This window comes from Artemia franciscana, chromosome 1 (genome assembly GCF_032884065.1).
Source record: "Artemia franciscana chromosome 1, ASM3288406v1, whole genome shotgun sequence".
In the NCBI taxonomy this organism is placed as follows: domain Eukaryota; kingdom Metazoa; phylum Arthropoda; class Branchiopoda; order Anostraca; family Artemiidae; genus Artemia; species Artemia franciscana.
In genome coordinates this window covers 55534393-55654819 of record NC_088863.1, presented here as the reverse complement: position 1 = coordinate 55654819, position 120427 = coordinate 55534393, and the positions used below count along the sequence as shown (strand labels likewise).

The 120427-nt window shown below is 35.0% G+C and overlaps 1 protein-coding gene across 3 annotated transcripts; it reads left to right on the top strand.

Annotated features, from left to right (window-relative positions):
* Window positions 1–57158: 57158 nt before the first annotated feature.
* LOC136031496 (protein N-terminal asparagine amidohydrolase-like) lies at window positions 57159–117325 on the top strand. Of its 3 annotated transcripts, none has more exons than XM_065711154.1 (6): window positions 57159–57341; window positions 67406–67595; window positions 72907–72972; window positions 98868–99047; window positions 108599–108706; window positions 116670–117325. In XM_065711154.1, the coding sequence occupies exons 2-6, from the start codon at window positions 67409–67411 to the stop codon at window positions 117059–117061; spliced, it is 933 nt and encodes a 310-aa protein (XP_065567226.1). In that variant the 5' UTR covers window positions 57159–57341; window positions 67406–67408; the 3' UTR covers window positions 117062–117325. The 3 variants fall into 3 exon arrangements, with proteins under 3 accessions (XP_065567226.1, XP_065567244.1, XP_065567234.1); XM_065711162.1 differs by having other exon boundaries at window positions 57182–57341; window positions 67409–67595; XM_065711172.1 differs by lacking the exon at window positions 98868–99047 and having other exon boundaries at window positions 57180–57341.
* Window positions 117326–120427: the final 3102 nt, after the last annotated feature.

Sequence of the window (120427 nt, the reverse complement as noted above, 5' to 3'; positions counted from 1 at the left end):
TTCGAATGACCCCTCTCCCTAGTTTCTACGGCTGAGGGTGCGACACGTTCATCCCTGTGGAAAACAAATAAACACGCATCCGTGATCTCTCTTCTGGTGAAAAATACACAACTCTACTTTTTTGTAGACAGGAGCTTGAAACCTCTACTGTAGAGTCCTCTGATATGCTGAATCTGATGGAATGATTTTCATCAAGATTGCTTGAAATTTTAGGGACGTTTCCCCTTTTTTGAAAAACTGTGAAATTATTTCAAGGCTCGCTGCATATGACGGGCAACATTAAACTTATTGAATTTTATATATTTAAAATTAGTACAAAAAACCAATGTTTTTGATGTTTCTATTGTTATCAAAATTCCGTTTTTTAGAGTTTCTGTTACTATTGTCCGAGTGACTCCTTACATACGGTCTGTTATCATGAGCTGTTTCAAACTCAATAAGAACAAAAAAAAAACACTTTTTTAAGTTGCTGCAGCATCATGGTGTAAAGTCATCTTTCTTGAATTTCCTTTTGTTAAAAATCGACTAGACAAAATCTTCAGCTTATTTTTGCAATCCTTTTTTATTCGCACCAAATGGTGTCTGATGTGCATATGTTTACAAAGGGGGTCCGGCGGATTACACCGCGAAATATTCCCCGCCCCAAAAATTCTCCCCTTGAAAATTGTCCCCACGTGTAAAATTAAGTGGCTAAAGGATAACTAATACAAGTAAAAAGAATGAAGAAAAGAAGGGATTCTGGAATACTCTATCAATTTTCCAAAATTTATTGTGTTGAGTCAAACAGTTCACGATAACGAACTGTAAGCATGAAGCGAGTTGGTTCAATAGTAATCAAAAGTAAAAAAAAAAGAATTTGATAACAAATAATACATAAAAAGAATTGTCTTTTTATGCTAATTCTGAATATATAAAGTCCATTAAGCTTAGTGGTACATATAAAACGCAGTGAGCCTGAGAAAATTTGCCTGATTTTTGAAAAATGAAGAAAAAAAAATCCCATAAGGCATTTAGATCTTAATGTAATCAGACCAATAGATTCAGCGTGATAAAGAGCTTTCACGGTCTTATCTACAAAAATGTGGAATTTTGCTTCTTTTTTTCAGAAGGAAGATCGTCGACACCTGCTTGTTTGTTTCTGGTGTTTTTCCCAGTGGTGACTGTATCTAACTTGTATTCCTAGAAGATCAGAAACAGGCTCATTCGAATGGAAATTGAAAATTCTAGAGCCGTTTTGGAGTGACCAAAGAGATTGTGCCTCAAGAAAGTGAGGCACACTTTCATTGATTTGTTGGTACCAGACTATGATTTTGCCCCATAAAGAACCATGTTGCTATCGTTTAAAAGTTCTGAGATTCTTTTGGTCAAAAAGATCATCAATATTATCTGTGGGACGGGTGACGGGTTATGGGCAGGGAAATGGCCCACGAAACTTTTTTCTTGCCCCCTGTATCTAGAAGAGGCTATTTTAAAAACTTGGGAGTCGGCTCATTCTAATGGAAATTGAAAGCTCTAGTGCCTTTTAAAAGGACCAAATTCACTGGAGGGTAGTCAGCCTCCCTCTCGTTTCTTTTTCTAATGATAAAAAAAACAATTCTTAACAAATGAAAGCTCTTAAGCCGAACTGGCCAGATATGACAATAAACAACCAAGAAAGATAAAACTCTACAAAAAGAAAACTTCAAACGAGACGACGGCCAGTAGAATCGAAAGACTAAAACAACGCGGATATTTCGCCTGTATCCAAACAAGGCTGTTTTTCCCTACGCAACTCAATTAGCTACTTTTCCCTACTTGGATAAGTAGCGACAATTGTATTTATTCTTATTGGTGGTGTTTTTTATTTGTTTTTAGATTAGTTTTCTTTTAATTTTCTATCTTGTGCTGAAGACGCCTTGTTTGAATACAGGCGAAATATCCGCGTTGTTTTAGTCTTTCAATTCTACTGGCCGTCGTCTCGTTAGAAGTTTTCTTTTTGTAGAGTTTTATCTCTCTTGGTTGTTTAAATTCTTAACAGCAAGTAAGGAGCAACATTAAAACTTAAAATAGACAGAAATTATTCCGTACATGAAAGGAGTTGTCCCCTCCTCAACGCCTCGCTCTTTACGCTAAAGTTTGACTCTTTCTCAGAATTCTACTTTTTAAAACAATAAAAAAAAAATTTAACGTAAAGAGCGAGGCGTTGAGGAAGGGACAACATAAAGACAAGTTTACACGTGTTATAATTTTGGTCAGCAATAAATCTTTCCATAATTTCGCTTTGAGTCTGATTTTCTTTTACTCTTAGTTTTGGGCATAATGGATTAATATCAAATGCATAATAATGCATAATGCTTAAATATGTTATTGATTAAATCGATTGACTTCTTTGTGTGGAATCCTTGCTGTTAAAAGTTTGTTCAGTTTTGGTTCATTTTTCGTACAAAGTTAGTTACTCTTTCTATTTGAAATTTTTTTTCAAAATGTATTTAAAAATAAACTTATTACTAAGAAAAAAAAATCCTAGAACATATTTCCCTGCCCCTTACCAACCATTGGTGTCAGCCCCCTTCCCTGGAAATAATTCTGCAGACGCTCTAGCAAATAGTTTTTCCGAAATTTTTATTCCATAATGCGGCATTGGAACTTGTCGATCACGAATTAAGTTGACTTGTCGATAATTGAAAAACAGTGTTTTAAACGTCATAAGAAGATATTTACCAGGTCTTCAGTTCCAAAATAAAATGTTTTGACTAATTTTATTAAAAATTGGCGTAACAAGGCCTTACCAGTGATTTTGAAAGAATTAGAAAATCCGTACCGACTTTTCGATTGAAAATGGGGCTATCTAGTTATTTTTCATCAGCATTTTAGTGATTTTGAAATGATCTTAGTGGAGACACTGATCCGTAGGTTTCCTTTGAAATTTAAGGACAGTAAAATTTGCTGCAGAATAGAATAGCCAAATAAACAGAATAATTAAGAGACTAAGCTGATTAAGTCCATAAAAAAGATAGTGTACAAAAGTTCGATAAGAAAATATCACTGTGCTGGTGAAAATGCAGAACCGAATAATTTTAGAATTGAAGTGTTTGATATGGAGTATTTCGTTTTTGGTTTGTTGGTAAGAGTGGTAGCAGATTAATATAAGAAATACGCCAGGATTCCTCCGTCTCGCGATGGATCATATAGGTTGTTAAGTTTCTCTAGGACCTTTTCTATAAGGTTTCTGTTAAGACTTTCATAATTTCGTCGTGATTGTTGTTTGCTTTATATGTTTTGCCCTTGCCTATTGGCCTTAAGTGCAATTAAATTCATTCATGGGTTCGAGTTCGACAGAATTCTTCTGACGAGTAGATTTTATTCGCTTCGGTTTTTCTTTGGTGAAATATGAAATGCTAACAATGCTCGCGAGTTGAGATGAAAATATTTGAGATTTGAATAATGGTAGTATTACAACAATTTATTACAAATCGAACCCAAAAATTATTGAGCATCACACCAAAAGTTAAGATACTGATGATGCACATAAAAAAGTAAGTAAAAAATCAAAGAAAACAGAAACAAACAATAAAATGGAATGTAAAAAATGAAATTAAATTATTCTTAATTATTTTAAGAGTTAGGGATGAAACTATTAACTGAGCTATAGGTATACGCGATCAAACAAATACATAGAGTTACATTTCATGTCTGGAGTTCAATCATTAAGCAGCATCCTTTCTTGTGCAATTGAGACTAAATACAGGTCGTTCAAGTGACGATCTCTGGTCAGATACTTGTTCAAAAGGGGTCTTAAATCTAATAGTTTCTATTAGCCCCCCCCCCTCAAAGCAAAAAAATTTAGGCCGGTTCAAGAAATGAAACAATGTCAGATCCAAACATGTGCCAAATACCGTTGTTTCTGTGACCTCTCATCGGGGCATTATTCCCTTTAGTAGTTTTGCCGGATGAAATACTCTAAAATAGTCAATTATGTATTCAACTAGCTAAGCAATTCAGACTTTTCGTTGTCCATCATTGCATGGGTTATAAGCTCTGCGGTTTTGTGAAAATTCTTTTGAACCTCAATTTTCTAATGTCAAAATGTGGTGGCATCAAGATGGGAGCACCTGTGTTTTTCGCACCATTAAGTAAGTCTCACCTTTTGACCCGATTGGAGTCATTAAGCATAATTAAGCATGGGAAGTTGAAGTGTGGTTTTTACGTTACCCAAGATATTGCTCCTTATTCTGTATTTTGTTGAATTTTTGATCCTGCATATTACGCTAATTGTATCAGGGCTCAAGAGCGGTGGTGTAGAAACACTTGTAGACGCCATTCTCAAAGCTCTTTTGACAGTAAAAATTTGAAATTTGGCTTTTTTTCTGTTTTATTGTCAAGCGAATATACCCTCCTTACAAATTGCCTCTTATTTTTACCAGTGGATTGATGCTCGTATTTACCACCAATAGCTATTTGACCAAGTATCTAGTAATAGGCGCCGAAATGGGGACCATTCCCCCCGCCCCCTGGAAAGTTGGAACTACGAAGTAATTATAAGGAAACCAAAAGAAACAGAGCAGAATAGGGAAAAACCCTAGAAAAATATGTGTTGCCCCATTGTTTACCGTCTGCCAATAGATTTTGACCCTTAGGCCTAATAAGGAAAATATAAATTTTAATTTGCGACTGAGTTGCCCCTTTCTGGTTTTCCACAAATATTTTCTCTGTATGATTTGGTTGGAGTAACGCAAAAAAAAAAATATCAAATTCTTCACAGTAATGAATGGTAAGTAAATAACGATCCTTGTCAATAACGACTGTATAAAAGCCTAACTATTGATAACGTTCAATCAAATAATCAGCTTTTTATGGTGATCCTAAATATTTATTTGTTTTTTAGTAATTTGAGCAGTTATTAGTACACAAGGAAGTTCGTATAATTATAGAAATTTCGGTAATTATAGAAATAAGGGGCAATTTGGTAAAAATATGCTGTCAACTTTTGCTTGCACTGCAAGAGTGCTCATGAGCTGATATATGAAGCCACTATAATCAGAAATGTTTCTCCTGAACGGAATGCTGGGAACTTCTGTATTTTCCCCTGAATGGATGCGTTTTTTGTGTTTTGTTATTTTTTTTTTTTAGGAGAGATTGCATATATCTAGTTGTCACTATTGAAAAGGTTTAATTTTTCGTAGTTATGAAGCATAAAGGTGTGAAATATATTGGTTTTTGGCATTCAAAACTAAATTAAAAATTTTTATTTGATTTTCTCAATCTTAGTTTTAATGTTTTACTTTGAATAAACTATTTTGATAATGTGTTACTTTTTATAAACACTGAGTCTAAAGGCATTAAATATTTTGGTGTTTGATAACCAAGTTCAAAACTGTCGATATTGTTAAAAATATCCGTCAAACACTTCGCCATTGCTCAACGGAGCTGAATGCGAGGGGTTTATATCTTAGTTTTTATAATTAGGCTGTTGTGTTGTGTATTTTTTGTAATTACTTACTTTTTTTATTTTTATATGCTTTTACTTTATTTGACATACTTTTGCCATTGTCTTTAGAAAATGTTTCTCTCTAAGCTTCCTTAAATGAAAAAAATAATTTTTTTCAATTGAAAGTAAAAAAAAACATTAAAACTTATTACAAACTGATATTCTTACGTATATGAAAGCGGTTGCCCCTCTCCTCAACACCTTGCTCTTCATGCTACAGTTTTTAGGCACTTATAAAAAAGTTACTGATTGTTCTAATTAAAGGACCCTTGTGTAGTTGTGTTTCAGGAGTCGTAAAATCTAAACTTCAGCATTACGTGCGAGGTGCTGAGGAGGGGGCAACCCCCCTCATATACGTAAAACTTTCTGTTCGGTTTAAGTTTTATTGCTCCTCCTTACTTTTAGTTGAAAAACTTTTTTTTAATTGAATTTTTAATCGTTTTTACACAATGCCAGGACTACTGGCTCCACATTCATGGGAAAATCCCCTCCCCACAGAAATATCCTTTGGACAATTCAATCCCGGCAAAAATTTGCCCGGACATTTACCTTGCATCTCTACGCGTAAAATTGAATCGGTAAAGAGAAATCAAGACATAAAGAAAATTCGTACAGGAATTCTGGCAAATTTATCCAGTGCACAATTCCGCCTGAAAAATTTGCCTCCTGGAAACCTCCCTCTCCAAGGAAAATTTTCCCCGTGCAAAATCCTCTCAGCAGAAATTTGTCCTCCCTCCTCACCCAAAAAGCGTATGCATACTTCCCAATAACAGATAAAACAATGGACAAATTCATAACTAAAAATTCCTTCCCCATGGGCTGTAGGGGCTCATTTTATGTCCAAATACATAGTTATTGGGCCTTTCACCTATGCTGAACAAAAAAAACTATCCCGAAATTTTGATCGGATGATTTTGAGAAAAATGTGGCGTTGGAGGGGACCTAGTTGCCCTCCAATCTTTTTGGTCACATAAAAAGGGCACCAAAACTTTTCATATCCGTTACAATGAGCCCTCTCCCGGCGTCCTAGGCCCACTGGGTCAGTACGATCATCCCTTGAAAAAAAAAATAAATAAACACGTATCCATGATCTTTCTTCTTGCAAAAATTACAAAATTCCAAATTTTTGCAGATATGAGCTTGAAACATCTGCAACTGGATTCTCTGATACGCTGAATCTGATGGTGTGATTTCCATTAGAATTCTATGAATTTAAGGGGGTCTTTCCCCTTTTTTTCTAAAATCAGACAAATTTTCTCAGGTTCATAGCTTTTGATGGGTAAGACTAAACTTAATGGAACTTGTTTATTTGCAATCAGCATAATAAGCTGATTCTCCCTTTTCAACAACTTGCTCACTAAGCAAAAGTTTTTAGTGTTTTGAAAAAAAGAATCAATTGTGTATTTTCTCAAACTTTGGAAAAAGGTCAAACTTCACAATAAAGAGTAAGGAGCTGAAGAGGAGACATTCCCCATCATATTAAGAATAATTTGTCAACCAGGTTTCAAATCCGTTTCTTGCTTTCAGTTGAAAAGCCCTTTTTTTCTTTTTTGATTGTTTTCAAAATCATGCCCAGGCCTACCCAAAGTATTTGAGGCACCAGTCCCTTAAATCCCAGGTTAATTGCTTTTAAAACATTTAAATCAATAATTGTACATTGATTAGTACCGTCCAACGTTTAAATTTGCAATTTCAATTTTGGATAAAATTTGAATATGCTTAAAAAATTTGCGATGAATAGTAATTTTGGTAAAAGTCCTTGTTAATATTATTACTAAAGAATTTCGGTTGGATGAAAAAGAATATTATTGTTTGTATAAATTGAAATTATGTGAGACTTTTGATCTTCTACATAACTGAAGCCGTCACAACCACTACAATTGGGTTTCTTGTCGATAAATATATTACATACATTTGGTTAAATATGTTAAAGTACCGCATATAAATAGAAAAAGAAAAATATTACCATTTAAAATTGACGAGAACTAAGTTCCTAGCAGTATTTACCACCCCAAAGAAATTTTCTGGTGGGCCTGATGATGACCTGCCTTGTCTTTCCACCTCTGTGCTGGTAGATATGGGAATGTAACATTTTAGCTATATAGATAAACATTTTAATTAATTCCTCCTCCTCCCTACCTCTTTCAACATTTATCTGAGAACTCATGAAGAGTAAGCAGTTTGTCCATTAAAATGTAATTTTTTTAGGAATCTACCTTACCGTGTGGCATTGCTTCTTTTGCAACTGGGAAGCCTAAATTATAGTTATTAATATTTTTATTAGCTTTTCAGAGTCTTAAATTGATTGCAATTTTGTCCTTTTCGGTGTAAAGTTGTGATTTGGTGCCCTAAAATGGCAGAAAACAAGACTTACCCCTTTCCCAATCTATATGGTCACTTAAAAAAGTGCTTTAAATTTACTTTTAAATGAGCTCCCTCCCAATTATTTTGGGCCTTCGATTAAACACAACCAACCCTTGTAAAAAACAAAACAAATAAACATGTATCGACGATGTTTTCTTCTGTACAAAAAATGCAAAATTCCACATTTTGAAGACTGAGCTTGAAACCTCTACGGTTCGCTTGTATGATGTATTTAATAATGATTTTTGATAAGATTACTTGTTTTGTTTTGGAGGTGTTTCCCCTTTTCTCAAAAATCAGGCATATTTTCTCAGATTTATAGTTTTGGGTGGGTAACAAGAATATGAAAGAATTTTCTTATTTTGAGAATCAGAATAAAAAGCCAATACTGTCGGTGCAGCAACTGTCATGAGAATTTAATTTTTAGTTTTAGTAAATATTGGACCAAGTCACTTTTTCTTCCAGTTTTTTTTCTTCTTTTTTTTATCACAATCTATTTTATAAGATTCTCTTGTGACGAGTTTCTTTTTAGAACCTATTCATTTTATTTAGTTGAATGAAATAATAAAAAGAAAGAGGATCAATTTGATAGCTGGATATTAAGTTCGAATTGAATTTTTTCTTTCGCTATTCTATTCTTTTTTTTTTTTTTTAATAATCAAAACATGGTATCTATGCAGGCAGTATGATTTTTGAGCATCTTTACTCCTTTTGTAAACTATCCTAAGGCGTAGGAAATTGCGTAAAGACAAGTCTACATATGTTAAAATATACGGAAGCAATAAATGTTTCTGTAATTTTGGTTTGAGTTTGATTTTCCTTTAAGATTAAATTGATAATAATTAAATGCATTTTTGCTTTAATTATTTTGCTGATCTCTTTGGCAGGAATCCTTGCCGTTTAAATTGTCTTTATTTTGTTCCATGTTGATGCAATTTAATTGCTCTTTTTATTTGAGGTTTTTCTAAAAGTGTTTAAAGATAAACATAATCCTACCAAAAATATCCTTAAATGTATTCCCTATCACCCACCCCCACTGCTATTTTGGTGTCTGCCCCCCCCCCCTGGAAGATATCCAGCCGGCGCCTTTGTATCTAGCTTGATTAAATCTCGGTGGCTGACAAAGTGAATAAATACGGTTATAAATGTACACATAAAATAAATTTTACATGTTTGAAATTAGCCTAAAAAATTGACTTTTTAATGTATGTTTGGTTAAGTTAGACCTTGTTTTAGATATAGATCCTTTCCTAAAAGCTTTGTTCCTCTAGTCTGATAGCTTCCAAAGATTTTGCCATCCATCAAGGTTTCATCGAAACCGTGTGTATTGAATCAATTGAATAGTTTTGATTTCTCACCTTGGTTTATCTTAGGGAACTCGGAGGGGCATAGACCTAGTAGGGTGGAAATGCGTGGCAACATCGTTTTCCTATGCTGTTCAGTAGTAAAATTCTTATCATTTTTTTTTTTTTTTTTTTGCCAAATAAAGCCTTTGTTATCGGCCATAATTCGTAACTATTTCTAATGCAATTTGGGGTTTAACGCCAGTTGTTTTAGATTGTATTCTACAGCAGTTATTGATAACACTTTTGGGCATTGACTCTTCTCAATTACACGCAACAATAACAAAAAGAGTAGCATCATTCGATTCCCAAATGTGATAGCGGCAGCCCAGCTCCCCTCTCCGATGTTTAGGAAGCAGCCTAGGGATATGGTTATAATGCATAATTGGTGGGGGGGATGTAGCCTAGGTTGTACACAAAAGTCTGCCAATTTTGTAAGTTTTTTGTATTTTGATTTAAATATCTCTTATCAATTGTTAGATATTTTCCTCAGTTTAACTAAACCAACTATTAATTGTTTTATCAATAGTTTTATCCCCACTTATATGTATCATATTGATGGACTTTGTCCTAAGGAACGTGGAAAAAGTAACGGGAAAGCATGGAAATTAAGCGGGAAAGTTAAACTCTTCTAAACATAGATTATGACAATGATTTGAGCGTCCCAAATAAAATGCTAGCAAATGCATTGTTTTTTGGGGGGTTTGGGAGTTCTGGGTGCAAGAATAGGTTTAAAAGCTGATGTAAGAAGAGTTAGTCGCTTAGACTGGGAAAAAGTGAAGGTGAATAGGTGATGATGGGAACGAAAAGATCGATTAAGTGGATAGCCTCACTTTCCTGGGTAGTATTATTAGTAAAAAGGGTGGATACAGAGAAAATATTAGAAGCAGAATAGCCAAGACCTATGGTGTTTTTTCCCGATCGAAAAAAATAGAAAAATTGGAATATTAGAAAGTCTGCCTGTCGTATGGGATAGGGAGTCCGCGAACCAAGATTATAATATTGTTGCAAGCTACAGTGATGACAATGGTCACGTATGGTGCTGAAATGCAGGCGCTCTGGGAGATAGAGGAGGGTTAAAAAGATTTATTTATTTTTTTAGAGGAAATATATACAGATTGTTTTGGGTATCCGTCTGACTGACCGTATTTCAAACAGTAGGCTACTCAAACATTTTTATTTATTCCGTTTTCTATCTCTATAATGAGAGAAAGGTTGAGATGGCTAGGACATGTCTGCGGATGAAGGATGATATATTGCTAAGGATTGTCCTTTTTGGCCATCCATCTAATGCCGATCAAAAATCAGACTTTCTCTAGCTTTGGTGAGAAAAGGCCGTAAGGAAGGATTTAAAGGAAATTTGAAGTACTTGGAAGGGTATAGAGCTGGTGGTTTTAATTAGATTGGGATGGAGAAGGAGCGTGTATAGCTGTGTTGGCCTCAGGTATTTTGGTGCTGCAGTTAGTTTTAAGCAGTAGCAGTAGTTATCATACTACTACTAATAATATCTCACTGTAACACCAAGCCACCTGAAGCCAATACAACTACGCACGCTACTTCTCCAATCTAATCTATTCAAGGCCTCCCTCTTTACACCCTCACAGGAAGATCCTATTTCCTTTAAATCTTTATTTATGATATCCTCCCAACCCAGAAAAGGACGACCTGCTTTCCGTGTAGTCCCAGACGGTTGGCCAAAAGGAAAATCTTCGGCAATCTGTCATCCTTCATCCGCAGAACGTTTCCTAGACATGTCAACCTTTCTTTCATTATAGCCCTAGAAAGCGGGATTGAACCACATTTTTCATACAACCTGCTGTTTGAAATACGGTCAGTCAGCCAGGTACCCAGAACAATCCGTAGGCAATTTCTCTGGAAAATATCTAGTAAATTTTCGTCCGCTTTTCGGAGCGCCCATGCTTCAGAGCCATATTTGATCAATGTCATCACTGTAGCTTCCAATATTCTAGTCTTGGTTAGCAGACTTGTCTTCCTATTGCTCCAAACTTTTTTTAATTGTGAAAAAACACCCTGAGCCTTAGTTATTTTACTTTTAACATCTTCACTGCTCCCACCGTCTTTACTAATAATACTTCCAAGGTAAGTGAAGCTGCCTATATTTATCCAACTTTATCCGATTTCTTTCTTTATCCAACGTCACCTTTTCATCTTCACTTATTCCTAGCTTTAGTGGCTTAGTCTTCTTAACATTAATTTTCAAACCTATTCTAGCACCCAGAACTCGCAAAACCTGTAAAAATTCATTCATTTTGCTTATGCTTTTATCTAATATGCTTAAATCATCAGCACAATCTAATTCCAGAAGCATTTTTCCTCTCCATTTGATTCCATGGTCTCCAATTGCCTTTCCTGTAATCCTTAAGACGAAGTCCATCAAAATAATCCATATAAAGAGGAATAGAACACAACCCTGTTAACTCCTGATGTAATACAAAACCAGTTGCTAACCTCATTTCCTACTTTAACCGCAGAAGTATTATTCTCGTACATAGAACAACTAGTTAGTTTGTAATGTCGAATAATGTTAATTTGAAAGAAAAAAAACACAAATAAAAAACCTATATTGTGTATAGTCTGTTTTTCTGGTCATATCAAAGGGGCTAAGGCACAATCGGTACAGTAGTGACCACTATATTTGGAGGTTAAAACTCAAGGAATTTCTGTTCTTACGCTTGACCTGCCCAGACCAAGTCGACAAATTTCTTCTCATAAATGTTGACTACTTCTAACAGAGATTCGAATTAAAAATGTTGCTGAAGCAGTATTTGTTTATTTTGCTGTGACTTTGTTGTCGCAAATGTGCAGCCATTGCAATAATGCAATGATATTTGAATAGATATTTGTCACTTTTTTTCCGTTCTTTTTATTTCATGTGAAACAGGTTGGTTCATTTTAGAAGACCCCTTAGTGCCCCTCGGACGATCTTCATCCTTATGAAGCATGACAATATTTGTGCCAAATTTTCACAAAAGAATATAGCTGCAGAAATTGATTCTGAAAAATAGAAAGTTTGAATTTTTAATAAAGAAACCTATCTAAAACCGAATCATTTCTGGTGTAAATAAGACATTACTGTAAATAATATTGTAAATAAGATGAATAGATATCGTTATTATCCATTCATTAGAAAATTTGACCGCAGGAAATTCACCTCCTTCCTAGCAAATTCTTCTGACCGCCCCCTTGCTGAAGAATTTGGGAAAGTAAATTTATTTGGGGAAGGAGAACGTAACTAAACAAAAAAAGAAAATACTTAAAAACATTAAACGATAAGAAGACAAAGGAATTTCAAGGTTTCAGAAGGAACGGGCCCAGAAAAAACTTCTGTTATTTGAGGAATGAAACTGTCAAAATTAGGACTTCTATATTAATCTATCTGCTTCGTTGGTGCTTCGTTGGAAACGTTCACTGTGTACATATATATTTCATTAAACCAGATTACTATTAACAACGACTAGGAAATGCACCTAAATTGTTAGTTTGATCCAGAGATATAAGTCATAATAACAGTCCCAAAACCCATACGAATCATACCTTACATACCATAGACGCCTTGAAATTTGATCGGTTTCAAGACACTGCTTGATCAGATACCTTAAGTGACCTTTGACTCTCTCCTTAATCCATGGGGATATTACCCAGTTAGCAAGACTATTTAGCCTTTTGTACCAAGGTTGATGGATAGGAAATGATGAAGACGGAAGCTTTTCAGAATTACGCCGATCACTCACCTTTTTAAATAGTCTCTTCATCAGTAAATATGTGTGATTTGATTTTCTGACTCTGCTAGTGTGGTCTTTGTCCTCTGACGTGGAACTAAATGGATAAGATGATGTCTATCTTGAGATGGGATCCAAAATATTTTATTGAGTTGTCTTGTAAAGTCATGGTTAAGGTTTATTAAAGGGCAGAAATCAGACAGGGAAAAAGAAATGCACCATAAGGCTCTACATTCGAGGCTTCTTTTCAAATATAATAATCTTTACCATTGCAAAACCTTCCTAACTAAAGTTAGATATAGCCCTAGGCTGTATATAATAATTTCCTTTTTTAGGAATTGGCTTTATTATCTGACATTATGAACCACCTTTTCATGATCAATAATCACAAAAATAATTGCAAGCCCCCAAAATCAGCAAATCTGTGCATACCGCCTAGGGCTTTTTTTGACCCCATGGAAGAGTGGGGAAGGTCTAGGAGAAAATTGCAATGACAAGGATTATTATGTTTAGAAGGACCACTGAACAGAGAGTGTGATTTATTTATGTCTTTTATTTCCTATCTTATTTCTATCCTACAACAAATCTTAACCGAGGTCGAAAAGTATTTGGCAAGTCCAAGCTTCTTCACTGATTCTAGAAAAGTTTTACAATTCATTTTCACATTCATTACATTTTATGTTTCTTCCCTTAAAGTAGAGCGTTGGCAAAATATTTTTTTAATCTCATTGATCTTTTGACTTTAAACTAAAGCAAGTTTTCCTATATCTACATCAAACAGTTCGTGGTAACGAACTGTAGTAAGGAGCAACTCGGCTCAATAGTAAACGAAACTCTAAATAACGGAATTTTGATGCTAAAATATATATTAAAAGAATCGGATTTTCATGCTGATTTTAAATATATAAGTTTCATCAAATTTGGTCTTTGTCATCAAAGGTTACGAGCCTACGAAAATTTGTCTTATTTTAGAAAATAGGGGAAAACACCCCATAAAAGTCACACAATAAAAGTCACACCATAGCATTCGGCGTATCAGAAAACCCTATAAAAAAATTTTCAAGCTCCTATCTACAAAAATGTGGAATTTCGTATTTTTTGCCAGAAGACAAATCACGGGTGCGTGTTTATTTTTTTTTTTTTGTTTTTTTTTTCCAGGGGTCATTGTGTCGACCAAGTGGTCCTAGAATGTTGCAAGAGGGCTCATTCTAACAGAAATGAAAAGTTCTAGTGCCCTTTTTAAGTGACCAAAAAAATTGGAGGGCACCTAGGCCCCCTCCCACGCTCATTTTTTCTCCAAAGTCAACAGATCAAAATTTTGAGATAGCCATTTTGTTCCGCATAGTCAAAAACCATAATAACTATGTCTTTGGGAATGACTTACTCCCCCACAGTCCCTGGGGGAGGGGCTGCAAGTTACAAACTTCGACAAGTGTTCACATATAATAATGGTTATTGGGAAGTGTGCAGTCGCTTTCAGGGGATTTTTTTGGTTTTGGGGGTGGGGTTGAGGGGAGGGGGCTATGTGGGAGGATCTTTCCCTCGTGAAATATGTCATGGGGGAACAGAAATTCAATGAAAAGGGTGCAGGATTTTCTAAAATTACTATAAAAAAAAACAATGAAAAAATAAACATGGAAAAGTTTTTTCAATTGAAAGCAAGGAGTAGCATTGAAACTTAAAAGGAACAGAGATTATTACGCATATGAGGGGTCCTAAAAATACTTTAGCATAAAGAGCGAGGTATTTAGGAGGAGATAAATACCTCGCTCTTTAGGCTATAGTATTTTTAGTAATTTCAACTATTTATTCTACGGCCTTTCTGATTCAAGGGTCATTCTTAAAGAATCGGCACAAAACTTACGATTTAGTGTAAAGAGCGAGGTATTAACGAGGGTACAAACCCCCTCATATACATAATAAAAATTTAAGAATATAAAAGTTTGTTACGTAAGTTAATTCTTAAGTTACGTATATTTTTTACTAATAAAAAAATTCGTTAAAAATTAAAATTTATATTTGCCTTTTTGTGTAACCGAAAAATTGCATGGCAACAAGGCCTCCTTCCCCATCCCTTATTTCTCAAAATCGTCTGATCAGAACTAAGAGAAAGCCATTTAGCCAAAAAAGGAATTAAAATGTAAATTTCATTTTAATAATTTATGTGTGGAGAGCCAAAATCAAACATGCATTAATTCAAAAACGTTCAGAAATTACATAAAAAAAACTAGTTTTTCTAACTGAAAGTAAGGAACGACATTAAAACTTAAAACGAACAGAAATTACTCCGTATATGAAATGGGTTGTCCCCCCGCAATCCTTCGCTCTTTACGCTAAAGTTTGACTCTTTACCACAATTCTGCTTTTTGAAACAATTAAAAGCTTTAGCATAAAGAGCGAGGGATTGCGGAGGGGACAACCCATTTCATATACGGAGTAATTTCTGTTCGTTTTAAGTTTTAATGTCGCTCCTTACTTTCAGTTAGAAAAACTATTTTTTTTATGTAATATATATATATATATATATATATATATATATATATATATATATATATATAAATAAGTTGTTTGTTTGTGTGTCTGTCTGTCTGTCCGCATATGACGTCTGAATTATTTAATCATATACCAATTCAAAAACGAATGTATTCAAGCCGAAGTAGCTGAGTTGGTAAAGCGTTGTGTTCCTGGTTCTAGGTCCGAGAGGTTCCAGGTTCGAACCTTGGCTTTAGCATTAATACAAAAGAATAAAAAAACTAAAAAAGGTAAAAACTACAAAAAAATAAAAAGAAAATACTAAAAAACTAAAAAAGCTAAAAAACTAAAAAAAAACTAAAAAAAAAGGTAAAAAACTAAAAAAGAAAAAAAGAAAAAAACTAAAAAGAGGTAAAAACTATAAAAAAAAAACTAAAAAGAAAAAAAAACTAAAAACTATTAAAAAAACTAAATAAACTAAAAACTGAAAAAGGAAAAAAACTAAAAAAAAAGGAAAAAAACTGAAAAATAAAGGAGAAAAAGAAATCTAAAAAAATACTAATATACTCTAATATACATATAATGGCTAAAAAATTTGTAATATGTATGTAAACAATGAATTAAAAAAAAAAAAAGTTTTTTGTCAACTGTAAGGAAGGAGCAATATTAAAACTCAAAACAAACAGAAATTATTCTGTATTTGATGGGAGCTGCCCCTCCCGGAATATTCACTCTTTACGCTAAAGTCTTAAAGTTCTTTAAAAATACATCTCATTCAAATTCACCGGCTGTTGTGTTTCAAGTAGTCTTTTTGCTCGTGTTTGTAGAACTGTGACAAAAAGTAAAACTTTGGCGTAAACAGCAAGGGTTGAGAAAGGTGCAGTTCCCCTCATATACGGAATAATTTATGTTTGTTTAATTTTTAATGTCGCTTCTTACGTTCATTGGAAAAATTTTATTTTTTATTTATTTAATTCCCGACTGTTTTTCAAATCATTCTGAGAAATTACCAAGCCTACCCTCTCCCCCCAATCACTTAAAATTCCCCCGGGAAAATTCTCCCTGAAAACTTCTTCTCATGGAAAACTCTCCCCGTGCAAAATCCCAAAACCAAAAAAATATTCTGTATGTTCCCCAATAACGAATACTATATGTGAACAATGTGCACTTTGATTAACTTACAGTCCCTTCCCCAGGACTATGGGGTTTCATGTCATCCCGATAGACATAGTTATTGGACTTTTTAACGATATTGAATTACATGGCTATTTCAAGATTTTGATCATAGGCCTTTTTGGGAAAGGGAGTGTGGTAGGGTATTATTTAGCCTCCAATCGTTCTGTTACTTAAAAAGAGCGCTAGAAAATTGTCAGTACTGTGTGATAAAAGCTAACGTTTTACAAGCTAAAAAGGTTCATTCATTTCGATAACTTTGTTTATTAAAAATTGGAATAATTTCTTACAGTCTTGGCTGAACTTTTTGTTAAGAAGTAATGATGCCTAGGCTATTTTTAAAAAATGGATTCTTAACCAAAAATTTTTATTGTAATTGTGTTATTGTTTATTATTTTCTTTGCCGAAGACGGCCCTTAGATATAGGGCCAAAATATTCAAATGGATTTTGTTCATTCACTGTCTTGCGAAAAAAAGTCCTCATTATTCACTCTTCTGTCTTTGTATTATAGAACCACGGGTTCGATACGACCATCTCTGGAAAAAAAAAATAAAGAAGCATCCGTGATTTTTTCTTCTGGCAAAAAAAAAATGCAGAACTCCACACTTAAGTAAATAGCAGCCTGAAACCTAAGCAGCAAGGCTCTCTGATATGCTGAATCTTCTGGTATGATTTTCGTCAATATCACTCTACTTTTTGGGGGTGTTTTCTCCTTTTTTGAAAATTGGGCAAATTTTCCCAGACTTTTGATGGGTAGCATTAAACTTAGTGAATTTTAAAAGTTTAAATCAGCATAAAAAGTAAATTCTTTTTATGCATTTATTGTTGTCAAAATTCTGTTTAAAGAGTTATGATTACTATTAAGCCAAATCACTCCTTACTTACAGTTGCCACAAACTTTTTAACGTATAGCTTTTTACAGTTCGTTGCCACGAATTATCAAATTTCAGAAAGCAGGTAGCATTTTCCACACAATTACCTTGAAAGCTTTTGATTAAATCCGACATTCTTGTGCACTCTTCTGGAATCTGGTCTCTCTTTTTTTTCTTTTTTTTTCAAATGAACGAGAATGGAAGCATTCTGTAATAGATGTCAGATAAATTAATTCTTATCACTTAGATTCGTTGAAAAAATCAATTTTATTAATTGAAATCATAGGGCACCTAAGCCACTGAGTTTCAACCTTGTTTTGGTGAAAACCCTCCAAATCTGTTTCCTATTTAGACCTTTTCCAGAAAAATTTATAATAAAATAAGGAAACTATGTTCCATTATCGCTTGAGCGAGGGTTTAGCTTAAAAATATGTTTTTCATTTGATTTTAAGTTGCGCAGTTGCGCAGAAATTTTACCGCAGCTTCAAACAAAAAATCCTTGTGTTCAGGAGAAATAGAAGCTCTTGATATGCGTCGAATATAAGTAATTTCTTGAGTAGTGCAATGGAAATATAGATCCCGTGCTAAAATGTCGGTCTATTCGAGCGTTTTACCATTCTTTTTATATTTAAAGTACATTTAAGAGGAAACTAGGCTGAACTTTTATAATATTTACTGCTCAGGTCAACAGTGGTGCTAAACTTGGATTTAGCACCACTAAAAATATTGCTAAAAATATTACTAAATATTATAAAAATAATAAAATATTATATAATATTATAATATAATATTTTATATTATAATAAATATATAATTTATAATTATAATTATAATATTTATTTTTATAATATAATTATAATTATAATATTTATAATTATAATAAATATATAATTTAGTATATATACTGAATATTATAAAAATATTACTAAATATTACTAAAAATATTGGATTTAGCACCACTAAAAATATGATCCAATTCAAAAACTGTCAGAAAATTACTAAAGAAAAATACACGAATGAAAAACGAGTCTTAGAGTATAGTATCAAAATGTTGTGGCGCGCTTTTCTAAATATAAATCAAAATATGTTAATGCTGCGAACCGAGAACACAATAAATCTTAGACGGCACAACCCTTTATTCAGAGTGTGAAATAATACCGACATTGTATCTAACATATTAGTAAAATATTGTCACAACTGTTTAAATCAGCCTCGGGATAGCTCCTTTGCTCTCATTCAAGTTTCTTTGTTATCTTAATTGTTCTGGTTTTATGCGCAGTGTTAAAACCAAGGTTACGTTCGTACCATTATTGATATGTTTTAATTAAAAGGTTACTTTTTACGTCACGGTCCTAAAAACGTTACATTTCTGTTACGTTTTTGAATTCATGTTACGCTTTTGAATAATGAGTAAGTTGCACATTTTGTGAGTAATCTATTTTTTTCCCATGAAAAAATTTTGCCGTTTCCGGTTTAATTACACTGACATGAATATTGATATTCTTGAAATCCATGAGTATCCTTTTGCCATTGAGAAACTCAGTGATGAGCTTAAAACAGTGAAATTCTCAAGTCTATTCGATGAAAATACTGACAGTAGTGGAGTACTCTTGGTGATTATTTGTCGTTATTTTTGCTTTAATTCGGGTGAATTAATGGAAGAGCTTCTTGCTCTTCCCGAAGTCAAAGATGCCAGTGCAAATAGCTTGAAGACGCTTCTTTATAACGTATGCCTACTCAGTAAAATAGAAAGTAAATGTGTGAGAAATGCAAAAACTATTAATCTAAATTTTGGATTTTGGTGAGCATAATGGTGGTCACTTTACTGCCTATTTTTATCCAATTAAAGCTCTGCATTATAGGACATATCATCTCCTCTGTTCATCCTAAAATATTTTTACATAAAAAAACTAGTTTTTTTAACTGAAAGTAAGGAGCGACATTAAAACTTAAAACGAACAGAAATTAGTCCGTATATGATATGGGTTGTCCCCTCCGCAATCCCTTGCTCTTTACGCTAAAGTTTTTAATTGTATTAAAAAGCAGAACTACGGCAAAGAGTCAAATTTTAGCGTAAAGAGCAAGGGATTGCGGAGGGGACAACCCATTTCATATACGGAGTAATTTCAGTTCGTTTTAAGTTTTATTGTCGCTCCTTACTTTCGGTTAAAAAAACTAGTTTTTTTTTTTATGTGATTCCTGAACGTTTTTGAATTAATGCATGTTTGATTTTGGCTCTCCACACATAAATTATTAAAATGAAATTTGCATATTAATTCCTTTTTTGGCTAAATGGCTTTCTCTTAGTTTTGATCAGACAATTTTGAGAAATAAGGGGTGGGGAAAGCCTAGTTGCCCTGCAATTTTTCCGTTACATAAAAAGGCAACTATAAGTTTTAATTTTTAACGAATGTTTTTATTAGTAAAAAATATACGCAACTTAAGAATTAGCTTACGTAACAAACTTTTATATTCTTAAATTTTTATTATGTATACGAGGGGGTTTCTACCCTCGTTAATACCTCGCTCTTTGCACTAAATCGTAAGTTTTGTCCCAATTCTTTAAGAATGACCCCTGAATCCGAAAGGCTGTAGAATAAATAGTTGAAACTACTAAAAATACTATAGCGTAAAGAGTGAGGTATTTTTCTCCTCCTAAATACCTCGCTCTTTATGCTAAAGTATTTTTAGAACCCCTCTTGTTTTTTTTATAGTAATTTTAGAAAATCCTGCGCCCTTTTCATTGAATTCCTGTTCCCCCATGACATATTTCTCCAAGGAAAGATCCTCCAACATAGCTCCCTCCCCTCAACCCCACCCCCAAAACCAAAAAAAATCCCCTGAAAACGCTGTACACTTCCCAGTAACCATTATTATATGTAAACACTGGCCGAAGTTTGTAACTTGCAGCCCCTCCCCCAGGTACTGTGGGGGAGTAAGTCATTCCCAAAGACATAGTTATTATGGTTTTTGACTATGCGGAACAAAATGGCTATCTCAAAATTTTGATCCGTTGACTTTGGAGAAAAATGAGCGTGGGAGGGGGCCTAGATGCCCTCCATTTTTTTTGGTCATTTAAAAGGGCACTAGAACTTTTCATTTCCGTTAGAATGAGCCCTCTTGCGAAATTCTAGGACCATTTGGTCGATACGATGACCCCTGGGGAAAAAACAACAAAAAAAAACAAACAAATAAACACGCACCCGTGATTTGTCTTCTGGCAAAAAATACGAAATTCCACATTTTTGTAGATAGGAGCTTGAAACTTCTACAATAGGGTTCTATGATACGCTGAATCTGATGGTGTGATTTTCGTTAAGATTCTATGACTTTTAGGGGTTGTTTCCCCCTATTTTTTAAAATAAGGCAAATTTTCTCAGGCTCGTAACATTTGATGGGTAAGACTAAACTTGATTAAACTTATATATTTAAAATCAGCATTAAAATTCAATTCTTTTGATGTGGCTATTGATATGAAAACCCCATTTTTTTATTTTTGGTTGCTATTGAGCCGGTTCGCTCCTTACTGCAGTTCGTTACCACGAACTGTTTGAAAATAAAGGCCATACTCTTTAGAACTTCAAAAAAGTCCATGTAAGTATATACTTAAAACTAAGTATATGACTTGAAATACTCCTTCAAGGGTCGGAGTAATCATTTACGAAGAATAGATTTTCGAAAAATTGTTTATAAAAGGAAGCAAAAAATTATGCGTTTATTTTTTTATCTAGCTGGTAGAGATGGGTCTCTAAATTCTTAGTTTGAACCAGTGGAATGGTATCGATTTTTTCTCCAAACATCTGCTAATAAAATTTTGATTGTTAATGATAAAATGAAGATTGTGAATTTTCACAACTTGAGTTAACCACGGAAACGGAATGCAATTGCAATATTACTTTAGAATTTCTCACCTTCGCAATGCCAACCGATCACAAAATACAGTTATGTTTTTGAATAGGGGTTGCATATATTTGTCCAATGAAAGTTCTTTAGCCGAACTGGCCAGACATGACAATAAACAACAAAGAGAGATAAAATTCCACAAAAAAAACCTCAAACGAGACTGCGGCCAGTAGAGAGGAGAGACTAAAATAATGCAGATATTTCGCCTGTATCCAAACTTGGCGTCCTCAGCACAAGATAAAAAGATAAAACACTAAACTAAAAACAAATAAAACCCCCACCAATAATAATAAATACAATTGTCGCTACTGATCCATGTAGGCAAAAGAAGCTATTAGAATTACTTCAATGAGAACATAAAAGCAACTGAGGAAAAATTATGAAAATTGAAACTTAGTTAACTATTCTGTTGGGAAATAATCCTCTTGTAAGCTAATATTGAAGCAACTCTTTTGGTCTAGTAGGTAATCTTGTCCCCTGGTGATTGTGTAAAATTTTAATTCCCTTATTGACTATTAGTTCATTTTTCAAAAGATAATCATAAATTGGGTCAATATTTAAATTCCCTGTGTCTCTATTTATTGAAAGATTAGCAAATATGTGTTTTTTCATTTCTATAGCCTCCCTCGCCCACTGAGAAAAACCTCTATCGTTAGAAATAGCAGTAGCCTCATCAAATTGTATAAAATGTTCGGGATGAAAGAATGTATGTTCAGCCAGAGCCGAAACGAAAGTTTCAGGAGGCTTTCTTAATTGTATGGTTTTTTCGATTGAGTTGCGATGTGCAATAAATCTTTCAGTAAATTGTTGGTGAGTTCTACCAATATAAAACTTTCCACACGAACAAGGAATTTTATACACCCCACTAACTAAATCTCCCCGGGTTAAATCCCTCCCAGAATTAAGAAAACTACCAAGTGTTCTCACTGATTGGAAACAAGTATCAATGTTATAAGGCAAATAAATGAATCTTTTCGGCATGTTTAATTCTGTACACTGTGAAACCCTAATAACCCTATTGTTGTGTTTAATGTGTCTATTTTTTTATTTTTTTATCAATGAATTTAATCGGGTAACTATTAAAAAATAAAATATCCCTCAAATACAACCATTCAGAATCTAAAAACTCCTGAGAACAAATTCTGAAAGCTCTATCCACCACTGCAATCACCACCCCTCGTTTCACTGAAATAGGGTGGCACGAGTGAAAGTTCAAATACTTATCACTGTGTGTGATAAGTTTTCTTCAAACTCCACTGTAAGTTTTACATTTTTGTTAAAACTATTTAAATGTTTATGGAAAAGGTCTAAGGACTCTAAACCGTACTTCCAAATGCAAACCACATCATCCATGAATCTGCCCCAGAAACAAGGGGAGAGCCTTAAACTGTGTATAGCGGAGGTTTCAATAGATTCGATGAAGAGATTTGCCAACAAAGGGGAGAGAGATGCCTCCATAGCCAAATCAAACACCTGTTTGTAAAATTCTCCTCTAAAACCAAAATAAAGAGAATATTCATTTGCAAGGATAACCAACTTCATAATAGTTTTGACAAAAATGTACCAACTTACAGTGGAGTTTGAAGAAAATGACAAAATACCTTTTCTTGATATCAGTGAGACCATTAGGTAGTTTTCTTAATTCTGGCAAGGATTTAACTGGGGATATTTAGTTAGTGGGTTGTATAAAATTCCTTGTTCTTGTGGAAAGTTTTATAATGGTGGAACACTGCTATTTCTAATGATAGAGGTTTTTCTCAGTGAGAAAAGAAAATCTTACACATTCACCAGGAGACAAGATTACCTGCTAGACCAAAAAGAGCTGCTTCAATATTAGCTTACAAGAAGATTATTTCGCAACAGAATAGTTGACTAAGTTTGAATTTTCATAATTTTTCCTCAGTTGCTTTGATGTTCTCATTGAAGTAACTCTAATAGCTTCTTTTCCCTACGTGGATCAGCAGCGACAATTGTATTTATTATTATTGGTGGTGGTTTTATTTGTTTTTAGTTTAGTGTTTTTCTTTTTATCTTGTGCTGAGGACGCCAAGTTTGGATACAGGCAAAATATCCGCATTATTTTAGTCTTTCCTCTCTACTGGCCGCAGTCTCGTTTGAGGTTTTTTTGTAGAGTTTTATCTCTCTTTGTTGTTTATATTTGTCCATAAAATTGTTTAAGCTGCTATATACACTGCTGAGGATTTTATACTTATTTTGATACATGCCATTGAAACATAATTTCCAAGATTAGTTGTTTATAAACCAAAATTTTTACAGGACAATTATCTCATCTAATGCTAAATCTGAGTCAAATTTTAAATTTTAATTTTGTGCTCAACAGACATATCGAGATTTAAACATTGAATTGAATATATGAAAATCTCAAGATTAAAAAAAAAATAAGTAGAAATCTACCACAGCTTGAAACCCTGAGAATTTAAATGACCAATCTAAATCTATGAAATACAAAAATAACAAACGCATAATTATTTGTTTTTTAAGGAGTATTTCGACTCATATACTTACTTTGAAGCACATACATGCATCTTTATTAGAGTTGATGATCTTGGTCTTTATTCGAATATTTTAGGGTGAGTAGAAGAGGAAATACTAACGAAGAGCTGTAAACAGACAGGACTATCCATTATAAAAATTCACCAGAATACTGAGGTAGACATCGACCTTGTAATAAATGATATGGCGGTTGTGGAAATGCAGAAATAGACTTTTCTTATAAAATTGTGAATTATGTAACTTAAGCGAAATATATAGAATTTTAAAAAGTGGAAAGATACGCTACGTTGTTATGAAAGGAAAAATTTTGATCAGTAAACTTTTGAGATTTCGTAAAAGTTGACACTGTTAATTAAAACACTATTTTTTAAAAAGAAACAGTGATTAGTTAATGCTTTATTGCCTATACTTAAAACCCTCGTTTTAAATTTCTTCTATGCATATCTATCTCTTCGTTCTGTTTTTCTTGTTACACCCCTGAAAGAGCTAGTATTTAATGCATAATATATATATTTTACGAATAAACAAGTTATATCTTCATCCTCATTTCCTACTGTTCATTACTATCATAGTTACTAAGCGATGCCATAAAGTTAAGCGACATGCTAAATGGATACAAATTGTCGCAAAGAGTGCATGGCCCCGAAAAATGGTTCAAAACCAGTCTTTTTTTTTATAATAAAAAGCCCAACTCACTCGCTATAGCGGTCAGAAGTGCAAAGGCAAAAAATTATGCGAAAATATTAAATATCATATTTTTATAGATGTTGAACAGCTTTCTATTTATTTTTTATTATGGGGCGGTTTTTATAACTTACTATTTTTTGTATCAATGTTTTTATGTCATTTTAATTTCAGCAGATTTAATAGAACTTTAGCCCTTACCAGCTTTTAGATTAAATTTACGACCATTTCCACTACCTACCACGACACATAACTGTCGAGGTACCCTATATTGCACCCCCCCCCTCCTAAAGAAAAACCTGGATCCGCCCCTGGCAGATAGTGCATTTTGATTTATCTCAGTATTTTCAGCAACATTCCCTCAAAATTTTGGATTAATATCCTTGCTGATTCTCAGATATCGGACGCACAGTTTTGACAACTTGATTTACTTCAACATTCCCTACAATATTCCTTGGAAATTTCAGCTAAATATCATTAGCAGTACCTGAAATATTGGATATACACCCTTTGATAATTAGGGCACGCCTAGTACCCTTAGATTGAATTAAACATCCCTGTCAACATTATCTGATTGTTTAAAATTAATACTCTTAACTGATCCTATGATACTGCAAACCTGCCATTTTGACAACCTGGATGCATATATTTTCTTTTGATTTTGTTCAACATCTCAATCAATACTTCCTAAAACATTGTAACTCATAGTCTTAGCCTTTCCTAGGATAATGTCGATACACCTTCTTAATAACCAGGGTGCAAATGATGTCTTTAAGTCCATTATCTACTTTGGCATTCTCTACAAGTTTCAATTTAATAGCTTTTAACCGTTCTTGAAATATTGAAGATGCACCGTTCTCACAACCTGGATTTGATTTAGTTAAAAACTCTCCTTAGAAGTCTAAGTAAGCAGTTTCAGCTTAGTACCTGTAGCTGCTCCTAAGATCAATATAGATGCTCCCTCTTGCCATACTGGATGCACGTGGTGTCTTTTGATTGAGTGAAAACACCCCCTCAACATTCTCTGGCAATTTTACCTAAGTAACCTTAGCATTTCCTGATATTTTACAGATACCCACTTTTGAGCACCTGGATGTAAAATTGAATCTTTTGATTTAGTTCAATATCCCCTTAATATTCGTGGAAATTTTCAACTTAATAACCTTAGCTATTCCTGAGCTATTGCTGAAAAGCCATTTTGACCAATTGGATGCGCTTAAACTCTTTTGATTTAGTTCAATATTTGCAGTAGTAGAAATACCAGTAGTACTAGCAGTAACACTAGTAGTAAAAGTCACAGTGAAAATTGGAGTACTACTAGTAGTAGTAATGAATTTGCAAGCATCTGCCGTCGTAGTAGCAAGCAGTCCCCATCGCAGTCTCAAGTCGTAATTTTCCATAGTCACAGTCACAAATAGTCACAGGCGCAAGTAGGAATTGTCGCAAGAGTTGCAGTCACAGTCACAAGTTGTTACAGTCGCAAGTAGTCACAGTCACGAGTAGTCGTTGTTGCTAATAGTCAAAATCGAGGTCACAAATAGTCACAGTAGCCTTCACAGTCAAATGTTGTCGCAGTCACAAGCAGTCGCAGTTGCAAGTAGTCACAGTCGCACTTGAAATCACGGTTGCAGTCGTAGTAGCATTAGTAGACCTTACAATGTCTAATTAATACCTTTAGCCGTTCCAATAATATTGCAGAAGACAACCTTTTGATAACCTAGATGCAAATAATGTCTTTTGATTCAGTTCAACATTCCCTGAAGTTTCACCTTAATATCCTTAGCCTTTTCGAACCCACCCAGAGTCATTCATTCCCCATTTCCCTATTATAAACCCCATAGGTAAAAAATGAGTAAATTGTCCAATTACAACCCTTGCCCTGGGGGCTAAGTTGGGCCATATCTTCCGTGGAGAAAGGGTTATTGGACTTTTTGAATGGCTTCCTCAAAATTTTGATCCGTGCCACGGGGGGGCATTATAAAAAGACAAAGAGGAAGGGACTGGTTGCCACCCAATCAAACTCCTACATCCTTCTAATCATGTCCTGAAAGTTTCAAAATAATACCTCCAGTCGTTCAAGATAAATTGCAGATACGCCTTTCTGATAGACTGAAAGCACATAGTGTATTTTGATTTAGTTCAATATCTTCCCCCAACATTCCTTGAATTTTCACTTTCATATCCTTAGCCTTTTCGGACCCAAACAGCATCAAACATTCCCTACTTCCCAATAATGAACCCTGTATGCAAACAATTAGCAAATTGCATAATTAACAGCTCGTTCCCTGAGGGCTGGAGGGTGCCACATCATCCCCGAAGGCACAATTAATATGCTTTTAGCCATTCTGAAGAAATTGCCATCTCAATTTTTTAGCAGTTTTGAGGGTATCTAAAGTATGGCAGAAGGGGGTATAGTCGCCCTAAAATTATTTTTGAACACCCCCCCACAAAAAAAAGAATTGCTCAAAGTTTTCAAAGTAAAATCCCCAGCCGTTCTTGAAATATTGCTGATACGCCCTTTCGAAGCCAGTACACCCTGGTCGGTTTTTGTTCAAAATTCTACTCAAAATTTCCTGAAAGTTTCACCTTAACACCCTAAATGTTTTTGGGACTACCCAGGATAAGACATGCCACCCTTCCCTGAAAAACAAACCTATGTGGGCAACCTACATAGCTTACACACCTTGCCCCGGGGGCTATTTGAGGTCATGTCATCCCCAAAGCAATTGTTTTTTTACTTTTGACCATTTGGTATATAGACTATTTTGAAAAAATGGCTATCTAATAGTTTCTTATCCGGTGTGCTTCAGAGAGGCTATCTTATAGTTTCTAGTCCGATATGCTGCATAAGAATTCAGTTATACGATGGTTCAGTTAGCATGTTCGTTCTGTTGCACGGTGGCCCAGTTGCACGGTGGTTCAGTTACAGTAGTTCAGTTGTTTGGGGTTCAATTATACGGTGGTTCAATTCCGACGGAACCAGCTTGTTACTATAGGGCAAAGGCAACACTAGTGTGTCGTCTTTGATATTGGAAAGTAACATTTATTGAAAAAAAAAGAATTGCTCTAAGTTTCCAAATTAAAATCCTCAGCCGTTCCTAAAATATGGCTGATACGCGCTTTCGAAACCAGTACACCCTGGTCGGTTTTTGTTCAAGATTTTACTCAAAATTTCCTGAAAGTTTCACCTTAACACCCTAAACGTTTCAATTTAATATAGGTTTACCCGCTCTAAGAAAACATTTGTCATGATTATAATAGGCTACTAAAGGAATGATGTGCTTGTAAACACACAGCTGACAAATTGGTGGACCCTTCTAACTCAAAGCATATTTTTTGCAGAAAATGCTCATGATATTCAGTTTCGATGGATTATTTCTGCAGCCATAATTTCTATTCGCAGTATAATACATCCTCGTTAACCTTTGAGCGATTCAGCTCCTTTGCTCGCACTCGTGTTGCCATGTATCTGGTATAAGATACAGCACCAAAATACAAAGTATAGGAAAATGCACCGAAAACGTCAGTTTCCTAGTAAAAATGTACAATTGTTCGGAAATAGTCAAAAACAGCCCTGATTTGAAAAATTCAATTTTCTACCGCAAAAGAGAACCCAAGGGCCAAAGAATGCGCCCTCCCTGACATTCGACTTTCTACGCTTGGCAACCCTCCAGTCAAGCTGGAAAGAATGTGCTAAATTTATGAAAAGACGAGTCTTACATTAGACAGGAAAGTTAATTAACAGCCGGCTACAAAAACAAGAAATTGCACAATTAATCCACATGTTTCCCATTGATAAAATTCAGCAATGCAAGCTCTTTTATTTTTTCATAGTCAAAGGAGATAAACTCGAAAGTTGACCCTTGTGCTATCTCCTATGAAGTGACCCTGATCGGTAGAAAAGCGCAGTTTGAATCCATTTATCATTTATATGAACCTCACGAAGTCATAATAATATTGTACTTCTACTCTGGGTGGCCACTAGCTACAGTTAATGATTCAGCGTGTAATCGAAGATTTAACTGAATTGAATTTTGATGGCGGATGTAATGACTGTAAATTTACATGGGTCTTAGGTATTGCAACGATTCTACTGTTTACTCACCCATGAATTATAATGGTACATGTACTTAACAGTCTATAATCTTGTCGAGCTGTCAAATAAGATGAGCATGAAATAGAGTGCCATGCTAATATAGCTAAATGTAATTTAACAAAAATCATTCATATATACCAGCACAAAGATGTATAGGGGAATATCTCTCATAATCAGAAGGTTCCTTCCCTAGGACAATTTGGGTATATGCACTGAGTTTATGGGGAGTTTGAGGTTTCTCTTGTTAGAGTAGTTCTCCATTAGGTCCCCGTAAAATTTCAATCTGTCCTTGAGTTCTGTCCCAAACCTTCTCCCTCCCTAGGAACATTTTATGGAATAAGTATTCCGGAACCCTGGATATTTCCTCCTACAATGTATGGTCCAAAATGCATTTTTTTTGTTTTGTTTTTTTATAGCTTAATCCCTTGCTTGCGAAAACGGTATCTAAATTATCTCTCTTTTTGATGCTTTGATAATTTATTTAAAGTGTCTCATGGCAATAAGATATATCTTCTTTACCAATCTTTGTTTTTATATTACATATTTATCTAATTTCTAAACTTTAAAAATCTGTGTTGCGCAATTAGCCAGGAATTGTCCTTCCCTCCGTAATTCAATGCCTCTTGCATTGCCAATGCTTCCAATTTGCAAGATTTTTCCACGAATTAAGAGTTTTTTTTTAACTTCAGTAAGATTTCTTTCTGGATTTCTTTTTTAGAAAATTCCGAGACTACCTTTTTACCACTACCTTTTCTTGAAATGTAATGCCATTAAATCAGTGCAACTGAATTAAAACTATTTTTAGTTCTGGATATAGTTTTTTTTTTCAACTAATAAAGTACGATAAACATAAAAAGAATAACTAAAAGATAAAAAAAAAAGTTAGCATAAAGGACATTAAAAAACCGAACCTTGTATTACACTCATTTGCTTGCACAAGAATGTTCATAACGATTAAGTTTGCGGGACCTTAAGATAAGTGTTGGGTGTATCGGAAAACTTTTGAGAATCAGGAATTTTTCAGAAATATTCAAAATATTTTTGAATTTATTACTGGTTTGAACAAGAATTTAGGAATAAGAACACCAAACTTAAATCAAGCTAGCTAAAACAAAGCAACACATGTCCTTTCATGTTTCTATTAGCGATGTCAGCTGATTTACGATACGATGATGCGTGATAGTGATGATGCAAGCGACGCTAAGAGTGCGTCTGAACATACACTTATCTGGCAACTTACCACATGAAACGTTATAGGTGACTAATGAGATTAACAATATTAATGGATACTTCACTGCAAAAAAGAGCTTATTCACAAAGCTCTGGAAGTATACCGCATTTCACAATTACTCTAACCTTTTGAAAACTCGTGTCTCCACAGAAGATTGAATATCCACAGGTCACAGAAGATGACAAACCAGTCCGTCCGTGATATGAAACAACAACCTCTAGTAACTGATATCATCAGAGTCAGAAGATCGAGATGTTTGGGGCCCATCCTACGTATGGACGACCATAAACTCTCAAAAGCCGCTTTAAACTGGCAAACGCCAAGAAATTGAAACCGGGAAAGAACCAAAAACATACTACGCCAGACCTACCAGAGGGATCTACGCAACACCTCTGTTCTACCAGAATGTGAAGACATTACTGCAGCAGCATACTCAAAGGGAGATTGAAAGCTCCTCCTTAATGTCCTGGCTGCCTTTGGAGGCACAGGCGGAACTAAGGCAAGGTTTTGTTCTATGAATAATTAAACATAAAACAAGTAAAAGTAAGAAGCAACTTTAAAACTCAAAACAATCAGAAATTATTCCGTATATGAATGGGACGCCCCCCTCCTCAATACCTTGCTCTTGACGCTAAAGTTCTTAGCACTTTTAAAAATAATCATACTTCTAATTAGACAGCCTTTGTGTTTCAGGAGTTGTTCTTAAGAAACCGGGAAAAACAGTCAAACTTTAACGTAAAAAGAAAGGTATTTAGGAAGGTCAACCCCTTCATATATGAAATAGTTTCTGTTCGCTTTTAGTTTTAATGCTGCTCCTTACTTTCAGCTAAAAAAAAAATCTGTTTTAATTAAATTTCTGGTCGTTTTTCCAATAATACTGGTGAGTAAGACTTCCCCTTCATCGAAAATTCTCTTCCCTCTTCAAAACTCCTCATTGGAAAACTTCTTCTACATATCCCCCACTCCTCCTCGTTAAAATACACTCTGGACACTTCCATACTCGCTGAAAAAATATTATGCGTAAACAATGGGTAAATTTTGTACAGCCCTTTCCCCAGGGACTGTAGTGGGTCACATTGTCCCCAAATGCATAGTTATTGAACCTTTCAACTATGCTGAACAAACTAATAATCTCAAAATTTTGATCAGACGATATAGTGAAAAACGGGGTGTGGGAGGAGGCTAGCTACCCTTCAATCTCTTTGGCTATTTAATAAGGGCTCTAGAACTTTTGATCTCCAATCAAATGAGCCCTCTCCTGAGCTTCTACGATTAATGGCTTAATACGATCACCCCTGCGAAAAACGTAAAAAAATAAAAAATAAACATGCAGCCGTGATCTTTCTCCTGACAAAAAATGTAAAATTCTTACTTTTGGCTCTTTAAAACGGAAGTAGAATACTCGATTCTAAATCGAATGACTCTTCAGTTTTTAATTGATTTGGTCCCCTCCAAAGCTTATACGGCCATCCCATCCACAAAGACCATACATGTTGACAATGGGCAACTTACAGAAGTTACAGCCGCTGCCCTGGGGGATGTGAGTGATTTGTCAACCCCTGAGTCATAGCTATTTGATTTTTGAACTATTTTGAACAAAATGGCTAACTCAAAATATTGATCGCATGTACTTCGGAAAAAAGACGCGAGGAAAAGGCTGGCTACCCTCAAATCATTTTCAACTCTCAAAAAATACATTGGAACTTTCGATTTTTAATCAAATTAGTCCCCTCTACAGTTTATACGACCACCCTTTCCTTAAAAATCTTACATATCAACAATGCACGACTACCATAGCATGTAGCCCTTGCCCGGGAAGCTGGGGTGATCAAACCCGGAACCATAGATATTTGGTCTTTGGACTAGTTTGAACAAAATGGCTGTCTAAAAATTTTGATTGGAAGCATTTGGGAAAAAAAGGATGTGGGGGAGGACTTTTGACTATTTAAAAAGGAGTTAAAACTTTCAGTTTCAAATCGCATGAGACTCCTCTAAAGCTTATGAGTCTCTTCCAAATGAGTCTCGTCTGAAGTTAAACCTTATATGTTAACAATGGACAAGTTGCATAGTCTACATACATAGCCCCGGTGGCTGTAGGGGGGTTTGTCAACCTGGAAGCGTATTTATTTAGGACTATAAAATAGGACTATTTTGAAAAAAATCTATCACAAAATTTAGATCAGGTTCATTTTAGGAAATAATGGCGTTGAAGGTGGTCTAGTTGTCCTCCGATTACTTTTGACTCTTAAAAAGGGCAATAAAACCTCCGATCTCAATTGAATGAGTTCGCTTCGACATTTATACGACCATATTTTCCATATGAAGTGTCTAGAAAACAAAATGATAAATAATAATAATGCAATGAAACCTTATGGCCTTTACTATAGGCGACGCTGGGTCTAGACGTTTACCTCCCCGTCAAATAGTCCCCCACCAGAAAATATCCCCGCAGAGAATTCCGCTCCCTCATAAAGTACCCCCCCCCCCCCGCGAAAAATACCCCGGGAAAAATACCCCCCCTACACACCTGCCTGGTTGGTCTCCAGTCACTTTCGACTTATTAAAAAAGGACTAGAACTTTAGACCTACGCTCGAATTTGCATCCTCCAAAGTTTTTACGACCACGAGACGGAGGTGGGGATGAGGAAAAGGCATTCTACTTGTTTTGGGGTTTAACGTTACTATTTATTTTCATAATAACAGTACAGATCAGATGTGTTCCCAGAAATCAAGAGGGCTTAAATATCATTTTCAGATTCATTTATGCATTTTTAAAAGCTTTTTGCCCCCCCCCCGAAAAATTGACCCCCAACCACAATCGTGGATGCAATCCTGGGTAATTAACACATCTATTTCTACCTCCGCCCTCCACTTTTCTCTCTCTTAGAACTAATTCTGTATTTATCTGAAGGATCAGTAAGAGTTGGGATAGTTTGACATTAAAATGGACCCTTTGAGATTGTCTCCCTCTTTAACTTGCCGAAATATTTTTAAGGTCTACACAAAGTTCACTGTCTTAGGTAAATTCCCTGTTGTTTTAAAATTCCAAACAATTGCATATTGGATTTAAATATCTACAATAGGGCTCTATGATTACTTCTATAGCTAGGTAGGAAGGGCCTAAAAGGGTGCAATTCAGTGCCAAAACATTCCAAGTCTCATTGAGCCTTCATATGAGAATAGAATTAGTTGTGAGGGAGATAGGAGAAGAGGGTGGTGGTAGAAATTGATAAATAATTCCCAGGATCATATTCAAGACTTTTTTGGAGAGAGAGGGCTATTTGGGGGGGGGGGGGAAGATCTGAAAATTCATCAAAAATTTAAATTGAGATTTAATCCCTCTTGATTGTTTGGAATATTTTTGGTCTATGTTGTTATTATGAAAGTAAAAAGGAGCATTGAATTCCAAAATGAGCCCTATTTATTCCATATAGGAGAGGGACTGCTTCTTCCTCATTCCAACCTCCACCTCATGGTCACAGAAAACTTCGGATTTTTATGTTGAATTTTTACAGCAAAATTGGTTAAAATTAAAACATTTGGAAGTATAAGAAGCGTTTTTGCAGTATTGTATCTGATCCAGGTTCTAGCAAGGCTTATTACTAGAATTCTTTTATTTGGTTGCGATCAACCTTTTGTCGCAGCTTGGTGATAAATAGGCCTAGCAATAGCCGTATATAGAAACGTCTAGTGTAAGCAATAATTAACAAGGTCGCTGGTAATTATCTGAAAATACAATGACTTTTAATAATGGACCTCCCTCCAAATTCAGACGTTAAATACGCCCATGTCCTTATTCTTTTGAAATTTGTCTGGGTAAACGTATTGACATATGCATACAAAAGAAAGTCGTGATGTGGATAAATTTGGGGAAAAGCTAACTATCTTGTGGACTTGTGCAAAGAAAACTATGCTTTTACTCCGCTTGTAAAGGAATTTTCATATTTTTTAGCAAATATGTCGAATTGCAGCGGCTCATGGCACTTGGTCATCGGTCCCGATCAGGTTCGTGCTTCCCAGCTAATTTAGAAAATACAAAAATAATTCTAAAATACTTAGAAATGCTGCACGCTAACTTCAATTTTCAAAACAAAGATGAAGACTTAACTTATTAACCTTATCCTATGGTTACTCACGAATTAGAGAACAAGCTTCCAAAATGACAAAGGAATTTTCAACCCAATGGAAGTCGTGGAAGTCAATAATCATGCAATCGTTCCTTGGATCACGCAATTATGGTCCGTATTTCCCACGCCTTATCAATTATGCCCTCTCTGTTTTGAACAGATTGACTTTCGACACAGTAACTACCCATAGAAAATTGGACTGAAATTTAGTCACAGTTGGGTTTGTAGTTTGATAAGTAAATAATTTGACTGTTAGCTACTGTTTGTTATGTCTGACTGATAGTGAGCCGCGAAAACAAACTTTTTATTTTATTTTAATAAATTGCTAAATTAAGACACCTCCCTGAAAAACAGTAATGCAAATATTTCATGCCAATTAACAATCTTCTTAAACTAACAAAAATGGGGCAACTTTGAATTATCCTGATGGCTGGAATAAAGCTGTGTTGGCATCAATTAAAAAGTATCCAAAAGCAAAATCGCTCTTTCAAAAGTACTTAGTTTCTTGGGGTTGCAATAAAATCTCAGATAATTCATGTCAGCATCTCATGTATGACTGACGTTGAACACTCTAGGTCGGTATAGGTGTGTATATGTGTAAGTGTGTATATATTAGGGCCCAACCAATATTATCGGGTCGATATGAGGGTCTATGCCATTATCGGATATCGGAAAAAAATATCAGTTATCAGCCGTTTTTTTCGGCGTAATTTGTCCAGAAGATGGCACCAGTCCTCAAGTAATTTTCGCTTGCCCGGTCCTTGGGAGCGGAGCCACCTGCTAAGTCTGACTTTGGTGGAGATAGCAGCACATGTAATTCTAATGAAGTCAATGTATACTTGTTTTCAATGCTTGTCAATACACATCTGGTGTAGCAATGTTCTAAATGTATGGTGGCTTAAAGAAAGTGCATCTTCTACCAAAATAACTAAAAAGAATGCAATAAACTATAAATTTTTGTTTAACGAATGTTTTTTTGCATGGGTGAAAAATCCAAGATTCAACCAGTTAAAACCATGTGTTTCACATGAGGAGGAGTCCAAGGTGTCGGTGACGCGTGTCAACACCTTGGGAATTTTATCTTGGAAATTTAGCGTGTGTGTCTGAATTCGTCGGCAGACAGTCTCAGTATGGACCAAATACCACAGGATAAGAGAAAAAAAGAAGAAGAATTCAATAACGTGTATTAGAAAAGGATATTAGAGAAGTAGTCTATTTTTGAAAAAATAGACTCGGACACACTTCACTCAATAAAGCAAATCATGATTCCGAATTACACATCGTTTATTAAACGTAACACAAAGTGAATTTTAAAATGAATAGTATTTATTTTGCATATTGAAATTGAATAAAACTAATTTTGAAATTTAAATCTTAGCTTGAAAGGTATAAAATCGTTACCAGCTGGTATGGTAATCGAGAAAAAACTTTACCACAATCATAAAACACAAACTAGTTCCCACTTTTTAAGATGGGGGGGACATCCTGTTTACGATTTATTCTATTATAAGTTATAATTTCCATTACCCAGGCATTTTGACTTTCTTGGGGCCAGAATGGATTTTTTGTGGCGCAAAATGACAGAAAACACCACTTTACTGTGGCACAACCTCTTTTGTTACTTAAAAATGGTACTAGATACGACAGTTTCCATTCAAATCTACCCACTCCTGATATTCTAAGATCACTGGCTCAATACAGCCCCCCCCCCTGGGAAGGAGGAAAGCAAAAAGGAGACACATTAGTACCTCTCATACAAAACAGTGATTTTCCTTGTGGCTCAAGGAGGGATAAGATTCTCCTCTCTAGGGTTTTCGACCATGGTGGTTCCAATGGTGTACTTTTTACTTCTAACAGAAGCCATTTTTAAGAGGTTCTGGAGTATTTTTTGGAGTTTTCATAAATTGCTTATTTTTTTATACATAGTACTTGCTGTTCTCTTTTTGAGTTTTTATTATTACAATACTATATTTCTCCTTGTTTTAGTATATGTCACTTGTGTTTTTTGAAAATCGTTTTTTCAACATTGTTTTTTACATTACCTGCTTAAATGATGTGGTACACGTTCAAATGATCTTTCTTCCGATGTTCTAATGTCGTTAAATTCATTGCGGTGATTTTTTTGGAAAAAAAAACAACAACATATGCACGCGTCCGTGACCCTCCAAAAAGTACTAAATTTCATAATGTTTTCGAAGTCCGGTTTTCGGGGTCTCTAATCCTGACAATAGTCGATCTTTACTCGCCGATCATCAAAACGATCAGCTTTATGACAAGGCCACGACTAAACAACTTAAACTGAATTCAACCCATTTATAAAGCAGGGCTATTTCAAAGAGTATTTCAAAGATAAACGGTACTTGTATGATATATCCAAACCGCTGAAGTTTTTCAGGCATTCACACACTGTAAACCGGTTTCTTTCGCTAGTTTCTTTCAACTTGGCGTGAGAAAAGATAAAGAGAAGTGACAGAATAGATGGGAAATTATATAATTTGGACTATATATTTGCACATTAAGGAAGGGACTAAATTATTTGGACGGTGTGAAGTCACATAACAATTCTTACTTCATAATATCAGAATAATTATAGCTAACACATTTTGCATGCAGACCTGTTATACTTCCTCCCCCCCCTAATGTGCAAATGTTTCGCCCAAAGCTGTTTCTAAAGTATTATTTTTTAGCATATTTAGGCGTACTTTATTAGGATTAACCTAACTTCAATTCTTGAGTTATAGGAAGTATATCATGCAAGTATCATAAGCTACTGAACACTGTCATCATTTTCAAAGCTTAAACAGGCATGAGAGAAAGTCATCTGAGGATTCTAATCGTAGCTACACTTCCTTTTAGTGCTTGCAAGTATTTAACTGTCCTTCCTCATCTATTTCAAAGCAGATAATCATCAGAATATAAGAATTTTATGTTTATTTTATACACATTTCAATCTCAAGACCATAAGGTTAGTTGGTTATCAATCTATGATCATATATGCTCCATCCATTAAACACGATCTCTTAACCTCTGCCTCTTTTACTTGGCTGAGGTTTTCATATACCTAAAGATGACTAAAACTAACTTCATGAATGGTTTTGCATGCTAAGCAATTGTACAAGTTTAATTCATGACTATTAATTCATGACTATAAAAAAATTGTTTTGGTTTGGATGGAATAAGTAAAAGGTATATAGAGCATAGAGCATAACAGCTGGGAGGAAAGGGGAAACTTTTTTTGAGAAAGGATGTTTTGAAGAAAAAAATCGAAAACATGTTAATCACAAACTCATTATAATAAATTGTTAGCAAAAGCTGTTTACTTCAAGTATTTTGGTGGGGGGGGGGGGGGAGGTGGCAGAAAGTGGCTATGGTTTGAGTTTTTTTTTCAAATTAGCTATATGTTTGTCCAAATCGTATAAAACTATGTAATTGTATATATATATATATATATATATATATATATATATATATATATATATATATATATATATATATATATATATATATATATATATATATATATATATGTATATATATATCTTCTATATATATAAAAATAAGTTGTCTGTGGATGGATGGATGGGTCAGGTGACGTCACCTGAAAAAACTGGATCAGGTGACGTCAAAACTGAAAAAACTAAAAAAGGCAAAAACTACAAAAAAACTAAAAACTAATAAAAAAAATAAAAAAGCTAAAAAACTAAAAAAAATAAAAAAAGGCAAAAACTACAAAAAAAACTAAAAACTAATAAAAAAGCTAAAAAACTAAAAAAACTAAAAAAAGGCAAAAACTACAAAAAAAACTAAAAACTAAAAAAAAAAAATAAAAAAGCTAAAAAACTAAAAAAACTAAAAAAAAGATAAAAAACTAAAAAAACTAAAAAAAAAGGTAAAAACTGAAAAATAAGCTAAAATAAAGGTAAAAACCAATAAAAAACTAAAAAAAAAACTGAAAAAACTAAAAAAAGGCAAAAACTACAAAAAAACTAAAAACTAATAAAAAAAGTAAAAAAGCTAAAAAACTAAAAAAACTAAAAAAAACTAAAAAAAGGTAAAAAACTAAAAAAAATAAAAAATAAAAAAAAAACTAAAAAAAAGGAAAAAACTGAAAAATAAGCTAAAATAAAGGTAAAAACCAATAAAAAACTAAAAAGAAAAAAGGAAAAAACTAAAAAAAATTTTCATCTAAAAAACTAAAAAAAACTAAAAAAGGTAAAAACTAAAAGAACTAAAAAAGAAAAAAATAAATGACGAAACTCAAAGAGAAAGCGACCAGGACAAAAGGAATGTTCGATTAGCAATCAACAAAGCACCGGGACACAGGGAGTATAAATGACGACCAGGGCATAAGTAAAAAAAAAAAAACTATCTATATATATAAAAATAAGTTGTCTGTGGATCTGTGGATCGTGGATCAGGTGACGTCACCTGAAAAAACTGGATCAGGTGACGTCAAAACTGAAAAAACTAAAAAAAGGCAAAAACTACAAAAAAAAATAAAAACTAATAAAAAAAAATACACCGGGATACAAATGACGACCGGGACACAGGGAATATAAATGACGACCGGGACACAGGGACACAACTACAACGGGGACACCGGGGGAAACAGGGGGATATAAATGACGACCGGGACAAAAAAACTAAAAAAAAAAAAAAAATAAAAACTAATAAAAAAACTAAAAAATCTAAAAATCTAAATAAGCTAAAAAAGAAAAAAAAGGAAAAAAATAAAGGAGAAAAACAAAACTAAAAAACGAATGTATATACAGACCGGGACACCGGGATACAAATGACGACCGGGACACAGGGAATATAAATGGACACAACTACAATGGCGCGTAACTATTATGGCGCGTAACGACTTACGCGCGCGGGGGGGCTTGGGGGGGGGCGCGAAGCGCCCCCACCAACTAGGTGTTGGGGTGGCGCGAAGCGCCACCCCAACAGCTAGTATATATATATATATATGAACGAGTATTAATTGTATTTATATGTATATATGTATTTTTTCTTGAAAACGGCTCCATTTTTTCGGGAAATTTTGTATCCTGGGATATTCTGGCAAAAACAACGATCTAGCAAGGTCAGTAGTTTGAGACAATTCGTTCAGAGTCATAATTTTGGAAAAAAATTATATGAGTGACTTCGTTTTTATATGCATCAGTATTGCAATGACATTGTCACACTTGTCACACTCAAACGGAAAAATTTAAGATTTTCATGCACGGAAAAGTTTACATTAAATTGCCTAAGTAGCAAAAAACTGGTGATTGAAAAAATATGCTGATATATTTTGATAAGGGATTACAACAATTCGAAAAGACGAAAGTACGAAAAGACATTAAATTGCTCAAAGAGCAAAAAACTGGTAATATCAGAAATAGTTGTATATATTTTAACAAGCATTACAACAGTTCAAAAACCTTAAAAAAGAAAACCAAAGGTTGAATCTTAGTTGTTCTTAGCAGGGTGTTCAACTAAATTCTATTATTTTTAATTGGATTTTATTCAACTAAGTTTTTTTTTCCTTTGCATAGATTAGGATCAATTCGCAAACTAGACCAAAAAAAGAAAAATGTCAATACAACTAAATCTAGAAAAAAAATACACAAAAAGATTTTTTTGTAAGAACTTCGCTACGGAGGATTATATTTATGTGGGGGGAGAGGGGGCATAAAGGTAAGGAGGCATATGGAGCACCTTTTTTACGTCTAAAAATCCCTTCATTGAGTGAAGCTCGGTCTCTTGGTACATTATTTTCTGCTCTGAAAAAAAAGACCTAGATAGGTGAAGATTAACAAAAAAAGATTCCTCCTCTCCGCGCCTCTAAGTGCAATTTCGATAAACGTTCAGCTAAATTATATTACAAGACCTAACAAGCAGAATAAAAACTGCAAGGATCATTGAACATCAGTCAAATCTGGTCTAGTTTTCTCTTATTTGTATCGAATTTACAAACAGCGATTGTCTAATTAATAACCCACCTTACTGGTCGACAGAAAAGGACAAACGAACTTCAGAGTGATCTTAGCAAGATAGTCACCTAAAAATATTGTTAGTTTTGCATGGATTCTGAGTAAAGTAAGTCTGTTCTTCCTTTGTATAGTTCGCGAGCACCAGTTCAGGTATTGACTGAGCAAAAGAAAAAAGCGTTAATCCAACTAAATCTGGAAAAATTGCACCAAAAGATTTTATCTTCTGTGAATCAGGATAAGGAAAATTGTATTTCCCGAGGAGATTTTCAATGGAAGAATATGCCTGAAAATGTTTTTCTATCCAAAATTAGCTTCTCCGAGTAGAACCCGGTCTCATGGTACAATAAAACAAGGACACCATATTTTATTAGTCTGTAGGCTATTACGTTAAGAAAATTCTGTTTTCTCTGTAAACTCTGTAAGATGCAGCTCAGAAACATTGGTGTTAAGGTGCTCTCCTGCCCACCCTTATTGACGCCTATTAGAGGAGGGGGTGCATTTTTCTTCACTATACCTTTGCCCCTCCCTCAGCTTTAAAAATTATTCACATTGGCACTTACAGAGGATTTTATTTCGAGAGGGCCCGACATTGTGTTTAGGTTGAACACAGATTCACGGGTGAAGCACAAATGGGCCGATCATTAAGAGATCTTTGCCGGGAAAATTATTACGGGAACATCACTTTGGCAAGGAATCCAAGAAAAGGACTTGAAATATCACATTGAGTTTGCAGCAAATTGAACTATGAATATGTATATATAATGTATCTTTAAACATATCGGAAACAGACAAAATATAGACAATCTCCCGAGAATTTTGATAAAATAAAAGGTAAACTAGTTTCCTAGCCCTTAACCAAAATATTGCTGCTCTAACAAATCAATTTTTACTTGCAAGTGCCTCTCTGTAGAGAACATGAGACCACATCTTTCGCGTACTAAAATTCACCAAAAGTGAATAGTAGGTACATCAATTAACAAAAGATGCTATCCCCTCAATGCAAAGAAGACCAAGGCATAACCGCTATGTTTTCCTAACAATTTTCTCCCTTGTCTTAAAATTTAAACCCTATTTTATTTTCTATCACGTAATACAACGTTGAAATCGTCACCCGCTAGAAACTGTTGAAATGATTTATCGCAGAAACAAATTTCTGTGCGAAAAAACTGACATGACGTACTTGATAAGCTCATGAAGAAATATTGATTAACCTCTTTCTCGTTTCCAAAGTTGATTTTCTTGCCGTAGGCCATCTTTCTAATGTCACTGCCTAGACAGAAACAAAGAAAGCGCTCCATTTTTGTTGGTAATGGGGCCAAGCAATTGTCGCACATCGTAAGCACTGTTTGATTTTAGCCCAACTTGAATTTGAAACTAGCGCCACCCTTCTTGCCTGATAGAAAGGACGTCCAAAAGTAGACAAATAACTCGATGGGTTGTCAGCATAATTTCAGATAGTTCTCTCCAACATTAGCTCTTAAGCTACACTTTAACTAACACGCTATAGGCTCTGGCTCTATTACTATCAAAAACCATTCCTTTTGACCCCGAACTTCAGACGAATAAATTGCTTTCCGAAACATAATGTAATATTGATCCGTTTTGCCTGAGGTCTACTTTTTACAGAAACCGCAGAGGTTAAATTGTTACCATTTTCCAACATTAAACTGGAATTGCAGCAATACGAAAACAATTGAGAAGAAAAAACCGCTACTGGGGAAATCTTCAAACTATAGAGATTTCAGGGGAAGGGTTTTAAGACCAGTAAACCCTTTTTGTTTCACCATGGTGATATTATAACACCCATCTGTTTCTAGTATACTCTGGTTTATTTCGAGGTCTTGCCTATCCCTAAGAAGAATTGTTGCTTTTATCCACTGAATTTTCCTTCGCCACAACATGATTGTTTACCTATTATAACAATATTTCAAGCGGGATTTTAAATCTTGGCCTACGTGAGAGATTAAAAACGTCATTTTCCCATCGGAATGTAGGCTTTCTGCTGTGGTAGAGATTGGTGGCGTATATTTTTCTTTCTGCTTTTTTTTTCAGTGATATATATTCAGAGACACCAATTAGCAAAACGTGCTAAAAGGCACCCGAAACGTCTTCATTGTCAGTCAAGATAATGCGTCAATGCTTGCCAGAAATGACAATCCCCTGCTGTGTCCAACCCGATTGACAACCCGATATAATGGCTTTAAAAAAGGGAATCCGCATACACCTTATCGTGCCTTGACACAAGTTTCAGAGGGTGAAAGTTTTACTCCGATAGCTTTTACAAGGGGATCCTAACCCCGTTCTACCCCTATGACCCGTATGTGCGGACATCCAAATATATTTAGCTCACGGATTCAAGCTTTTGTTAGAAGCAAATATATAATTAGATTTAATTTTTTTATGGTTTGAATTGTAATTCATATTTAGCATAGAAATTATGAAGTAATAAATGTACAGGTGGTCGGTGGAGACATTATCTTAAATGCAGCTACTGGTATTTTTTCAACGAAGCCTTCAAGCATTTTCCCATGCAATCATTTTAATGTATTTTTGGTCTATTAAGGAGTAATAAGAATTGTAACCATTGCTCACCCTAAGGTTATTGTTGTTGTATTTTACGCATAATCAAACTACTCATATCCGGTATTTATGCGGACGCGAATGTAGATTCCTTCTCTGCGAATTTTAAATTGTTGGCGGCAGGGCAACGTACATGGTTCCGGGTGGTGGGGAATTTGTATTCCCTAGGGTTTCAGTGTATAACATACAGATTTAAATGGAGATTCCAGCCGCGGTAGCGTCTACCGCGAACGTCTTTCTGTGGTTTTTACTTGATATTTTTGTGCCCTTGTTTACATGATAATGATCATCCGTTTACACAAAATGCCCAGATTCTAACACAAATCTTAACAATTGCCATTTCTTAAAACACCTTATTTTTAAAAAAAATTATATATATATATATATATATATATATATATATATATATATATATATATATATATATATATATATATATATATATATATATATATATATATGTTGAGAAGAGTGGAAACAGATCCAAAACAGATTGTGTACATGTGGGTTGTCATAAGCGCACATTACAGCAATAGCTTTGTGTATAAAGTTAGAATTTTCAGGGAATGAAGAGGGGGATGATGAATTGACCAAAAAGCAATGTGGCACGCTACTCACACTACTATTACTGCTCCTACCACCACCACTACTATTGCCGCTATTACAACTAATTTTTCAATTGCAGCTACTACTAAGGCTGAGTATATTAAGGTGAAAAGTTCAAGGAATGCTGGGGAGGAAATTGAACCATATAAAAAAACACGCAATATGCATACCGGTTGCCAATAGGACATATCAACAACATTTTAGGAATGGCTTAGTGTATTAAGTTGAAACTTCCAGGGCATGACTAGTGGGATGTTAAACCAACCGAAAGGCAATATACGCATACTGCTACTGCTATAACTGTTTCAACTACTACTAATACAACAGCTACGACTACTACTATCACAATTATTCTTATTCCTACTACTACTAAGGCTAAGGGTATGAAGGTAGATATTTCAGAGAGTTTTGAGCAGAAAGTTAAACTAAATCCAAACCCACTCTGTTCATTCAGGTTTTCAAAAAGGTGTAAACAATCTCACAAATTGTTTAGGGCATTAAGTTGGAATCTTCAAGGAATGAGAAGGGGGATGATCAATTGATAAAAAGGCAATATATGTAGACTGCTACTACAGTCAATACTTCTGTTGTGACTACTGCCAAGACTAAGGACATTAAGTTAAAAGTTTCAGGCAGTGTTGAGAGGAAAGTTGAACTAAATTAAAACACACAACATACACAAAGGTTTTCAGAAGTTTAAACTTCCAGGGCATGATGAGAGGGATGTTCAACTAACCAAAAGGCAATACGGGTATACTACTACTGCCACTAGCACTATATGAGTGCTGTTACAACTATCACTACACTTGCTACTACTCTTAATACTCCTGCTACTACTGCCGTAACTACTACTATCACTAAACCTAAGAGTATAAAGGTGAAACTTTCAGGAAATACTGAGTGGGAAGTAAAATTAAATCAAAAGACAATATATGCATGCAGGTTTTCTGAAGGGCGTATCAGCTTTATCTTACTAACTACTTGGAGTATAAAATTGAAACTTAAAGGGCTTGTTGTGCGAGGTGTTTCACGATTATCCATCCCTAATTTGAATTCTGATGTGCCCTTTAGGCTAATAATTGTTAGGTTAATTGTAGAAAAATCCATACGATCCAAAGCAATGCAATTTGTCTACTAGGGGATTTTTCTGAGTTTAATGATACACTCACTTGTTATAGCCATTTAAAAATTATGAATTTTAGTCAATTATGGGGTCAGCAGTTACTAATACATGCATAAACCCATGTTTGTAAGATGTTCAACTTGTTTTTTAGATGTTTTTCTTCTAATTCTTTTTACCATTCTCATCACACTAGGAATGCCGAAAAAGTAGTAAATGAAAAGAAAAACATAGTGAGCTTAGCCCATATGTTATGTCACATAAGTATACTACTCTGGAATAGCCTCCTGGACAGCACTAGAAGCTATCTTGAATCCCTCTGCAGTGTGTACAGCTCATTTGGCCTTCTAGTAGTGTCTATGTTTTTTTTGGTAATTATTAAAAATTAATAATTAATCAATCAAAAACTAGTATGGCCATAGCCACCACGAACTTTACGCATGAGGCTCTAAAGAATATACCCTAAACCTTATTTTCCTATACCATAAACCTTTGATCTACATATTCAGGTCATGATAATTATATTAATACATTTTTTATTAGGGTTAAATGAAACTGATCTAATAAAACGCGCTTGGGTAAAGTAAATCGAATGTACTTTATAATTCGATCCGAGTTTTAATGAATCAAAAAGGGACAAATCTGTTACCCCTTTTTATGACATGAACTTGGGTTAAGTGAAGCAGCGAACTATGTCATCAATGAATCTATTGCTATGGCATTTTTAAAGAGGGAACTTATGGTCATCCATGTCCAAATCCCTAAGAGGCGCCCAATACCCCCCAAACTTTTTACCCTCTTCCCCCGATTTTTGGACTTAAAATTTTTATAGGCTTAAAAAAATTTTTGACTTGAATTTTTTTGGAATCTTGTTCAAAATGCTTTTTACTCTGTTTTGCACTAAGCTGGATGAAAATATCTTTCTTTGAACCAAATGTGTGATTAAAAATGTATTTGTTCTGTTTTGCACAAAGCTCAATGAAAATACGTTTCTTTGAATCAAATGTGTGATTCAAAATGTTTTGTACTGTGTTTTGCACAAAGATCGATGAAGAAATGTTTCTTTGAGTCAAATGTGTGATTCAAAATGTTTGTACTGTGTTTTGCACAAAGATCGATGAAGACATGTTTCTTTGAGTCAAATGTGTGGTTCGAAATAGTTTGTACTCTATTTGTACAAAGCTCGATGAAGATATGTTTCTTTGAATCAAGTGTGTAATCAAAAAGTTTTTTACTCTGTTTTGCACAATGCTCGATGTAGATGCGCCTCTTTGAATCAACTGTGCGATTCAAAATGTTTTGTACTCTGTTTTGCACGAAGCTTGATGAAGATATGTTTCTCTGAATCAAATGTGTAGTTTAAACTATTTTGTGCTCTGTTTTACACAAAAATCAATGAAGAAGATACGTTTCTTTAAATCAAGAACTTGGTTCATGATGTTTTTACTCTGTTTTGCCCAAAGCTCGCTGAATGTACGTTTCATTGGATCGAATGTATGGTTCAAAATATTATGCACTGTCTTTTGAAGACAAGGTATACTTGATTTGTTGTACTAGACTCTGATATAGGTGAATTAAGTTTATACCAAAGTCGTAGGGAGATGAATTTGATTATTTTTAGATTAAGAGACATGTGAAGTGGGAATTTATCAAGATTCAATCAGACACAGACACTAATACCAGCTCACAAGTGGTATGCTAGTGTCTGAAATAGGTAAGAAAGTTTTTTCAATAGTCTGAAATCGATGAAACAGATTCTTTTTAGAGTTAGAGACATATGAAGTGTGAAAGCGTGGCGGGCTACCCAAAGTGACCCTAAATGAACCTAATTTAAATGAAGTTATTTGAAAATAGTTCTAAAAAGAATCCAATTCATCTCTCTCTTGGACTTTGATAAAAAAAACCTATTTCAGTTATTTCAAACATTAGTTTATCATTTATGATATGGTAGCATTTTTCTGTGTCTGACTGAATCTTGATAGATTCCCACTTCATATGTCTCTAACTAACAAAAAAACGATTCATCGTCAGACTCTGGTCAATGCCTAATTCACTTCTTTAAGACTTTAGTATATTACCTGTGAGCTGGTAGTTGCGTTTGTATCGGACTGAATCTTGGTAAATTCCCAATTCAAATGTCTCTAACTTCAAGGAGAATCAGATTGATCTCAGACATTGGTAAAAACCTAATTCACCTATTTGGAATTTTGTATACCAGTTGTGAGTTGGTAGGGGGTCTGGGGTCTGTGTCTAATTAAATCTTAAAAAATTTCCACTTTATATGTCTCTAACTCTAAAAAGAATCCAATTCATCGCCCGCAGACTTTGGTAAAATCCTATTTCACCTACTTCAGACTCTATTATACCAATTGAAAGCTAGTAGCAGTGTCTGTGTCTGACTTAATCTTCTATCTGTGTCTGACTTAATCTTCATATGTCTCTAATTCTAAAAATAATCTGATTCATCTCTCTCAGACTTTGGTAAATACCTAATTCATCTATTTCAAACTTAAGTATACCACTCCTGAACTGGTAGTAGTTTCTGTGTCTGATTGAATCTTAATAAATTCCACTTCAGATGTCTCTAACTCTAAATTGAATCCGATTCATCTCTCTCAGACTTTGGTAAATACCTAAAATATATATTTCAGACTCTAGCATATTACTTGTGAGGTAGTAGTAGTGGTTGGGTCTGACTGAATCTTGATCACTTCACAATTCGTATGTCTCTAACTCTAAGAAGAATCTGATTCATCTCTATTACACTTTGGTAAAAAATTAGTTTTCCTATTTCAGACTTTAGTATACCACTTGTGAGTTGGTAATAGTGTCTGTGACTTATTAAATCTTGATAAATTCTCATTTCATATATCTCTAACTCCAAAAAGAATCTGATTCATCTCACCCGACTTTGGTAATTACCTCATACATCTATTTCTGACTCTAACGTATCTCTTGTGAGCTTATAGTAGTGTCTGTGTCTTACTGAATCTTGATAAATTCCCACTTCATGTGTCTCCAACCCTAAATTGAATCTGATTAATAAAGTCCCACTGCATATGTCTCTTACTCTAAAAAGGTTCCAAATCATATCTCTCAGACTTTGCTAAAAACCTAATTCATTTATACCAAACTCTACTTGACCACTTGCGAGCTGATGGTAGTGCCTGTGTTTGACTGAATCTTGATAGATTCCCACTTCGTAAATCTCTAACTCTAGAAACAATTTGATTCATCGCTCTGACACTCTGGTGAAAACCTAATTCATCTATTTTAGACTCTAGTATGCTAGAAACCTGGTAATAGTTTTGTGGTTGACTGAATCCTGATGCATTCCCACTTCATATGTCTGAAACTATAATAAGAATCCAATTTATCTCTCTCAGACTTTGGTAGTAACCTTATTTATTTGTTTCAGGCTCCAGTATATCATTTTTGATCTGACAGTAGTGTCTATGTTCGACTAATTCTTGATAAATTCCCACTTCATGTATCTCATACTCTAAAAAGAATCTGATTCATCGCTATCAGAATTTGGTTGAAACCTAATTCACCTATTTCAGCCTTTTGTATACCACTTGTGAGCTGGTAGTGGTACATGTGTCTATTTTAATTTTCATAAATCGCCACTACACATGTCTCTAACTGTGTAAAAATCCGATTCATCTCTCTCAGACTTTGGTAAAAACCTAATTCAGCCATTTCAGACTGTATTTAACACTTATGAGCTCGTAGTAGTGTCTTCGGCTGACTAAACCCTGATAAATTAGCACTTCATATGTCTCTTACTGTAAAAAGAATCCGATTGATCTCTCTCAGACTTTGGTAAGAGCCTAATTCACCTAGTTCAGACTCTCTTTTGCAAGCTGGTAGTATTGTCCGTTTCTGAGAATCTTGGTGCATTTCCACTGCATATGTCTCTATTTCTAAAAAGAATGCGATGCATCTCGATCAGACTTCGGTAAAAACCAAATTCACCTGTTTTAGACTCTAGTATATAACTTGTGGTTTGGTAGTAGTATATGTATCTAACTGCATCTTGATATCTTCCCACTTTTTATGTCTCTAACTCTAAAAAGAATCCGATTCATCTCTCTCAGACTTCGTTGAACACCTACTTCATCCATACCAGATCCTAGTTTAGAACTTGCAAGCTGGTGGTAGTGCTTGGGTCTAACTGAGTCTTCAGAAATTCCCAATTCATATGCCTCTAACTCTAAAAAGAATCCGATTCATCTCTGTCAGACTTTGGTGAAAACCCAATTCAACCATTTCAGACTCTAGTACACCACTTCTGAGCTGGTATTATTGTCTGTGTCTGACTGGATCTTGATAAACTCCCACTTGATCTGGTCCAACTCTAGAGAGAATCTGATTCGCTTCTCTCATACTTTGATAAAAATTTAATTCACTTATGAATTTAATTCACACTCAAGTAAACCATTTGTAAGCTGGAAGTAGTGTCTCTGTTTGACTCAATCTTGATATATTCTCACTTCAAATGTCTCGTGTATACCACTTGTCGGCTGGTATTAGTGTCTGTGCCTGACTGAATCTTGATAATTTAACACTTTTTGTCTCTAACTCTAAAATGAATCTGATTCATCCCTCTCAAACCATGCTAAAATCTAATTCACCTTTTTTACACTCTAGTATACCACTTGTGAGTTCCTTGTAGTGTCTTTTTCTGACTGAATCTTCATAAATTAACATTTTATATGTCTTTAACTCTAAAAAATCCGATTCTTCTCTCTTACACTTTAATAAAAACCTAATTCACCTATTTCAGACTCCAGTATAGCACTTGTGGGCTGTTAGCCTACTAGCATAAGTGTCTTAGTGAATCTCGATAAATTCACACTTCATATGTCTCTAACGCTAAAAAGAATCCGATTCATCTCTCTCAGACTTAGGTGAAAACCAAATTCACCTATTTCAAACTCTAGTATACCACTTGTCAGCTGGTAGTAGAGCCTGTCTCTGACTGAGTCTTGAAAAGATCTCACTTCAGATTTTTCTAGCTCTAAAAAGAATCAAATTCATCTCTCTCAGGCTTTGGTACAAACCTAATTCACCTATTTCAAGCTCTAGTATAGGACTTGCTAGTTCTTAGTAGTGTCTGGTCCTGATTAAGTCTTGACAATTTGACGCTTCACGTGTCTCTAACTCTAAACAGAATCGTATTCGTCTCTCTCAGACTTTGGTGATAACCAAATTCACCTATTTCAGACTCCATTTTACCACTTGTGAGCTGATAGTAGTGTCTCTCTGCCTGACTGAATCTTGATAAATCCTCAATTCGAATGTCTCCAGCTTTAAAAAGAATCCGATTCATCACTCTTAGAGTTTGATAAAAATTAATTCACCTATTTCATACTCTATTATATCACTAGGGAGCATGTAGTAGTGTTGGTGTCTGACTATATCTTGATAAATTCCCACTTGATATCTTTCTAACTCTAAAGAGAATCCGATATATCTTCCTCCACCTAATTTGCCTATTTTGGACTCTAGTATATCACTTATGAGCTGGTGGTATTGTCTGTGTCTGACCGAGGTAGTGCTAGTGCTAGTGATAACTTTAAAAAGAATCCAATTCATCTCTGTCAGACTTTGGTTAAAACCCAAGTCACCTATTTCAGACTCTAGTACAACACTTGCGAGCTGATAGTATTGTCTATTTCTGACTAAATCTTGATAAATTTCTACTTGATATGGCTCTAACTCTAAAAAATCTGATTCGTTTCTCACAGACTTTGGTAAAAATCTAATTCACCTATTTCAGACTCCAGTTTACCATTTGTAAGCTGGAAGTAGTGTCTCTATCTGACTGAATCTTGATAAATTCTCACTTCAAATGTCTCCTGTACACCACTGACTGAATCCTACTAAATTCCCAATTCATGTTTTTCTAACTCAAAAAGGAATCCTATTCATATCTCTCAGACTTTGGTAAAAACCTAATTCTACTATTTCAGACTCTAATTTACCACTTTTGAGCTGTCAGTTGTCTCTTCCTCTGTCTGAATTTTGATCAATTCCTATTACCCATATCTTTTATTCTAAAAATTATTAGATTCATCTCTCTCAGGCTTTGGTAAAAACCTAATTCATCTATTTCAGACTCTAGAATACCAATTGGGGGCCATTAGTAGTGTCTGTATCTGACTGAGTCTTGATAAATTGACACTTCATATGTCTTTATCTCTAAAGAGAATACGATAATTCGTTTTCAGACCCTGGTGAAATCTTAACTCACGTATTTTAGACTCTAGTATACCACTTTTGAACTAGTTTTAACTCTAAAAGGAGTCCTATTTATCTCTCTCAGACTTTGATAAAAACCTAATTCATCTACTTCAAAGTCGAGTACACCACTTCTGACCTGGTATTAGTGTCTGTATCTGACTGGATCATGACCAATTCTCACTTCATATGTCTCTAACGCTAACGAAAATCCGATTCATTTCTCACAGACTTTCGTACAAACCTAATTCACCTATTTCAGATTCTAGTATACCACTTTTGAGACAGTAGTAGTGCCTTTGTCTGACTGAATCCTTACAAACTCCCACTTCCTATGTCTCTAACTCTAAAATGAATCGCAAACATCTCTCTCAAATTTTGGTAAAAACCTTATTCACCTATTTCAGACTATAGTGTACCACTTGTCAGCTGGGATTATCAAATAATCTTGATAATTTCCCACTTCATATGTCTCTAACTCTAAAGAAAATTGGATTTATCAAACTTTAGTAAAAACCCAATCCACCGTTTTCAAATTCTAGTATACCACTTGTGAGCAGGTAGTAGTTTTAATTTAGTACTGAATCTTGATAAAACACTTCATATGTCTCTAACATTAAAAAGAATCCTATTTATCTCTCTCAGACTTTGGTAAAGCCTAATTCAACTATTTCAGACTCTAGTTCACCACTTTTGAGCAGTTTGTAGTGTCTGTTTCTGCTTGAATTTTGATGAATTACTACTACTCATGTCCCTAATTCTCAGACTCTCATATTTATAATCAGACTTTGATTAAAACCTAATTCATCCATTTTAGACTCTATTATATCAATTGTAAGCTGTTAGTAGTGTCTTTATCTGACTGAATCTTTATAAGTTCACAATTAATTTGCCTCTAACTCTAATAACAGTCCAATTCATCTCTCCTAGACTTTGGTAAAACCCTAATTCACATATTTTATACTCTAGTATACCACTTGTGATCTGGTAGTAATGTCTCTGTCAGACTGAATCTTGATAAATTCTCACTTCATATTTCTCTACCTCTAAATGAACAGCAAACATCTCTCTCATATTTAGGTGAAAACCTAATTCACCTATTACAGACTATTGTGTACCACTTGTCAGTTGGTAGTAGCGTTTTTGTCTGACTGAATCTTGATAAATTCCCACTTCATATCTCTCTAAGTCTAAAGAGAATCGGATTCACCCCTCTCAGACATTGGTAAAAATACAATTCACCTATTTCAGATTCTAGTATACCACTTGTGAACAGGTAGTCTTGTCTGTGGTTTACTTGATAGTTATGTGAGTCTTAATAAGTTATCGCTTCATATGTCTCTAACCCTAAACAGAATCCGATTCATCTGTCTCAGACTTTGGTCAAAACTTAACTCACCTATTTCACACTCTACTATACCACTTGTGAGGTGGTAGTAGTTACTCTTTCTGAATGAATTTTGATAAACTCCTACTGTATATGTCTCTTACTCTAAAAAGAATCCGAATCATCCATCTTAGACTTTGGCAAAAACCCAATTCAACTATTCCAGACTCCAGTATACCACTTTTGAGCTGGTATTAGTGTCTTTGTCTGACCGCATCTTGATAAATTCCCACTTCATGTGTCTCTAACTAGAAAAAGAATCCAATTCTTCTTTCTCAGACTTTAGTTAAAAACCTAATTCACCCGTTTCTGACTCTAGTGTACCACTCATCAGCTAGTAGTAGTGTTTGTTTCTGACTGAATCTCTCTATATTCCCACTTCCTATGTCTTTAACTCTAGAAAATTTCCGATTCCTCTCTCTCATTCTTTGGTAAAAGCTTAGTTTATCTATTTGAGACCGCAGTACACCACTTATGAGCCATTAGTTGTGTTTATGTTGGAATGGATCTTTATATATTCCCACTTTATATGTCTCTAACTCTAAAAAGTATCCGATTCATCTCTCTAAGACGTTCGTAAAAACCCAATTGACCTATTTCAGACTCAAGTATACCTCTTCTGAGCTCATAGTAGTGTCTGTGCTTTACTGAATCATGATAATTTTCCACAAAATATTTCTCTAACTCTAAGATGAATCTGATTCATCTCTCTTGGACTTTGGTAAAAACATATTTTACCTATTTCAGTATCTAGTATACCACTATCAGCAGGTTGTACTGTATAGGTCTGACTGAATCTTCATAAATTCTTGATAACTTCATATGTCTCCAACTCTAAAAAGGATATTTCTGAGACTTTTGTAGAAACCGAATTTTCCTATTTAAGACTCTAGTATACCATATCTATTATATCATTCTTCAAAACAGTGTATGTGACATTTTGAACCTTACATTTGATTCAAAGAAGCTTATATTCATTGAGCTTTGTACAAAACATTTTGAACCACACATGTGATTCAAAGAAACGTATCTTCATAAAGCTTTTTGTAAAACAAATTGGGGGACTAAAACTTTGGGGAGGGGTATTGGGGGCCCCTTGGATGTTTGGACATAGATGACCAGAAGTTCCTTCTAAAAAAAAGCTATAGCAATTGACTCAGTGGTAACATACGATCGCTGGTTTACTCTACTCAAGTGTTTGTCATAAGAAAAAAGGGGTAGCAGATTTGTCAGTTTTTGATGCATTAAAATTTATTTCGTATTATAAAATGCATCCGATTTACTTTACCCAAGTGCATGTCATAAGACCATTTTCATTCAACCCAAATAAAAAATTTATTCATATAATTATAATAACCTCAATATGTGGGTCAAAGGCTTATAGTATACGCAAATGATATTTAGGGTATATTCTTTAGAGCTTCAGGCATGACGTCGGAGGTGCCTATGGCCATACTACTTCAAACCAAAGGGTAATATTTACATGTTACTGTTACTACTTCTAGTACTGCAGCTACTACTACTGAGGCTAAGGGTTTGAAGGTGAAACTTTCAGGGCATGTTAAGGGGGATGTGCAGCTAGCCAAAGGGTATTATGTACATATTACTAATGCTACTTTTCAACTGGTTTTATTAATACCATTGCTGCTGAGACTACTACTACGACTGCTGCCACTGCTACTACGACTAAAATATAGTATTACTTCTGAAGCTAAAGGGTAATACAGTGAATTTTTTTTAAATATGAAGCTTTCAGGGAGGAAAATGTTTGAAAGATTTTTTGACAGTTTAAGAGATCAGGGCACAAGAATAGGCTTGAAAGTAAAAGAGCTTTATTGGATATATCATACTGTTATTTTATTGTCTATTTCTAAGTACACACGATCAAAAAAAAAGAAGAAAAAAAAGAAAAAAGAAAGAAAAAGGGATGCCCAATACTTTTGGTCCAGATTCAACCTTTTGTTGCTTTATTATATATTTTTTATAGAAGAAGAACTACTTTTTATGTCCCGGAAATTTTATACAAGCTAAGCACCAAAGCAAAGTTAAATGAGAGTGTTTCGACTAGTTCAACGAGAGGAAGACGAAAGCAAAAATATTCTTTAGTTGGATGGGTACCTGTATGATACACGTCCTACTTCTCTAGTTGCTTATTCATTGACGCATTATAAAACTGGTTCTTTCGTTAGTTTTTTTCAGCTTAGCGTGAGATAGGACAAAGAGGGATGACAGAGTTGGTGGCAACAATTTTATTTGGGGTACATATTTGCAAATTAGGAGGGGATAAGTTATTTTGACAGTCTTAAATTAGAAAACAATCGTTACTACATAATATGCAGAGTAATGGAACCTAATACATTAGGCATGCAGACCCACTATACTTTACCAACCTAATGTGCAAATCTATAGCCCAAATCTGTTGTTAAAGTATTATATTTTTATCTTACTTTGGTATGTTTCATTAGGATTGAGTGTCAGAGAATTATATTAGAAGAAAATTAGGTAAGGCGTATATTATACAAGTACCGTTGACCGAATCAAGCACGAAAACACAGGCTCGCACGAACAACTGACTTTCTTCTAGCTCTTGTCCTCGAGAAAAGAGGTCTTTGGTATTGTTGTCTCCCGGCGATACTCACTAAGGTGCTGAATGTCCACAAACTTAGGATCACTTTCTAAAGTATTGGGGAACAATGTGCCCAGGGACAATAAGGTCTTATACCTCTGTTTACTGACTGTTTGTTTGTCTGAACTCTGTGTCACTCTTTTAAAATAAAGCAGACGTGGAGGTGATTCTTAAATGGAATTATTTTCACCTTAAACCTAATAATTAGACATTAGCCAAATATACAATCGACTATGTCCGCAGCTCAGCTCTGAAAGCTAAATATTTCTCTTTACACAATTATTAGTTTCATCAGCTTAGATATACAATACAGTTATGAAAACTCGATTTATTTTTGGGACACAGTGCGCGGTAGCGACGCTAGTGGCTGGAGAAAGGAAACTGACAGTCTGAATCTAAAAGATCGGAGCAATTGGACAAACAAAACAAAATTGCGGTCCCGCCTATGGTGTTGTAGTACGATCTAGGAGGCGCCTATTTCAGACCTTTGTACCAAAAGCTTCTCGTGGGCAAGAGAGGAGCTTTCATAACTGTATTGTATACCTAAGCTGAGGTAGGTTCCCAATCCTCACAAACGATATATGTTATGTTTGTTTTAGTGGCTGTCGTCCAACAAGCTTTGCTACTAGTGAGTAAACGCCAACAATCATTTTTGTATCAGCCCATCATAGGTACAATGTTTCTATGAATGTAACCTCCCGTTGATGTAATTTTCTGTGGGTATGAAACTTTGATAATTGCAAATTACGGGGCTCTTGTTTTCATATCTGTCATTTTATGTTTTATTGATTTTCCGCATAATTGGGGGTACATCTGTAATATACTGTTGAACATATTACAGACTGAAATTGACCAAGATTCCTCTTACTGGGAAGCTTAGGTTGTTCAAAGTTAAAAATATCCACCCTGCAAAGAAATACTATTTCATTTCTAAAAGTTGCTACTCATTGTGCAAGGCAGTTTAAAGAACTTCTGACATGCATAAACCCTTGAAATTTGGGCACTTCAAAAGAATTACAGCGTGTCAATTGCATTTAGCATCAGAGGTAGATCCAGTATTTCTTTAGGGAGGGGCATGATAGGTTGCTTTAATAAACTTGCGAACAAAGAAATACTTGCAATTTAAAGGAACCTCGACAGTTATGTTTTGTAGATAGTTAGTGGAAGTTGTCATAAATTTAATCTAAAATCTATTGCAAATAAATCGGTTGAAAATAAAATTATATAAAAATATTGATACAAAAAATAGCAAGTTATAAAAACCACCTCACCATAAAAAAAAATAAAAAGCTCTTCACCATCTGTAGAAAAAAAAAATGATATTTATATTTTCAGTATAATTTTTTGCTTTTGCACTTCTGACCGCAATAACGAACGAGTTAAGCTTTTTATTGTCAGAAAAAAAAAATGGTCTTGACCCATCTTTTGGGTTCATGCACTGTTTGTAACATTTTTTATTGGTCAAACCATTTAGTATGTCCCCTAAGTTTGTGGCATCGCTTAATAACTATAATAGTAATGAAGAGTAAGAAATGAGGATAAAGATACAACTTGTATATTCGCAAAAGATATATTTAACATTAAATGCTAGTTCTTATAGGGGTGTAACAAGAAAAATGCTTATAATGGCTAAGCCTGTCAGGCTAGAGTCTTGTCAGTTTAGAGCCCTTCGTTAGTATTTCCTCTCTTATTCATCCTGAAATATTCGAATAAAGACCAAAATCGTCAGAATAATATGAATTCTAATAAAGATGCATGTAGGTATGTACTTCAAACTAAGTATATGAGTCGAAATACTCCTTAAAAAACAAATAATTATATGTTTCTTATTTTTATATTTGATTGGTATAGATTGGTGATTTAAATTATCATGGTTTCAAGCTGTGGTAATTTTTAAATCATTTCTTTTAATCTTGAGATTTTCGGATATTCAATTCAAAGTTTAAATGTCGGTATGTCTGCTGAGCAAAAAAGTAACAGTTTGAAATTTGACTCAGATTTAGGATTAAGTAAGAGAACTGTCGTGTAAAAATTTTGATTTATAAACAACTAATTGTGGAAATTTGATTGGATGACATGTATCAAAATAAGTATAAAAATCCTCAGCAGTATATATGGCAATTTAGACAATTTTATGGACAAATATATGCAACCCCTATACAAAAATATAACTATATTTTGTAATCGGTTGGTATTGAGAAGGTGAGAAATTTTGAAGTAATATTGAAGTTGCATTATGTATCTGTGGTTAACTCAAGTTGTGTGAATTTAGCCTGAATTAGCCTGAGTGAAATGAACTACTATGCAGCTATATTTTAATTAAATATTTAATGCGTAGAAGTGGTTAGGTATTTAATATAATTCGTTCTGGGTGACCTGTTTTCCATAGTTCTCAGTTGCATTTTCCATAATTTTGCTACTAAAGTATTATATTTTCATCAGATTTTGGTATATTTCATTATGAATAAGTTAACTTCACTTCTTGAGTGTGTTCGGTATAATACACAAGTATCATCTCTCTAAATGATTGATTTTGCACTGTTTTCGTAAGATTACTTGTTGAAACACGGTTGACGATGATTGGGAGAAGTTGTAGCGGATTATTAGCGCATCCTCCTGCTTCATCTCAAGAGCGCCAATAAGAGATGAAGAACTCAATTGCTTGACAGAGCACGATAGTGTTGAAATTGCTTAAAGATAGTACAGTTCTTGATGTTATGTCGATTTTTAGAAGGCTGAGGAAAATCATATATAAAGTGTCAAAAAGGGGTAGAAAGTAAATATTCAAGCAAGGATCTTCTTTAACTAAAGGTTAGTGGTTATCTTGATACTCGAAATAGTGATAGTTTTGTGCTTTGAGTTGGGTGATTCTGGGACAGACACATCCTCATGAATTAATTCTTCGAGAGGGGCATTCCATTAAAAGGGGGGGGGGGTGTGAAAATTAATATTCTAAATTTCTTGCTGACTCTTTTTTTCACGTCGTTAATGATTAATTAACAAAACAAATTTCCGGAGTCTGCAGTCTGAGAGAAGTAGATAATGAGTGAAAATTGAATTTTGTACTTTCTTCAAAATTGCAAAATCTTTGCATCGTTCTTAACAAAATATGTCTTGCCTTATAAGTAGAGAAGAGGTTACGCAAGAAATTTGAAATTCCTTATCAAGCCCTAAATTTAGCAAGTGGATCCAGTCCTAGAAGTCTGAGTTATGAGGCACTATAAGTTTTCGAGCTTATGAGGAGTTGCATACCTACATTCTTAATAAAAGTCTTTGAACTAAGGCAATTACGAGAATTATCCGTCAAAATAAGAAAATTATGGGGAAGACTCTGAATACCTTCAAATCCTTAAACCCGTTCCAAGAGATGTATTATCAAGATTAGCGCAAACTTTGGGTGAGGGGATAGAATGGGCTCCAGGACGACCACAAAATGGCATTCTGATTTCCAAAAAGGGTCTAATAGCCATCTTTGTGAAATTTTGCCCTCAAACTAATTACCGTTTCTCTTCTTAGACTTATTTGTACATCAAACTGAAGAAGTACATATATACTCCTACGTACAAATATTAAGTGGTCGTGGTGATTAAAGTTTACGTACTTGACACAGAATTGCAAAAATATACTGGTTGTTCCGACGACGCAAATATATTTTGAAATACAATTCAGGGTGGCAATTTCAAATTTGACATCTTTGCATGGGGGATGCGATTTGTTGTTGAAAAAAAAAACGGTAGTTACTAATCAATAATTAAATGTAACACAGCGAGAGGAATTAGTCCTATCTTCTCGGATACCACACAATCTGACTTCGACTTGCTTATTGTTTATAGAAAATTTCAAACGAGTAAACAAATTAATAGCAGGGTCGCCTGCGTAGAGGGGATTAGTTGACAGCCCCGTCAGTCTTCCCCAGGTCGTCATGCACGGGCTAGTGACGAGTTTTGTTTGGGTTAATATTGCCGCTGCGAGTCGTTGATGGTGAAAAAATCTACGCAAAATAAATAATCTCATTTTTACGAAAAATATAATCTCAAATTTTTTTATTTACACACTTAATTTTTTCTGGCCCCTGTCTTACTTAAAACTTTACATCCGTTTTCTATATTTTCAAACGGAAAGCCTTATGAGAGAAAAACTAGACTAAAGGGTTTAGACATTCATGGAAATGACAAAGAGATGAAAAACATTACGCAACAAAAAAAAAGAGAAAGAAGTTTCTGTCGTGTCAGCATTTTCCAATCTCTTTATGGTATATTCTTGTATATGTCCTGATTATTTAAACAAGTTCTTCTTTTTTATTCGTTGTTAAAGGTTTCCAGACGTGAAACCAAATTATCAGGGCTATTTTTAATGTGTATACTTTTTCAATATTTTGTTACTGTCTTGATTGATAGCTATAGCCTACCCATTATTACATTTTTTTCGTTTTAATAATTAACAGAAAGCCAGTGTGTTCCATTAGAGAGAGAAAAATAAATAAAACCTGTTTCTGACTGATTCTTGGAGAGGAACATTGCATTTTCGAGGAAGACAAGATTTTTTAAAAACTTAATGTTGTAATTTTTTTAATGGAGAATATACTATTTTTATACCAAAAGAAGTTTACTGCTCCCGCCCTTTCATATCACGATAGCCTTCCATAATAAAACAAAAAAAAACCGGAAAACTGCTGCAAATAATTTTTGTTCCTGCCATGTGCTGAATTTCCATTTAATATTTTCATTCGCCATCTTTGTCACTACAAACTCTTTCACACTTAACTGGGAAGAGTTGCTAGATCTCTTCCTCCATTTGATGGCGATAAAAAATTCTTAATATTTATATTTAACGTCACTTATGTTGTATATGGTTGCATTAGAGTTAGATTTTATAGTATTAACGAAATGAATTGAAAAAATGATTTGAATTGGCTACATTTCTACTAGTTGCAATTGCAACGTATCTCCCCTCAGGAATTCTTTTTTTTTTTTCACGCACAAACACAAAATTGTAGATGACGAAGCTGAAACTTCATAATACCCATCAAAAGTCTTATTTTTTGTATTTTCAAAGTATTCAAAGTAATTTCATCTCAAAATCAATCTTTTACTTATTTTGAAAACCCGATTAAATAATAGAATCAGCTTATCTAAAATGTCAGCCAAGCGAGAATCCCCTTTGCAATCGTAATGCCCATTGTAGATAAATTATTGGGGGGCCATTCTGTGGGAATTGGACAAAAGGAAGTCAGTTATGCCAGGAGGCTGGTCGGTTCTATTCTTGGGAAATTGATGTCTATACCTTATGGTTGTAATTTTCGCAGAGAATTCAATTTTTAATCTCGGCGCTTCTTTCTTGCTTTGATTATCAGTTTTGGAGCTTCTCATAATTATGGATTGCATGCTAGGAAGACTTTATTTTAAAGTGTATTGACTATAGAGTTAAATATCAGTAATTTGGAAACCTGTTCCAGTTTAATGTCTTTAAATTCAGGGAGTTTTAATTGTATAGAACAAAAACCTCTTGGATGGATGTGGAATCAGTTTTCTCAATTCTTCAAAATGAAGGGAAAAGGGAGAAACTTTCCAATGAAGAAAAAAAGAATAAAAATACGACAAAGGTATTTGTCAAAATCTTGAAGGGAAGTATTTTTGTTTGTTCAATTTCTCAATGAAAATACTAAAGATGGTTTATTTTTTTTAATCTGCCCCTCTCCACTCCTCAGTAACCTGTGTGAGATCCAAACAAGAATTCGAAAATATAAATTCGTTAATAAAGGGATGGGATCTATTTTTTTTTTTTTTTACTTTTAAAGTATTAGTACCCACGGGTGGCCGATTCATGAGAATGTGAAGGAGGCAAGACGCATTTTTAAATCAAAGGAGTGGGCAATTCTGTTGTTTCCTCTATTTTTAACGGATATATCAAAAAGATATATTTTTCAAAATCTTGGAAGGAAAATCTTGGTGGTAATTACCCTATCCCTTTCCTCGCCCAATTTTTGCCCCCTGTCAAAGCGTGATAAAGATTAAAATTTAATATTCTCTTATAGATACTCGTTAATTATACCGAACAAACCCAAGAAATGAAATTAGGTTAATCCTAAAGAAATATACCAAATAATAATGAAGATATAATAATTTAAAAACAAGATTATGGAAACCACTTAGCCGTATCCGGGATTATTTCGGCGAGGAGGATTTGCAAAAAAAGTCAGAAAACGCATCGAAAATGTGTTTATATTCATCTTTGTTGCGTTTTTACGAGTCGACAAAAACATCCCCCGCACAAAACATTTGTGTGCGGGGAGGGGGGTCAAACTCCCAAACCCCCTGGATACGGCCTTGAAACTACGACATTGAATTGTGGCAAACATGCAACGCGTAACGCATTGTATTAAATGCCTAACTCAACCTATCCTAACCCCTAACCCCTGTAATAAGTTTGACTAAATGAATATAAACTATTGTTGATTAAATGTTAAAAAATTATTTCTTTTCAAAAATCCAATCAAATCCCATTTGAAAATCTTTATTAAGTTTTAGCCGGTTCGGCGCACGTCAGTTAACCACAGAAAAGTAGCTGGATGGATTTTTTTTTTTTTTTTGGAAAAGTATTAAAAGTAAAGATTTCTAGCCTTGGCTCTCTTGGTTTTAAGTCATTTGTCTTCTAACTATATTGCAATCAAAAGGATATAGCATAAGTCTTAAGTAAGTGTGGTTTAGGTTTTTTAGGTTTTGTTAGGCGTTTTTTATATGTGTTATTGGTTGTCTCGTGCTTGCCCTGCATTTTCGGTTAATTACAGTAGTTGAGAGAGAATCTTGGATTTCCTTAGTTTGAACTCGGTCAGGACCAGCGCATACTTGCCTAGGCATTAGGGCTCGAGTGTGATGTTGCCAATATAACGCTTGCGGCTGCTAGTACTGGGTGTTTTGAAACCGGCGGGCTCTCCTTAACGAGTGTTAAGGATCCCCGAGAAAGATTCACTTCAGGCAGTTGACCGCTGGGCTAGTACAGTCTTCAGTTGCAGCGACCCGAGTGACCAAAAGCATTACACCTCCTCTTTATATTTAATATTTTATTAAAATATACCTACATCACAGTTTTTCTCACTCAAAAATAAGCAAACCAAAACCGATTGCGGAGAGGTAAACCGGTTTTTGTCAGATCTTACAGAATGAAATTTTATAATTAACATTTATACGGTTATTTTTAGTTATTATTTATTACGGTTATAATAACCGTATAATTAATAAGTATCATAAAATATGCTTTCCGAGATATTCAGTGGTTTACTGGAAACACAAATCTACGTTAAAAAAAACAACTGATTATGAAAAGAAAAATTCTTAAGGAGGATGTAGAAAATAAACGCTAAATCAAAGTTCGATCCCCTGGTACTATATTATTATGTTGTGAAAATCGTAAAAAGGTTGGAATCGACACCCTTCTGGGCAGCATTTTCAAATTTGATGTTACAAATATAGGATTAACAGGCAATATGCTCCCTCCATGTTTTCCAAGCAGAATAACTCGCATTCTTATATTGTATGCTAACTCAAAAGAAGTTATCTTGCACAATATACATTTCATACGAGAACGAAAAACCAGAAAAATAGGTTTCAGGTTCAAAGGATTTTTCTATGCCTCGAGAAATACGATAAAATCACTTTATATATTAAAAGCTCCATTTTGTTTCACTATTTCTGTAAGGGGCAAAAGCGGACATAGTTTTAGATTTTGCATTTTGAATATTTCATTTTGGATTAATCAAAAAGGTCTAATTTCTCAAAAACCGAAAGTTGTGCTGGAAAACCAATATCAATTCAGAGGTGCTTAATATCAGAGGTGCTTAATTTTTGGACTGTGGTTCAATAGTCTTTTTGCTTTGAAAGGTGTGTGACTCCAAACGGTATACACATACATGTAGGGCGGTGGGGAGGATTTACAGAGAGACACTCAGGGTCATATTGAGGATTTTTTCGGGTAGGGGGGGGGGGTGTTATATTCATACGGTATATACGGTATATTCATTTTTGGGTACTTGTGTATTATATCAACGACACTCAAGTTTACGCTGTGTAAAACTTGAAAACAAAGCGGTTTTATCTGTCTATATTAAGAAACAATTCGCTTGTGTTTAGTGGAAAACAAGCGGCGGGTAACAGAATTCATAGGAATTATAGGATTTGGGATATATATTTGCACATTAGAGGGGAGGTTAGATTATCCTCACCTCCTCACCCCTAATGTGTAAATATATAGCCTAAATTTGTTTCTAAAGTATTATATTTTCACTTTGTTTTGGCATTTTTCATCAAGAATAACCTAACTTCACTTCTTGAGTGTTGGTTATATAACACATAGCCTAAGTACCCATTTTCATTACGTTTTTACGAGACGGACAAAAAAATTTTTTGGGGGGGGTTCAAAAAATCTTCATTCCTCACTCCCTTGATACGGCATTGGAGTCACTGCTAATGTAGAAATGCAGGATACATGTCAGGAATGATGGCTTCACTATTACCTTTCTTAGGAGTTTCCTTGATTTTTCCAAAAGGAATTGGGTTCCCTGGAATTTTTCTAAAAGTTAATGTTTGTGAATGCGCGATCATAACCTTAAATACGACCTATCGGTTTTCGCTATCATTAATTTTTCGAGATTAAGTCATTTTCCTTTGGAAAAATTTCCCGGTGTCCTGAAAAACTTCAGGACAAAACTTCTGTCCTGAGAGAGCCCCCTAGAATTCCGGAGTAGTCAAACCACTGGAAGGGAAATCTTTCAATTCAAATGCTAAATTTTATTAGACTTTAATTGTGGTATCAGACTGTAGTAGACTGTATTAGGGAGTATTAGATTATCTTAGACTGTAATGATGGTAATAAAGGCTATTTAGTGGTCGCTTGATATACAGTATTTACCTATAGTACATTATACGGCTTCTACTGTATTATATGATTTTTACAAAGTCGTATGTGGCATCTTGTGTATTCTAATCTGAAATGGATCAAAATAGGCTGAATGTTTTGCATTTTGAAGGGCAACACTTGGGTGGAAAGCCATTGAGAAAATTTGATTGTGTAGTTTTATTTGTTTTTATCCAAACTGCATCTGATTGATTGAGCCTTTTGAATAAATTTCTCTCTGAGGCAGTCGGTATTTATGATCTAATAAATTAAAAACCTAGGATGGAATCTACACTTTCCTAAATTGACGTCAAAATAAAAGGATATTTTAATGTGTCTATGCTAATAAACTATGCACTTTAATGCATTTCACTAATGTATTTGCTCTTTAATAAAAAAAAAGAAAAACAATGACCTTGGAATGTCAGTTTAGCATAAATATGCTGATATTTATTCCGTAATTTTTACATTGATAATTATTCCTTAATTTTTCAATATTTTTATCATTAAAATCGAAAAACTAAAAACATTTAGAATTTATTTTGTTTTCTATAAAGTACAGTTTTTCTGGTCTTGAGGAGGCATGGAGGATGTTAGCCCTACTCATTTTAATTGTTTCTCGATTTGAGTTTGACTTGGTTATTTATTGTAATTTCTGTTCTTGGGGTCTGATTTATTTATTGATGGTGATTTGTGATAGTTTTAAGCTTGTAAGATTATTTGTCTTTATTTCTGCTCATTTTTTGGTTTAATTTTAGTTCAATTTTTGTCAAAATTTTCTCTTTCATTTTTTTGCAAAAATCTTTAAATTAATTTCATTTCGTTTTTTATTAATATAGTCTTTTTCGTGGTAAAGAAACAATATCCTATATCTTTCCGGTTTTTTTCTATAAGAATATATAGTTAGGCTTGCTATTTGTATATCGGAGAAACTTTTACGCCAATATTTAATATAGACACAAACAGTATTGCTTAATTTAATTTTATACCTCCTCAAGTTGACTAGAAAAATTAAACATAATAAAATTCCAAAAAAAATTCTATCTATGCTCTTTGACAACCTGGATACGCTTACTCTCTTTTGCTTTATTTAAATTGTAAGAGTAGAAGCAGTAATAGTAGTAGCCCTGAAACTTTCAACTTAATACCCTCAGTGGTTCACGATATATTGCTGAGTGTCCTGTTGGCAACCATGCACACAGTGCCTTTTGATTTTGTTTTTAAGCCACATTCAGCTTTAAAGCATAATGGGCCAATTACATAATTGGGGGGGGGGTAGGTGTGACATAACCAGTATCCCGAGAGACATAGTTTATGGAGCGTTCTACTATGCCGACCAAAATAGCTGCTTCCAAATTTTTCCCGGATGTGTTTGGTAAATTAATCGGCCTTGGAGGAGGGTTGCTTAACCTCCAATCTCTTTTGACTTTTAAATCATTAGAACTGTGTGATTTTGTTCAACATCTGTCTACGTATTCCTTGAAAGCTTCACCTTAATACTCTTAGTTTGGGTAGTAGCAATAGCTGTAGCTGGATTAGCAGCAGTATATGCATAATACCTTTAATTTCTTCAACACTCCCTTCAACATACGCTGAAAGTTTAAACTTAATACCGTCAGCCGTTCCCGAAACATTTCTGATACGTCATCTTCACATCCTGTGAGGGCATAGGATATTCCGATTTATTTTAACAGCATTTTTTTATTTATTTTAGTAGTAGCGGAAGAATTGATAGTAGTAGCTTTAACGGCAGTTGTAGTAGTAGTAGTAGTAGGAATAATAATAGCAGTAGTAGTTGTATGAGTAGAAGCAATAGCATTAGAATCCAAATATTTTCTTTTGGTTAGTCCAACATCCCCCACAACAAGCCCTGTTAGTTTCAACTTAACACCAAACTGCTCCTAAGATATTGCTGTTACGTCCTTTTGACAACCTGCATATAGATTGCGCGTTATAATTAAGTTTATTTTCCTTCCTCCAAATTCATTGAAAGTTTTCCCTTCATACCCTTAGGCATAGTTTTCATAGTAGTCAGAGTCGTATTATTGGTATTACTAGCAGTAGTATTAATAATAATAGCGGTAGTACTGGTAACAACAATAGCATTAATCTATTGCCTTTACAAGTAGCTGCAATAGAAGTAATAGTTAATACAGCAGTGACAGTAATTTTAGTAGTAGCGTGCACATATTGCCTTTTGGTCAGATCTTCCCCGTATTGTTCCAACTTAATGCCCAAATAAATTGTGGAAATAAGCTCTTTTGATAATGTACATGCACATAGCATCTATTTATTTAATTAAAATATCCCCTCAATATTGTAAACAGAATAGTGCGGTAGTAATAGTAGTAGTAGTGGTGGTAGCTGTAGTAGTGGTGGTAGTTGTAGTAATAGTGGTTGCATGCAAATATTGCCTTTTTGATTATCTCTCTTATCATTTCCTCAGAGTTCCAAATTAATGTACCAAGGCATTTCTGAGTTACACTCTTTTGAAAATGCGTATATACATAGAGTTTTTTAATTGAATTCAAAACTCCTCTCAACGTTCTCTGAAAGGCTACCCTGAATGCCCTGCTCTTTTTGGAAACAAAATTTCGAACACGCAAACCTTTTTTAATAACATATACTATGTGTAACCAAAGAACGAATTGCCTAACTTGCATTGCTTATTCTGAGGACTGTGGGGAGGTTGAGATTTCCAAAGCTATAAATACTGGACCTTTCAACAATGCTGAACAAAACAATTCTCCTAAAATTTTGTTTGGATGTGTTTTGGGAATGATAGGCTTTTGGGGAGGGGCTGGCTGCCCTCCATTCATTTATGGCTCGTAAAAGGGATAATAGAACTTCCGATTTCTTATCAAATGATCCCCATCCAATCCGAAGTTTATAAAATCGACCGTTTCAGAAAAATATTATATGATCTGGGGTTAAATTTACAACCCTTGTTCCTGTGCTTTGGGGGGTTGTTTTCACCATGATGGCATTGTTGTATGCTCTTCGGACTATTTCGAACAAAATTGCTATCTCACAATTTTGATTAGATGCGTGTAGGAAAAATAGGGCGCCAGGAAGGGGGGGGGCTAGTTACCCTCACTCGCCTTTGAATCTTAAAAGGGAATTAGATCTTTTAATTTCCAATCAAACAAGTCTCCTATCATGTAGCGTTCGCACAACCACCCCTTAAAAACCTTACATGCTCCTGGGCCATAATTTGCAACCCTTGCTGCCAAACTCTGGGGGTTGTGTCAACCTCAAAGACCTTGTTATGTGATATTTGGACTGTTTTACATGAACCGCTATCCCAAAATTTCTATTGGATGCAATTGAGGAAAATAGGACGCGAAGGGGGGGGGGCTAGTTGGACTCTGATGACTCTGACTTTTGAAAAGGGCAAAAAAACTTCTAATTTCAAATCCAATGAGCCCTAAACGAAGTTAATACGACCAATTTTTACGCTCTTGCTCAGCAGGGTGGCGAGCGTAAAAAGAACTATTTGACAGCATTATCAGTCCCCTCCATGTTGTCCTGTCTCGGGACAACCTGTCTTATACGACCATCAACTCTATAAATCATACATCCCTCGGGGTATAACTTACAAACTTCAACATGAGGCCTGTGGGGGTTCGTCATCCTCAATGACATAATTACTGGACCTTTCAACTACGCTGAAGAAAATGGCTTTCTTCTGAAGAAAGAAACTGCGCTGAAGGAAATGGGTGTTATAGGTGGCTGGTCGCTCTCCAATCACTTTTGACTTTAAAAAGGGCACTGGAACTTCAATTTCAAGTTCCATTCGAAATTTCTATGACAACTTCTTTTATACGATGTGCCTTGTTCGAAAAAAAGTAAAAAACAAATAAATAAGTAAATAATGTATCTTACCCACACCACTCTTTACTAAGGCAGCACTATTGCGTAGCCTATGATACCCAGACAATAATAAACCAATGAATCATTTGTTTTTTTTTTGTTTTTCTTTTAAGAAGATGCCCATAGTCATAAGTGGTGTGCCTGTTGAAGAAGCACCACCCGATACGAGGTCTCTGTTCCTTGGCGCACCAAACTTGAAAGATGCTGCTGCCCAGTTTACTGTTATACCGAGCAAAATGGTTGGCTCTCATGGGTTGATCTACGTTGGACAGAGGGAATTTGCTTCAACCGTTTCTCATGACAGTAAGTTCAATATAATCGAGAAGACATCGTTCAAAACAATAAGATTGATGGCTTCTTTTTACCCCATCAATAAAAAGATTTAGAATACTAACAATACTGCTAACCAGCAATTCTAGTCAGACATTTACATGAACTTCTCCTAGACTGAGGCAAGCCCTTACAATATTTTTAGTGAAAAATATTTTAGAAAAATATGTTTTTGTTGTCTATAAAGTGTCTACCAGTATTTCACAATTACCCAGACATTTATTTAGTATTTGCCAAAAGGGTGACTTGGTGGACTTCCCTGGTAAAAAGAAGATGGCTTCGTCGGCTTCTTGTATCCCCCCTTCTATTGCTCGGGTCCTTGGTGGTGGCAAATAACCCTCACTTTTTTTCAGATCAGCGACCATGGCTTAGACACTTGCAGGCAGCGATAGGTTCGTTTAGGCAGTGCCCATATAGTCTAAGTTCATAAAATGTTATCTATGCCAATATTTACCAGCTAAACATAGCGTTGTTTAGAGTTAAACATAAGCGTTCTTTTATCATTCTCCTCTGTACTTGCAACACAAAATCAATGATTTGACTAGAACTGTTCATTGAACAAATTGTGGCTGTTGACGTAAAATTAAATACCTGTGGGAATGATCATTTATAATGAGAAATGATAGACTTATTTTTCATCCATTAGCACGCGCATTTCGGTCTAGCAGGATTTTTTCTCTATAAACGCATCTTTTTTCTGGTAAGGAATATTGGTTAAATATTCCAGTTTTTCACCTGTTAAAAAAAAACTGACTTTTAGCTTTCACACATGATCGGGAATGGACACAGAAGTTTTTCTTTTGAATAAATTTCTCTCTGAGGCTCTCGGTATTTATGATCCTATAAAATAAAAACCTAGAATGAAATTTACACTCTCCTAAATTGACGCCAAAATACAAGGATATTTTATTGTCTCTATGCTAATAATAATATAGACTTTAATGCATTTTACTAATATATTTGCACTTTTCTAAAAAAAAAAAACAAAAAAAAAACAAAAAAAACAATGACCGTGGAATGTCAGTTTAGCATAAATAAACTGATATTTATTCCTTAACTCTTATACTGCTATTTATTCCTTGAAGCCCAGGTCCACAAGTTTCCCTGGATTCTCCCATAAAATGCCATTATTTTGTTGGTATTCGTGGCTCGGCAGATGACGATTTGCTTATTCTCAGGACCACGATGACAAAATCATGTTGAAAAATGTGTTGGACAATACCAGTTTTTATTGCTTTTCCAATGAAAGACCCTTCCTTTTGAAAACGTAAGACTTTCGATTGTGGTTAATCCCAAAATTGTCAAGTTTCATATTTTGTTTCTTATGTCTAATTTCCTAAACGAATCCCTTCACAAAGCTGTCTTATTCAATTCTGGCTTAAGTTGATCATCATCATAGACTACGATTGCAACCATCATCTACAAAAACCTTAATTCCGAAATAAATAAATACAAACAATACGTAACTTCCATCAATTTATTAATAAGTTTTCATCAAATATATACATTTTTTACACATTTATGTAAGGAAAAATTGAAACTTGTTTAGCTTCTTTCGTCATTCGTCTTGCGTTTCGCTTGTCTTACGGTTGTATGACCAAATACCTCACATAGAGCCAGGGGGTGTCATTTGGGGAGTGGGATAAGGGGGCAATTTTTACACCATAATTTTGCCCTATACAAGGAGAAATGGACAAGACGGTGGCTCATACGATGGGTGAGCGTGGAGAATTGAGTGAGGTTAAAAGGAAAGTGCATGGAGATTGTAGGTTTGATGAAAGATGGCTGGCAAATATATGTAGGGATGAGTGTTTCATAAGTGTGGAAAGATTAGGGCGATTTCTTAGGCAAGCAATGCAACATAGAAATTTATTTTTGTAACTGAGTGTAACTGGTTTTTGTTTATGTTGTATGCAGTGTTTATGTCAATGGGAATTGAATTTTTCAAATTATATTAACGCGATCCTATGGTTTTTAGAGTACTAAAGTTATTATTATTATTAGCCTACTATTGTTATCTGGCATGTTTTATTTTTCATCAAACAAGCCAGATATCTAATTGAGACAGCATTGACTCTGCCAAGCTAATTCAGAAACGTTATTGAGAAAATTGAAATGCTTTGAATTAAAGCTCCCCTTTAAATAAAGTAAACTAGATCGATTTTTCCATTTTCTTTTACTATATTTGGTTCCCAAGATATATTGAACCCTCCTCATATACAAGAATAACTAGAGATCTGATTTTTTTTTTTTTTTTTTTTTTACTAGGAGTCCAACTTTTGATTGAGTTTTAATTTTGAGTTTGTGCCATGTCCTGGGTGTCGAAAAATTTTACTTCAGTCGACCACTGCATATTAATAACAGTTTAAAACCAGAATTGTATTTTTCAAGTTTTTACCCTCTTCTGCTAAATGTGCTTTGCGTACCATATATTCATTAAATTACCCCAATCGTGCTGGCTTAGACCATATTGCAAGAAGGAAATTACAACCAAGCAACAAGCGAATAAATATTTGATTTTACCAAAGAGCAAACAAGAAATTTTTTTCTTAAGTGCACAAACAAGGCCCCTATCCAGAAGGGCTTAGGGGGGTCTGAACCCCCCCCCCCCCGCCCCGAATTTTTTTTCGACTTTTAAAAACGTAACTAAATGCATATAAACAAATTTTGATGTGTTTTTTAAAGTTTTAGTGCCCACCCCCCAAAAAAAATCCTGGATACGGCCGTAGCGTTAGGATGAAATTCGTTTATAGGAGCTTTGACATTTTTATTTGACTCAAAGTCCTTCCCTTCATTCGGCATATCATAATGTTTTATATCTCTACGCAGGGTGAAGCTCCAGCATTTTTATTGGGGGGAGCAAGAGAGGTCTATATCTGGAGAAGGGGCAAGGGCTATTTAATAATTTTTCTCTCCAAATTATTGGGGGGCAAGTTCCCCCTCGACCCCCCCCCCCCCCCTAATGACACCCCTGGCTCTAAGTGAGATCTTAAGTCACACCATCGTAAGAAAAGTGAAACGGAAGACAATTGACGAAAGAAGTTAAGCAAATTTCACTTTTTCCTTATAGCCCAAATATATCAAAAGAAACATTTTTTGAAAATAACTAGAACAATTTTTTTTTTTATTGCCTCAAGCAGTAAATTGTTTGTACTCAATTCAACTCAAGCTCCTCCATTCTTAAATTCCCATTAAAAATATCCCTTCACCCATGTCTCCTTTGTAACCGCTGAGAATCAGAAAAACCTCTTGCCATACTCGTGCTTCTTGCTCGCAAAATTTTTTTATCATACTCGCCACCTCAGTTATCTATACTCAGTCCATTATTCTATAGTTTCGCCATTATTCTATAGTTTCCGACCATGAACTTGAAGAATCATTTCCTTGAGCTCCTGAATTTGCTGATTCAAGTAGCCGTAGTCATGACATCGTCACAGCACGTTCCCAGAACCTCACTTTATTCACCACTCTACTACGTCTGATCAAAAACATTTCTAAATATCCTCTAACTACATAAATTTTTAATGTTTCCGTTTACATCTAACCAACTCTTACGATAACCTAGCAGCACCCTTCCTAATTTATCGCTTTTCTGGAACCCCAAATTTTCGATGCATAATGCATCGCAAGTACTAACTTATTCCTAAAATCTCCTCTTGTATCCTAACGAACCTTTTATATATATATATATATATATATATATATATATATATATATATATATATATATATATATATATATATATATATATATATATAGACCCCTCTCTAAGCCATCTTTTGTCAGCACAAAGACCCGGAAAGAAGCAAAAAAAAATGTTCCTTCTGTTTTGGATATGGTATATATACAATAGATTTCTGAATAATTTCCAAAAACATCAAAATTTCCAATCTAATTTCATTAAGTCGTTAAGAGTGCATTCTTTTTGCATTCTATCATATGACAGTTCGGAAAACTTTTAGAAGTTGTCCAAGGGTTTATTGTGCTTTTGTCCATATAGCTAATTACTACTTTAATATAGCACACACTCAAAATAGAAAATAGCTATGGAATACAAATAATTAGGTAATTTACTAAATTTATTGGAAGGCCATGACCCCCTACCCCTTCCCCCACATAATTGGCATGCCTCTGCTACCCATGAATACTTGCTTTTCTGACAGATCAAAATCAGAAATGTAAATAGTTTTACAGACTGAAGCCAAGCCCCAAGGATTAGTTGAAGTAATTTCATTGATAGTTTCACTTTTCTAAGAGGGTCTAAATGTGGCAAAACACAAAAGATATGGTTTAAAATAAAGAATCTATAAGATATACTTCGCACAATTTCGTGAAACCGGTTCCTTTGACACCTAGCAAATACCAACCCCACTGAAAAGACGAAAACTTGGGGTCCATGATGCCAAGAGAGATAACTATAATAATGGTAGCAATCATGCCACATCGGCAGATAACTTCATCCATTAAGTCAGCCGAAGAGTTTCCCCCAAAATTATCTTTTAAACACATGTTAAATCTTACTGAAATGTACATTTTTGGCCTAAAATTCTTTTTTTTTTTTTTACACAATTTCATCCCTTTACATAAATTTGACAATTATAACCCAGGAAGATTAGAAAATTGGGCGACAAAAACTCTTGGATGTATGTAATTCCCTCTGGGGGTAAACTCCTAAACGTTCACTAATTCACTTAACGGTCGGTGAGATCCATTAAATCTGCGATAAATTTTGTAATTAGTTTTTGTAAGTCTAACCTGTTTCGGTTCATGGCTGAGGGATCCGGTTGCATCTTTCAATACTTTTTTGGAGGGATAGTAAGGAGACCTTCTGCTGGGGTGAAAAGGCCAAAGTTTTTTTGGTTCGTTCCTCATATCCTTTGCTTCTTTATGCCTTTCGTCTGACATCTCTGCTGCTGGTTTTTATATTACGTACCGATTTGTAGATTCTTTTCCTCCGTTTTTAGGTAAGGTATTAAAATCGTTTACGATTTATTTTACATCCTAATATTAAACATCGAAGTGCTGTTTTGTTTCTATCTTAATGAAAAAAAGTTAAGTTTTATATCATGTACCATTAGTTATTGAAGTAAAGTTTTATTATGCAATGAATAAAACTGAAACTGGAATTTCATTCAACAAAACACATTTGATTTATTGGCTTTAGCACAATACCCTGGTTGATTTACCATGGCAATGTTCTATTTTATGTCTTCATTCGTCGGTAGATTTATCTCAAAAATTTGTATACAATTGGCAATAAATTGACTTATTTTTTCCTTTGTAGAGAATGTATCGATCATTGGCTCGGATGATTGTACCACTTGCTTAATTGTGATTCTTCGGCATACAGGTAAAGATTTTAACTCGTTTGTGATTCTAATTTCTGGTGATTGGAATTTCTTCCCGAGACTCTCTTAAATCAATGTAATAAAAAATCCATTCAGTGTAGAAAAAAAATGTTAAGAATTGGATGCTTAATTGATAATGTATAATAGATAAAACACAGAATGTGTTTTCGCATTTATTAACGGAATATCGAAAAATGCCTTTTAACATGTATCTATGGTACAATAGCCCTACTGCCTCCTCTCTCTCTCTCTCTCTATATATATATATATATATATATATATATATATATATATATATATATATATATATATATATATATATATATATATATATAGATATATATATATATATATATATATACGTATATATATATATATATATATATATATATATATATATATATATATATATATATATATATATATATATATATATATATATATATATGTATATTTTTCACCAAGGGTAATCGGATCAGTAGCATTTTTATATCAATGGTAGGGTCATTCGAAAATTTAATTTCTAGTGTTTTTTTTTTTTTTGTTTAAAAAGATATAATGCTTTAGAAAACTGTCAATGTATTCTATTTTGTGTCCAAAATTGGCCAAAACTGATATGTGAAAATCGCAGAAATGTCGAGTATTTAGAACTACATAAGAACAATGTACATAACCTTCGATTTCAGATGTTATATTGCAGCATGGCTGTGTAATTGTCCCTAAATATACATACAAATGCCAAGTCTTTAGAACTCCATAAGAACCATGTACATAACCTTCGATTTCAGATATTATATTGCAGCATGGCTGTGTAATTGTCCCTAAATATACATACAAATGCCAAGTCTTTAGAACTCCATAAGAACCATGTACATAACCTTCGATTTCAGATGTTATATTGCAGCATGGCTGTGTAATTGTCCCTAAATATACATACCAATGCCAAGTCTTTAGAACTCCATAAGAACCATGTACATAACCTTCGAAATCAGATGTTATATTGCAGCATGGCTGTGTAATTGTCCCTAAATATACACACAAATGCCAAGTCTTTAGAACTCCATAAGAACCATGTACATAACCTTCGATTTCAGATGTTATATTGCAGCATGGCTGTGTAATTGTCCCTAAATATACATACAAATGCCAAGTCTTTAGAACTCCATAAGAACCATGTACATAACCTTCGATTTCAGATGTTATATTGCAGCATGGCTGTGTAATTGTCCCTAAATATACATACAAATGCCAAGTCTTTAGAACTCCATAAGAACCATATACATAACCTTCGATTTCAGATGTTATATTGCAGCATGGCTGTGTTATTGTCCCTAAATATACAGACAAATGCCAAGTCTTTAGAACTCCATAAGAACCATGTACATAACCTTCGATTTCAGATGTTATATTGCAGCATGGCTGTGTTATTGTCCCTAAATATACATACAAATGCCAAGTCTTTAGAACTCCATAAGAACCATGTACATAACCTTCGATTTCAGATGCCATGTTGCAGTGTTGTTGTGAATTAGTACCCAAACATCCATACAAAAGAACGCTTATGATAAACAGTTTATAGAGTAATATTGACGGCTGTACTGTAGGTTATTTTTGCATATCAATCATTATGGGGGAAGTTTTCGGTTTTTTGTTGTAAAGGTTGTAAAGGACCAACAAGTTAAGTTTTTGGTCCACATTTTGAAACCTCCCATAATTTCTCCTTCTGAGGACCAGCCTAGGTGACTGAATTTACTGTCAAACGTCCTTAATTCGGAGAACTTTATTAGTGTATAGCGCGGCACATGAGCACTTTAGGGGGACAGCTCCCCTCTTACTGCCTAGACAATGGGAGAATGGGTTTGGGGGGAGTGGAAGTCCCCCTTAGGTCTGAAATACCTCTGAATATAATATTCAAAACAATTGTAAACAGAGCAAAAAAGGTTTAGGCTCTTAATGCAATGTTTTGCTGTCATTTTTCTACAATGTTTCTGTGTAACAGGATAAAATTGCTATCATTTAGTAGCCGAGATTCAGCTTTATCGACCAACCATTTGTATTTTGAGGCTTGTTTTATAATTTCTGTTGGTTAGAGAAACACGTTGTGAATAGACGGAAATCATAGAAAAGATGATAAATTTTCCAATTTTTCAATCTAATTATATAAATATCTTGTCCTTTCGGTGCAATGTACAGCCATATGCTTTTCGGAAATTTTCATGTTTTACAAGGAACACAGGTCGTAATGCGTTGATTTTCGACTTTTGGTCTCCTTTTTCAAGATCCGACGTCCTGACGCATGAGCAATCTATTCTTCTTATTGTTTTTTTTTTATCTAAGGGCTTCAAAAATGATGGTTCATTTAGCCGCACTTGCAATAAATAATAGTATCCTCAATTCAAACATTTTGAAAGGTAGGTAAATAAGAAACTTCTATATACCAAGTGGTTGCATTTGCTGGACCCTAGTGTAGGCGAACTTTCAGGAAAGGATTAAAAGAAATTTGAGCGTAAGGCTTATGGGTCTGAGGGCGCGGTATCCCAAGTCATTTTTTATGAAATTTTTTGTTTCAAATAACCGTCCTTTTGTTGTAGCCTGTTTCTTTGTTTAATTTTTTCACAGCTACTTTCTCTTTTACCACTTGCCCCTTTAGGCGAAATTAAGATGTGAACGGAAATATCTCAAATCTGTTTCATTCCAATTTGTTTGTTGCAAAATACACATGTTCTATGACGGGGGAATGATCTTTGGGCATGCGCCTCCCTTCTTAAGATTTCTCAATATTTATCTAGATTGTCCCATAATTTGCCATTTTTTGTCGATTTTTAAGAACTTGTCCCCCCCCCTCGAATGCGAAACCCCTCCACCTCCAAGGTAAATTCTTGTATGCTTGCCTCTATGAACTTATTATTTTTTATTTAGCTATAGCTACTATAGTCAAATAGCCTTGAAAGTTAATAATAGGAACAAGCCAGAACAAACAGAAAAAAGAAAGAAAGGAAAAAAAACGGCACGAAAAGCAACTCATAACCGATAAATCGAGCATTAGATACAACACTTTACTAAAAAGAATAAATATTTATTGTCATATCCTTTCTCTTTGGATATGGTTTCGAGGTAAAAAGTCACAAGTGGGGTAAAGGCAGCCTCAGAGGAGTAGCTCCAGCATTTGAATTGGTAGACGAGAGGGGTCCATATCCAGATAGTCAGGGAGCATGGGTTATATAATAGTTATTTTCTCCAAACTATTGAGGGCAACTGTCCCCCATCCCGAAACGACGCCCATGGGCAGCCTCCTGTTTGTACAGGCCTTCAATATAGGTTTTTTTTTTTTTTTTTAATCTTATAATACCCTCTCATATATTATTTAGGATAAGACAGCAAATGTTATTAGTCTTACAGTTAATGTGCTGAGTTATATTGGGAATGATGTGGCCAGCAGAGGGTTTAATTTAAAATGAACTATGTAAATACGTATTTTGAACATATAAAAGTGCTATATTAGCCCCAACTTTGAGTTTGCCGGATTTAATTAGTTTGCTTCGTGGATAATTCATTGTAACCAAGGAAGTCATGTCATTCTGACAGAATAATCTAACATATTGTTGCTCTACGCTTTCTCTCTCTCTCTCTCCCTCCGTATGCGTGATAATAGGTCGCTGTTAAGTGATTAATAACTGAAAACCGAGAAATTAGATTATGGCTATTGCTTGATAAACTGAACCAGTCCATCAGAAAAAGCAGTTTATCAAAAGAATTATATTTCAACCGATTTTTTTTAGTATGGTATAGCAACATGTTAGATTTACTTGTTTAAATACATGTGTAACAACAAGTATAAATAAATAGCATGCAGGATGTATAGAAATATACTGCATGGGTATCGGGTTTAATTGCCAGAGTTTGTCCTTGTCGGCCAGCTGTTTAGGGCCAAACGAAGAGCGGGTCGTCCCCCAATGAGGTGGGAAGATGTCGTATGGAAAAATAGGTGAAATAGGAACTTCTTGAAAGGATGTAAAGAGAGGAGGTATGAGCAGATTGGGATTTAGGAGGTGTGTGTGCAGCTGAGTTGGCCTCAGACGGCTTGGTGCTGCAATTAGTTGTTAATAGCAGTAGTTGTAGTAGTAGTAGTAGCGTGCATAATAGTTCTGATTTTTCATTTCTACATGAGAATATAAGCCTTAGCTCTGAAGATATCAAACAGTTCATTGTAGCGACATATAACAAAGGAGTGAATCGGCCCAATAGTAACCGAAACTAAAAAACAGAATTTTGACAACAATGGATGCATAAAAAATGGCTTTTATGGTGATCTTAAATATATAAAATTCACTGAGTTTAAAGTTACCCATCAAAACTACGACACCAAAAAAATTGCGTAATTTTCGGAAAAGGGGGAAAATATCCCTAGAAAGAAAAAGAGTCTCAAAGAAAATCACACCATCAGATTCAGGTTCTATAATCGCACCTACTGTAAGGGTTCCAAGATCCCATCTGCAAAAATGTGGAATTTTGCATTTTTGCCAGAAGAAGATCATAGATGCGTTTTTTTTTTCGCCAAGGCAATCGTATTGAACTAATAGTTTTGGAAGGTCGTAAGAAGGCTCATTTGAATTGAAACTAACAGTTCTAGTGACCTTTTTCAGTAGTGAAAAAGATTGGAGGGTAACGAACCCCCCCTCCAACGCCCCTTTTTCCCAAAGTCATCCGATCAGAATTTGCATGTCCGTTTTGTTCGGCATAGTCGAAAGGTCAAATTACCATGCCTCTGGGGATGACATGACCTCCCTTAGTCACTAGCAAAAGGGCTGTAATTTATGGAATTGGCCTATTGTTTACAGAGGATCTTTTCCACAGGAAGAATTTTCCGTGGGGAGGGAAGTCTCTGGGGATGAACTTTCAAGGGGAAATTTTAACGGAGGAATTTACTAGAGTCCGTATATGAAGTTCCTTTTTTTGTTTTACTTTCTGTTTACCGACAAAATTTTGATGCATATTTTCCATGGGAAAATTTCAAAGTGGTTCGACTGTCCGCGGGAGTTCTGCATGAGATAAATTTTCCGTGGGGAAACTTTCTACGGGAGGAATTCTTCATGGGGGAATTTCCAGTGGGAGAAATTCTTCAGGGGGTAATTTTCGACGAGAGAAACTTACTATTGTGAGGGGAAGGGTAATTCCAGGAAAAATTTTCCACGGAGAGAGAAATTTGCGGTATTGTTTGAAAAACGATTAGAAATTAAATAAAAAATACGTCTCTTTTTTTTTCAAATGAAAGTAGCCTAAGGAAATTTTTCAGGCAGAATTGTAAGCAAGAATTTTTTATGGAGCGATTTTCAGCGAGGTTGGAATTATTTGGGGGAGTTGGATATTAAGCTGGGAAATTCCCGTAGAGCAACTTTTTAGGATTAAATTTTCCATGGAGGGGAGATGTAGATTTCCTGGTATTATTTGAAAAAGCGATCAGAAATTAAATATAACAATATTAACAATAAGTACAATGAAACTACCTATTATTTTGTTTTGTCAGCTTTTTTTACTGCGTCTTTTTTTGGTCTTTTCAAAAACCAGTAGAAACCATCATCAGTGGCTGTAGATTACCTTACATCCACAAATGAAAGTTGTAGAAATTGTTGTAGAAGACTAAGCCATCTATTTACGCTTGTAGAAGGTTGTGCTAAATCGTATGATTCTATGGCTGAAGTTAATCCACAGCCAATGTTCTTGCTCAGTAGTTATCCAAGTTCTTACGGTCCGAACACCTTTTTTCATTGTTGAAACTTGCCTACAGACCCACCATCATAGTCAAAACTTCCCCACGAACTTTGTGTGAAAATCTATATAAACACATGATAGACAAATTAACTTTGATGGCTTGAATGGTAAATAATAATACAAAAATCAACTATAAATAAAATACTTTGTTGAAGAAGTGTTTATTGACATGAAAACTCTTGTTTTAAGATACAAAAGAAAATACGTCACTTGGATGGACCTGGTGTAATATTATGAGCGTATTAATTTCTGACTCAATACTAGTGAATAGCTACCGCAAAACTCTACAAGTTCTAGTTTATAATCGATTCCTTTTTTTTGAGACGAGGCTCACAACGGCACTGAATTCATATTCTGCCAAATAGGCAAATAGGGAGACGGAAAAGAAATCAACAGGCCCGGCGGGGAATATGCCTAAAATCTTCGCAAGATGGACTCAAAACCTTCATAAAGTTCCTGGGCGATCAGACAAACCAGCGGAGTAACCATGTACGACACTCACACAGATACACATCATATATAGGCTATAGGTTGAACCTTATGCTTGGTCTCTGACATTGTTTTGAGGTCTGTAAACCAATTTTGGTTTTCCATGGACACCGTTAATTTATCCAAGGTATCTTGTGGGGTCCGCAGGGATTTTTTTAGGAACCACTTTTCTATATAAAGACAGAAGCCTTTAGTATTGGTGTTTGCTGTAAGATATTGAAGAACTTCAACGAATTAGAAACTTGCTTCGAAATAATACAACTTAAAAGCAGGAACTATTGATATGCATTTAAGCAAAGGGGCAAAACAGTGATTGTTCAGAAACTCGTAGAGATTATGTATTACGCAAATAAAATATTCAGCAACAGAGAGCTCGGTCTACGCAAAAGCTGAGTAGCCTATATACTACGCTAATAAAAGTTTAGTAAGAGAAACCTTAGTGATAGAAATTACAGTTATTTTTCATGCAATTAAAAGTAAAGATAACAAGCTTAGCTGCTATAAATTTAGTGCTTTCTTGATTTTGATTGTTGATTTGATATTTGAAAATATTGACATTTTTCTACATTAAAATTGCTCAAAGTTTGTTTTTCGCAGGGGGGTGCCTTGGCTTCTGACGGTGGCTATTGTAATAGTATTAGTAGTAGTATAAGCCCTATACTTTGCAACTGGGCAAAAACCATAAAAAAACAGATTTCCTTTTTAGTTCTTTGGCTGGCCATTCAGTATATGAGGAAATAAATATCGAAAGTTTAAAAAGTATGTAGCTCTAACGTAGAACAACACCTATAATTTAAAATATCAAATTAAAAGTCAAAATCAAGAAAGTACTAAATTAATAGCTGCTAAGCTTCTTATTTTCTCTTTTAATTGCAGCTAAATAACAGTAATTTGTATCACCAAGCTTTGTGAAACAGCTTGTAGACTTGATGTTGTTACACGGCATTTTGTCGGTTTATAAGGGTATCATTAAATTTGTACAATTTTTAGACCATCTTTATATCGAACATGACTGTTAATAACCGTCCATTCTCTGGGTATTACCACCCGTTTTATTCCATTTAATAAGAGTCGCGATCTTTCACTTATATTTGCTGATTACCATATTTAGTTCAGGAGATGGACACTTATAAAACTCGGGCACTTCTAAGAAAGTACCCACAGAGCCTGTCGAAACATAGAAACAGATAGGAAGGAATACAATCTTGCGTATGCTCTCTTTGTGAAAACCAAGACTAAATATATTGCCTCCTTCCCCTCAGCACAAAAAATAAGTCCTTTTACTCCACTTAGTCCTTTTCTTGTAAGTTTCAACTGGATCCACCAGTCGTGAGACAAAGAATGTTAACTCTTTTGAGAGAGTCGAAAAAAACCAGAATCGGGTCTTAAATGAACGAAAAATAATTTTACAAAGTAAAATAAGGAGCGGTATTAAAGCCCGAAATCAACAGAATTACCTTGCATATGAGAAAGGATGTTGTCACTCCAACCTCCCTCCTTCTATTCGCGCTAAAGTTCAACTAGTGTTTGGCAGAAAGCATGTGGGAGTGCAAAAAAATATCTGTTAGTAATTTTGGGTAATTTTGAACTGTAATAGAATAGCAATGTGTTCATGAAAAACCCAGAGTACCTCGAAAATGAAAGGGTTTATTTATTAATATTTGCTTTAAATTGCACCGCTTTCAGTTTAAATTTTTTGAAAAGCGATTGATTAATAAAAGTAGTGAAGGCATAATTACTTTAAGGTCATCCCTATCCCTAGTTTTAAAGTGATCCCTATCCCTAGTTTTAAAGCCATTCCTATCCCTGCTTTTTAAGACATTTATAGGAAGTATTTCCTGAGAGACGCACGTGTTAATTACGTAATAAAGAAGGGTTTCGAAGTATATCAAGTGCATGTTACCTAATTGTTTACTTATGCAAATGATTTCTTTGATTTTTACTTAATAGTAGGCTACGTGTTAAAGTCCTAGTCAAGCGAGGGAAGTTTATTCAGATGTTTTTCTTCAATACGTTTTTTGAGATGTTTTAAGACATTTCTTCAAGACGTTTTTCAAGACATTCCAAGATGTTTTTTTTTAAAGACCCCATTTCCAGATTTCTTTGGTTATTATAAAAGGGAAAGTTTACTTATATTAAGGATGAAGCGTTCTAACCTGACTTGTTTCTTCAGGGGCCGTGGGGAATCCTCGCTTGCAACTGTGGATGAGCACACGTGGGTTTTACGTAATGAAGATGTACACGTGGAGTCTTAAATAATACTTTATGAGATTTCTTATTCTTTTCAAGGTGTTTTTTTCGAGGGATCTTTATTGACTAAAGATTTTGTGTCCACATTAGGATTCGAAAGGGATTCCCCTCAATTGAATCGAGTGCTAACATCTTGGACTATCAAAACCTTTCTAATATTTTGATTCGGCTAATATATTCTGCATGATAACCTATTGTAAGCAAGGGGAATCCTCTGTTCATGCACACTAGAATGATAAAATGGTTCACATGTTTCCAACCCTTACCACATAAGAGCACAAGCCTCCCGATCCTATTTGATTTTTTTCTATATTAGATATACCTGCATGTTACATTATTATGCATGTATACGTTGTACATGCATGTATTACGCTGCATGTATACGTTATTAATTTTCTAAAGTGACCTACACTACTTAAGTTACATAGCAGATGTTACATAGGATTTGCGTTAGATTTTTCCCTGCATTAGTAAATTATATATTGAAGTTTTATCCTGGATCAACTAATCTAAAGGATGTAAGCTTTTGTGCATAAAAAAATTATTAATAAAAACAAATTTCCAAGCATTACAAAAACAAAGGAAAAGCAGTTAAAACTCAACAAAAGAAAAAACAAAACGTGGCAGAAACTTAAAAAGGATAAAAAATAAGTAAAAAGAACCATTAATTAAATAAAGGCAGGGGTCCTAGTAACCAAGTAAAGAGGAGAGGATTGGCATTAAAGGTAAATTTCATCCCTATTAAGTGCTATTTCTGAGAGCTTTAAATGAAAATGTCGCACTTTTTATCCAAGACTGTGTCCCCCTTCCCACTTGACAAGCACACATTTAAATAATAATTTCTCTTCAAATTTCACATAATCTCGTTAGAGGTAAATTTAAGCCACATCAAGATATTTTTGAGTACTTTTCATGAAAACACCTCGTTTTTTGAGCCAAGACTATGCAATCCCAGCTGATAAGCGTACATTTGAATAATATTTTCTCTTCATGTTGCGTATAACCTCCTTAGAGGTAAATTCAAGCAACATTAAGGTAATTTTGAGGGCTTTTAATGAAAATGCCTTGTTTCTTTGAGCAAAGACTAACGCACTCCCAGTTGACAAGTGCACATATGAAAAAAAATCTTCATGTTTCGCATAATCTCCTTAGAGGTAAGTTTAAGCCGAATTAATATATATGGAGGGTTTTTAATGAAAAAGGCCTCGTTTCTTGACGTTTTTCCAGATAATTTAATGATAAAAATATGCTTAACGTCCAGTGGTTCCTGTTTTTGCAAGCCAACCTTAATGTGATATAAAATCTTATTTCACACCACCTATGACTATGACCTATGATACCACCTTATTTCACCACCAAACTATGACTGGCCCTCTGACACCCTTTCATCATCCCTAGGACATCTTACAGATATTTTTGTTTTCCTTCGTAAAACGTGATACACATGTTTTGTTCGTGGAACTTGTTGCGTTCTAATTTTTGTTCTTAAAGCTTAATTTATCCTCATATTTTTCTTTGTGAAACGTGATGCACGCTAATTTTTTCTTCGTGAAACTTGTTGCATGTGGATCATTTCTTCAAGGAACCTAATATATATTCATTTATGTGTTCGAGAAAGTTGTTATATTTTTATTTCTTCTTCATGAAACTTGTTGCATGTTGATCTTTGTGAAACTTGTACATTGATTTTTCACCTCGTGAAACCGTTTTTTCGTAGATCTTCATGTTTGATGAGTTTTGTTCGTGAAATTTAATTTAGCTTGATATTTTCTTAGTGAAACTTGTTGTATCTTGACTTATTCATTCGTGAAACTTAATTTATTATGATATTTTTCTTTGTGAATTTTGTTGCATTTTTTTCTTGAACTTGTTGCATGCGGATGATTTCTTTAAGAAACTTGATTTACCTTGATTTACATCTTCGAAAAACTTCTTATGTTTTTGTTTCTTCTTCATGAAACTTTTTGCATGTTGATTTTTCTCTTAGTGAGACATTTGCATTGATTTTTCTCCTCGTGAAACCAGTTTTGCTCTTGGAACCTATTCCGTGCTGATTGTTTGTTCATCTAATGTAATTTATCCTGATATTTTTTTCTTCGTGAAACTTGTTGTATGTTGATTTATTCTTTCTCGAAACCTAATTTATCACAATATTTTTCTTCAGGAAACTTGTTGCATGTTAGTTTTTTCTTCGTGAAGCACGATGCATGCTAAGTTTTTGTTCGTGAAACTTGTTACAAGTCGATAATTTATTCAAGAAACTTAGTGTATCTATATTTATGTCTTCGACAAATTTGATATATTTTTATTTCTTCTTCATGAAACTTGTTGCATGTTGATTGTTTCTCTTCATTTAACTTGTACATTGATTTTTTCTCCTCGTGAAACGGGTTTTGTTCGTGGAGTTTCTTGCGTGCTGATTTGTGTTCATGAAACTTAATTTATATTGATATAAACTCGTTGAATTTTGATTTATTCTTTCGTGAAACCTAATTTATCATGATATTTTTATTTGTGAAATTTGTTGTATGTGGACTATTTCTCCATGAAACTGTTTTATGATGATTTTTTCCCCTTCCTGAAACTTGTACATTGATTTGTCTCCTCCTGATACCGGGTTAGTTGGTGGAACTTGTTGCGCGCTAATTTTTGTTCTTTAAATTTAATTTATCTTTGTATTTTTCTTCGCAAAACTGGTATGTTAATTTATTCTTTCGTGAAACTTAATTTGCCATGATATTTTTCTTTAAAAAATTGGTTGCATGTTGGTTTTTACTTCATGCACAGGTTACATGTAAAAAAAATCCGTATATATCATGTTTCACCAAGAAAAAGCAATGTAAAAGAAGTTTCACAAAGAAAAATATTATCATAAATTAAGTTTCATGAAATAATAAATCAATACACAAGAGATTTCACAAAGAAAAATATTAAAATAAATTAAATTTCACGAACAGAAATCATCGCGCAACAAGTTCCACGAACAAACCGGTTTCAAGAGGAGGAAATCAATGCAGATGTTTCACAAAGAGGAAAATCAACCTGCAACATGTTTCATGAAAAAGAAGTAAAAATATAACAGCTTTCTTGAAGACATAAATCAAGATGTATTAAGTTTCTTGAAGAAATAATCCACATGCAACAAGTTTCACGAGCAAAAAATCAGCATGCATCGTGTTTCACGAAGAAAAAAAACCAACATGCAACAAGTTTAACGAACAAAACTATAATTATAATTTAAGTTTCGAGAAAGAAAATATCAACATACAACAAGTTCTACAAAGAAAAACAATAGAATAATTTAAGTTTCAGGAATAAAAATCAGCGCGCAACAAGTTTCACGAAGAGAGAAAATTCAACTTGCAACAAACTTCATGAAGAAGAAATAAAAATATAACAAATTTCTCGAAGACAAAAATCAAGATAAATTAAATTTCTTGAAGAAATAATCCACATGCAATAAGTTTCGTGAAGAAATAATCCGCATTCAATAAGTTTAATGAAGAAATAATCCAAATGTAACAAGTTTCATAAACAAAATTCATCATGCATCAGGTTTCACGAAGAAAAACAAAAATATCTGGAATATGTCTTTGGAGTGAAGAGGGGATGTCAGAAGGCCAATAATAGTGTTGCACGGTGGTTTTGATTGAGATTGCGTATCACGTTGAGGTTGGCTTGCAAAAGAGAAACCATTGGACTTTAAGCATATATTTATCGTGAAAATATCCGGAAAATGCCTTCGGAATGATAATATGTATCACAGGGGTGCCACGTGCTGGCCACATAATTTCATGTTGGGGTGAATTACTTGGACTAACATTTACTAGAGCTTAAAGTTAAGCTTGGGGCGTTAAAATATTTTTTTAAGGAAAGGGGCTGAAATCTAAAGCTCAGTACAAGACATGAGGCATTTTCATTAAAAGACCTCTAATATCTTAACGTGGTTTAAACTTACCCCCAACGAGATTATGCGAAATATAGAGAGAAAACATCATTCAACTGTGCGCTTGTCAACCAGGAATTCACAAGTCTTGGCTTAAAGAAACGAGGCATATTCATTTAAACCAGTGGGTAATAGAATTTTTACAGGAGGCAGGGGGGTTGAAATATATCGCTTAGTCCAAGAAACAAGGCATTTTCATTAAAATCCTTCAAATATCTTAATGTGGCTTAAATTTACCTCTAACGAGAGTTATGCGAAATGTAAAGAGAAAATATTATTCAAATCTGCGCTTGTCAACCAGGTTAGCATTGTCTTGGCTAAAAAAACAGGCTATTTCATAAAAGCTCTCAAATATATCTCATGTGGCTTAAATTTACCTCTAACGAGATTATGTGACATTTGAAGAGAAAATACTATTCAAATGTGCGCTTGTCATCCGGAGGTGAATGGTCTCGGCTCAAAAAAATGAGCCATTTTCATTTAAAGCCCTCAAAAATATCTTAATATGGCTTAAATTTACCTCTAACGAGATTATATGAGATTTGAAGAGAAATATTATTCAAGTTTCCGCTTGTCAAGCGGGGGAGCGGCATAGTCTTGCTTCAAAGAAATGCGGCATTATCAGTAAAAGCTCTCAGAAATATCTCGTAATAGGGCTTAAATTTACCTCAAATATGAATCCTTCCCTCTGCAATTGGTTGCTAGGACCCCTATATTTCTTTAATTTGTGGTTCTTTTTGCTTATATTTTATTTTTTATGTTTTTTTCCATTTTTGAGTTTTAATTGCTTTTTTCTGTGTAATTATACTTCTAAATTGTTTTTGTTAATAAAATTTTTATGTACAAGAGTTTGTATCCTTTAGATTAATTGATCCAGTATGGAAATTCAGTATATGTCACTAATGCTATGAAAAATCTAAAGCCAATGGTATTTAACATTTACTATTTAACTTAAACTGTCTAGGTTACTTTATAAAATTAATAATGCTGTAACATGCTGGTTTATCTAACATAACAAAATCAATACAATTGGAACTATTGTGCTCTCATTTGGAAAAGGTTGGAAACATGCGAACCATTTAATCATTCTAGTACGCCCGAAAAGGGTATTCTCCTTGCGTGCAATAGGTTACAATGTCGAATGTATTAGCTGAATCAGAATATGAGAAAGGTTCTCATAGTCCAAGTGGTTAGTGCTCCATTCCATTCAGGGGCTATCCATTTCGAATCCTAATGTGGACATAAGATCTTTAGTTAGTAAAGAAAAAGAAATCTCTTAAAGTATTATGTAGCATTCCGCGTGTATATCGTCATTACGTAACATCCATGTGTGTTCATCCTCAGTTACAAGCGGGGATTCCCCATGGGTCGCTGAAGAAATAATCATGTAAATGTTACATCCTTAACATAAGTAAACACTTCCTATTACATAACAACCAAAAAATCTTGAAAAACTTCTTGGAAAAAAACGTCTTGGAATATCTTAAAACGTCTTGAAGAACGTGTCAAAGAAAAGCGTCTGAAAAGCGTCTTGAAATGTCTTGAAACGTCTAGTAAAAACGTCTTGAAAAAAAATATTTGAATAAAATTGCCCTCCTTGACTAGAGGACTGTAACAATCCTATTACGTAACACTCAAAGAGATCATTTGCATAAGCAAACAAACCCTATTGCATAACATTCGAAGTAAACTCTCTCTATTAGGTAACATGCACTTGTATCTCTTACAAGACCTTCTGTATTACGCAATTAACACCTGCGTCTCTTAGAAAACATTCCCTATGATATAATTAACACCTGCTGGCTGTCATGGAATGACGGGATAGGAATATATTTAAAAAGCAGGGACATGGATGTCTTTAAAATTAGGGATTTGGATGACTTTAAAACTATGGATACGGATGAATTTAAAGTAATTATGCCTTCACTACTTTTATTCATCCATTGATTTTCAAAAAATTTTAACTAAAAATGCTGCGATTTGATGCAAATGTTAATAAATAAACCGTTTCATTTTCGAGGCTCTTTGGATTTTTAATTTTTAACACATTGCTCTTCTATTACAGTTTTTGCTCTGGAAGCATCAGTAAAAAAAAGTCCAACTTTAGCGTAAAAATTGGGGTTGAGGGAGCTGCAGAACACCCCATACACAGGATACGTTTTCTTCATTTTGAATTGTAGCATTCTACTTACTTTCATTTGAAAAAACATGTTCTTTTTAAGAATTTCTGTTCATTTTTAATGTCATATTCCATGCAGTACAAATATGAGAGGAAATACCAACCCAATTGACCGTGTCTTTTATGCTTCAGTTTAAATTTTCGCAGAGAACTGCCTTTAAAAGTAAAACCACCTTGAAAACCCCAGTGGACTGAAATACAGAAGTATTTTTTCTGGAATTGATATTCTAATTTAAACGAGAAGATTCATTAGAAAAATCCCCCCCCCCTTATTTTTCCTTTGTGCAGGCAAGCACGTAACATTAAATTTAAAACCCGAAACAGCCATTTGGGTACTGCAAAAAAATTAAATAGTAAAAAACAACAACAAATGGAATATAAATAGAATTACGTTAAAACTAGTCTGTAATCCCCTAAATTTTCAATTGAGCCTCCTAAGCTGCCAAATACTACCATATTAATTACTTTTTATTTCGAGCTAAATATTCTTCTGCATTAATTCTTCTGCAAAGATATCATTACAAGTGAGGGCATGCTCAAAAATAAATCTCTTCCTCATATTGGTCAGAGGAACTTCTCAAAAAAAGGCTGGAGGATTTACCAATAAAAAATTACTTTTGGAGAGTTTGGGCAAGCCCTTTTAGCCACAAAACACCCATTGACCCACTGCCTTTTTTTCCGTTAGCTAGTGTCTTCCAATGAAGTACTTTATAGCCGCTAATGATACTGTCTACAAGCTTAATGTAAAAGCAACTCATTTTGTATGAACTGCGTATATTTATGTTCAGGGACGAATGTGGCACCATGTTCAGAAATGCAGAATGTGCCACAATGAAGAAATCGGCACTTCGCTTTAGTGGGATCTGACACTTGTAGGAAAAAAAACCTTCTGGTTATTATGTATTCTAAATTTTTTACTTGGTAGCATTTTGGCCCTTTTGGGCTGGCAATTCCGATATGTGGCACAAATTGACCATTCCCTGTTACATTATCTCATTTAATATATATATATATATATATATATATATATATATATATATATATATATATATATATATATATATATACATATCTGAACATAAAAAAATTCCGCTTTGCGCAACTAATCAGATTTTTCTTCAGTTATCTTTTCAATCTGATCACTTTTTTACCACGCTTTTTCAATTTTGGCATTAAAATCCTGTTCTATGGTCCATTTAGGGGTTGAAAGAAATCGGAGACCCAAACCCTGCAACCTGACACCCTTCAACACCCACTGTGCCCCACTCTGAATTGTAAAAGTTGAATATATAGAAAAGTTAAATTATAGAAAACAGTCAATAAGTTGTAAGATGTAAATTGTAAATATAGAAATGGTGGAAGCAACTATTTTAGCTGTAGCGATTGGAAAAAATGAATGCAAAATCTTGAAGTTGGCAACTCCTCTCATCGCGTACTGCAGCTGATTTATGATGGACACACATGGATTCCCACGTTATTGGGTCGTATGCTGTGGGTAGCCTACTATTTTCATAGCTCGTTGATGTCATACTGAAATTCAATTAAGAATAAATGTGATCTTCCGTACTATAATTGTTACTGTTTCGGAGAAATGTAAACCCATTGTTCTATAAAGCGTATTTCATTTATTGAATATAATGAACATGTGAACGCGCCTATTAAATTTGTTGTTTAATATTGGGGTTGAAAACCAATTTGATAATTCATTGATTCTTAAAATTTTAGCTTCTTAAGGAATCAATATGAATTCTGGAATATTATTAATTAATGCTAGAATTTTGTTATGCTGAGAAACACAATTTTTGGGCTTATCAAGATTAGACACAATTTAATCTTGGCTATCTCTCCCTCTCTCCTCCTGGATAAAAAATTTTCAAATGAAAAAAAATTTCATCTTCTTGTCCCCATTATAATAATTGTTTTCATTTCCCTTTTAGTTTCCCGGTCCTTTATGTCTCGATAGACGCTATTTGACGATAATCCCAATAAATTAAAGACGAATGATTACGCTTGACAAGAATTAAGTTTTTTTTAAACAAGTTTTTTAACTGATAGTAAGGAGAATTATTAGGAATTAAAAACAAACAAAAATATTTCGTATTATCCCAAGGGGGGCTAGGTCTTACTGTAGCCTAAGGAGCAAGCGATTGAATGGGGCAGCCACCTTCATATACAGAAAAATCTCTGCTGGTATTGAGTTTCAATGTTGCTCCTTGCTTTCGGTTGATTTTTTTATTATTATTTAGTTTATTTTTTGTTTTTCAAATCATGCCTAGACCTAGTCAATATATGATATGAGCCGCCGGTTCCATAGGCCCTACTCTGACTTACTGATGTTAAATTGAATGCATCAATAATTTTTAGTTGTTTGGTATCCTTCGGCTTTTTCACTCTTCCCACTTTAAATTGTTGGATTATAATAAACATTTTGGACAAAATAAAAATGTTTAATCAAAATTTTTGATGAACAGGTAGTTTTATTGAATAAGTCATTAATAATATTTTTACTACCGAAGTTTGGGTAGAAGGAAAAGGATAGTATTGTTCATACGAATAGAAATTATGCGTGGATTTTGATGTATTATGTGGCTTGAGCTGGCTTGACGTTTAAAATAGGGTTCTCCGGTGTTTGGGTACATTGTAAAAATTTTGAGTCGCTGAAAATAAAGCTCCTGGTAGTACTTGCCTACCCCTTCCTCAAGGAGTTTCTATGCGAGGATCGTTATACTCTGTCTCACCTTTTTCACCTCAGTACAGTTAGGTATATAAGTTTATATTATTATGTAAGTTAATATTATCATATTATGTTAATATTAATATTATTACCTATCAATCAACCAATATCTTTATTGCCCAAAAAAACACACAAGGGCTCAATATAGAGTAAATGAGAAGACAAGGAAAAAAAGGAAAAAAAGAACACACTCACAAAGAAATGTATACTACAAGGAATAGATTCAAATATTTCTACTAACATATCGCAGGATAGAGGCTGTTTGTCCTATCATGCTTAAAAAATAGCGACCACGACGCTCCCCAGCCACGGTTAGTGACTCAGTTAACCCATGGGCTGACACTAATCTTTTATTTCTAGCCCATAGGGGCAAACACAAGAGAAATTTTGCAAAACGAAAATATAGAGATATAATAGTCTTTTTATCCGTAGCCGTAAACACATTCCAAAATAGAGTCAATGCAAGGACATGAGGCATCGCAAAAGCGTTGTACATACGGACAAGAATACGCTTGCTGTAGCAAGCTTTACAGCAAACTATCACACTAAACGCTTTCCTAAGTTTCTCGTTTAGATGAGAGATAAGGAGAGCGCTTGTGTTTTTACGCTATCCCCTATCTGGAGACCGAGATACTTAATACAAGCAGATACCTGAACACTCTGATTTCCTAACTCTACGCATCCAACATCATTGACAGATTTGCCGAAAGCAAGGATTTCCATATTCAAAGTATTTTAATTGAGACCAATTTCGGCATATTCCCTACTAAGCACAGAAAATTTTTCCTCCACGAAAAATGGACGATACAGTTCTACTTAAATTCAAGATGCCGTCAGTGTAATTGAGTATAGAAACGTCATAAACTTTAAGAGCAAAACTAATTCTAGCTTTTTTCTGGGGTGCAACCACACTATTATTATACAATGGTGGTGAAGTTACCCCACCCTGGCGGACTCCTTTCCAAACTTGAATTGCGGCTTTACTCATTACGGAACCATGACGAGTAGGTACTTTCACGACAACACATAATTTTGCATTCAGATTTTCAAATACCCGCACAACTGAGACCTCACTGTGGCGCAGTATACGGCAAATGGGAACGCACACTAGAATCGAAAGCACGAGAGACATCATGAGCCACTAGGACGAGATACTCACCACTATTCTCTATATCCATCAGAACATTGGCAAGTATATAATGCACGTGTTCCCGACTATAGCCTTCCTTACATTCAAACTGATTGTCCGGAGTTGAACAACCCTTATTTACATCCTTAATCACTAGTAGCTTGAGCAATTTACATAGAACAGAAAAAACTGTTAGAAGTCTATAGGAACACTGTTGCCGGCTATCTTTATTTTTTTTTCGGAACAGGAGTCAATGTACCAACACAAAAAGAATCAAGGACAATACCAGAATTAAGAGCAAATCTAGATGGTACAGCAGCTTATCACTTGCATGTAATAAATGAAAACAACATAATTGATCATAACCACGCGAGAACTTTTTTCGAAGGTGAATGATAACACTATAAATATCAGAGACCATGACCATAAAACCAATATCTGATTCAGTATCAACTAGACCATCCACTAGAAGTGATTTATAGTGGGTTTCTAACACTGGATCAGGTGGAGAAAATTCGCTTGTGAAACAGTTGATCCGGTCATTCTCACTTGAAAGCTCTGAAGCGATACCTTTTGACTTTTTTCCCCGATAAATCTCCAGATTCCATTTGGATTAGTAACGTGACGCTCACTCCTGTAGTCAATAACCTCAACTTTGTGATTGGCAAAACACTTGGCAAATCGACGTTTGGTATATAACCGTATTTCCTTAACGGCACCAGATTTCGGCCGATCGCAATCCTTCAATATTTGGTGCTAAAACTTTGTAGATTTGCAACTTTCCTGTAAAGCCGGATGTATTGACCGGATAGGTACTTCTGAACTCCGACGAACTTTACGTACAGGAACGGCATAACGCTCAGCACAGCGCACTGCAGGTGTGATTTCACTACGGTAAATGTTGATTAGATTTTTTTTTTCTTCGACTTGGTCAGTTCTGAGGATTGTTGCAGCAGTTGGAAAGGTATCTTAATTTTGTCAAGTGTGGCATGAAGCTCTGCTTTATATATAACAGTATTTATTTTCTTCCAGTCACATTTGAATTCCCACTTCCTTTTCTTTTCATCTTTTTTAAAGAGAACACTATCAATAACAAAAGAGTTGGAGATTGGTAAATGATCCGATACCGATATGCTAAAGTCAGCATGGCTTGGGCCATTCGCAGTCATGCCGTTCAAACAGAGCATGAAATCAAGTGAACTCTTCACTCAGGAGCTATGGATATACGTATATGAATGGTCATTTGGGACAGCATATAGATTGGATAGAGCAGACAGAATTATTTTCAGATCTCGAGTGATCTGGCGCTGAGAGGTCACAGTTCACGTCCCCGGCAAGGAGACGATGAGATGCACAGGCACACTGCTGCAAAGATTTAGCAAGCTTTATTGTTGCATGAGAGAACTTTCTTTAGAGGCCAAGTTCTTGTAATCAGTTGGTAAGTACCAGCAATATAATATCAGATTTGCAACTTTTATGCCAAGTAAAAACTCGTTTTTGACAATTGCTGATGCTGAAAGGTGAGAACCGATTAGTATCGCCAGTCCACCAGAAGGTCTTCTTATGGTCGAATTCTCAGCTGGCACCATGAAAAGGTGAGTTTTGTCATTCACCTTTAACAGGGAAAGCGAGTCAGCTGAAAGGAAATGTTCTTGTAACACAAAACGTCGTTGCAAGACATGAAGCATTCAATCTGTGGGAGTTTATTGACTACATCGCCATTCAGATTCCGCGAAGACGCTTTTAGCTCAGAGTTGGTCATGGCTTCATCATGATCTTTCTGGCTACGGGACACTTAACACTGCAGCACGGATGGTCTGTCTGCTTACAGAGAGCACAAATCAGTGCAGCATTGCAGGGTTTATCTATTTTTCACATGATTGCCACTGCAACGGGAACAGCGAAGTTACAGTCCTTAGCAGCGTGACCGTACTCTTGGCAATGAAAACACCTCATCGGTAAATGCTGATACATGACTATTTGGAAGCACTCATAGCCCAGAGTTAAAGGGTTGTTCATTTCTACTTGTAAATCGTCCTTACTTTCAAAGACGAACTTGTATGAGCCAGTTTGTCGAATTCTCTCGGCTTTCATAAAATTCCTAACCTTTGAACATAGATCGTTCGGCAAGATCTTATCGGGAACATGTCTTATAATACCACAATGAGCGGGAGTCTTGAGTCGAGCATCAGTATCTGTTGCACTGCTTAGCGCTTCAGCAAGAGACTTTGCTGCGTCTTTGTCATCAAGTATCATGCACCATTTTTTGCTAAGAGGCCTCAGGTTCACTATATGGGTGCACCAGTCACCAGCAAGACCATCAAGGCCCTCAATACTCCTTGCGAATCTCTGGCCTTTTGAGTCCTTTCAGAGGTTGTTTGATAATCACAGAGTAAGAAGGTTATGCTGTAGTCTGAAGGTTTGTTGCTTATCACCCAAAGTCACACTAGCCTGATCTTGTGCTGATCTGAAGAAACTTTGGTGGTCAATAAGATCGTCCACACTAGAATGAAGCTCATTGACCTGACGAGTCAGGTTTGGGTACTTCACCTAGCTCAGAGATTACAAACTTTGGAAGGACTACTCTCTTCTTGTCACAAATACGGATGGCTCTTATTAGATCAGCACCCATGTCCTTGGGTTTAACACGCTCTGCAGAACGAGTAGATGTAGTGCTCCTTTGCCTTGCTCGAAAGACAAAGTTCAAAATGGGACTATAAACCAAGTCTGGCTTCAAACTGCTTATCTCCCTTCTGGAATGAAATTGCCTCTAACAAAGTAAGCAAAATCAGTGGGAGGTCCGATTCAGATACAACATCACAGAGCGTAGTCCTATCAGAGTTGCCGGGGATAGAGCAAATAGTCATCAGCGAATACTGAAATCACCCAGGAACAAGGGAAGGGTAAGGAACTTCTCACCATTTCCCCGCAATTTGCGGATAACTGAATACCGGCGGGTACAGTACGGTGCTTCCGGTGCCACAAATGAAAGTTTGGTACCACAAAATAAAAGAAAAAACATTTTCCCATTGCAGAATCCCGTGGCCCCTTTTTGGCCACTTAAAAGGGGCACAATAACTTTTAATTCCCGTTTAAATCAGCCCTCGCCCGATCTCCTAGGCCTATTGATACGGTACGCATACTCATGGGAAAAAAATAAACACTCACCCATGGTCATTCTTTTGATAAAATGCACAAGATTCCACGTTTTTGTAGATAGGAGCTTGAAAGCTTACCGTAAGGTTCTCTTATATGCTGAATCGGATCGTGTGACTTTCATAAATATCACTTGACGTTTTGGGGGTGTTTCACGTTTTTCGAAAATCAGGCAAATTGTCCCACTTCTTCAGCTTCTGATGAGTAACATTAGTCTTAATGATTTTTACATATTTGGAATCGAACATAAATTGAATTTCTTTTTTTTTTTTAGAGTTATGGCTACGACTGTGCCAAGGCGCTCCATATTTACAGTTCATTGCCACGAACTGTTTGATATAACATAGTTACTAATTAAAAGAGAGACATGCTACTAAAATAAAATAAGTAAATACAAATCACGTTATAGCAAAGATTTTGCATTCAATTCTACCATTTAAATCATTTGTGATAGTCGAAGGCAAGTGCGTAAGATTTTGTGTTGAGGGCTAACACTCCGCCCTTCATGTAAAATACGTGCCAGGATAGCCTTGGTTGACATTATACTCCATTGCTTAATCTTAATTTTGTAGTGTCTCTGTTGAGTAGTGTTTCTTCTTTTTTCTTCTTTCTTCTTCACATATTCAACGATCGTTATAAACACAAAAAAAGGATCATTTCATGGCTTTTATCAAACAGTTCGTGGTAACGAACTGTACGTAAGGAGTAAGCCGACTCAATTGTAGCAGAAACTCTAAAAACGAAATTTGAATACCAATAGATACATCAAAAGAACCAGATTTTTATTCTGATTTCAAATATATAAGTTTCATCAAGTTAAGTCTTAGCCATCAAGACCTGAGAATATTTGCCTTATTTTCAAAACAAGGTGAAAACACCCTTTACAAGTCATATAATCTTAATAAAAATCGCACCATCAGATTCAGCGTATCAGAGAATCCCACTGTAGATGTTTCAAGCTTCTATCTCCAAAATTGTGTCAATTTTTGTTTTGTTTTTTTTGTCAGAAGAAAGATCACAGATGCGTGTTAATTCCCCACAGTTGCCGGGGGAAGGGCTCCAAGTTGTGAACTTTGCCCATTCTGTACATATAGTATTGACTATTGGGAATTATACAGACGTTTTCAGGGAAATTTTTTCTGATGGGGGCGTAGGGGGAGAAGGTTACGTGGGAGGAACTTTCCACGAAGGAATTTTTCATGGGGAAAGTGAATTTTCCATGAAAGAGGCGCTGGATTTTCCATCATTATTTAAAAACGATCAGAAATTAAATATAAAGAAAACAAGATTTTTCAACTAAAGTAAGGAGCAACATTAAAACTAACAGAAATTATTATGTATGAAAAAGGCTGTCCCCTCCCCAACGCTCCCCTCTTTACGCTAAAGATTAACTCTTTCTCACAACTCTACTTTAAAAAAAAAAAAAAAACTTTAGCGAAAAGAGCTGGGCGTTGAAGAAGCGGCAGGTCCTTTCATATAATAATTTATGTTCGTTTTAAGTTTTAATGTTGCTCCTTACTTTCAGTTGAAAAAACTTGTCTTTTTTATTTATTAGCATTATAACACGCCAGCCTAGAAGTCCATTTACTTTCGAAAAGGAAATACATTGAATGAGCTCAGTCTTCGGAAAAAGGTAAGGTGTCGTTAATTTTAAATAGAGTCAAATCTAGGGTAAAAGGTCTGCAAAAATATGTTACCTATTCTAGGGTATAGTTATCAATAATTTCAATGGATTAAAGAAATAAAAAAAAACATAGTAGTACATAACAGATTTGTGAATTGGGGCCGCCTCCCTATGAGGTTTTTGTCGACCCGGTAGTAGGTCGACTCTACGTGTCCAAGACGGAAAATGCTATTTTCCTTGAAATTTAATTAAGTTCTTAAGTCATTTGACAAGATATAACAAATTCTCTATAATAGATTGGGAGCTTAGGCACTCAAAACTGATGCTAAAAAAGGATTGGATTTATTGGATACTTGTATACGTAAACGGATGCACTAACGGTGCCCAAATGTAGTAGGATATATAAAAAGGGAGTAGTATTCTGCCAACGGGCCTAAAAATTGCATAAAAGTACTTTATTTTCTGAACAAGTTTAGTCTACAACCGTATGTGCTTAGGTTTAGGAGACGATTCAGAACGAAAACAAAAACAACTTCAATTTAGTGGGGCATTGTCCTTCCTAAATATAGACGCCCAAAAACAGGCAATCTTAATTGAAATTGCCAAGAAATTTGAATCCGTAAGTCTTAGATATAGATCATCTAACTTAAAAAAAAAGGGATTTCATAGGACTAAAACTTTGATTAATTATAACACAGACCCCAAAAAACCAGGTCTTAAAAAAGATCCAAAACTTTTTTCCCAATTTGTTTGAAAGTTGTATGTGCAAATCTTTGCACTAATTTTGCATTCCTTTTGTGCTAATTTGCATTTCTAATGGAGGGGGCTCAAAGACGACCGTATTTTGATCTGTTTTAATCTGCTATTTAAAGTAGCTCCCTCTCAGAAAAATTCTTTTTCGAGCAATTATGGATATAACTAGGTGGAATATACGACGAATATGACCACTTTTACTGTTAGCTGTTATAACGCACCTTTATCTTACAACTTATATTATGTTATTTATTTGAATGTTTGTTTCCTTTTTTTTATGTGATTTGTATGTGAAAATTGTACGTGAGATACACATGACAGCGAGCCCCTTTTCTGGCTACAACAAAGGATAGTTGAGAAGGACATTAGCTCTCAATAATTTGTTTTTAGTTAAGTAATTTATCAGTTCAAATAATTGGAGTAATAATTAAATAGGAATTATTTTTTAAGGTGAAAAAATAAATCTTCGTAATACACAATTTGCCCACTAGCGCTGCAAGTCCAGCAATCATAGCAAGCATTAAGTTGCCATGTGTGGCCAAAGTCCAGGGTTGGTGAACCCACTGACAAATCTTGGGTTCAACTCCCGGCCAAAAACAATTTTTTCAAAATACTCCCAAAGGTATTCTTATCGATGGTCCCGCAAGATCAAGAAAGACATTAGTTCGAACGAGAATTAATAGTTCTAGTGCTCTTTTTATATGACCACAAATTTTGTGCTGCAACAAAGGGGCATTTTCTGGCATAAACTACGATTTTGTCTCAAGTAGGTTAAAGTTGCTATCGATCAGAAATTCTGAGATACCCAATCGATATAAACGTATTAAAAACCATATATTGACCTCCCCAGTTGCAGAGGAAGCAGTTCTGCACGGTGGTGCACTCGTTCCAGAAAGGTAACGTAGTACATATTATATAAATGGTTAATATAGACATTTATCTTAATGCTTGATTTAACTAAGACGATTTACTTGATTTTTCATGCAATTATGTTTAGATTTGTTTAGTTGTGCATTAGCTATTATGAAGGAGGGGACGGTAGGTCATTGAGGAGGTGGGGGTGGGTGCACGATGTCTAAAAGAACGCATTTTATAAATGGTTAATATAGACATTTATCTTAATGCTTGATTTAACTAAGACGATTTACTTGATTTTTCATGCAATTATGTTTAGATTTGTTTAGTTGTGCATTAGCTATTATGAAGGAGGGGACGGTAGGTCATTGAGGAGGTGGGGGTGGGTGCACGATGTCTAAAAGAACGCATTTCAATACCCAAAAATTGTTTAACTCCCCATATGCCTTTGGCTAAAATTAAAAAGGGGAGGGGTGTGGTGTGGGGGGTAGGAATTAATCGCTCATCTCCCTTCATTTAGAGAAAGCCTAAATAAGGGTGCTAAGGGGGTGATACCTCCCTTCTTATTGCAGAAAAATGTTTCTGATATTTGTTTTAAAGCTACGGTTGATTATACTGATTTTCGTTCATTGCTCCTCTTGGTATGGGGGGGGGGATCTGGCAAGTGCTATCAGGAGCTAGGTTTACAAATATTCTTACATACAATTTAAAAGCCACTAGGTTACATCATACTCAGGCTAGGTCTGTGCATGATTTAGAAAACGATCAGAGTTCAAAGAAAAAAAATTTTTTTTATCTGAAAGTAAGGAGAAAACGAACAGAAACTATTCTGTATATGAGCGAGGCTACCTCTCAATTCTTTAAGCTAAAGTTTGACTTTTTGTCCCAATTCTTAAAAAAAAAAACTGCTGAAACACAAAGAATCTTTTTCAATGTTCTAAAAACTTTAGCGTAAAGAAGGGGGTTCGGGAAAAGGCAGCCCTGTTTTGTATGATAAATTGTTTGTTTTCTAGGGTCTGGTGCTATTATTTTAGCCCATATGGATGGAGCGGACGTTGACGGAAGCGTCCATATATTGGTAAACAGGATTCAAGAAATGTCAGTTGGATATGAAGGAAGATTAGAGCTTAATTTAATTGGAGGCTTTGCTGATCCAAGGGCACATTCGGAAAGATTATCAATATCTATACTACGTAAGTTCTATCAAACTACAAATTCCAAAAAGGCCTTTATATGTACCATATTTTGGGTATTGTTCCTTCTGTATCGATTAGGTGACGTCAAAACCCTCTTAGTTTATATGTTAATCCTTGTCCTAAGTCTTCGTGAGATCTTGAAGTTTATCAGGTCAAAAGTACCTCATAATGTTTCTTTGTTAACATTTAAACGTTATATTCAAAAAATTCTTTATAAACTGAATTAGAAAAAAACATTTGAGGTAACGAACGGTAAGTAAGCAGCTAATTGTGGTAATAGTAATCGAAACTCTAAGAAAAAGGAATTTTTGATACCTACTTACTCATTCACTAGGTTTATTGAAAAAAAAAAAATACGAAAATAATCAGTACAACAAATCTCTTAATCCTCCTTAAGCTTTTGCTTGCTTTAAGTAACTCCTTGAAAACAAGAATAAAATTTAAAAATGAGAGGAAAAGAAAAAAAAAGAAAGAAAAAAATTCTGCACATGCAAGGCTCCTGGTTGCAACAGCTATTCCTAACGGCGACTCATTCCACCCACCAAAACAGCCAAAACAAATGTATGTGATATAAATTTTGAGATGACCATTTTTTCCCGTAGAAACTTCGAAAACAGCTCATTCGACTGGAAATTGAAAGGGCTAGTGCCCTTTTTGATAGTCGAATGTGATTGGAGAGTGAACACAAAACAGATATTTTTGTTTAAAAAAAAACACAAGACAAGTTTGTTCTAAAATAAGATTAATAACTGATAATTATATATTATAGCTTTTAAGCTATAATATTACGAATTTTTTTTTGATTTGCTATATTACTGAAATTTTGAGATGAAATTGTTCAAAAGTCTAGTGCCCTTTTTAAGAGTCAAAAGTGAAAGGAGGACAGCGAACCTTTCCCCACAATATTATCATTCCCCATAACACATCCAATCAAAATTTTAAGAGAACTGTTTGTTCAACAATATTGAAAGGTTCACTAATTATTTCTTCGGGAATGTCAACCTCCCCACAGTCCTCAGGTTAAGGCCTGTAAGTTTGGCTATTCGTTTATTGGTTACATATTGTACATGTAATTGAGAATGGTATTCATATTTGATCTTCATTTTCCTAAAAGACGAAGGGAAAGCAGGTGCGCCTTTCAGAGAATGTTGGGGAGAGTGCTGGACTAAATCAAAACATAATATGTGTTTGCGGATTGTCAAAAGGGCGCAGCTCATGAATGACTGGATATATCAATTTGGAACTTTCAGGAAATGATAAGGGACATGATCAAAAAGGGAGTATTTGTGTGCTACCACAGCTATTAAAATTACCGTTATAGTGGAGGAAAGATGCGGATAAAAATGGTCAATCCTTGGGGAAATTGCATCAGAATTTTTTTGTACACCAAAATGTTCAGAAAAATCAGTTTAATCACACAAAAAAATCCCCCCGAATTCCCCTTGCTCAAGTATCCCAAATTCACCCTTGAAGGGGGAAAATGAGGGGGGAAATCCGACTTTTGTGTTTATGAATATTTTTTAGTTTAAATAATCGTTTCCTATCAAACCAAGTATGCCGACTCCAAATCTGAATTCAGATTTTCCTTTTTTCCGTACTCTAATGCCCATTTCCACCCTTAAAGGGCGGGGGGGGGGGGCAAAACTCGAAATTAAGAGGTTGTTGCATTATTTGGCCGTTTCCTTTGGAATCAATGACGGTGAATTCGAAAATGAAGTTAAAAACTTGATTTTACGTGGTCAAGCACCTCATCTTACCTAAATCGGCTGTGAAAGTTGACTAGTTATTTTAATCATTTGTCGGTTGATTCGCCATTTCCTATCAAGCTAGGAATGGCGCCTTAGAATATGAGTCTCGAACAGTCTAATATCAAACCAGCATTCCAGACTCCCCCTCCAGTTTGCGGTTTCCATTCCTTAGTGTCATTCTTTAGGTGATCTGATCAGTAGAGCCATCTACCATAGTACTTGCTAGATGATTGGCGTGTTCAAGGCTATATACAAGGTTTGTGCCGTTTTATTTACTTCCGCAAAGAAAAGACAAAATAATAAACTGGGATCCGCGAGCGTTGATTTGAACTATTTAGTGATATAGTGTTTAAGATTATGCTTCTGATTTTGGAAAAGAGCGGATATTCATATCTGCTTTTCAACTTCAATTGTGCAATGCTATCTACTGTGTATCATTCAAGCTGAATTTGTTCTTCTAGGTGGCGATGGGTTGAATTCCGATTGGACTGTGCCTGGATTTACTGAACAAACAAGTTGTATGAAATAATCAGTCTCTTTTTCTTGTAGAACCATCAATGAAGAGAACATGGTCTGCCCGATATGCCAAAGCAGCATCAAACCCGGTGAAAACACTGCCATATTATCCGAGAAAGGAACTGATTCCGTGAATAACGCAAGCAAAGAAAGAGGTAGTAGAATAGCTGTAACAACTGGAAATGAATTCACACCGCGTGTCGTCGTAACTTCTATGACAGACGTCAGATCGACAGAGAAAAGAACGCTCAAAGGAAACTTGAGCAGAAAGAACCGGTTGCAGCCCCACCCCCCGAGCAGATCTTTAGCTTCACGCTTTGATTTTTCGAATAACTGCCTATTCTGTGGTCAAGCAGTGAAATTATGCGAGATCACAAGTCGTGAATTCGCTGAAGCTAATGCAGTACGAAATCATAGCTTCGACTACTCGATTAGTGAAATGTGTAAGAGCAGAAACGATCAGTGGGCCATGACAGTACTTGGTCGGATAAATTCAAAGACTTCTGACCTTCATGCAGAGGATGCCGTTTATCATCAAATATGCTCAGTGAACTTCAGGACAGGAAAAGAGATTCCACAAAAATTCTGTGGTCAAGAAGAAGTGAGTGACGTGCCTCCACTAAAGAAACGGAAGGGAAGACCGTGCGATAGTGCAAGGAAAGTCACTCTTGCAGAAGCGCTTCGGTGCTATGCCAACAGTTTCATTTTCTGAAACTGACTGTGATAGTTTGGCCTACAGCTTTAGTCAAGCCAAGGATTTGCTAGTCAGTGAGTATGGCGAACAAGTGGTTGTGTCCGATTCAAATGGGAAAGAGACACTCGTAACATTTAGAGATACTGTTGACAGGATATTACGAGAATTTCACCAAGAGGAAAAAGCAGATAGTGAAAACGGAGAAAGGGATCAGTTCATCAAAATCATTGGAAAGATAATAAGAAGTGAAATCAAATCCATTACGACACGGAAGGATTCCTACGAAATTCTTAACGAGATATCGTCGGTAGAGAAGTGTTTGAACTTCGTGTGCCCATCTCTTTGTCTACTGCTTTCATCGATAGGGGTCGACACGCCTCGTCTAATATCTTCTATCGGACAGGCTGTAATGCAGGCATGCTGACCACGTGGTTTAATGTCTCCTATACAAATAGGACTGGCTTCGCAGCTGCATCACCATTTCTCGTTCCGATTTTTAATTGACACACTGCACAATCTTGGCTTCTGCTCGTCGTACTCAGAGGTAAAAGAGAAATTGAGAGACGTGCAGCAGTAAATCAAACGTTGTAGGAAGAATCCGAAGAGAAAGCACATTTTTTTTTTAGTATGTAGGAGATAACGTCGATCATGATATTGCTACTATCAACGGCCTGAATACCTTTCATGGGATGGGACTTATTGAAGTGTCTACACCTGAGTTGGCGGCAATGGAGCTTTCAGTGCCAAGAAAAGAAGTAAGTGGAGATGAGATGAAGTCAATCGGCACTCTACCGTTATACACCTACCAAAAACCCTCCAAGTCGCAACTAAGGACTTTTATTTGCTTGACAAACAGTGGTGACACTCATGGCAATGAATGTAAAGGTTAAACGCTCTGGCGCATCTCTGGCTTTTTCAAAAGCTCATACATGAGCTGGTTGGCCTTTATGTGGTCAATACACCAAAAGATACCTCATCGGGGAAACTCGAATATTCGTTTTTTGCCAATGATTAACCACAACCCAAGCGATATCTCCTGTGTTTATTCTACACATTCATGCTAACGAGCGCGCTAGTCGAGCTGGAAAAACTCTAGTCATTACCTTTGACCAACCACTTTACTGGAAGGCGAAGTGTATCGTCGACGCAGAGCCTACCACAAGTGCTTCAAGAAATGCTATTGTTGTCCTAGGTGGATTTCATACACGCATGAGTTTACTAGGAGCCATTGGCTTCCTTATGGCTGAGTCGGGAATCCTAAGTCAAGTATACGCGCCTAACACTGTGCGTAGTATGTTACAAGGCAAAGCTGTCTCTCGTACTTTGCGAGGCCATGGTCTGTTGGAGATAGCCCTTATGCAAACCTTTTATCATCAGAACTGGATATTAGAGAATTCGATGGCAATGACTTGCTACCAGAACCCCTTGAAAAGGCAAAACAGGGGTACGAGTCGCTCCTTGAACAGAATGAGGATGATAACGAAGACAATCAGGAAGAAGAATTAGCTTTAGGCTGGGCTTTAAAATCAAAATGTTCTTTTGATTAATTTACCAGAGTTCTAAACGTTCCTTTTTATAACTGATTGATCTGAAGTTTTGATCTCGATTAAAGAAGTGGTTTTTCAAGACGTTATACACCGTAACCCCTCATATTACAGGCCCCTTAGAGGTTAAATAAGGTAAATAGTTAATAAAACCTGCTTTTTGACCTCATATCTGGCAATACGGTACTTTATTTGATATAAAATGATCCTTTAGCTGCAGGAATCCGGCGAATAATGACCTGCATACTTTACCCCCCCCCCCCCCGTTCTTTGAAGGTGAAAATTGATACTGAGGTACGAAAAACTTGATTTCTGACGTCGGATTTGGATTCGTCGTGCTTGATTTGATAAAAAACGACCACTTAAACCCAAAAATACGTCCAATTAGAAATTACGATTTTCCCCCCTTCAAGGGGGGAGGGGGTTTGGGTAGTTGTGCAAGAGGGATTCGGGGGGATTTTTTTGTGTGATTAAGCTGATTTTTCTGAGTATTTTGGTGTAAAAAAAATTCTGTTGCAATTTCCCGGGGTCAAACCGTATTTTTCCTCCACTATTAGTCCCTGGTGTCGCATCATCCTCTGCAAAAACCTATGTCTCTGGACTTAGAAAAAATGGTAAAACAAAGTTAGTTGAAATAGAAAGCCAGCCCTAAAGTCTTGAGCAGCTAGTACTTTGCATAAACTCGATCAGTGAAGAAATTCAGACTACAATGGTGAACATAGAGGACAAATTAATTTGACAGAACGACAACATACCGATCTCTAAATAATCAGATTTTGGATATTCGAGCCTGGAAAATACAGAAAACAAATTTCTTGAGTTCTGTAGGTCGAAATTCCCAGGAATCAAAGCTGATGGCATCATCTCAACTTGCAGGATTAATTGAAAAACCAACACTACCCTTTTTCTGATGGTGGTTATTTTTTCTAACCCGAAGCTTGGATCAACCATTTTTAAAACAGAAAAAATTTGAAAGGCCCACAAATTTCAGTGAATGAATCATTGACTAAGAACGCACTCACTCTTTTTTCCTGTGCAAGGATAAAGTTGGGCTTAAGAAAGGCTTGGATTTTAGACGTCATCATATTTATCAAAACAGATTAAACCAATCCCTCTAAGATAGCGCCTAAAGGAGATACTGACCGTGCTGCAGCATCTTTTTCTGTGAGTCTTAACGTTAAACATGCTTAGTGTAGTTCTCGGAGTGTTTATGATTTACATTACTCTTAGTACGTTTTATTATTGGTATATTTCTGGCTACTTTTCTACCCATTACTTTATAGGTCAATTTTGGCCTTATCTTTTTATAAAATTCATCGCTAATCCTCAGTTCCATGTCGTTTTCAATGAGTTCGAACCAAAGATCAGACTTTCCTTTTATCGCATTCAGAGGGTTAGCAATTACTTTAATCGAGGCTTCTCTTTATTCTCTTTAGAGAGCTTAGTTTCACTCTCTGAGCATGTTTGGTGAGCAGAAAGTAGTCCTCTTTTCTCCCTGCTAGCCTTCTGGAACAAAAATCACAATACTGCGATTAGTCACTTTACAAGGTAGGCGCGAAAGCGGCCACTGAATCCACCAAGAAATTATACGGCATCAGAGATGTAAGAATTAAATCACTGGTGGATGCAGGGTCTCACGTGGAAGTGAGAAACAGAAATATAAGAAAGAGTGTAAAGCTTGTTCCGTTGAATATTGGTGAGCACGCAAGTAATGAGGATTTTCAGACTTTTAAGCAAACAAATTAAAACAGCGCTATCTATGAGAATAAATTTTTCTTTAAGTTAGACAGCGTTAAAAAAAACCTTAAAATTTCTACTTTCACCGAAGAATGTGACTACGAAAAAGCAGCTCCAAGCTGCTGCAAAGTCTACTTAAGCACCTTCCTTCTGTCACCCACAACTAATTTTTGGCACTTATTAAATCACTAAAGATTTTCAATATTTTAAAGTGTTTACAATATAAGTAGATGACAAAGGCCCCACAAAAAGATATGAGCCTGAGAAAATCTGCGTATTACATGAAATAGAGGGAAAACACCCACAAAAGGAAATTTATCTTGATGAAAGTTTCACCGTCAGATTCGGAATATGAGATAACTCCAATGCACAGGTTTCAGGCCGCTAAAAATGTGAAGTTTTGCATTTTTCTGTGAACGGTGATTGGGGGTGCGTGTTTATTTGTTTGTTTTATCCTCTTAGGTTAAATCCTAGAATATTGAAACAAGGATGATTCGACGGAAGTTGAAAGTTCTAGCGCCAAGGTATCAAAAAAGATTGTACAGTTGCAATATGGCCTTTTTTGCAATTTTGGCCCAAAGAGGGATTTGAACCTACAGGAAAATATATTTTGACCCTCTGAGTTCCAAAAACCATTAATGCCTTGCGTTGGTGCATTTGTTCCTAAAGATCAACTTAGTTCATATGAAATAAACGTTACTAAAAGTAATTTTTAAAAGCTTCATTTAGCTTTAAATTTGTCCATAAATGCACATCAGCTTTTAGGGGGACGGGGGGAGGTTGGCTGAGGCCTGAAACATTGCATTTGTATGGCCTTGTTTTTAACTTACAGCGATCCTTTAAATACAGAAGGAGAGATTAAGGGCGGTTTTGTAGAATTTAGTTTCAAACCTCCTTTCATTCCGAATTATACTTTTTGGACAAAGCCTGATATATGGATGCTACTGGGTCATAGCTACTCTCTTGTAACAGAAATGTTTTTAGTGTAACATAAAAAATTGTATTCATATGCTTACCTGAATGATTACTGCCAGGAAATTTACCGGAGAACAGAGGGGGGTCGCCAAGTGCTACTAGGTGTCTTATTTTCGCCAAGATTTAAATCGGAATATTCCTTATTTTTCCATGTTTTCATACTTTTTTTAATATCCTCTTGTTTCCCAAGGTGAGGGTAGGCATTGCCTTTTGTTCCCTTTGCTATAATCGACTTTTTATATTTCAGAAACCTTCCCCCCAACCTACTCCTGGGAGATGGGTATTTGAATAGGTTAACAGGTATCACTGTCATTCTTGGTGAATTGTTTTAAAAATATCATACTTGGATTTTAGAATTCGGGTATTGAAGCACGGAGTAGTTGCATATCTCACACTTATAAAAAGCTTGGATCAAAGAATTCGTAGTAAAAACCTTAGGTATCTTAAAGATCCTAATTATGACTCCTGAAAATTTAACGAAGTTCAATATAAACAACAACAAAATGTATTATTTTTGTTGATTCTAAATATGCAAAGTGTATCTGTTTTAAGATCACTCAATTCGAATAGCAAACGAAGAAGAGGTTAAAATCAGGACTGTAATCTTAATGGAAGATATTGGCTACAATAAAAGTAAACATATATTCGAACTTTAAAGCCAGTATTTTTTGTAATTTGAATTTTATTTTTGTAGAGAAGGATAGTGACACTTGCATGTCCCCAGGGGTTATAGCACCGAGCGAATATCGTAATTATTGGAAGTGGGCTCCTTTGGAGGAACATTGAAAAAATCTAGCGCGCTTTTCAAGCAATAGAAGAGAGAGTATTTATATATTGTCTTTAGTCTCAGAGACTGTACTAAGGTGTGGTAAAGCATCCGTCCTTAAACATAAAGGATAAGGATAAAGATCCTCCAGAGCCATTGCTGGCGCATAGGGCGTCGAATCGACGTTTCAGTTGCTGGAACGTATGTCCTTAAACATACATTCATTCAATTAAAATGGACCCGTAGTCATAGAGTATCAAATAGGAAAAATCCAATGGAATAGATTAACTAATAGGAAATTCTACCCATTAGAACTAACATGACCCGTTCAGTAGGACACATATTCTAGCCTACTAATAATCGCTTCGTAGTATCATAGAGCTGCCGCAAAACCCTTGGAGCTACTGTAAAACTTCAACCAATAGAAACAATTCTAAAAGAAGATGCAATAAAAAAGGGCACAGACTGCTGACCAATAGACGCAGATACGAATTGGGTAAAAACAAAAGCTATGTGATTCAAAAGCTAACAGCGACTCATATTCATTAGCGGGTAGATGCGAAGAGCTGAGACACTGAAAGAAAAAATTCCCCCTTGTGCAAACCTGCAAGGCAATTTCAGATTGCACTGGATTAGAGAAATGAAGTGGAGCAGGAGAAAGCGCTGCTTCGCCAAAACGGTGTAATAATCTGCTATGCAGAAAACAAGATAATTGAAATCACAGAATTGTAGATATATATGTCATATATATTAGAAGCACCGCTTAGAAAACAATAAATAGATAATAGTAATAAAACCCTTGATATTTTATGAGCATAACAATTTTTACTTTATTGCATCTTGAAATAATAAAGAATGTAAATTTTTTATTTAAATTCTTTATTTTCAAGCAGTTTTTATCATTTAAGAGTTAAATTCTGTTATATTCGTTAATTGGTTGGAAAATATGCAGTTATGACTTCGCACAAAGTACTTAGTACATAGTAGACCAGTAGGGTACATAGGCACTGACCTATACCTTTTTATTATTTTTGTAGTTTATTTTTTAACTTCCAAGAACTATTAAGGGCATTTTAAAATGATATTAGCTTTTTTTTATATGTTTTTACAATTTTTTTTCAGTTGTTTTCATTTGTAACTCCAAGATCTGTTTTTAATGCCATTTTCTAAATCACATAAATAGCTATTTCCTCTTTGTGACCTAATGTCCTTTTTTACTTGTAATTTTTTTAAGGGGGTGTGACTGTTTTTTTCACAGCAGAAAGTCTGGCTAAAGATGTATGTTATTTGTTTCTGTTTACTCAAGATATATGACAAATATGAAAAATAAGTATATGCGTTTTTTCGTCTTCCTCTAGTTTTTGTCTTCTGCTGAATTGTTTGGATACTTATAATGATATACTGATATACTTTTATAAATATGCTGTATTGGTATTGCTTATTTTCTAATTAAAGACGAGTAAATTAGGATTTCACAGGATTCCCCCCCCCCAAAATGCCAATGATTGATTTTATGTTACATTTGTATTTGGTTTCTCCCAAAACTCCAACATTAATTTCTATTCTAGATGCTTTCCACCGACAAATGACGGACATAGACCTTGTGTTGGCATGCATTGGAGACTTAAACACGACATACCGAGGTGGAATAGCATGGCCATTTATTTATGGCGTTGGTAAGTTATTAGGCTAAATTAATCGTTATTAGTGGGAAAAATGCCAAACAAATTAGCTGAAAATTGCCAGACCTTTTGTTCCCTTGTTATCATGTTCTTGTTTTTTTTTTTTTTTTTTTTTTTTTTTAAATCTAACTATTATTGTTATTATTGTGATTATTGATTATTTGAAAACCAGTAACGTAAAAATATGAAGATAGGACATAAACAAAAGAAAAAAGAAAGAAAATCCCTACAAAGGCAAGAACAAACACTTAGAAAACACAGCAAGTACTTCAGTAAGTTATTGTGTCAATTTCGAAGACCAAGGAGGCTTCAGCTTCGATGCACAAGTGTTATATACAGACACTTATTATCTACAGAGATAACAAGTTCAGCTAAGTAATAGGTCTATGGTGCAAAAGTAGAAGATATTTTACAAAATGAAAAAAAAAATGAGCGGATTTCTAACATATCAGTAGTATCCCCTTTATGGATTTAACTGGGCAGGTAGGGTGTAAACTACTAGAGCTACTAGTCCTTCAAGAAATTATTACGCACACCTGGGTCTGACGTAATACTATAGTGCACGTGTATAGTACACCTACGTAATAAGGTTTGGTTGATACTTCATGGGGATTGTTGTGTAAGAGATGCAGGTGCATGTTACGTAATGTGACATTGTTTGCTTACGTTGAGGATGATGTAATCTTGGATGACTTGAAGAATTCATTGGGAGTGACGCAATCTCGTACAATATGCTAGACTTGGTGTCCGTGGGGAACCCCCACCTGTAACTGAGCACGGCGCAAACGTGGGCTCTACGTACTAGCAGTACACACGTGGGTGTTACGTAATGGCAGTGCATACGCGGGTTTCACCTAATGATGGAACAGACATGAGATGTCACGTTGTGACAGCACACAAGTGGGGTATTACCAAATGACGGTGCACATTTGGGATGTGACCCAATTTTACACTTGGGTGTTACGTAATGGTGGGGGGCACACGTGGCTGTTACATAATGACGGTGCACGCGTGAGATGTTTCATAATTACATCACAAACATAGGATATAAAGTAATGACATCATAAACATGGAATGTTACGTAGTGACGGTACACACATCGGTGTTACATGATACTTAAATCGATTTTTCTTCTGGATTTCTTTTTCCTTTCAATGGGTTTTTTCACGAAACTTTTATATTCTAATAACTTTAGTCCCCATTAGGTTTTCAACGGGCCATTTCCATTCAATGGAACTGTACCCTAGACAGCTGGATCACCAATATATTTCTAATAATATGAATCATGAAATAGATTCAACAAAATAGTAAATTCCACACGCGGAGAATTCCCATGTCCTGCTTGCTAGAATGATTAAGCTATTAACTACGTGTGTCCTATGACTTTAATAATTGAGATAATGAGGTGGAAATCCCTTACCAGAGTTTGGTAATGCTCTGAGGGGATTAAAAATCCTGACAAAGTGATTCTTCACTTCTTAGCGATGTGATCCTAGCGATTTGGGGGGTCCTTCTCAGATAATTTTTAGAGATCCTTTCTTAGTGAATGATATAAACTTGTTCAAAACATAGGGAAATACTTCTTCTTAGAGAATGTCTAAAGTTGTTTTCTTAGAGAATGATGAAAGTTGGCTCAAAATTTATGAAAATGGGGGCACAAGACATGTGACTTAATTTTATATTTTGTTCGCTTTTTCTTGGTATTATTTTCTCTCAATTCCCAGACAGCGACACTCAATGGCTGACAAACGATACCTTTTAGCACACATTATTTAGAGTAATTTATTCTTCACAGTACTTCACATACAAAACCAAAACACATCTTTTACAAAATGCTGCCCCACCAAGAAAAACTTTACCGCTTTGTATATGTACGGTAATAACAAGTAAAAATATATATTCCATTAAAAATCACAACATAACGATAATCAACTCAAACTTCAAATCAATCACTATTATTTCAAAAAACACATTATTTAAACCCCCCTCCCTGCCAACAAAACAAACACAAAACAGTTCCTAAAAATCGCCCCATACCACACTCCACAGACCTCTTCTTAGCCCCCCCCCCCATAAAAATAATAATAATGATAATTACTTCCTAACAAATGATCTTTTATTTTTTTTTTCTTTAATAAAAGTAGGTATTGAGGCATCCTAATAATCACTGGCAAATTATTCTAAATAAGCGGGCCCATGTATCTTACCATAAATGCTGACCTAACTGTACCTGTTGACTCAATTGCTACATCATCACCATTTCTGGTTTCATAATCATGCACTTGGCTATTCAAACAATAAAACTTCTTAAAAATTGCAGGAACTAGATGATTCATACACTGATAAACAAATATAGAAGCTTGAAAACCTCTAATTTGTCTAACATTTAACAGGTTCAGTGATTTATAACCAGCACTAGTTTCATAGACCTCTTAACATATTTACCAATAATCCTAATCGCTTTATTCTGAAGAACCTGCACTAGTAAAAAAAATGCTACTCCAGACAAAGCAAACATAAGCTATATACGGGTAAATTAATGAATAATAAAGTGTAAGAAGAATTTTCTGTGGTAGGAAATGTTTAAAACGTCGAAGTATGCCTACACCACGGGCTGTAGTTCATTATGAAAGCCTGAACAGGCTTTCCATACAGTGTAGCCAAACCATTTAAATCAACAAGGCAACCCACTCTACTTTAAGTCATCAAAAATATCTTATTCACATTAACACATAGAAAATTTATATTCATGAGCACTTCGACTCCTTCCAGTACACGATTTGCTTTACTTACCAACTCATCGATAGACTTTCCAAATAAATTCAAAGCAGTGTCATCAGCAAACGATATCCTTCAGGTAATACACATGGAATCAACATACACTAAATATAACAATGGACCAGGCACCGACCCTTGAGGTACTCCGCACCTAACCAAAAACGGTGAAGACATAACATTGTTAATTACAACTCTAAGCGATCTTCCTGTTAGGTAGCTTTTAAATCATTTTAATCAATTTCCACAAATCCTAAGTGATTCCAACCTTTTGATCAACAATTTAAAATCCACAGTTTCAAATGCTTTACGGACATCAATAAAAATAGACTTTGGTATATCCTCTCAAATATGAAATTTTTTTGGGTATTTTACTAAAAAAATATTTGTTTACACTAGAATAATCAACGCACAACAATTTCAATGAGCGAAATCAGTTTCACGAGGAGGGTAAAGTTTGTCAGCCATTGAGTGTCAGAGGCTTAAATTGCCATGGTACATATCAATCTAGCAATGAAATGCCAGTATCCGCTGTTCAAATAAAAACAATGCTAATTGTTTAGTTTAAATATATATTTTGAGGGTAAAAGCTAGAAAAAATCCTTAGGTGTGATTATATGCACCAGAAGGGTGTTACCGAGGGCTGGTACATTGTGCTGAGTTGGCCTCAATTGCTAGGAGTCATCAGAAGGAACGCTAATGGGTATTTTTGTTTTTATTAAGTTTAAACGATTGATTCTTGTGTAAACAAATATTTTTTTTAGTAAAATACCCAAAAAATATCAGATTTGCGAGAGGATATAACAATGTCTATTTTTATTGATGTCCGTAAAGCGTTTGAAACTCGTGGATTTTAAATTGTCGTTTGTCAGCCACTCAATGGCTGACAAACGACACCCTCAAGCATGCATTATCCTACATAAGACATTTTTCGGGCATTTCCCTACAAAAATATTCGTTTGCACTAGAATTGATCGTTTACACTTAAAAAAAACATCCCCTTTAGCCTTTCTTCTGAGGATTCCTAGCAATTGAGGCCAGCATGGCGCAATGTACCAGCCCCCGATGACACCCTTCTGGAGCATATTGTCACATCTAGGGGTTTTTTCAAGCTTTCACACTGAGAATGAATTTATAGATTAAAAATGACAATTGCTTTTATTTTAACAGTGCAACCTTACCATATCGTTGCTAGATTGCGATGTTCCATGACAGTTCCAAGGCTGTGACACTCAATGGCTGACAAACGACACCCTCTAGCAGGTATCATCACGCATATGACGTTTTTTGATCATTTTTATACAAAAATATTTGTTTACGCTAGAATCGATCGTTTAAACTTAATGAAAAAATAGCGCTTCTCCTGATGACTCCTAGCAATTGAAGCCAGCATGGCACAATGTACCAGCTCCTAATGATGCCCTTCTGGAAAATTTTATCACACTTGAGGGTTTTTTCAACATTTTGCCCTCAAAATAAATTTAGAAACTAAGATATTACTATTGTTTTTTATTTGAACAGCGGAAACTTGTAATTTCGTTGCTAGATTGCGATGTTCCATCACAATTCCAAGTCTGTGACACTCAATGCCTGTCAAAGAACACCCTCTAGCAAGCAAAAATATGACATTTTCCAAGTATTTTCATGCGAAAATGTTCGTTCAAATAAGAAGCAATCGTTTAAACTCCCAATTAATGTCTCTTCTGATGACACCTAGCATTTGGGGCCAGCCTGGCACAATTTAACAGCCTCCAATAACACCCTTCTGGCGCATATTATCTCACGTAAGGCTTTTTTCAATATTTTTTCCTTAAAAATAAATTTATAAACTAAAATATGACCATTGCTATTATTTGAAAGTGGACACTTGCCATTATATTGCCAGATTGCTATGTTCCATGACAATTCCTAACCCAAGATACTCAATGGCTGATAAACGACATCTTCTAGCAAGCATTATCACATAGATGATATTTTTGGGGCATTTTCGAGCATTTTCCTGCAAAAATGTTCGTTTACACAAGAATCTATCGTTTGAACTTAAAGGAAAAATCCCCATTAGCGTTTCTTCTGATGAAGCCTAGAATCTGAGGCCAGTGTGGTACAATGCACCACTCCCGATGGCACCCTACTGGTGCAAATTATCACACCTAAACTATTCCAATATTTTCATGAAGAGGTAAATCTACATACAACAAGTTTCACGAATGGAAATCAGCCCATAACAATTTCCGTGAGCAAAATCAGTTTCACGAGGCGAAAAAAAAATCAAGGTTCAACTTTACGAAAAGAAAAATCAACATGCAGGCTTCACAAAAAAATGTCAGCACGCGGCAAGTTCTACGAACAAACAAGATCGGTTTCAGGAGGAGAAAATCCATGTACGAGTTCGTCGAAAAAAAGATCCGCATCCAACAAATTTCAGAAACAAAATCAGAACTAAACAAGTTCCATGAAAAAAAATCAGCACACGACCAGTTCCTTAAACGAAATCAGTTTCACGATGAAAAAAATCAATATACAAGTTTCACAAAGAGGAAAATCACCATGCAACAAGTGTCATGATTGAAAATCAATACGCAGCCAGTTCCATGAACAAAATACGTTTCACTAGGAGAAACATCAGTGTACAAGTCAACAAAAGAATAATCAAAATACAACAAGCTTCACGATCAAAAATCAACACGCAACAAGCTCCACGACCAGCAATCAGCAGGCAACAGGTTCCATGAACAAAATTAGTTTCGCGAGGAGAAAAAAAAATCAACATTCAACAAGTGTCACAAACAAAAATCAACATGAACCAAGTTTCACGAACAAATATAAGCACACAACAAGCTCCATGAACAAAAATCAGAACGCAATAAGTTCCATGAACAAAATCGGTTTCACGAGGAGAAAACTCAATGTACAAGTTTCATAAAGAAAAAAAAGTCAATAAGTAAGAAATTTTGCGAACAAAAATCACAGCGCAACAAGCTCCATGAAGAAAAATTAACACGGAACAACATTTTTTGTTTTTATAACGTATTTCATATTCAATTTTTCTCTTTGTGAACTTCTATATTGATTTTTCTCCTCTTAAAACTGTTTCTATTTATGGAACATGTTGTGTGTTAATTTTTTTCATGGAACTTGCTGCTTGCTAATTTTTGTTCACAAAACTTCTTTTGATTTTTTTTCTTCGTGAAACTTGTACGTTGAGTTTTCTCCTCGTGAAACCAATATTGTTCATGAAACTTTTTGCGTCCTAATTTTTGCTGGTGGAACTTGTTGTGGGCTAATTTTTATTCGTGAAACTTGTTGTGTGTTGATTTTGCTCATTAAACTTGTTGAATTGTTGATTTTCTCCTTGTTAAAGTGATTTTGTTCATCAAACTTCTTGTGTGCTATTTATTGTACTTGGAACTTATTGCGTGTGGATTTTTTTTTGTGAAACTCATTACATGCTCATTTTTCTCTTGGCAAAAACTTTACATTGATTTTTCTCTTCATGAAACTCTTTCTGTCCATGGAACTTGTTGCTTGCTGATTTTTGTTTACGAAACTTCTTTCTTTTTAATTTTTTCTTCGTGAAACTTGTACATTGAGTTTTCTCCTCGTGAAACCGATTATGTTCATGAAACGTTGTGTGCTGAATTTTGTTCGTGGAACTTGTTGCGTGCTAATTCTTGTTCGTCAAACTTGTTGCATGTTGATTTGTGTTCATGACAATAGTTGAATTGCTGATTTTTCCTCTCGTGAAACTGATTTTGTTCATGGAACTTCTTGCATGTTAATTATTTTACTTGGAAATTATTGCGTGTTAATTTTTTTGTGAAACTCATTACATGCTCATTTTTCTCTTGGTAAAACCTTTACATTGTTTTTTTTTTCATGAAACTCTTTCTGTTCTTGGAAGAGAAAAATCAATGCACAGGTTTCATAAAGAAAAAAATGAACATGCAATATATTTTCATGAAACATCTTAATCTAGCAATGAAATGGCAAATTTCCGCTATTAAAATAAAAAAATGGTCATTTTTTAGTTTATAAACTTATTTTGAGGGTAGAATCTTAAAAAGCCCTTGGTGTAATAATGTGCGCCAGAAGGTTATCATTGGGGGCTGATACATCGTGCCACGCTGGCCTCAATGTTAGAAGTCATCAGAAAAAACGCTAATAAGGTTTTTTTTTTAAACGAATATTTTTGCCCTATGTGTGATAATGCATGCTAGTGGGTATCGGTTTTCAGCCGTTGAATGTCGTGAGCTGGGAATTGAGAGAAAATAATACCAGAAAAAATTTATCAACATATAGAATTAAGTTACTTGTCTCGTGTCCCCATTTTCCTAGATATAGACTGTTGGTTCAGCTGTCTAGGGCGCAGTTCCATTGGTTGGAAATGACCCTTTCGAATCCTAATGGGGACAAAAATCATTAGAGTATAAAGGTTCCCTGAAAAGCTGCCTTGAAAGAAAAAGAAATCCCGAAGAAAAAATCTCTTAAAACATTATGTAATACCGATGTGTGTAATGTCAATACGTAAAATATCACGTGTTCGCTATTATTACATAACAGCTAAGTGCTCTCCTCGTCATTACATGATACCCCACGTGTGGTGCCATTACGTGGCATCCACATATGCATCGCCATTACGTAACACTCGTGGGTGCAGAGCCATTATGTGACGCTCACGTGTGCGCCCTGCTCAGCTGCAAGTGGAGGCTCCCCACCCAAGTCTAGCCTGTCATGTGAGATTCCGTCACCCCCAATAAACCTATCAATTCACGCAACATTACGTCATCCAGAAGGTAGGCAAACAATCTCTTATTACGTAACATGCACCTGCATCTCGTAGAAAAAATTCCCAATGACTCTCCCTGTTTTGCTAGAAAGACCCAAAATACGCAACATTTTTCATTATTCAGAAAGAATGTTACGCCTGCGTAAGAAAATTCGATTCTTTCTGTAGAACTAACGCAATCGCTTGGGGATGTTCACTAAAGAAAAAAAACTCAACTGGAAAGCACGCAGCCCCATGTCCATGGAAAGTCAAAAATGTAAAATCACTGTTTGGGAAAGTTAACTGGCAAAAATCAATGGCCAGTTCACTAAAGCTGTTGACTTAATATTTAAACGATGAAATTGTGTGAGCTACAAAAGAGGAAACAAACTTACCTTTTTTTGTGTATTTTTTCAGGTGTTTATATTAAAACTGGCGAGATTTTCCCTGCAATTTTTCCAGACAAAGGGCCAGACATGTCTCTTCGCACAGCTAGAATATTCACCAACGGTCAACAGCAATTAATGGACATATATGACTGTGGACTTGGTCTCATGAGACTCGGTCCATTTACATATCCCCCTCTCAGAGGCGTAGATTTATGGTTACAACAATCGGATGATCTAATTGTTTCTCATTTATCCCCGTCCCCAGAAGTAGAACCGCCAAATTTTTCACAAAAAATTCGTGCTGCATTGAACTTTATTAGAAAGCACCAGTTTCCAGCAATAACCGTGTTTCCAGATGGCCGACCAAAATTTTATAGGAAAATTGAAAACGGCGGAATGTGGATCGAAATTCAGTACTAAAGATATACAGTGATTACTTATCAGCTAATCTCTAAGGATTTAGTGATTCAGATTTAATGTCAATTAAGAAACTAAGTACTTTGGTGATTGTAATTGTTAATTTCAATCCGCTGCTTTTAAATTAAGATACGGACTTTTTAACGGTTGTTTTGTTATTGTATATTTTGCTGTTTTGCGTGATGTTGACAAAGTGATATTCGTTTCCCAGTTATGTTTTTTATTTGGGTTTGTTGATATAATAAATTTTAATATTATTAAAGTAAACACATTTTCTTTCAAGTCTCTAAGGTTGATCTCACACACTTGCTTTGCTAGACATCAATATCTAGGTAAAACTCATTTTTGAATAATCATTTTTGAATACCTGTTTCTTAAGCCCTTCTAACAGACTCAGAGGGATTTGGTCGCGACATTATTGTCTAGTTTGGTAGACATAACAACGGAGCTTAAAGAAAGAAGTTTTACATTGTTGTGTAGACCTGGTGCACGTTGACTAACACATAAGTTTTTAAGTTCATCCCCTGTCATTTCAATTTTAAATGGAAGGAAAAAGAAAAATGAAATAAAAATGGATCCTTGAATGAAACGCTATCAAGTCTGCAATTGAAGTATTTTTAAATGATAGACATTAGGGCCAATTTAACAAAGTATCCTTGAATCTTATTTCTATTATCAATTACTCAATGTGGTTGAATGTCATTCACGATGGGACATGGACCACAAACCTTGCCATGAAAGATTTCATACTAGACTAACCCTGCTTGATGAATAAAATAAATGCTTAGAACTTCGAAATAAAGATTAAAATAGTAGTATTTCAATAAGGTTGTAAGTTTAGAAAGATCTATACTCACATTTTTACCAAAAGAAATACACCTATGTACATCTCCTATGGAACTATGGTAAATTCTTTTTAGGCTAGCAGTTTTTGCTGTATGTTGCTATTTTTCAATTATTAAACTAACTATTCGGTTAAAAACAAACAAATCAATTTGAGGAAGGAGAAGACATAATTTCGAGAAAATTAATTAAACAAAAATAAGAATAGAAAGAATGACAAAACGTGCAGGCTACACAACTTTCATTACTAGTTAATGTGCCAGAGATAGATTTAATGCAAAAAATGTTTAAAAACGGTTTTTCTTCAACGTACACTGCATTTTGCTCATTTCATTTAAATTCTAAACTTCATTCAAAAGTTCTGCACTATTGATGATAGTGAGGTAATAGGCTAAATCATGCAAATTTACAAATGGGACCAATTTCCACTGAGACTATTTTGTGAAACCCAGCAGCCTTTAATTCGCTCCATTATAAAATGATGTTTACAAACACAATCACTGCTTGAACCAGGCACGTACGCAGGAATTTTTTCGGGGGGGGGCCAAAACCTTCGAAACAGCAAATATAAAGTAGCACTTTTTTTTAGTAACTAAATAAATGCAAAAAGCACATATATCGGAACATACAGATTAATTTTAATCTGTAGTATTGCAGCGGACGGGGGGAAGAAGACTCAAGCCTCAAAAGTACGTTTTAGGCTCAGTTTATGTTCATAGCGATTTAGAACCAGTGATTAACCTATTATATCACACTGAAAGGAAAATTTTAGGGTTAAAAGTGCAATATGGGTGCTGTGGGGGGTGGTTCTTCTATTGCGAAAACGTCGATTTTAATGAAAAATGATAGTTTCCAAAATTGATCCATTAAAGGTTGTACTTCATCCTGAAAAGGGGGGAAAACGTCTTAATATAAAGGATAACTCTATTTTGCTTTGGAAAGCAAAAAGAAAGCAAACAAAAAAAAAATAACAATACAATCGTTAATTACTTCAAAGAGGGTAAAAAGTTAGACAGAAAATGGGTTAATAATTGGGCAGTGACTTGACCGGGTAATTGCATGCTGTAAAATCCCAAAAGAAGGCTTCACACATGATTCTAGATTCTTAATAAATGTCCTACTTTTCCAGAAATCTTAAGAAACCATGGGGAAATTAAACATTTCACAAAATTTCGGGGGGGGGGGGGGGGGAAGGCTCCCCCCTGCGTACATTACTGCTATTCCCAAAAAAGACTCGAGCTGGATTTTAATTGAGAAAGACTGATAACTTTAACGCCCATTTTTAGCCAAATTTATTGAACTTTTTTAACAAAATGGGTAAAAAATAGAACTGAGCCCCTTATTGATCCTAAGTAGTTTGACAATATGTTAAAGATGTCTACGCCACACTACCTGAAATGACTGCTTGATTTTTTCTACAAACTTATGGATGAAACAGGTAAACGGCTTAACCTCATAAGAATGGATTTTATAAACAGTTCTGGTCTAACGCAGTTCAATATTTTAATTAAACAAGACCCAAGAGCTCATTTGGCACTTGTGACGAGGTCAAAATAGCCAATAGCTTCTTCTCACCAAGTTAAATTACGATCTTTCTATTCTAAGCATTTGCAAGGTTTTCGGTTTCCCCCTCCAACTCCTCCACCCCCAATGTCACGGGATTCGATAGGAATTTAAAATAAGAGCTCTGAGACATGAGGTCTTTCTAAATATCAAATTTCATTAAGATCCGATAGCCCGTTCGTAAGTTAAAAATACCTTTTTTTTCTATTTTTTTCGGAGTTAACCGTCCTTCCACTCCCCCCTCCAGATATTTGAATCGGGGAATCGACTATTTCTAATTTCATCTGGTCGGGCCCCTGATACGCCTGCCAACTTTCAGCGATCGCTATATTGATCACGTATCTTGCTTCAGATCTTCTTCGTGTAAAGATTGGGGTGATCCGAGATTTGAATCTGAGACCTCTCGCACCCCAAGCGAGAATCATACCCCTACACCACGAGCCATACTTAAGAAGAACAATCATTTATTTTACCGGCAAATAAATTTTTCTCAACTGTCATGATCGCTCGCTTCGCCCCAGATGGTCGAATCGGGGAGGAGACTACCTATGATTTAATCTCTTCTCATCCTTGATATGCCTGCAAACTTTCATCGTCCTAGCTTATCTGGAAGTGCCCAAACTAGCAAAGATAGGACCGACAGACAGACAGATATTGCGGTCGCTATATGTCACTTGGTAAATACCAAGTGCCATAAAAACTACTTGCGGAACTCTCCTTAAATCCCTATTTCGTTTTTGCTATTCGAAGCTTTTCTTATCAAATCGATCTCAAATAATAAAGTTAAAGAAGGTTTCTCAGATCCCAAGCCTGTTTCTTCTGGAGTTCCTCAAGGGAATAATTTAGGCCCAATTTTATTCCTAGTCATGATCAATTTTTCCACTGATCTGTACAAGGAATATAAGCATTTTGATGACTGAAGCCTAGTTTGCATATGTGATAACTATAACCTTTAGAGCTGCA

What these genes read in the sequence shown, in the direction of transcription:
- LOC136031496 (XM_065711154.1), top strand. Translation starts at nt 67,409, where the DNA reads ATGCCCATAGTCATAAGTGGTGTGCCTGTTGAAGAAGCACCACCCGAT. An exon ending in ATTATCAATATCTATACTAC is followed by an intron (nt 99,048 to 108,598) that starts GTAAGTTCTATC and finishes TTTCTATTCTAG; the next exon opens with ATGCTTTCCACCGACAAATG. An exon ending in GCCATTTATTTATGGCGTTG is followed by an intron (nt 108,707 to 116,669) that starts GTAAGTTATTAG and finishes GTATTTTTTCAG; the next exon opens with GTGTTTATATTAAAACTGGC.